This window comes from Salmo trutta, chromosome 9, assembly GCF_901001165.1.
Source record: "Salmo trutta chromosome 9, fSalTru1.1, whole genome shotgun sequence".
NCBI classification, from domain to species: Eukaryota; Metazoa; Chordata; class Actinopteri; order Salmoniformes; family Salmonidae; genus Salmo; species Salmo trutta.
In genome coordinates, this window is record NC_042965.1 from 17,140,073 (window position 1) to 17,284,251 (window position 144,179).

General features: G+C 42.1%; 2 protein-coding genes and 1 long non-coding RNA gene across 6 annotated transcripts; 1 reads left to right on the plus strand and 2 right to left on the minus strand.

The window, feature by feature from the left end:
* Nucleotides 1–7,368: 7,368 nt before the first annotated feature.
* On the minus strand, nt 7,369–64,648 carry LOC115200057 (LIM/homeobox protein LMX-1.2). Of its 2 annotated transcripts, XM_029762743.1 has the most exons (9): nt 64,454–64,647; nt 64,070–64,189; nt 63,177–63,363; nt 15,048–15,280; nt 13,204–13,379; nt 12,361–12,438; nt 11,874–11,940; nt 10,111–10,272; nt 7,369–8,703 (listed from the first exon to the last, which is right to left on the minus strand). In XM_029762743.1, exons 2-9 carry the CDS (start codon nt 64,131–64,133, stop codon nt 8,552–8,554), a joined length of 1,119 nt encoding a protein of 372 aa, XP_029618603.1. In that variant the 5' UTR covers nt 64,134–64,189; nt 64,454–64,647; the 3' UTR covers nt 7,369–8,551. The 2 variants fall into 2 exon arrangements, with proteins under 2 accessions (XP_029618603.1, XP_029618602.1); XM_029762742.1 differs by having other exon boundaries at nt 64,070–64,648.
* An 88-nt stretch (nt 64,649–64,736) lies between these two features.
* LOC115200058 (uncharacterized) lies at nt 64,737–80,807 on the plus strand. 2 transcript variants are annotated; one of them, XR_003879473.1, is made up of 5 exons: nt 64,737–64,921; nt 65,218–67,946; nt 79,224–79,706; nt 80,044–80,112; nt 80,663–80,807. It is a non-coding gene; the product is annotated as an uncharacterized LOC115200058 (long non-coding RNA). The 2 variants fall into 2 exon arrangements; XR_003879474.1 differs by having other exon boundaries at nt 64,737–64,844.
* A 13,799-nt stretch (nt 80,808–94,606) lies between these two features.
* On the minus strand, nt 94,607–133,724 carry LOC115200059 (multivesicular body subunit 12B). 2 transcript variants are annotated; one of them, XM_029762745.1, is made up of 10 exons: nt 133,539–133,724; nt 129,146–129,267; nt 121,933–122,028; nt 118,221–118,317; nt 117,193–117,322; nt 116,642–116,734; nt 110,728–110,816; nt 99,483–99,538; nt 98,989–99,048; nt 94,607–95,571 (listed from the first exon to the last, which is right to left on the minus strand). In XM_029762745.1, the coding sequence occupies exons 2-10, from the start codon at nt 129,257–129,259 to the stop codon at nt 95,497–95,499; spliced, it is 810 nt and encodes a 269-aa protein (XP_029618605.1). In that variant the 5' UTR covers nt 129,260–129,267; nt 133,539–133,724; the 3' UTR covers nt 94,607–95,496. The 2 variants fall into 2 exon arrangements, with proteins under 2 accessions (XP_029618605.1, XP_029618606.1); XM_029762746.1 differs by lacking the exon at nt 133,539–133,724 and adding an exon at nt 133,437–133,512.
* Nucleotides 133,725–144,179: the final 10,455 nt, after the last annotated feature.

The following is a 144,179-nucleotide window of genomic DNA, read 5'->3' on the forward strand; positions in this document are numbered from 1 at the left end:
TTAAAATCAATTTTTATGCGATTTTTTTCGGAAAATAGCGATAATATTCCGACCGGGAGACCTTGTTTTCGTTCAACCACTGAAGATGTAAAATGGACTCTTCACATGCATGCGCACGCCCGTGTCATTGTTCTCAGATCGACCACTTTCCAAATGCCCTACTGTTTTTCGCCCAGGGACTGCAGAGTCATCATTCCCCGTTCTGGCGCCTTCTGAGAGCCTATGGGAGCCTTAGAAAATGTCACGTTACAGCAGAGATCCTCTGTTTTCGATAAAGAGGCTATAGAAGGCCAAGAAATGGTCAGAGAGGGCACTTCCTGTATAGAATTTTCTCAGGTTTTGGCCAGCCATATGAGTTCTGTTATACTCACAGACACCATTCAAACAATTTTAGAAACTTAGGGTGTTTTCTATCCAAATCAAACAATTATATGCATATTCTAGTTTCTGGGCAGGAGTAATAACCAGATTAAATCGGGTACGTTTTTTATCCGGCCGTGAAAATACTGCCCCCTATCCTAAACATGTTATACAGTGGAAGTCGGAAGTTTACATACACCTTAGCCAAATACATTTAAACTCAGTTTTTCACAATTCCTGACATTTAAGTAAAAAATCCCTGTCTTTGGTCAGTTAGGATCACCACTTTATTTTAAGAATGTGAATTGTTTTTATTTCTTTCATCACATTCCCAGTGGGTCAGAAATGTATATACACTCAATTAGTATTTGGTAGCATTGCCTATAAATTGTTTAACTGTCCCGTCTTGACCAGCAGAGGGAGTAATTGTATTAATATTTGGTCAGGACGTGGCAGAAGGGTATTTGTTTTGTATGGTTGGGGTTGTGTGTGTATATTAAAGGGGTGTTTGGTTTATGTAGTCTGGGGTTTGAGTATATGTTCTAGTGTTGGTTTTCTATGGTTTTCTAGTCTGTCTATTTCTGTGTGGTCTGTGTGGCTCCCGATCAGGAACAGCTGTACGTCATTGTTCCTGATTGGGAGTCATATATTAGATGCTTGTTTTCACCTGGGGATTTTATGGGTAGTTATCTTTAGCACTGCTGTTGTTATTATAGCCTGTTAAACTGTCTTCTGTCGTTCTTCGTCTTTGGTGTTCACTTTATTTAATAAATAATCAAGATGAGCATCCACATTCCTGCTGCGTTTTGGTCATCTCTACCCAACGACACCCGTGACATTAACTTAGGTCAAACATTTTGGGTAGCCTTCCACAAGCTTCCCACAATAAGCTGGGTGAATTTTGGTGCATTCCTCCTGACAGAGCTGATGTCAGGTTTGCTCGCACACACTTTTTCAGTTCTGCCCACAAATTTTCTATGGGATTGAGGTCAGTGCTTTGTGATGGCCACTGCAATACCTTGACGTTGTTGTCCTTAAGCCATTTGCCACAACTTTGGAAGTATGCTTGGGGTCATTGTCCATTTGGAAGACCCATTTGCGACCAAGCTTTAACTTCCTGACTGATGTCTTGAGATGTTGCTTCAATATATCCACATACTTTTCCGACCTCATGAAGCCATCTATTTTGTGAAGTGCACCAGTCCCTCCTGCAGCAAAGCAACATGATGCTCCCCACAACATGATGCTGCCACCCACATGCTTCACGGTTGGGATGGTGTTCTTCAGCTTGCAAGCCTCCCCCTTTTTACTCCAAACATAACGATGGTCATTATGGCCAAACGGTTCTATTTTTGTTTCATCAGACAAGAGGACATTTCTCCAAAAAGTACAATCTTTATCCCCATGTGCAGTTGCAAACCATAGTCTGGCTATTTTATGGCGGGTTTGGAGCAGTGGCTTCTTCCTTGCTGAGCATGCCTTTCAGGTTATGTCGATATAGGACTCGTTTTACTGTGGCTATAGATACTTTTGTACCTGTTTCCTCCAGCATCTTCACAAGGTCCTTTGCTGTGGTTCTGGGATTGATTTGCACTTTTCACACCAAAGTACATTCATCTCTAGGAGACAGAATGCATCTCATTCCTGAGCGGTATGACAGCTGCGTGGTCCCATGTTGTTTATACTTCCGTGCTACTGTTTGTACAGATGAACGTGGTACCTTCAGGCGTTTGGATATTGCTCCCAAGGATGAACCAGACTTGTGGAGGTCTACAATTTTTTTCAGAGGTCTTGATGTCAAGCAAAGAGGCACTGTTTGAAGGTAGGCCTTGAAATAAATCCACAGGTACACCTCCAATTGACTCAAATAATGTCAATTAGCCTATCAGAAGCTTCTAAAGCCATGACATAATTTTCTGGAATTGTCCAAGCTGTTTAAAGGCACAGTCAACTTAGTGTATGTAAACTTCTGACCCACTGGAATTGTGATACAGTGAATTATAAGTGAAATAATCTGTCTGTAAACAATTGTTGGAAAAACTACTTGTGTCATGCAGAAAGTAGTCCTAACTGACTTGCCAAAACTATAGTTTGTTAACAAGACATTTGTGAAGAGGTTGAAAATGAGTTTCAATGATTCCAACCTAAGTGTATATAAACTTCTGACTTCAACTGTATTTGCAAAAATACTATCTCACAATGAAACCTTTACCCTTGCTCAGACATTTAGAAACAAAACATGCCAATTTGAAAAATAAGCCACAGGAGTTTCTTGAGCGAGATTTAAGACAACTTTCGAGTAGTAAGACACATATAAAAGCAACAGATACCATTAATAAGAAGGGGCTAGAAGAGTCTTATATGGTGAGCTACCAAGTGGCTAGGACAGGCAAGCCCCATACTATTGTGGAGGACTTAATTCTTCCTGCTGCCGCGGATATGGCTCGGACAATGCTGTGGGAAAAGGCCAAAAGAACTATGCCTTCATCAAACAACACTGTTTCACGACGCATCAGTGAAATGGCAGGAGATGTTTTGAAACAATTACTGCTTCACATACAAGCCAGTGAATTCTATACGTTACAGCAGGATGAGTCAACAGATGGGTGGGCCTTAGCACAGGTCCTGGTATATGTCCGTTACGTTTATGGAGGGTCAATTAAGGAAAAAATCCTCTTCTGCAAACCACTGGAAACCAGGACAACAGGAGAAGATATTTTTAAAGTACTGGACAGCTTTGTGCCTTCAAATGGACTTTGGTGGTCAAGATGTGTTGGTATCTGTACTGATGGCGCAAAAGCCATGACAGGGAGACATTTTGGCGTAGTAACGTGCGTGCAAGCAGTTGCTCCCGATTCCACTTGGGTACACTGCAGCATCCACCGAGAGGCTCTTGCTGCCAAAGGAATGTCTGACAGCTTGAAAGACATTTTGGACACTAGAGTGAAAATTGTTAACTTTGTTAAAGCAAGACCCCTGAACTCTCGTGTATTTTATGCACTATACAATGATATGGGCAGAGACCATGTAATGCTTTTACAACATACACTGGTGCACTTTTACAACATGCACTGGTTATCAAGGGGCAAAGTATTGACACATTTTCTTGAATTGAGAGACGAGCTTAAAGTCTTCTTTACTGACCATAATTTTCACTTGTCGGACCGCTTGCATGATGAGGAGCTTCTCACACGACTGGCCTATCTGGGTGATGTTTTTTCTCGCCTGAATGATCTGAATCTAGGATTACAAGGACTCTCCGCAACTATATCCAATGTGCGGGACAAAATTGAGGCTATGATTAAGAAGTTGGAGCTCTTCTCTGTCTGCATTAACAAGGACACCACACAGGTCTTTCCATCATTGTATGATTTTTTGTTTGCAAATGAACTCAAGCTTACAGATAACGTCAAATGTGATATAGTGAAACGCCTGAGTGAGTTGGGTGCGCAATTACGCAGGTACTTTCCCTAAACGGATGACACAAACAACTGGATTCATTATCCCGTTCATGCCCTGGCTCCAGACCACTTACCGATATCTGAACAAGAGCCTCATCGAAATTGCAACAAGTGGTTCTGTGAAAATTGAATTTAATCAGAATCCACTGCCAAGATTTCTGTATTGGGCTGCGCTCAGAGTATCCTGCCTTGGCAAATCTTGCTGTTAAGACGCTGATGCCCTTTGCAACCACGTACCTATGTTAAAGTGGATTCTCAGCCCTCACTTGAATGAAACTAAATACAAGCATAGACTGTGTGTGGAAAATGATTTAAGGCTGAGACTCTCTCCAATACAACCCAACATTGCAGAGTTATGTGCATCCTTTCAAGCACACCCTTCTCATTAACCTGTGGTGAGTTATTCACAATTTCCGATGAACCAATAAAATGTAATATGTAAGATGGCTAAATAAAGAGCAAAATTATTGATTATTATTATGTTATTATTTGTGCCCTGGACCTATAAGAGCTCTTTGTCACTTCACACGAGCTGGGTTGTGACAAAAACTCACACTCATTCTTATGTTTAATACATTTATTGTATAGTGTGTGTGTGTGGCAGGCTTACAATGATGGCAAAAAAACAACATTTGAGAGTGCGCTGACCCTGGTGCTAGAGGGGGTCCGCAGCTGGAGGTTGAATGTTTGAAGGAATACGGGACTATAAAACGTTTTGGAACCACTGATCTAGAAGGTAGAGACAGTACAGGTGCATCAAAGCTGGGGACTGAGAGACTGATAAACAGCTTCCATCTCCAGGCCATCAGACTGTTAAACAGTCATCACTAGCCGGCCTATGCCCAGTACCCTGCCCTGAATCTTAGACACTGTTACTAGCCGACTACCACCCGATACTCTACCATGCACCTTAGAGACTGCTGCCCTATGTACACATAGAGTCATTGATCACTGATCACTTTAATAATGTGTACATACTGTTTTGCCCACTTTATATGTACAGTGAGTGCACAAAACATTTGTTTTAGTTGAACCCCCTTTTGCCCTCAGAACAGCCTCAGTTCGTTGGGACTCTACAAGGTGTCGAAAGCTTTCTACAGGGAAGCTGGCCCATTTTGACTCCAATGCTTCCCACAGTCGTGTCAAGTTGGCTGGATGTCCTTTGGGTGGTAGACCATTCTTGATACACAAGGGAAACTGTTGAGTGAGAAAAACCCAGCAACGTTGCAGTTCTTGACACACACAAACCAGTGCGCCTGGCACCTACTACCATACCCCGTCCAAAGGCATTTCAATATTTTGTCTTGCCCATTCACCTTCTGAATGGCACACTTACACAATCCATGTCTCAATTGTCTCAAGGCTTAAAAATCCTTCTTCAACCTGTCTCCTCCCCTTCATCTACACTGATTGAAGTGGATTTAACAGGTGACATCAATAAGGAATCATAGCTTTTACCTGGATTCACCTGGTCAGTCTATGTCATGGAAAGAGCAGGTGTTCTTAATGTTTTGTATACTCAGTGTACAGTATATACTGTATTTTAGTCATGCCTCATCCTATATAACTACTGCTGTACACAATTTTTCTATTCACATACTATCCATACTGTCTATACACACCATGCATACTCATATACAGTACCAGTCAAATGTTTGAACACACCTACTCATTGAAGCGTTTTTCTTTATTTTTACTATTTTCTACATTGTAGAATAATAGTGAAGACATCACAACTATGAAATAGCACACATGGAATCATGCTGTAACCAAAAAGTGTTAAACAAATCAAAATATGTTTTATATTTGAGATTCTTCAAAGTATCCACCCTTTGCCTTGATGACAGCTTTGCACACTCTCGGCATTCTCTCAACCAGCTTCATGAGGTAGTCACCTGGAATGCATTTCAATTAACAGGTGTGCCTTGTTAAAAGTTAATTTGTGGAATTCCTGTCCTTCTTAATGCGTTTGAGCCAATCAGTTGTGTTGTGACAAGGTAGGGGTGGTATACAATAAATAGTAAATAAATACCCTTGAACGAGTATGTGTGTCCAAACTTTTGACTGGTATTGCATATTTATATTCCGGACTCTGGTCTGGAAGCTAATTTCCTGCAATTCTCTAAATTTTGCCATGAGGTTTTGTAATGTTAACTTAAACACTGTATTCTCGTCATGCCTCATTCTAATACCGTATTTTCTCTTCTACTGTACTGTACATTACATTCTTAGTATATCTTATGTAAATTAATCTGGTATACACTATATATGTATGTATATATGTCTCCCCCTCTTTCTAGCCTTCCCTGTGGCTCAGTTGGTAGAGCATGGTGTGTGCAACACCAGGGTTGTGGGTTCAATTCCCACGGGGGGCCAGTACAAAAAAATAAACAAAATAAAAAATCCATGAAACGTATGTATTCACTACTGTAAGTCGCTCTGGATAAGAGCGTCTCCTAAATGACGTAAATGTATAGATTGCATTTAGAATTCTTGTGATATTCGGGTTGTTAATTTAATTAGCTCCGACATTTATTGATTTAGTTTTTTAAAATTGCTTATTTGTGTGCTTGTTTGACATTTTACTGCATTGTTAGGAGCTAGTAACCTAAGCAATTTGCTGCACCCGCTATAACATCAGCTATACTGTGTACGCGACCAATACATTTTGATTTGATTTTGAATTGATAAACTGGAGCTCAGATAACCCCTCATGATTAGAAGAGACTGTAGGCAGCAGGCAGGTGGCCAGGCTGGGATCTGGGGGAAGTGTCAGATTGCCTGGCCGCATTGAGGAGCTGTCAGGTAGATGAAGGAGCACACAGGTGGTAGCTAGCCTACATTCAAGCAGCCACTGCCTTCCTAGCTGTGTGCTACATCCCCTCCAGGCTGTACTGGGGGGTGTGTCTGGTAGTGACACGCAGGTTGACTCATAACCCGCACTCCCTGCGGTTATATCCACAGGGCGTGTGGGTTTAGGATCATGAAATGTTGTGTGGATGAAGGGTGGGTGCGTGGTGGGCAGGTTGAATAAAGATAAGGAAAAAAACATCCATGAATGTATAATTCTTGTGCAATTCATATCTATATGCTATATAGAGGTTTTTCTTTCATTATTTGTATCTGGCATTAGTGCTTAAGCTTTAGGTCCTAACTGTATGCACGCCAAGTACACGACAATCTCCAAATGCTTTTGGGAACTTGGGCAGAAAAAGCTAATGTAGATCCTAAATATTCAATAAATGAATTAGGAAATGTTGAAGAAAAACGTCCTTGTTCAATAAATGTTCAAGAGAAAAAAAGTAAACTGTACAGCACATGTTCTATATTTGCGGGTGAGGGTCGGATGCAGACCTCAGATTTTCACTTCATCACATATAGTCGGGCGGTTGCGGATGGGTTATTAGCAATTAAGGGTGGGTGTCTGGAGCCTACTCAAGCCATGTTAAATGATCCTGCTCTCTTTCTCTGTGACCCAAACTACTCATCTCACCCTTTCTCTCTTTCTCTCGCTCTCTCTCTCTCAAATCATAAATGAACATGGTTGTAAATTTCATCCATTCACACAGTTTAATCCAAAAAAACAACAAACCTTGCGTTCCATCTCTATAACAACTTCTATACCATGAAAATACATGTTACAATTCCTTCTGGGTCACAAAATGATGCAATTGCTATTATGATGTTCAGTCTTTTTAGTACAAATGTGTTTCAGCGTAGCATGAATTAAGCTATCATCAGGAGAAGAAATATTGTTTATTCAATGAACCAATCGACTTTGGTAATTTAGCAATTTCTTAACATTGAAAATTTACATTTCACACGGTCTCAAGTCTGTATGAAATAAATAGCACAATTTTGCTCATTTACAGCTTGGCTGAAAAAAAGGGTTATGGTTCATAATTAAATGGCATACAAATGAATTGTGATAACCATGTACTCACTAATTACATAACAAAATGTTCTCCTGTTTAAATAAAGCTTTTCAGATTCATAAGTACCTTCAAGAGCATGTTATAGTTAAATAAATAGAATGTTTTCCATTTTAACATGCACAACCAATCTGCTTGGGAAAGTATTTACACCAAACGGACACCACAATGCATCTTTATTTTTCTGAATGTTTATATCTGTCACACACTCTTACTCAAATACACACACACATACCCACATTGTCTCTTGTGAACACACTATTTACTCTGAACACAATATCTTCTCTTTAGGGCTAAAACTATCAATGTGATCAAAATGCTAATGCTGAATGCATTATAAAGTGGACACATCTCAACAACTCACAGGTTTTTTTTCAGGGTTTTTAAGTTTTATGGTCATACGATTAACTATGAAGTCATGCATTATGATAACTGGTGGGCCTGTAGTATTTGGTTTGCCTTTTTAAAATCGGTGGCTCCATTGATTTTCTTTTTGTTGACAAAGAAAGGTGTGCAACTTTTCTGGCAGTAATATACAAATATGCTACCAATAATCTCTAGAAAAAAAAGAAGACAATTGTTTTTTTTCCCAGGGAATCTCCACTGTTGAGAAACTATTTTTCTCTATTTGAGTCCATTGTCTGCACTTGATCCAGGAGTCATTGGAACAGGTCGTTGCTTCTGTCTTGTCCATAGCAGTGTGGAAACTCCTTGATGTGAGGCAGTTGAGGAAGGCGAGAAGCAGAGTTTGTGGATGATCTGCTATATTACATAATATAATTTCTGTACGTGATTCTTTCATGATGCAAAGTAAGAGTTCTGCATGGAATAGAGTCGGTCAATGGGTCCCACACGGGCTGGCATGTTCATTTCTGAAGAGGCCATGAAGCAGTCACTGAGGCTGGTTAAAGATGTGTCGCTGTCTATGTCATGGAAAATTGAATCATTACCTATAAAGAAGAGAAAGAGAAAAATAAGGTGCAACAATATAATAACTTACAGTCAAAGAAAATACTATACACGGGGCATTGAATAAAAACAAACTGCACCTTCCAATTGCACTGATAATAAATCTGATATATTTATGACTGTCTTGCAAAGTGATAATTGTTAGTCTTGATGCCCACTTTGAATGATTGCTATTACATTCCATTATAATTCTGAAAACTGTTTTGACAATAACTCTCTGAAAGCATTGTCCTGCCCTCTCTGGGACAGTTACTATGGATCTGAGAGGACAAGAGGCAAGAGGCATCTATCCAAAAGAGCTCAATAATAGCAAATGTTTACGTATCTCATAATTTCTCTTCCTATTATTTTTCTTGTGGGAATTGTTAACTTTATTGCACTCCAGATTTTAATGACACTGTTACAAAAGACAGGGACAGAGTGATGAAGAGACATATCTTTTAATGTGTTGGCAATATCATCCTTCCCTCTATTTATCCCATAAAAACAGAGGAAGTGTGATGAGACTGGGACTTTGGGTGTTGCAATTGCAAGACACAAAATGGAGGCTTTCAGAAATGATATTAAGTTTAGTAAAGGATCTTTATGGGGTTGGAGACACTGCTCAAAATTGGCTTCTACCAGTTTCAACCCGTATATGGAAATTAAACAGAAGAATAAAATAACTGATTCAAGTTTTATTTAAACATTTGTGATTTATTTCCAATTGCATCCCTGTGTTGTCATGTGTTGCTGCCATGCTATATTGTTGTCTTAGGTCTCTCTTTACGTAGTGTTGTGTTGTCTCTCTTGTCATGATGTGTGCTTTTGTCCTATATTTTTAATTTTTTAATTTTAATCCCAGCCCCCGCCTTTTGCGTTTTGGTAGGCCGTCATTGTAAATAAGAATTTGTTCTTAACTGACTTGCCTAGTTAAATAAAGGATAAATGAAAAAAAACAAATAAAAATCCCTGTGATTGTCACATATTAATCACATACAATGGTTATTTCGCATCGTGGTACATTACTTCACTCATCATTCTCACCATTGTTTTGATAATAATTTACCGCAAGCCATTTGGATTATCTAAAAGCGCTTCACATAGTCCGCAATGCAAACTGTCAGATAGCATAGCATTGCATGTCACCAAACCCCATGCACAGACAGAGAGAACGTATTGAGTGATTGTGGGGTGGGAGGAGGAGGGGGAGTAGAAAACATGTTGGATTGATTTTGAAATGAACTTCAAAATAAACCAATGGCCTGTGAGTATGTTTGTGTCATGTGGAAGGGGTCTGCTTGTACTTTGTGCGAGCAGCCTAAGCCAGGGCTCTGTGGCCTGAACACATGTCCCACACTGGGGAGCATGTAAGGTTGAGCAGGGGGGTAGGGGGGGTGGATGCTCACCATATGGGTTCATGTGGTCTCCGGGCATCTGTGGGGGAGTGAGGCCCTGCTGGAAGGGGTCTGTACTGTAGCCGTTCTGATCCATGGCAACCAGTTGCTGCTGGGGCGGGGCCAGTGGCGTGAAGGAGTTCATCATGCCCTCCATCCGATTGGACATCACCTCTGTAACACAGCCAACCACGTGGAGAAAGACTTTACATGAAGACTCTTGTGTTCCTGGGAGGAAAATCATCAACTCTAAATCAAATACAGAACATAGACCATGAGCACTGTCTCCATGGAAACCCTCTCTGCTCTGCTGTGGCCAAGGGAGATTCTCCCAGCATTCCCTTGAAGAAGGCAGCTCTTGACTCACTCAGCGGTGAGTGGGACGCACACACAGCCCTTGTGGGTTTGAGACTGGAGCCCACCACCCTGCACTTTCCTTTACAGTGGTGAGCCCTTGTGAAAAGATGTCTGTCATTCATTTATTTTGGGTTCCAGAAGTTTCCATCACATATGTCTGCTGTAATGCTTTCTTGTTTAAGTTAACTGTACTCAGTAGATTTTGTTATCTAAAATACATATATCTCCTCACATACTATCCTATCCAGTATTCACAATATGCACTTTTGGGCAACAGCATTTCAGGGCACACTGTATGCCTTTCTCTACAGAGTTTGACAAAATATTCTAGAGCTGTTGAGTAATAAAATGTTAATGTAAGCCTTGGGATTTCCACAGTAAAGAAAGGTAGCTGCTTTAGCTTGTACAGCTATATTTATGTGCTGTTTGCAACATCTCTTAAATCGTGTATCTTCTGTCTTGTGTATACTTTGTGTGGATTCTTCCTCCTCACTGTTATATATCTTGTGTTTTCTTAGGATTTGGTTTCACAATATTGTTTCTTCATAGTGGATGTGTGTCTTTCAATTAAGCTTTCGTCTGTGCCTGGAATCATATCATTACCACCCTTTTATCTAAGATTCCAAATATAATATGATTTGTGAACATTTTACTACCGCTCTAGTGATTCTTCCTCGCGGTACTAAGTGCAATATTTCTTCATTTTCTCTGTTTTTATTTGTCTTGAATTCTGAGAAGATTGCCCCTGAACACTTGTTGGTGTGGCTCTAACCCTGACAAACAGTTTGTATGACATCATTACAGGAGTGCAGTTTCTGAACGGGAACGTGAGAGTTTGACCTGGCTACAGCATGCGGACTACAGTACTCACACAGGATGGGTCATTTTATATACAAGACTGATTAACAGGTTTTCATTTGTAAATCTCCCCACCCACACACACAGCTGACACGGTCTCCCATGTACCACGCCTGACTGGGGCCAGAGAAGCTAGCTAGCCTCCTCCACCCCCACACACCAGTGGAAACTAGGGCTAATGCGTGGGAGGTCACACATGAGCAGAAGCCATTACGACCGTTCTACTCCAAGGGTTCGCATGTTGCCTCAATTAATGCCATCTTTTGGAGTGGTCACACAGCGCTGTGGTATACCGTATGTGATTATCCTGCCTGTGTGCTTCTCATTGAAGTGCCATGCTGCACGTTTAGCTGGCTGAATCATCATTTTTATTTCTGTTTATGTGATAATCCCAGATCACAATTTTTAACACCATGTCAAATGCAAAAGAATTGTCTAAAGCCATGGTAATACGGAAGCAGTAACATCTGTTTTTAAACTACTGAAACGGCTATTGAAAATGATACTGGGACAGTGGTTATTGGCCCTTTTCAGCCCAAACTGTAGACTGTATACTATACCTTGGCCAAGCCTTTGAGAATTCTGTTGTTCTTGTTGCTGTTGCTGCCTCCTTGCCATCTTCTTCATCTAAAAAAAAGACACCGAGTTTTAAGTAACTCCCCAAACCAACGTGCTGTTTTTCATTTGAAAACGATGCTTCTTGTTGCTCACCCCTGAGTGAACTACAGGAACACGTTTCTGACTGTACTTCGTTATCAAAGCCTTTTTAAGATAATATCAGAAAAGGAGGTGGGTGTAGACATCCAACGTCTGACTGAGGTAGATTTGATGCGTTGCATTTTAACTTTACAGAGTTAAATGGAATGCAATGAAATAGTTACATTTATTGTTTATCTGTGGTGATTTGTTAGCTCCAATACTGTAATGTTTGCCCATTCCTGCCAATCCATGTGTACTGCAATGCTATTACTACATTGGTCTCTTGATTAGTAACTAATAACATCATTATCACAAATAACACTTTCTTTAGGGTGGTTGTGCTCTCACCTTGGCTCTCTGGTTTTGAAACCACACCTGCACCACACGAACACTGAGGCCTGTCTCAGCAGCTAGGGTCTCCCTTACCTTTAACAAGTCAACACAAACGCATTTCAACATCACACAAGAAGACAAACACTTAACTACAGATTGTGGCAGTCCTTGTGGACCTATTGGTTACTGCCTCTTCAAAGCTTTGGAGCGGGTGCAGTGAATGCTTTTAGGGCCTCCACTATGGATGCAGTTCCTCTCTCAGAATGTCATTTGGCGCAGGACAGACGGGCTGCGTTACCCTCTACCTCAGTTAACACAGACCAGAGTGTTGCTAGCCACTTCAAAGCACAGCTCTGAGGTGCTGGAGATTTTTCAAATTTGAGAATTTTATTTGTAAAACTACTGTAGACCTCATGGCATTCCTCCAATTCTCCACATGTCAGTCTGTTCATGGGGATATTATGAAGTATTAGTATTGGATTTGCATCTACCGTATACTACAAAAACACCTCAAAGTAAGCTTAAAAGATTGATTTTGTAGCTTGTCTTCTCACAAAAGCCAGCTTTCAGTTCATACTGTGTGTATACTGTAGCCGTGCAGACATTTACAGTAGTTTTCCCAATGTAGGTCATTCTTTCAGGTCATTCTCTGTAGCCTAAATACACTTGTTCCTCATAGCTACTTTTGTGCTCAAACTGCAGCTAGCCGCCTTCGTGCTAGATGTTAAACAAAGTGTTCGTTTTCACCTCCGTTGAGTGTTCAGTAGGCAGACAGTGGGATTAACTCTGTCTGTCTGGTGAAAATAGAGCTTCTTTGGTGGTGACTAAGGTCATGTGGAGTAGAGGAGAAGGTCTCACCTTTCTGCAGGGCTTGGAGGACACCTCGAAGGAGGCTTTGAAGGCTCGTCTCTGCTGAGTGTTCAGAATGGTGCGGGGCCGCTTGGGCCTCCTGGGGTCCTTCCCATCGTCTCCCTTCCCCTGGCCTCCGGTGCCTTTCTCCTGCTTGATACCCAGATCCCCATCGTCGCTTTTCTCTGCATGGAGATACAACCATTTTTCATCAATATCAGTATGGGTTTGAGCTGACACCTTCTCAGAAAGTCTGCTGATAAATAGATGTTCTTTCCAATTCCAAGAGATTTCGACTCCGTAAGTGTATCCATAATGAAAGGAGACACGTGGTTTTAATAGTTTCTTATGAATTTATTACAATACGAATAGGCCACATGGACAATGAGACTTTCAGAGGACTTACCAGAAAAGCACAATGTTATATGCACATTTGTCATTGGATTTGACATTGTGTCATTGGTAATGAATTACACTCAGCTTTGGCTGTTTTACACCAAATAAATCTTTGGTAAGAATCCTACATTGCGGATCCACCACAACATGAAAAGGCAGCATGACCACATATGGGAAATTAACTCAAAATATCAGAAGAAATATCAAATATAGATTTCAGAACCTGAAAATAATAGTAAAATGTACACTGGGTCCCAACAGACAAAAAGACTAAAAAGATGCTATGCATAAAGAATACAACTGGAAAAGGTTCTAAGACATTCTTACCAAAAGGTGGAAAGCTGATGGGTTTTGTTATAGTCTATTGTAATTGCATGTGTCCATAAAGGGATCTTGGTGACTCTCTATTGGCACACATAATGTGCCATCTCAATAAAATAGCTAGATGGCTTTATCATCACATAGTGTGATGGACATTAGATCATTAATCTAACAAGCAATATCAGTGTACATAATATGAAGATACTCATACTTAAAATGCTAAACTTCATGAGTTTACAAAGATAATGATCAAATCCAATGTTAAATAATGTATCCCCAATGCATTCATTACAGAATTCAAGGCCTGGGTGAGTGAAAGGCAGTGTTCTCAGAAACAGCAGCACTTTCAATTAAGGCAACAAATGATGTGGGCTTCCCGTGATGGCTTAGAGATGCATACATGATGGTTTCGTTCTGTCTGCTGTCATCTGGTTCTGATTCTCTACTGTAAATAGTGTGGTGTAGTATGCTAAACTGTATTTCACCAGTTGATTTCTATATTTTATTTTCTGTATATGCCGAGGTTAACCTCTGTTCATGTAAAATCTTGAATTTGGAAACACTCCAAAAGAATGCCCATGTGATACACTAGGACAAAACAAAGCGTGGAAGTAAAATAAATATTCCTTTAAGTTGACAAAAGTTGACACAGACAGATGTGTTTGACAAATTCTCTGCCTTTGTGTGCATGTTTAAATGAGAGCCAGATGGGTCTGAACAGTGAGGCTTGGCGAGATGCCTCATTGTGTGGAGGCGAGGAGTACAGAGGAGAAGATAAGAGGAGCTCCACTCGGCCCTCTGCAGAAAGACCCTAAATCCTCCCGTCAGTCATCATGATACACTGATTTAATTATTTCCAGCAAAAGAGCCCGCCGGCACAAGGCCATTAATACAGAGCCTGTTTGTCTTCCCTGTTTCCACTTCCTAGCCCAATAAACTTTTGCTCCCTGCCCATAATATCCATTGTACATAGAATAAAATGAATGAATGATTGAATAAAATCACTCAAAATCTGTGGGTCTCACCCAGAATACGTTTTCATACTTTTCTGTGTTTGCGTGAGTGCGAGTGGGCGTTCTTCTGTTTCTGCATGTACTGTATTGTACTGTACTGACTGCGATAGGATTTGGTCTTACCTGAGTCGGAGTCGTCCGGGCTGACAGAACTGAGCAGGTCCTTCTCCTTCTCATAGTCACTCTTACACAGCAGCTGGCCCTCCTTCAGGACAAATTCATCCCCTTTTCTCAGCTGCCGGTCACACACACAGCAGGAGAAGCAGTTGAGGTGGTATACACACTCCAGAGCACGCATCACAAACTCTGTGGGGGCGATCTTCTCCAGGCATCCGCTGCACTTGGCGGCAAACAATCTATGGAAGAAGGTGAGAGAAAAGGCACCATTACTAATCAGATTAATCAAAAACGTACGTTACATTAATAATACAATCTGATCACAGAATCAAGGGGGGTCAACTTAGTCTCCCGAGCTTGACCTGTCATCATGGGCTTTTGATTAAGATGGTTTGAGGGTGGCAGGTCGCTGTGGCTGATCCCGTGGGCAGCCAGTACCAGTGAGTGGTCCCTTTGACTGGAGCTCATGTGTGTAAGTGACTAGGGTCCACCTATCCCCACGCCACTCCAACAGAGCTTGGTCATGGGCACCTAAATGCCTCTTAGCCTCAGGCAGCTGACAGACACTGGGTTCAGTCAGTTACGATGCTCAATTAGAATCCGCACATTAAACCCTACATGTCCTTTTTTCTCTTTTTACTTGTTAATCGTAATCACTGTTTCTCTGTCAGATTAGCATCTGATTCTTTGCAGGTTGTCAGCATGGTCTGTTTGAGTAATGACTAGGAACTGGAGCATGCCCACTGTGTTCTCGTGCTTTTCTACACCCACTATATCTGATTAATCTCCTCCTACTTATCACACTGTTTTAAATCTCATCTGGCCATCCTAAACCAGCCTCTATGCTGCACGGCTACATTAACACCTCCATCTTCCATTATATCCTTTCAGGAAGATGTCAAACTGTTTGTATTGTTTTATTGGTGGCTGGGAGAGTTTTAATTCATTTGCTGTCATTCAGAAGGAGAATCATTAACTGGGCAAGGAGGCAGAGAGTGTGGTTGATCTTGTCCAGCCGTGAAGCTGGTTTTATTAGCATGCTCTTTGTTTTCGTTGGTCTGGAGGACAGCTGGCAGCCGCCTATCTATTTGTGGTGAACATCTATTTCATTGTGCAAAGGATAGAGCGAGAGGGAGGGAATAGAGAGAGAGAGAGAGAGCAGCAATTGACATCATCTGCTGTTTCAGGACAGGGATGAGCGATAGTGATGAATATGTTTAAATATGAGGGGAGAGAAACCCAGGGAAGGTTTTGTCATGCTAATATTATTGTAGGTGCTGATTGAGAACTGATAGGGAGTTTGTGTCTGCCACACAGTTCAGTAGAGCAGCTGCTTGCATGGTTGAAACAAGAGACACGTTTGGTTGCTGTTTCTAGTCTCTACATCTCATATCAGCTCCATCTTTGAGCGGCCATTTACTACAAATCAGACTGTTGTCAGCAAGCCAAACTTTTCTCACTATAATGGCAAAACAACAGAGATATCAGAATTGGCACACGCATGCTTTAATCTTTCAATTATTACAATACATTAAGAAGATTATAATTAAACTATGGAAAAACCTAGAGGATAATCGCTTAAAAAATATATTTTTGACACATTTTGCAAACAAGCTGACTTCTTCTGAAAGCAACCTGCAGACCTACGGAAGGATGCTTATCTGCTCAACGATGAAATGACTTTGATCCAACAAAATATGTAATTCATATAATCTTAAACATCACCTAATATTAATTTAACCTTTGTTTAGGCACTGATACCAAAGTCTCTTTTGCAAGGCAGCCCTGCATTACATGGGTAGCAAGCAATTACACATTAAATATTCAAGCTGTATCAAACAATAATAGCAGGGACATGCATACAGACGTAGGATCTTAATTTGAACCAGTTTACTACAGCAGGAAAATAATCCATTAACGGGAAATGTGAATTATTATGTGGATTATAATTAACGGCATTATTATTTGCCCTATTTTCCGTTAGGGCAAATCAAGTCTGAAATTTTTAAGTGGAAATTGCAAACTTAAACATTGAATACACTAAAGGTTTGCATTTCCTGCTATGCAGGAAAATTCTCAGCAACAACAGAGTGAACAAATTAAGATCCTACATCTGTAATCCAATACCTACCGCAAAAGTGTAGGAGTAAAACAAAAAGTCCATGTGGATCAACCTTACAGTTGCATGGAATGTTGGCTATCGCTGTTTAAACAAATCAAAATATTCACAAGATAGATTAATAATAAATAATAACTTTAGAGAGAAGGACTGTCTAACTGTTGCATGCTGGGATTGAGGGACATGAGGGGATGAATGTGTGGTGACCAGCCCAGAGGTCCAGCTCTAATGTTTAGCTAATGATTGGCATCTGAGAGGAGAAAGGCAGAGGAAATGACTTGTTAGTATGGTTTTGATATGTCCCAGATTCCACATTCACCTTCAACCGCTCTCTCAAATCTTCTCACCCAGATAAAAACATTCTTATTCAGACCATTCTTTTCTTTCTTTCTTTTCCTCTACGATTCTAATCTTGTAAGCCATTATTTTTCTATTTCCCCTCTGTCACTTTGCATTATTTTTGGTGCTGTAATTCCTATTTGTCCCTTCTGGAATCTTCCTGTCCTGCTTTGTCCTCTGGTCTAATCCGGACTTCTAGCCTGTTGTCGGCCCCTGTACCCCATTCTCAGTGGGGTTCAGATGGAATATCCATGCATGACGCCCCTTCTATGGCAACCACACCTCCACAGGAAGGCAACGGCGACTTTTCGGATGGGCAGAGAGGGCCTTTCAGAAGCTGGCAGCAGAAGTAAATCCTTCTCTAAGGAACAAGGGGAATTAGCAGGGAGCACTGGACTAGGGATTTAACCCCTATCCTTTGAAAGGCCCAGTCACTCCGACTCCCGCGGCTAGCTACAATCAAACAGAGGGGGGGTGGGGGGGCGCGGTGCAGAAAGGAGAACACAGCTCCCTGAATGACACAAGCACTGGATTGTGGAGGAGCCTAATCTCACTTTAATACCTTTCCAAGTTCAGCTCCTAAAGAATGCTCTTTAAAACAACACCAGTGTGTGAGCAGTGAAGGACAACCAGAGGGAGGCACGCTATTCAACCTCCATAACATTACCTGATTAGCAGATAGAGGCCCAGGCGGTGGGGAGAACATGCCCACGGGAGACAGGGGAAAGACACAGATGATGATGATCACGCTGATCTGTAAAATACTATAATAAACACATCAACTATCAAGATCATGCTGACTCCAGCCCTAAGATGAACAGGGTCTGCAGTTTGAAGTGTAGGCTAAGCTCTTTATAAAAGCTAATGGGGCAAGAGGGACAAGATGCAGCAGTTGGTGTAGTGATGGGCTAGCGTGGTTTATCAATATCCTTTTACAAACCGACTCATATCACTCAAAAATGACCAACTGTCTCAAGGACTCAAAATGCCATTTGAAATCAGAATCTGCCCAAAATGAACCAATGAAAAAAGAATGCATCATGTTTCTGCTGCTGCCCATAGTGACCCGTCTATTTTAGCCTGCGTTAAGAAGTCTGTTGTTTGTTGTGTGCTCAGCATTTGTGCTGTTGTACATTTACTGAGGACGGAGATAGAGCACGGACCACAAAGAGGACCACCAGCAGGATCCTCTGTCTCTGCTTTCGTTTGCAGTCAGGATCTGCGTTTCTCTCCTCCCACACCTGAGCGCACAGATCAGCCCATAAGACCCTCTAGTGTGGATCAATGACCACGTTTCAAGCAGCAAAGTGCCAATATTTGCTGAGGCGTTCTCAGCATTGGACCTCATCAGTAGAATAAGAGATAATCTCAGCAGATACCTTTAAGATGGCTCCCAGGGGAATCATTCATCCTTCCATCTCTTAGCACTCAATATCTTTGCTTCTTATTTTTTCTCTATTTTTTATATATTTTTTCTCTCTCTCTCTCTCTCTCTCTCTCTCTCTCTCTCTCTCACTCACATTCTAGCTAGCTGTACTGAGATTCACAAGAACCTATACTCTCACCTTGCTAACAGCAATGTAAAACAGTAGATGGAACAGCAGCATTTCATCATTACTATGGCGAATTCAGCTATGCACCCTCAAAGCACTTTACGATGGAAAATACTCAACTTTTTGAAAAGCTTCCTCAGATAGAGATATTTCAAAAATATATATCCCTGGTCTGGTCAAAGGATAAGCTCAGTGCAGCTGAGAGGCCTCAGCCTTTGGAGTCGTGGGTTTTCATCTCCCTGTTCCTCTTCTTTCTTTCTCCTGCTAAGGCCCACTGCAGACGTATGCACTTTCCCTTTGAACAGATTAGAAGCAACTTAAAGTGTGACAACATCTTAAGCTTTCACCACATGTTGCCAATGATTTCCCACTAAAGACATTACTTTCAATGCTTCTGCCACAGTGATAAGGATCAGGCTGAGAGAAAGGGATAAAAGAGGAGCCCGGAGGATGAGAAGGAGGTATGGAGGAGTTTGTGGCTTGATAATCATGGTACATTTAGCAACACACGGTCTCGTCTCACCTACTCCCCTTTTGCTATTAAACAACCAGAGAAATAGCATAACAATTTAGTGGGAGAATAGCCCAGGCTATTATGTCCTCGCATCCCCTTCAAAAGAAAGAAGAGATCAGGATTAACCCACGGAACAGCTGTAAACAATCACTTTGAAGATGGCCCTCCTTGTTTCACTAGGAAGCGGGTGGGCCTGTAAAGCTGGCCATGTCAATCAGCCAGACGTGAAGGATGTGGTGTATGGACCAGGGTCACAGCCACAGGAAGGTCTCCGGACACTGAATGCAGACTGAGGACCTGTGGAGCAATCGGTCAACACCGCATGGCTGGAAGCTCATTGATTTACAGGCTACATCTTTGGCTTGACCTTTCTCTCCAGCCATCCATCTCCACCGCAGTCCAACAAGAGCCCAAGTTGCCTGTCTCCTGGAAACCAAGGAGTAGGGTGGAGGCAGCGACCAGAGGAGAGAGGGCTGGAGGGAAAGAGGGTTGGACGGAGAGACCAGAGGAAAGAGGGGTGGAGGCAGAGACCAGAGGAAAGAGGGGTGGAAGGAGAGACCAGAGAAGAGAAGGGTGGAAGGAGAGACCAGAGAAGAGAAGGGTGGAAGGAGAGACCAGAGGAGAGAGGGGTGGAGGGAGAGACCAGAGGAGAGAGGGGTGGAGGGGGAGACCAGAGGAGAGAAGGGTGGAAGGAGAGACCAGAGGAGAGAGGAGTGGAGGGAGAGACCAGAGGAGAGAGGGGTGGAGGGAGAGACCAGAGGAGAGAGGGGTGGAGGGAAAGACCAGAGGAGAGAGGGGTGGAGGGAGAGACCAGAGGAGAGAGGGGTGGAGGGAGAGACCAGAGGAGAGAGGAGTGGAGGGAAAGACCAGAGGATAGAGGAGTGGAGGGAAAGACCAGAGAAGAGAAGGGTGGAAGGAGAGACCAGAGGAGAGAGGGGTGGAGAGAGAGACCAGAGGAGAGAGGGGTGGAGGGAGAGACCAGAGGAGAGAGGAGTGGAGGGAGAGACCAGAGGAGAGAGGGGTGGAGGGAGAGACCAGAGGAGAGAGGAGTGGAGGGAGAGACCAGAGGAGAGAGGGGTGGAGGGAGAGACCAGAGGAGAGAGGAGTGGAGGGAGAGACCAGAGGAGAGAGGGGTGGAGGGAGAGACCAGAGGAGAGAGGAGTGGAGGGAGAGACCAGAGGAGAGAGGGGTGGAGAGAGAGACCAGAGGAGAGAGGGGTGGAGGGAGAGACCAGAGGAGAGAGGAGTGGAGGGAGAGACCAGAGGAGAGAGGGGTGGAGGGAGAGACCAGAGGAGAGAGTGGTGGAGGGAGAGACCAGAGGAGAGAGGAGTGGAGGGAGAGACCAGAGGAGAGAGGAGTGGAGGGAAAGACCAGAGGATAGAGGGATGGAGGGAGAGACCAGAGGAGAGAGTGGTGGAGGGAGAGACCAGAGGAGAGAGGAGTGGAGGGAGAGACCAGAGGAGAGAGGGGTGGAGGGAAAGAGGGGTGGAGGGAGAGACCAGAGGCCAAGGATACTGATAAACAGCAGCTCCAGTTAAAAACATGGTAACTCTGTTCCAAGGAAGACTGAAGTGTAACAGCATGAATATTAGATAAAGAGTTGAACAGCTTTACTGGTTATGGATGTATGTTACGTGCAAAAACATTTGATGCCCAGATGTTCCTTTGTGCATAGATGGCGATCCTTAACATTTAGAAAATGACTTTGTTATGTACAATTGTGTTGGCTACTAGACAGCACGTTAGACCACAGAGGCACGTGTTCTAAATATAGCAGCCTCAACTATAACCCTACTTTGTCTAATTGCTTACAGTGATAACCACAGTTGTAAAACACAGCATAGAGAGGGACTTGCGAGAGTATGGACTGTCATCATAACTAAAACAACACTAAACTTGTTAATTTACACTCAATTACATTTCAAATCTGGGGCGTAACAAAATGGTAATCTAGAGCACCATTACTTTTAATAATCCTAAAGGATATGGCTCCATAGCAGTATGGTCTCAGCATGTATCTTTGGTTGGTGTGTATAGACGCGTGTAGAAAGTAATGAAGCCAAATAAGAAGTGCCATCCTTCTCGTCCCCAGGGCTAGCTCCAGTCAGCCCTAAAACCTGCTTAATCACCCCCCTCCCCGCTAACAAAACATTAGCATAGTAATGGACTTCAAATGGAGACGCTTTGTTTTTTAATTAAACTCTCAGCAGGTAAAAGTAACCCATTAGAGGAAAATGTACACACCACTAACGGCTGAAAGGTGCCTTCTCCATCACTTCTCTCTCACATGGGCTCTCCCTCTATACTATATGGTGAGGCTGGCATTTGTAAGATGCCTTGCTGAAGGAAGCTATGAGCTCATGTGCACCTGACCCAAAATGCCAATGAAAACATATGGCATAGTTTTTGGATATCACTATGTTTTAAACATTAGTTACATAGTGAGTCACAGTCTGGGCTGAGGTGTTATTCTCATCACTTGACCCCCACTGCCGGTCTGGCATAGAATGAACACACTGTTTCTATGACTACATGATCTCCTATGTAGTGGAATGCTGAAAGATTTCTTCAGGCAAGCCTGTGGCCACACAGACAGCCAGCCGGCTAGTCATGTTAGATTGGGCAATATCACTGTATTACAAACCTCTGCTTTTAGTCACATTCAAATGATCACATGCCAACAATTGTGTTTTTCCCACACTAGTCACGAGATGAAACAAGGTGAAACAAGTTGTGTCATGTCGTTCAGTATCAATATCAAATGTCTTCACATCGCTTTAGATGGCAAAATGCATGAACTTCTGTGGCAGGTGTTTGTTCCCTTAAAATTGAAATTTGTCTACCGCAGCATGTTGGTCTTCCAGGCTCACTAGATGCTGTAAACCCTGTGGGCACAACCTGACAGTCAGCTGTGGGAGGATAAAAGGACCTGTCACTGGGAGAGCCTCATCACACGTATAGGAAAGGCCAGACACCAACCAGGGCCCTGGCATGTTACTGCTGCCTATCATACGGCTCTGTCTATCATTTACCAGACATTCTGCGGCACCGGCAATCAGAACACAGAGCTAGAAGCAACACCTTCATGCCTCCAAGCATTGATCAAGTTGTTGTGCGCTTAAGACTGCAGTTCTTTTGGATTTCTTACAGCCAGTGCTCCGGGTCTGCACTATGGAGTCCCATAGGGTTGATGTTGAGCTTAAAGGCCTGCTTGTGTGACATCAACACCATTTTTCTCATGAGTTTATAATAGATGCAAATTACACCACACAGTTAAGCTCTGTCTTTGTCACTCTGTAGTCAAGACAGAGAGAGAGGTAACTTTCTCTGCATGTTAGGGAAAGAGTTGTGCTTCAAGCACACAGTGAAAGAAAAGCTCATGTTGAAATGTGAAAGGACAGTGAGATTGCTGGCCAGCAGAAGAGGCTGAGTACACAACTAAGCGGGCGAGCAGGCAGCCAGGTACACAAGTGCTGTTTGGACAGCTGTAGTTTCTGTGGATGGACACTCAATGCAACATCGCATTCAAGCCCTGCTTCCACACAGACAGTGTCATCACTCACTTTGCATTATAGAGTAGGGTACAGGGTTGGGTAGGTTACTTTCTAAATGTAATCCGTTACAGTTACTAGTTACCTGTCCAAAATTGTAATCAGTAACGTAACTTTTGGATTACCCAAACTCAGTAATGTAATCTGATTACATATAGTTACTTTTAGATTACATTCCCCTTAAGAGTCATTTGAATAATACAAAACTGTATATCTTGCTGGATAAATCAATGTTAAACTTTACATAGCTGGACATATATGGATGTAAAATTGTACTTTATGTGTTGGTTATGTGGGCCTCTTCTAACCCATCACTTTTTACTATATATAATAATAAAATTAAATTATATCTTTACATTAATATATATAATTTATGAGTGCAGTAATGGATGTAGCAACGACAGATTGTCTATCAAAAGTGTGCGAGTTTGAGCATGTGTCCATTAGGCCTATGTATAAAAAAAATGATCAGCATGAATTAGATTGAGCAATAAAAAAAACACTTTTATTCCATAGGCTGGGATCCGCACTGTGCAGCTGTTGCAAGAGCGCATTTTTCACTGGCTGTCCACTGGTTTCAAAAACAATGATTGATGGACAGTTGAAACTTCTTGAATTCAACCATTATTGGGTTCAAATACACATTTAGATTTGTGAACAGCCATCCACAACAACCACAATCCGTAAGGCGCAAATAGCTAAATGAGAGAGCAGCAGTGTGATTCACATCAATGCGCTATGTAGATATCAATAATAAGTGATATCCGTATCGCCGTAGACTACACCACTACTGTAATCCTTATCTCCAAGCATTTATTCAAGTTGGATAATCTTTGGATGTCGCACCATTGGAAGACATACCTTGGACTGTAGCCTATTCGTGCTCTTTTCCCGCGATTCATCAACCACATTTGGTGTGTCATCACAGTGGTCAGACTCGCTCGGGTGGAATACAGCCTTTTTTCAATGCTGATTTGAATGTCATTGAGAAAACAGAGAAGTGTCAAAGATTTTTTTTTTAAACCTCCTTTCTGAATTTAAAAGTAATCCTCGAAGTAATCATCTAGTTTTTCCAAAGTATCTGTAATCTGATGACAATATTTTTGCTGGTAATGTAACGGATTACAGTTACAATTGTTTTGTAATCCCTTACCTGTAACTCCCCAACCCTGGTGGGTTATAAAAAAAAATCTATGAAATGAGCGAGTTTTACGATACATAGGATAGACTAACTTCCTGATTAGTGCATCTAGAAAAGAATAGAATAAAACTTTATTGTCCATCCTGGAAGGACATTTTTCTTTGGCATCACCTTACATTAAAAATATCAAATACACATACATTCTCATATCACACATATTTAAGCCAGTCAATCCATCATACAGCATACACTAAAAACATATGGGGACACTGATACATTCACTCAGAACTGACCGCTGACCCAACTGCACTGTTAAAATAGATAGATAAGTACATATACAGATACAATTTACGTTGTATTTAGTAGTCCAACAGTACAAGGAACAAATGAATGTTTAAACACATTTACTAACTAATAGCATAAATTCAAGGTAGTAATCAATAGACTGTCTATAGGTTTTCGTTCCATTACATCATCGTAACTGTCTCTAAACAGGACTTTTATCTTCGATTCAAAACAGCTGAATTTATTTGTCTACAAATGAGGCAGAAGGCTGTGAATTACAAGGCTGGTATTAATCGTGATCTGCTTCTTCTCACTCCCCCCAGTCAGTCCAGCCGACAGTAACTGAAGCTGTTTGTATGGCCCATCTCCCCGGCCGCCCTGCTGGAGATGTGACATCTTTACAGCACATGCTCTGCAAATGAGAACCCGCCGAGAACAGAGCGAGGGCTGGGGACAGCTCCCATTTAAAGCCACTGTAAATTCCTCCGCACCCATTTTATATTTTTAATAACTCTATCGCAGGTCCTCTGTCTGTCTGCCCCTTCCAAGCGAATCTAGGTGAGGTGTAGCAGACCCCCCATTAAGGGCTTGGCCCACTCAATGAGGCATCCTGGGTGATTGCTCCTTTAGAGAGGGGGAGCTGGAGATGGCTAGCTACACTGGTAGTAATAGCTATCAGATGTTGTGGGGTATACTGCTGCCTGTAACTGCCCACATCTACGGTCTACGGTCTGCTGCCTATAACTGCCCACATCTACGGTCTGCTTTTCACAACAGTGGACCTGAGGCTTGCTGTACTCAGCCCAGGTTAGGGCAGTTAGGGCAGAGGAAGCTCTGAGTCTGTGTGCTCATTACCAGCTAGTGCATCTGAGGGCTGACCTCATCCTTCAGACATGGAGAGGCTGTACTGTAAAAGCACAGTACATAAAATAAACCAAGGGTAATGGCTAATGTTCCAGTTTTTTCTGAAAGTAAATTTGGAGGTCTCTGATGATGAATGACCTGATCCCCTATCGAACATCAATCTAGGAAGAAAAGTTAAAGACACAACAAACTATGGTTGTTTAACTTTATTGAATAAATGGGTGCTAATTACTAAAAACTGGAATTATATTTTGGGGAATTTCTTGGGGGTAAATATATATGGAAAATCTGTTTTCACATTATGTGCTGAAATGGTTAAAAACCAACATTTGGAGTGGAGGGCTTTATAATTACTATTGACCCCAGAAGGTCCTGGACTAAGAAATAAAACAAACAGTAATATGAGGTGCTCTAAAGCGGAGGTCTGCAAATATGCAAAGACAGGGTCTGCTGGAAAACCTCACGTTTTGGCTTCTTTTCTCCGCTCCTAATCTGTGGGCGAACACAATATTAAGACGGCTTTGGTGCCACTTGTGACCCAGCTGTTCACTAATGAAAAATTCCACAGCTCCGTGCAGAGGCCAATGGGGCCTGCCCCCCTCTACCCCAAACCAAGCCCTGTCCATCTTGTGGAGTTTACCATGGCTAAAAAGATACTGGATTAATAGGTAGAGGGGGAGAGGCAGACAATCTGGAAGAAAATCCCATGTGTGTTTTCCCCCTCCGCTTCCTCCCATCCTTAGGATATTGGTGTGAAGACAAGTGTTTGCCCAGGTTTTAATTATGAGCAATGATGTGGTGATTATTGTGATGGTGGATAGTTGGATGAGGGGCTTTATTTATTCAATAGAGATTCAGGCTAAGCCTAAAATCAGTCTGGAGAGAAGAATCTGAGACTGCCGGGGTTTAGCCATTGTCCATGAGAGCCGGACTCGTCTGTTTGTGTTCCTGCTTTTTCACCCTCTCCACTGATTCCCTGTCTTTCTGAGTGACGTAAACCTCTTAACTCAGACTGCTCTGATTGATGGAGATGGAGATCACTTTTGATAATCCCTGCCTATTATCTTCCTTACAGAAAAACACTGACCATATGGAATCAACACCAAAAGTGTACATTTCCAGCACAACTATCACAGAAATTCTAAATATATTTCAATAATCCTCAAGGGTCCTTTATTGAAGATCACCCCATCACCATGTTCCTGTCTGGCTAAGTATACAAATACACATTTAATAGATATACTGGAAGTTGGCACCTAGCTGTGAAACGGCAAGGCAGAATCAACAGCTGCTCATCTGATTCCCCTAGTTGACTCTGAGTCTAAAATACTATTTATGCTGTAAAATGACCTCTAATCTAAAGATACTGTATCAGATGTATATCATTTCATAATCACATACTTTGACGAATTGACAAAAGACTCCCTTAAAAACGTGGCCGCTTAATTCCGAAAAGGTTTTGACATGATATTCCTAGAGTGCAAGGCAGGCAATTTAACCATACTGCTCTTAAAAAGACCTGGTTAAAGATTGTTTTGTGGGAAAGCATGTTGCCATGGCAGCATTGGCAGGAGCTATAACATGAGTGATAATGTGATAATGTCCTGGAGGGTCTCAGCGTGAGGACACCACAACATCCTCTCCACAGCCAGGAGACAGAGGCAGTGCTCTTTATTAAAGGACATTTTCTAGGCAAGGAGCACAGCACAGCACACATTAACCAGGGAGATGTCTGGGACGCATGGGAGAGAAGGAGGTTTACTTTAAATCTCACTGCTGCTTCTTTTAGGGAGGACGTTCACTGGGGGACCTCTGTGAACTCTGATTCTCTCAACAACAAGAACAGATCACAAAGGCTTTTTCTTGACAGGGATCTCAAAATCAGAAATGTATGCATTGGAAAGGGCACCAGCTTTACAAGATGAAGCCACAGATAATGGAAAACGATAGAGGGAACAAATGAAAGAGAGTGGGAGAGGATGAGAGAAAAAGCCAAAGAAAAACAAACAATATTTTTCAATGACAGGATGTTTCAGGACCCAAAGGTTGGGGATTAACACACAGATTAGCATGCAAATAATATATTAGAATTTCTGATCTGCAGGTCCCTTCAAAGGAATAAATCCAAGATTAGCAGGCGTTATGCTAAAAAGCTTTTTGTGTGACATAGTTACACTAGCCAAACAAATATGTCTTTCAGTGAGAAGGGCTGGCATGAATGTATTGCCGTAGCCATAGAAGCCAACTGGTATCTAAGAGCCTTGGAGAGGGGGCAGTGTTGGAATGTGTCAGACAGACAGAGGGGCGCGCACACACCACAGAGCTAACCAAAAACCTGCTGTTTCACAAAAAAGCATAATCTACTCCACTATTCTGCTTACAGACCACCTATAAATATCAAGTATCTTTGTCTGAGGAAAATAAAAAGGTTCATTGTGAGATCACAAAGCTTCTCAGTGCCTGATTATCACTATTGTCTATGTTTTGTGTGGGAGAGGAGCCAATTGAGGAAGATTGACATAAAAAAATGAGTATTCATTAAGTGAAGCATTCACACAAAACATGCAATTTACTGAAAATGACATTGTGACGTACGGTCTGTTTTCTAAAGTCGATGGAACATATGTGCATATAAATGCTGAAATCAGGTGTTCACCATTTTGTTGGCTAAGAATTGTCACTCATATGCCACTGACAGGGAGTTGGCGAGCTTTTAAAGAAAGAGAGCCTGAGACTACAGAGGATAAGATCAGCTACAACAACGGCCCAGGATTTCTCTGGCGGGAAACTGACTGGCTGAAGCATTCAGGAAATTCTGGCAAAGACACTGCATGACGCATGGACCGGCAATGCCATAACGAGGTCAGTACAACAGTGACATGGACATGACTCGGTTTTGTTTTCACACACAGGGATACAGTCACAGAACTGGTCTGGTACCACTCCAAATTAAAACGATGGGAAAAAATCCTGCACTGAAATATCACTATTAGGTATTGGTTTGTTTTCAGATGCTAACGGTTTTGATTTGATACCGTTATGTAATTGTAATAAGGGATGATAATCAGAAACGAATATTCAGCATTTTCCCTGAGATGGAATCATCAAACTAGAGGGCAATCATAAAGTCATTTGGAAAGGTCTGCAAACATTCATTAAGAGGTAAGTTACTGCAAAGTGCAGGCAATGATCGGGTTAGCAATTAATTCCTTGTTCACAGATAGTGAGCTTTAACATTTCTGCTGCTTTACAGCATACTAAAGAAAGATTCAGATACAAAGTTTGCAATATTGCCTAAAATAACATTTACAACACTTTATGTGGTCTTTTCTGTGTTTTAAACCTTCCATCTTGAAGATGCCAGATGCACCTGAGCAGTAGTATTTTCCCTTTGTGAAATGGGAATGATTATATTTACTGGGCGAAGAGAGCCCAGCTATTTCTATAACAAAGGCATTAAGAACATAAAACATTCTCCACTGCAGTGAGAAAACCATGAACAGCAATGTCTCGGCATCACAGAGGTGAGAATAACATACTGTAACGTCTAGACATTGTGCAAGAGACAAATAACACCCCAAAAGAACAATAAATGAATTGTCTGAGATGTCCCTTACTTGCTGATACTTGTGTTGTGTATCTGAATTGGAGGTATTTGTGTGTGTTTCATCTTGACAGGGTTTTTTCCACCCTACATGTTACCATCTAATGTTACCGTGAGGCTATTCTGTTCATGTATTCAAGCATGTATTTTGCCTCCAGAGATCTGGCAAAGAGGTTGTCTGTCTGCGTTGCCCTCTATCTTTCCCACACACACAAACACACACGGCTCTCTTTCATGCAGTTGACTGAGTGTTTGTGTGAATCACTCCAGCTGGAAGAGAACAGGTTTGACAAAATTCCATTTTTTCCACGTGGAGCCTTCGAGGCACAGAGAGGAACGGCAAAGCATGGTAGAGCACGTCCCATCTCCCCACAACCCAACCCACACTCTGACTCCCCACATTCCCTACCAGCACTGACACCCAACTCATCTCGCTGGTTTAACCGTGGCTCCTGACTGCACACTATCTCTCTGACTGGCCATTAAGGGATTGACCCGTGTAGTCAGAAGTGTTTTTTAAGGGCAAAGACACCTTAGCACCACTTCTTTCTAAACACTTCTTTCAAACCTGTAAGTGCCATCAGCTGTGGGGTAAGAGGATGAATCCTGGTTAACAGAGATCTAACCTCTCTAGGGTATGTAACGTTGTGCCAGCTGTATGTCCAGTGCACGTGGATGTGTACAATGAGGTTCTTGTCTACCAAACACCATTCCTGATACAAATAAATAACATGAATCTCTATTTCTCTTCAGAAAGTGACAACGCCTCCTCCTGCACTGACAACCTCGGTGAGCCCTGTATTCACCAGCCAATTTTACACTCCCTTTAGACGTGTGCAGCTCCTCATTGCGCCTGGGAGCAGCCCATTCTCTGACCCTGCCGGCAAAAAACAGCTGTTGGGATAATTCAGTTGCAGCACTTTATGTTACAGAATGACACACGAAGGGGAAGAGGCAGAGCTTAAAGCCACTGAAAAGCATCTGAAACACACAAGAGGAAATGTACACAAATATCCACTCATACAGTATGAATATAGGCACCAAGCAGGATGGGGTGGTGAACCACAGATACAGCTGGAGGTTATGGGGACGTGCTGAGGGACTAGCAGGCGGACGCGTCCCACCAGCCGGAGCTGCAGTCCCAGGGGGGTGAGGGGGTGTGTGGCTCTCTGCCCCACCAGGGCCTGTAGCTCGCCTATCCTCAGGGCAGTCACCCTCCTCTCAACCTCCCACCTCTATACGCTAATGACAAAGCCCTGAGGCCTCGTGACCCCCTACCTCCCCTCTCCTCGCCCGCTGTCATTCCCAGGTGCCTGTCAGAGGGGTGTCTGTTTCACGACTGGTGTCACCATGGCCCCAGGCCCAGCCTTTCATTTGAAGCGCCCTGGCCCAGCTCTGCCACGGCCTGATCCCATGGCCCGCGGCCTGGGCCATTGTCTTGCCTCAGAGAAACACCATTATTTCAACTCAATTTACTGTGAGTAAACACTGAGTGATGATCCCCCCCCCCACTCTCTCCCTGACCCATGGGCTGTAATATACACAGCTAACAAATCATTGCTCTTTTCCCATTTATATCCGTATCTCCAGAGTGCCACTCACTAATTCACTTTCCTGCATAGAGTGTAAGACAAGCCCCATGTGCTTCTGAGTACGCTTTCATCACTGAATGGGATTTTGAGGGCTGCTGGCCGTATTGTGCACCCTTATAAATATCAGGCTCCTCCATTCTCATATCCACAACATACTGTGACTATATTGTGGTCACCATGGTCCCAAACAAATAAATAGTCATGTTAGTCTCAAAGGTTCATAGATGGTAGAACCTCTGGTTTTGCAATGAGAGACAAACACTGAGACAGTTCAACTGACCTGGGAGTAAACATTTTGGTTGCTTTTGTGTTCCTCGGACAATGGCCACAGTGTGATTTGAAACACGCAGCTGCAGAATGCGACAACGTTGGGAGTGTGTGTCTAATGTGGTCAGAACTGTTAGTCCACACAGGCCAAATATATTTTTTTTACCAGCATTCATTGATTGACAGGTCAGACAAACTGTGATAATGTAGATGTAGCACAGACATCCACCAGACTTTGTCAGGGGTGCAACTTTGGTTTTACAAGTGGGGGGGACATAATTATTTGTATTTTTTTATCCAGTCGGATAAACACTCCAAACAGCCTACCTGACCGCTCGGAGTCGTCCGCATGGTCCTAAAGCACACCATTTCCTCGTTTTGTATCACATTCCAATGATAAAACTGGGGGGAACAAAAATGCAATTTCAGAATATGGGGGGGTGGGGGGGGGGGGACATGTGCCCCACGTCCCCAGTGAAAGTTGTGCACCTAGTATTTGTCACAAAAAAGGTGCAAGTACATTGTTGTTTGGTGAAATAGCACCATATTCCCATTTAAAAAGCCTTTATGTGAGAGATTATACAATATGTCTTAATTCTAGGGAATTATCAGACAGCTTTAACTAGCGGTCGTTTACACTGTCTCTGCCCAGCATTGGTAATAGGATTATTTGGAGTGTATTTTATCTTAGGCAGAGAGAGGCTGACACAGTAGAACAAACTAATGTGATACAAGCTCCTGCTATCACAGCTTGATTCAAATATTTTAAAGGTAACTGTTTATGACAAGGTAATAATGCTGCATGAAAAAGGCTGGCCTGTAAATTGGTTAGTTAGGGCATGATGGATGAGGGACAGCCTAACCTTATTTCCAATAGAGCCGCTTGATTTCTAGAGCTGAGGATAATGAATTTGATTTAATTAGCCCATCCCTTATTTAATTAAGACCTTAAGAAATTTGACCCTGCATGTAGTCACATACAAAAAAACAACTTTGTGGTGAAACTGATGAAAATATCTAAAACAAAACCCCCGAAATGATGGTTTTTCTAAATAAAAGACCACAGTGCGCAGGAGTAAAAGTAAAATGGGTATAATGCGTTCTAGATATTTTTCCCTTTACATGCCAACTGCTCCATCCATCTGTTTAAATAAGGCATCATACATTTTGTACATACTATCGCCATCTCTTTTACTAGTTCCTCTATCAACAATAAAGAAAGCAAATACATGAGGAAGTGTTGTATAAATACCTGTAAGAAGTCAAAAGAGAGAAGGCGGCTAGGGATCAAGCAGTAGCTATAAAGTGTTAATTAAGGTAGTGATTCATCATCAGATTATTAATGAAGCTTGTGTTGGGCCCTCAGCTCCACAGTAATGGGCTTGTGTATATCCCTCTCCTCCTGGCCCTCTGGGTGGACCTGGGCCTGGTCTAACACTGCCAGCTAATCTCTTTAACGGCCAGTGAGAGCCGAGCTGCAGGGCCCTGAGGCTCCACCATGCCTCTAAAATGTTACCCATCCACGGGTCCTCATGCCTTTCCACACAGGCCTGCCTGACACCTCTTATTGTGACTGCTACCTTTCACTATTCCACCTCTCTGAACAGCCTTCTCAAGTCCATCATTCTGACAGCCCCAGGTATGTGTCAACCTATCACTAATTGACCATGCACGCGAGAGCCAAACAACAACAAAAAGCACAAAGAAACATAGAGCTGAGAACAAACGATGGGTTCAGCCACTGCAGAACCTCCCTCTCCAATATAGGGCCTGGTGTTTATACAAGTCAGGGGGTTTTCTGGAGTTATTTAGCTAAAGCCAGCTTTGATTTGCTGTGGGTTATGTTGATGTCTAAGCTTCCTGGTTGAGAAAATCAGCCCGCATTAAAACAAGACTTAGAGAGACATACTTATCATTGACAGTCCATCTCGTGCTCCCTCTGGTAAGCTTGGGGAACAAGAGCAACAATACACAGCCCGTTGATGCTTAAAGAGGGATAGCACATTACAGATCCAATTACCTGTAATACACACTTCAGTTTATCTCACTCCCAGTCATTATCTAAACTGCCGACATATCATTAGGGTACCTGGTTGAGAAGTGTGTGTGTGTTTTTCTGTCTCTTAATAGGCCCCAAAGGGACAGTGTTGTTTTGTAACTAACCCTCTGTAGGCCATGAAGGCATGGGTTTATAAACCATTTTAAAAAAGGGAGGCAGGACCCCCAGAACACTTCACTATCATGCACCAAATACAAACATATCTGAGATGGCGACGGTGAGCTCTTTCTCCCTCCCTGTACATTGTAGAAGCAGGAGATTAATTATGTGATTGTGGAGAAGAGAAGGAGCCCAACCCTCAGTCAGACTCAGACCAGTCCCTCATTACATTACTGAGGCCTCTGGAGAAACCCAATTGACTTCAGACCCACGCAGCTCCACTGCTTCAAAGGTGGATATGAGAAGTACCTACCTGCCCAATGTAGATTTACACTGATTGAGAACCACAACATCGATTAAGGGTGTATTTCCTACATCTCACATAATGTCGCTGTGTAATTACACAAGGTCAGGAATAAGTTGCAGAGGATAAAATACAGTTGTAAGCTAAAACTGATTGTACTTGCAGAATAATTCTAGTACATTTCAATTCATATACATCAAGGGGTAGTCAACTAGGTTCAGCCGCGAGATGATTTTTGAAGCGGATGGTGGGGGGGGGCAGAACATAATTATAATTTGTACACTGCAAATTGACCACAATTAAGCCCAATAATGGATTATATTTGAAATGTACAATAATTTCATACACTAGATGACCAAAGGTATGTGGACACCTGCTCGTCAAACATCTCATTCCAAAATCATAGGCATTAATATGGAGTTGGTTCCCCTTTGCTGCTATAACCGCCTCCACTCTTCTGGGATGAAGATGTTAGAAAATTACTGAGGGGACTTCCTTCCATTCAGCCACAAGAGCATTAGTGAGGTCAGGCACTGATGTTGGGCAATTAGGCCTGTCTTGCAGTCGGCGTTCCAATTCATCCCAAAGGTATTCGATGGGGTTGAGGTCAGGGCTCTGTGAAGGCCAGTCAAGTTCTTCCACACCAATCTCGACAAACCATTTCTGTATGGACCTCGCTTTGTGCACGGGGGCACTGTCATGCTGAAAAAGGAAAGGGCCTTCCCCAAACTATTGCCACAAAGTTGGAAGTACAGAATTGTCTAGAATGTCATTGTATGCTGTAGCGTTAAGATTTTCCTTCACTGGAACTAAGGGGCCCGAACCATGATAAACAGCCCCAGACCAGTATTCCTCCTCCACCAAACTTTACAGTTGGCACTATGCATTTGGGCAGGTAGCGTTCACCTGGCATCCGCCAAATCCATATTCATCCGTCAGGACTGCCAGATGGTGAAGCGTGATTCATCACTCCACATTTCTACTACACTCCAGAGTCCAATGGCAGCGAGATTACACCACTCCAGCCGATGCTTGGTGATCTTAGGCTTGTGTGTGGCTGCTCGGCCATGGAAACCCATTTCATGAAGCTCCCGAAGAACAGTTATTGTGCTGACGTTGCTTCCAGAGGCAGTTTGGAACTCGGTAGTGAGTGTTGCAACTGAGGACATACTATTTATTTTTGTAAATTTATTTTTACACGCTTCTGAACTTGAGCTTGTGTGGCCTACCACTTCGCGGCTGAGCCGTTGTTGCTCCTAGACATTTTCACTTCACAATAACAGCACTTACAGTTGACTGGGGCAGCTCTAGCAGGGCAGAAATTTTGCAAACTTACTGGTTGGAAAGGTGGCATCCTATGACGGTGCAAGTTGAAAGTCACTGAACTCTTCAGTAAGGCCATTCTACTGCCAATGTTCGTTATGGAAATTGCATGGCTGTGTGCTTGATTTTATACACCTGTCAGCAACGGGTGTGGCTGAAAAAGCTGAATCCACTAATTTAAAGGGGTGTCCACATACTTTTGTATATATAATGTACATTGATTACATTGAGATACGATTTATCATATGTCTCTTTTTTTATTTGTGTTGAATACTTGGGAACATATTTCCAAAATTAAACAACATTTTAGCTGAATAACTGGTGATTGTACAGTCTTTTTTTTACCAAAAACTAAATAAATCACTCGTGGTCCGGTTTTGGCCCGCGGGCCGCCTGTTGCCGACCCCTGGTATACATAGTCAATAAATATGTTTGTCTCTTATGTTATCAATTATTAGCAAATCATAATGTTCCTGTATTCTCCTCTACTGGATTCTCCATACAGTATTGCATGAAAGAAATGCATTATGGCTCCAAAATGGAACAATCCTTGAAAACCATAAATAATCATTGTGCATGACATTTGAAATGCAGCTGCTTTTAAGAGCAGTGTAGTGCATTATTTCTGACCACCACAAGAATTCCTTTTAAGATGGGGGATTTGAGGAAGAAATGATAACCCTACTCGGAGCCAGCCAACAAAAATCCTATATTACATCTCAAATACAGATAAAGGACTTTAAACCTGTCTTTAAATGTAAAACCACGATGCATTGGCATTCAAATAATCCCATTTGTGGACTGTGAATTTATCCTTTTCCATTTTTGAGTAACATTATGCTCAAGCCATGCCATCCAGTCAGTCAGTTGCCTGTATGACAGCTCTGTCTGTGACGCTGATACATGCCGAAGGAACAAAGAGACTGAGGCATCTCTCACTCCTCACATCTAAAGCACCAGCGGCAGATAACATCTCTTGTCATCATAAAGATATCCATGAGATCTACGACCATGGCCTTCTCTCGGAGAGCCACACACCTAGGCAATTACAGAAAAGGTGAGGCAGAAAATGCCTCATCCATAGGGAGTTTCACACAAGCAATAACATGCTATGAGAGAGATAGACAGCAAGATTAGATAGAAAGACAGCTAGACAGGCAGAGATCAAGCTGAATCCCAAACCTTCATCTGGCTACATGTTCACAGGTCAGGCTTAGCTAATCTAATTCCTGGGGTTTCCCACAAAAAAGGCAAGTGCCACTCAGGAGAAGTAGCAGGGAGAGAGAGGGGTTGAGGGTGGGATGGAGGGAAGGGGCTTGAATAATTATGAATCGGGGAGATTAACCTTCTGGGGAGTTAATTTGAAGAGCACTGGGGACAGGGGAAAGGGACTCTTTTATTTCCCTGGGGTGCCCTAATGCCATTGTGTGGGAATGGAAAGATCAGGCTGCAGAGCAATATTGTGTCTGTTAACGGCCATATGATGAGCTGACCCCACTGCCATGCCCACAATCACACCTGCCGTCATCACGGCTAATTTGTTAAACACATCAATAGCGCTTTATTGGCCTTTTCTTTCCTGTATTGGCCCATTGATGATGCCACTGTGCTGAGAGACAAGACCCCCCCACCCCAACCCCGCCCCAACCCTTACAAAATAAAAAGGAATATCAAATTCCCAGCTATCTATTGGGTGAAATAACTTAAATATAAGACAATACGTTTTATAGCACAATAGATATCAGCATACAATTAAATACAGATCATTTTGGATATTTAAATATAAATGTATTGTAGGCCTACTTATATGATAGTGATTCCCACACTCCTCAAATCCTTTCACTGATCTCCCATATGTAAGTTGTGAGAGACAGAGGCAGAGAGGGGAGAGAGAAGAGAGAGAGCTGGCAGTGAGGAAGGGAGGGGAAGGATACAGACACAAACCAAGGGTTAGATAAATCACAGCATGTGCAAAAATGATACTTTGCAGCCCTTGGCTTTGTGAGGGGGTCTAGCTGGAATTCTTTCATTTCGAGCAGGGCCCCCGTACCCAGCTCTCTCCGAGAGAGTCTCCTGTCATGTTTGCAGCGCAGAGGCTGAGAGATTGGATCGGTGGATGGCAGAAAGGCCCTGTTGTGTGGCTCTGGCAGCAGCCTAGGCCTATGGCGGCACGGGCCGTGACATCTGGATTGAGTTTGCTGTGAGCACACTCAAACAGGGCTGCCTCTGCCAAGAGGAATCTCAGCCCTTTGATTCCTTCTCCCATGGCTTGCTCTAATTGTCATCTCTGATTATTTAGTTGAAGGTGCAGGGATGAATCATAAACTATTATGGTGGGATGACATTCTCCTCTCCAAGTGAATTCCTCCTCTCCTTCTAGCTCTCTCCCCCTTCTCGTCTGATAAAATAATTTGGCTTTTTTTTCTCAGAGGAGGAAAGACTGGAGGATAAACATTGCTCATCTCTCAGACCGGAGCAAGTTTTTCTTTGCTCAGATTTGGCTGAGAGGGACTCGGGAATTCTCCACTGGAGTTTCTTCCAAAACCACAATCAACATGAGATGAGAGCATTGAACGTTCACAATGATTTAATGAGAATGTTCAATTAGAGAGGACTTAGAGAGGACTTTGTCTTTTTTTCAACACAATAAGGGGAGTCATTTCCAGGCTAGGGTTTAACCAGTAGCAATTGTTGGGATGTGTTTACTGTTTTATGGAGAGTGGCGTGCTCTAATAAAGAGCTTCATATTGAGATGGTGGGTACTTCATTTTTTAATTTATTTTACCTTTATTTAACTAGGCAAGTCAGTTAAGAACAATTTCTTATTTTCAATGACGGCCTAGGAACAGTGGGTTAACTGCCTTGTTCAGGGGCAGAACGACAGATTTGTACCTTTTCAGCTCGGGGATTCGATCTTGCAACCTTTCAGTTACTAGTCCAACGCTCTAACCACTAGGCTACGCTGCGAATCAAAAGCATACTCAATGGGATTATAATATTTAAATAATTTATAGCTAATGGACACAGAAATATGTCAGGGAGCTCCAATTGTAAAAAAGGGTGGGGGATCTTTAGAGTATTTCAACAGTATCGGTGAATAAATCTGAGAATTCTCTGAGGTAGCTGTGGATCTGTTCATTATTGCACTCCATGCAACTCCAAGCTATTACCTCTACATTTCATGGTTGAGGCCCTCTGGTCCAAATCTGCTCGAACAAATAAACCTTTGACATTTTGATCAGATCATCTCCCCAAATGAATCTTTGGATATACTCTGACAAAAGCAACATCAGAAACGTGAATGATAACTAAGTATAGATAATTTATTATTGGGAGAGAACTCGGATTACAATTCAATGCAAGGTATTCGATTTTTCACTTTCTATGTCACACGTTTCTGTTGTTCTTAACCTGTTGAGGATCTTATCCCGATCTTATCCCGGTATTGGGATTCATTGTCATGTGACCATGGCGGGGAATTCAAAACTGCAAGAGTAATCATTTCAAAAAATCAAATAATCAACTATTTTCCTCCATTTGAAAGATATATCTCCTAAATCTAACCACGCTGTCCGATTTTCAGAGGCATTACGGAGAATGCATAAAGTTAGGTTATGTGAGGAGAGTACATTGACAATAGCTGCGTGTAATGTTTAGCCAATTCAAAGAAGGGCATCAACAGACAGAAAACTAGCTAGAATTATGCACTTACCTTTGACAATCTGCATCAGATGACACTCATAGGACATTATGTTATACAATACATGCATTTTTAGTTCCATCAAGTTCATATTTATATCCAAAAACAGCATTTACAGTCGCGGTGAAATTCAGAATTTTTTTCGGCTCGAATGCACCCAGTGAATCCAGCATTACAAATCACGGAATTACTATTCGAAAACATTGGTAAATTATAATATTGTCATTCAAAGAATAATATATTATCATCTCGTAATTGCTACCGAAGGGCCAGATCTCAAAATAACTTTACTGGGAAATCACATTTTGTATAAACTGGGTACTATGCTAACAACAATAAGCTATATGCTAAGCTAAGCTAAGCTATACCGTTAGCATTAGCATCATCTAATATCGATAATAACATTCTAAATATCCCCTTACCTTTGATTATCTCCATCAGAAGGCGCTGCCAGAGATCCCAGGTCCAGAACAAATGTGGTTTCTTTTGACAAAGTTCATAATTTATGTCCAAATAGTTAGCGTTCAGTAGGCTCCCACAAAATGAGGTGGGCAGTGTAAAGTCACGTCGAAAAACTAAAGAAAACCTAGTAAATAATCTATTTACGTTTGTTTAAACATGTCAAACGTTGTTTAGCACTAATCTTTTGTTCCATTTTTAACGTGAAACATCAGTAAACATCAGTAATATTTTCACACAACCTATCAAGTGTCTAGAATAAACGATAATGACAAAGGCACTCTTCTCAGATTCATGCGCAGGCGCAAAAAATGAAGTGATGACGTGTCAACTTGTAAGCTTTCTAATTCGGTGTGTATTTATCACAGATGCTTCAAACAACTTTCTAAAGATCGTTGACATCTAGTGGAAGCAGTAGGAGTTGCGAACTGAATCCTTTCTCACTGTGGTATCTTTAAAACAATGACACTAAATAGTACAGCCACAAAATTCTCATTTTTTTTAATCTATTTTTCTCAGGTTTCTGCCTGCAATATGAGTTTTGTTATACTTACAGACACCATTCAAACTGTTTTAGAAAATTCAGAGTGTTTTCTATCCGAATGTGTTAATAATATGCATATCCTAGCTTCTGAGTTGGTGTAGGAGGCAGTTAAAAATGGGCACATATTTTTTTCAAAATTCTCAATACTGCCCCCGTGGCCCGTAGAGGTTAAATTACAGTGAAATTGTAGCATTTTGTTAGCCTGTCATATCGTACTAAGCATCCATAGTACAGTCCTTGTTCAATGTGGCCTATACAAGCCTTAGGTCATGAGCCTAAACTCCTATCGGGTGGTGTTAAAAAAAAAGTCACACATAGCTCCCAATTATAGCTATCTAATCCGGCTAGCTATGTGGCTGAGAAGTACGTCAGTCAGTCAGTCAGTCAGTCAGTCAGTCAGTCAGTCAGTCAGTCAGTCAGTCAGTCAGTCAGTCAGTCAGGTGAGAGCAGGTTAAGTTGCACTAATGTGAATGGGTGGGGTCTGTCTTTGACAGGGCGCGGTCTGCCTTTGATATATCAAATGTTTGTTTTGGAAACAAAGTCGGGGTTGAATATGTGGAGTGTGTGTGTGTGTGTGTGTGTGTGTGTGTGTGTGTGTGTGTGTGTGTGCGTGTGCGTGTGTGTGTGTCCTGCTAGTCAACCCACTGGTGGTATGCTGCTTTCTGCTCTCTATGACACCCACATCACACTCCTCTCATGCCATACATTCTATATGGATGAGCCATGGTAACCTTATGTCTAGATCCTTGGGCTAGAGTCACTCAATTCACTATAGGCAATGGATATTCATACTCCAACAGATTATAAACAACCAAGCAACTAAGACATAGCTGGCCAGAAAGTATAATAGGAGTCCTATGTACTGAGCCACCAAATGTCCCCACTTTCTTATCTAAGAGACCATGAGAGAGTCCATGACAAGTACCACTTGCATTTGCAGGCATATTGAATGGTTTAAAATGAGGCGGAAAGATGAGTATCACTTCCTTCTTCCTTTGACTGCTCTGTTTAAAGTAACCATTACTCATTCATCACTGGTTGGTAGGGCTATTTCTTTCCTTTTGTGTGTTGAGCATACCATCAGATTAGGCGGGCTCTGATTTCAGCACTAATTGTGCTCGTCCACTTAAGAAGTTGACAGCTCCTCGAGTGAGGAAGCAGGCCTTGGTGACACGACACTCATCCATCATCGGCTAACCGATCACCTCCCTCTCATGGGCTACATGCTAACAACATTAGCACAACTGCTGGGCATCTGACTAACACATCACTCGCACAGAGCTAAATGCTAACATCATTAGCTAGCTCTAATGTTGGACTTCTAACTAACACATCACTCACAGAGCTACATGCTAACAGCATTAGCTCTGCTGCAAAAACACCCCGGACCACAATGCAGCCCTCTAAAACAATCAGATAGATTATTTTGCCTCAACACCCTTTGTGGTTGTCATGAGAATAGCCCTCATTTGTCTCTGAGAATGTGGTATACAATGTTAGGGAGAGAAATGCAGTTTTGATTCCACCCTGTTTTTCCCAAAAAAGCTCTATACATTTTATTGAATGTACAATACATGCTTCTAGCAGAGCAACGGAAGCCACCATTCAAATCCTATTAGAATATCATATTTCACATAAACATTGAACACCGAGATTATTTTTCATTACAACCGAAATCAGTCAAATGAAAATGGGGTAGAGACAATAAAAAGAGGAATGTATTCATCTACGGTAGGATTCTCTGGCTTTATTTAAGATCTGTGCCAATGTGCTAAATCATTAACAGCATTAATGATGTTATAAAGAATTATGAGAGGAAATCAAATTTGCCTCGCCACTTGAGCGCCACTAAAATGCCAAACAATAAACTACCAGATTGCAAATTAGATCAGTAAAAATATCAAACACATTGCGGTGGAAGAAAATCCATAATTGCGTTTAGCGCCGGGGCTCTCCTGGGAGGCGAGACACTAAAGATCATCAGCACACTGCTACATGGTAGCTGCTATATTGGATCTGCTATTGACAGAGCAGTAAAAATCGACAGGCTAACTAAATAAACACTCCAGGCATCATTAAATATTCAACAGCTGAGATTTGACTGGAACTCCTGCTTCTCCCATCCCCTTCAATGGCTTCTCTCCCTCTGCAGCTCATCTTCCCCAGCCCCCCCCATCTTCCCTCCCTCACACCCCAGCATACCTCCCCACCTCCTCCTCCCCCTTGGCTCCTGACAGCAATAAATGATGCGGTGCCTGAGGGCCCTACTCCAGCGGGAGACCAGGCTGGGAGGACGGGGCAGGAGAGCAAAATAAATAAAGAGGAGACAGCCTATGACCAATGACCATTAACTGATGGCTGAGGGCGAAGCCCTGTGGCATCCAGTGTCCCCCCTCAGTCTTCATCTATAGAGATGGAGAGTGTGTCACACACACAGACATCCACCCACCTGTGGCATCACAACTAACTTTCTCTGTCAAGATGTCCAAAAGACAAAATGTTTCAGAGAAATCCCACAAATCTGATCCCACCCACATCATACTGTTCAAAAATGCCATTGTGTCAGCAGAAAGACCAAAGGACATGGGGAAAGACAATTATATTTCATTACAGTGTCAGAGGCCAATACAGTAAAACACACAATAGATTGTGTTGCCCTGGTAACCGAACCACAATCCAGCATCTGTTTCATCATAGCCTCTGCATTTCTAATACTAGCTGCATAAAGGAGAGAAAAAACATATATCCATAAATAATATCAACTCCTGAGGCCCATGACAAGATCATATGCATTAATCTGCCCGGGTGAATGGAGCGGGGTTATGCAAATGACTGATGACAACGTTATTGTGTGAGGAATATCGGTGGAGTAATTACTGTTACATGTCGGGCTGCCCCTCCACCGCTGAGTTCTGCTCGACGCTCTTCATTTCTCAGCCGCTCTCGCTCTCGGGGGAGAGATGAGCCGCACGCTCTCGAGAGCAGAGCTAATAACGGCAGCTCAGATATGGGCACAGCTTAGACAAGCCCTGAGGTCCTGAGCCACAGACTGCTAAACGTCGCTCGGGTCTCAGGAGAGTTCCCCGCACAGATCAAATGATTAAAAAACCACCAGAGCTGAGTGACAATCATCAACTCAAAATCAAATGTTATTTGTCACATACTTTGTAAACAACAGGTGTAGACTAACAGTGAAATGCTTACTTACAGGCCCCTCCCAACAATGCAGGAGAAAAAAAGATAAATAATAGAAAAATAACAGGAGGAATAAATACTCAATGAGTAACGATAACCTGGGTATATACATGGGGTACTAGTATTGAGTAATTGAGGTAGATATACAGTTGAAGTCGGAACTTTACATACACCTTAGCCAAATACACTTAAACTCAGTTTTTCACAATTCCTGACATTTAATCCGAATAAAAATTCCCAGTCTTAGGTCAGTTAGGATCACCACTTTATTTTAAGAATGTGAAATGTCAGAATAATAGTAGAGAGAATTATTTATTTCAGCTTTTATTTATTTTATCACATTCCCAGTGGGTCAGAAGTTTACATACACTTAATTGGTATTTTGTAGCATTGCCTTTAAATTGTTTAACTTGGGTCAAAAGTTTTTTGACAGAGCTGGTGTAACTGAGTCAGGTTTGTAGGCCTCCTTGATGGCACATGTTTTTTCAGTTCTGCCCACAAATATTCTATGGGATTGAGGTCAGGGCTTTGTGATGGCCACTCCAATACCTTGACTTTGTTGTCCTTTGGAAGTATGCTTGGGGTTGTTGTCCATTTGGAAGACCCATTTGCGAGCAAGCTTTAACTTCCTGACTGATGTCTTGAGATGTTGCTTCAATATATCCACATAATTTTCCTCCTTCATGATGCCATCTATTTTGTGAAGTGCACCAGTCCCTCCTGCAGCAAAGCACCCCGACAACATGATGCTGCCACCCCCGTGCTTCACGGTTGGGATGGTGTTCTTCGGCTTGCAAGCCTCCCCCTTTTTCCTCCAAACATAACGATGGTCATTATGGACAAACAGTTCTATTTTTGTTTCATCAGACCAGAGGACATTTCTCCAAAAAAGTACGATCTTTGTCCCCATGTGCAGTTGCAAACCGTAGTCTGGCTTTTTTATGGCGGTTTTGGAGCAGTGGCTTCTTCCTTGCTGAGCGGCCTTTCAGGTTATGTCGATATAGGACTTGTTTTACTGTGAATATAGATACTTTTGTACCTTTTTCGCACCAAAGTACATTCATCTCTAGGAGACAGAACGCGTCTCCTTCCTGATTGGTATGACGGCTGCGTGGTCCCATGGTGTTTATACTTGCGTACTATTGTTTGCACAGATGAACGTGGTACCTTCAGGCATTTGGAAATTGCTCCCAAGGATGAACCAGACTTGTGGGGGTCTATAATTTGTTTTCTGATGTCTTGGCTGATTCCTTTTGACTTTCCCATGATGTCAAGCAAAGAGGCACTGAGTTTGAAGGTAGGCCTTGAAATACTTGCACAGGTACACCTTCAATTGACTCAATTGACTCAATTAGCCTATCAGAAGCTTCTAAAGCCATGACATAATTTTCTGGAATTTTCCAAGCTGTTTAAAGGCACAGTCACCTTAGTGTATGCAAACTTCTGACCCACTGGAATTGTGATACAGTGAATTATAAGTTAAATAATCTGTCTGTAAACAATTGTTGGAAAAATTACTTGTATCATGCACAAAGTAGATGTCCTTACCAACTTGCCAAAACTATAGTTTGTTAACAAGAAATTTGTGGAGTGGTTGAAAAACTAGTTTTAATGACTAACCTAAGTGTATTTAAACTTCCGCCTTCAACTGTAGGTAAGGGTAAAGTTACTAGGCAACAGGATAGATAATAAACAGTAGCAGCAGCACATGTGAGGAGTTAAAAGAGTTAGTGCACAAAGGGTCAATGCTGATAGTCCGGGTAGCTATTGGGTTAACAACTTAGCAGTCATGGGGGTAAAAGTTGTTCAGGGTCCTGTTGTTTCCAGATTTGATGCATCGGTACCTCTTGCCGTGTGGTAGCAGAGAGAACAGTCTATGACTTGGGTGGCTGTGACTTGGGGGCATTCCTCTGACACTGCTTGGTATAGAGGTCCTGGATGGCAGGGAGCTCTGCCCCAGTGATATACTGGGTCATGTGCATTACCCTCTGTAGCGCCTTGCGGTCGGATGCCAAGCAGTTGCCATACCAAGTGGTGATACAGCCAGTCAAGATGCTCTCAGTGGTGCAAGTGTAGAACTTTTTGAGGATCTGAGGACTCATGCAGAACCTTTTCAGCCTTATTTAGTGCCCTCTTCACGACTGTGTTGGTGTGTGTGGACCATGATAAATCCTTAGTGATGTGGACACCGAGGAACTTGAAGCACTCGACCCGCTCCACTACAGCCCCATCGATGTGGATAGGGGCGTGCTCGGCCCTCCATTTCCTTTAGTCCACGATCATCTTCTTTGTCTTGCTGACGTTGAGGGAGAGGTTGTTGTCCTGGCACCACACTGCCAGGTCTCTGACCTCCTCCCTATAGGTTGTCTCATCGTCGTCTGTGATTAGGCCTTCCACTGTCGTGTGGTCAGCAAACTCAACGGTGGTGTTGGTGTTGTGCGCGACTATGCAGTCATGGGTGAACACGACTGCATGTTCACCCAAAGCCTTCATTTTGCTGGACCCCATGAAAAGTAGCTGCTGCCTTGGCAACAGCTAATGGGGATCCATAATAAAAACAAATACAGGAGGGGCTCCGTGTTGATGTTTACGTGGAGGATGTGTTGTTGCCTACCCTCACCACCTGGGGGCTGTTCGTCAGGAAGTCCAGGATCCAGTTGCAGAGGGAGGTGTTCAGTCCCAGGGTCCTGAGTTTAGTGATGAGCTTGGAGGACACTATGGTGTTGACCGCTAAACTGTAGTCAATTAACTGTAGTCATTGAACAGCATTCTCACGTAGGTGTTCCTCTTGTCCAGGTGGGAGTGGGCAGAGTGGAATGCAATATAGATTGTATCATCTGTGGATCTGTTGGGGTGGTATGCAAATTTGAGTTGGTCCAGGGTGTCTGGGTGATGGTGTTGATATGAGCCAGCCTTTCAAAGCATTTCATGGCTACAGATGTGAGTGCTATGGGGCGATTCTCATTTAGACCGGTTACCTTGGTGTTCTTGAGCACAGTGACTATGGTGATCTGCTTGAAACATGTAGGTATTACAGACTGGGTCAGGGAGAGGTTGAAAATGTCAATAAAGACACTTGCCAGCTGGTCAGCGCATGCTCTGAGTACACGTCCTGGTAATCCGTCTGGCACCGCGGCCTTGTGAATGTTAACCTGTTTAATGGTCTTACTCACATCGGCTAAGGAGAGCAAGATCACAGAGTCGTCCAGAACAGCCTGCCACCTAGGAAACTCTCTCTATGTGTGGGGGTCAAACTAGAAGCTCTCACTTTAATTAGAACAACTGGTGAACAACTGGTGAACAACTGATTAACTTTTACCACATCAGATGACCATCAGACACTGTGATTAGTCCACAAAAACGTCGTCATTATACAAATGGAATAAAACAGACTAATCCACACTAATGCTACATTATTCAGAAAGATCATTGTTGAAAATATCATCAAGTCAATATGATCAAATATCAATGCAGATGAGTACAGTATGTTTTGTAACCATTCAGTCTGATATGGGCTAAGTCAATATTATCTGTACAGTAATGAACATGTCTTTGTTTTGTTGTTACTGTTAAAGACAGTCAGCTGCATGACGTAGATGAAGAAACGAAATAGCATAGTGGGTCAATTACCGCAACAACTAAGAGCATTGAAGCATGAGGCTCAACTTCCACGCTGTTTTGGTGACCTGGCTACAGCATGAAGTGAACCACTGCACATGCACTGTGTGTGACAGCAAAGTCTTGCATCTTGCTCATGTCAATATCTGCAGTGTATGGCAACATTTTTTTTTTTTTACCTAGGCAAGTCAGTTAAGAACACATTCTTATTTTCAATGACAGCCTAGGAACAGTGGGTTAACTGTTCCAGCAACAGATTTTTACCTTGTCAGCTCAGGGATTTGATCTTGCAACCTTTTGGTTACAAGTCCAACACTCTAACCACTAGGCTACCTGCCGCCCCACTTTTGCTGCATCTACCTTGCAAGATTAAAGTGATCCTGTCCGATTTTTATAAATATGTCTTGGCAGCTGGTCAATGAGCAGATACTTTTAACATGTACATGTTTTCTATTTAAAGCTGAAATGTGTTCAAGTGCCTAAGAAAGCACTCTACTTTCCATTAATCTATGTGCAATAGCAGAAATCTGCCTGAAGAGCTGTAATATGTCACCTTCATCATCTTTTGCAGATGAGGGATTGTCTAATAAATAAAAAGGGCAGATGTTTGTTTTATAGAAAGAGAGAGATAGAGAAGAGTGAGAGGAAACATTAAAAGGAGGAGGTAGACTTGTGTAGGCCCTGAGGCTGTCAGTTAACACACCAACCAACCAGGAATGTTTTCTCCACAAACCTTACCAGAGAAGGAGAAACGACTGGTTCATACTGTGAAAACAGATCTTATTGATGGGACTGTATTTCTGCATAAAATCTAATCAAATCAAATGTATTTATAAAGCCCTTCTTACATCAGCTGATATCGCAAAGTGCTGTACAGAAACCCAGCCTAAAACCCCAAACAGCAAGCAATGCAGGTGTAGAAGCACTTGAAAAGAAGAAAACAAAATGTGTTTGTTTATTTCAATTAATGGCCAGGGACAATTTCAAGATGCTAGTGTAAGCTACCGTTTCTCTGTAAGCTAGAGAATGATCTATTGTGCTGCAGTGTGGGTTGAGGAGAGAGGGGCAGGGGTTGCACTTGTACCCTAGCACCATTCATTTCCTGATCAGGTGCACCTTCTTGCAGTGTACAGACACCTCATATATCTCCCAGAGTAGGATCCGGCTTATCTCCACATTTATCTCCCAAGTAATAAGTCCCACTTAGACCTGCACAAGCTCCAGATACCTGGGTGGTAGGCTACACTGCTCCTAACACAGGCCTGACTATGAACACTGTCATCTTCCCTCAAACACCAGACACGCACGCACACATACACACACGGTACAGCTAAGACATTGCTCCAAGCCCTGAAACAAAAGATGCATTCCAATACGAAGCTGTCTGTCAGAATGTGCGTAACACATAAGAAGTCATTCACCTACTGTCCTCACTCTGTACCATTTTCACAAAATACATCTAACTTTTTCTCCCACTGATGGAAATCACACATCAGGCCTGAAACTATCATTTGTCATTTTAACCACAAGGCTGAAACAACACCCCCAACAATGATGATGCTATTCCAAACTGTTTTTAGGCAGAGGTTTAGTCAAAAAGTAGTAAATACCATTTGGGCCAATAGCTTCAAGCTCAGCTAGATTTCAGCAATAAAAACATCGGTAAACAGAGAAGGCTAAAACAGTCAGATCAATTAGGCTTCCCTAGCCGACAAACACCAGAAGACGGCTGAGTAACAGAACCGAGTCACACATACACAAGGCTCTTGTCTGACGTTAAAATGCTTTATTCACACAGTGTGCTGCTCAACGTTTCCTCACAAACCCAGAAATGCATTGAGAATGAAAAAGCTGTCAAACAAGATTTTCATCCAATCAGTGTTCTGTTTCAGTCCCCGACAAAGAAAAAAAATATTACAGAGCAATAAAATAAAGAGCCATAAACAAAACATACTGTATGTCTGTGGTGTGAAATATCAAATGTTTCTGTGAGTTTTTTCCTCTCTCTACTTTTAACTGCTATTGTTCTTATGCTTGCGTCGTCTGGTTTTAATTTTCTGTATTTTTTCACAGCAATAAAGAATAATATAATAAAGAAATTGGCCTCTCCCCGGCATGGTTTCTCACCGTGGGATGAGTCGTAAATCTGATAGCATGATTAACAGCGCATGACAAAAATAAGGCCATTTTGTTTATTTGTTCCTGTTTCCTTGCCTAATGTCCGTTCAACAGGGCTTTGATCCCTCTAACCTTATGGATCTCCACCGTAAACACTTACCTTCTCATGACACTTTTAGTACCATGAGGTTTGATGCCAGGCATCTGCACGGAAGTCCAGAAACAGATAAAGTCACAAGGCACAAAAACATATCGTACAACCGGCTCTCCTGTTGAAGTGTGTTGGGATTATTACATTACACTGATGGATAAAGGACATTCAAGGACTTTTTTCAATTATTGCATTTCTGAAGGTAATGTGGTGAGGTTGGATCTTGTGAAATGTTCTCTCATCGTGACATTATGCTATTCACAGGGAGATGGCTGAAGCTTTATCTGTGCTGCAAAGATACTGTACCTGGCTTCTCTCGCAGCCAAAATGCCAGCTACACCCAATCCCAGGAAAATAACTTCATCTGAAGCTTTGAAAGGCATTGCTCAATAACCCACAACCAACCTAACGCCCTCTGCCGTGAGGCATCTCTACAGATTCAAAGGGGCAGTTTAGACATGACTTTTGTTCAGAAGAATGTTACTAAGACTGCTTTGATACTGCCCGACAGACACATTATCGTCAACAAGTCGGTTCTGACCCTGACTTATCATTTTGACCTCGATACTACCATAGTAATTCTATCGATACTACAACACTGTCTGCTAATCCTGAATATAGAAAACATCCGTAGGCTAATAGAGCTCATCTACTATTATGCATAATATTATACACAACTCAAACACACACACACACACACATACACAAAGACCACCACAACAAAGCACACACAGCACACAACAATAAAAGCAAAAGAGCTCCCAGTAGATTTGCAGAGAGAGAGCATAGAGAGAGAGCATAGAGAGAGAGCATAGAGAGGAGAGCATAGAGAGAGAGCATAGAGAGAGAGCATAGAGAGCATAGAGAGAGAGCATAGAGAGGAAAGCATAGAGAGAGAGCAAAGAGAGAGAGCATAGAGAGGAGAGCATAGAGAGAAAGCATAGAGAGGAGAGCATAGAGAGAGAGCATAGAGAGAGAGCATAGAGAGGAAAGCATAGAGAGAGAGCAAAGAGAGAGAGCATAGGGAGGAGAGCATAGAGAGAAAGCATAGAGAGGAGAGCATAGAGAGAGAGCATAAAGAGGAGAGCATAGAGAGAGAGCATAGAGAGGAAAGCATAGAGAGAGAGCAAAGAGAGAGAGCATAGAGAGGAGAGCATAGAGAGAAAGCATAGAGAGGAGAGCATAGAGAGAGAGCATAGAGAGGAGACCACAGGAATTGTTTATCAGAGGCAATCACAAACAGGCTTGGACTTCTCAACCTGTTAGAGGTCCACAAGTTTCTTTATCCTATACTGAGACACGTGCCATGGCATGACACTGCCCTCTCCTCCTCCTCTCCTCCTCCTCTCCTCCCAGACCCTGTCACATGCCCAGGCAGACAGCTCCAGAGGAACACTCTGTGATGTACCTCTCTTTCCCAGCAAGACTACAAACATTCAGCCCGAGGGCACAGTAAGCAGGTCACCGTGCCTTACTCAAGACAAATGTTCCCTTTCGTTTTGGTTTATTTATCCCATCAATAATCATAATTATCAGCAGATAATGCATATTTCTTCCTCTTTCAACCATGTGTTCATGCCCGTGTATATCAAAGACGAAAAGGAATAATAATAGTAAATAAAAAAGAAATACAACCACAAAAAAGGGGAACGAAATGTGATTGCTAGGCAAAGTAAGTTTCCATTAGCAGTTGCCAAGGCGCCATTAAATGTTATGGGCACATCAGGGCCCACAGAGCATGTTGGTCAGCACAGTGGGATTATGACATCTTACACTGTGCAGGTCTACATTCTGGACCGAGGAGCCAGCTTCAAAAGAACTAAACCATCAAGAAAAACAGAGTTTGTATGAGGCTACTATGGAGCCAAGCAGCACTCCTAACTTAGTTCGACAATTTTTTCCTATAAGAGTTCAATTTAGCTGTGTCTTCAGGTAAATGTTATTAAACAAGGCAAACAAATTCAAGAGTATAAGTCCTGAAAGTCACTCAAATAACAATAGTGTAATATTGTACAAGAAGAAGGGTAAAAAACTCAAACAAGGCAACAGAAATGGAGAACTACTGCCCATGAGGGATGTTTCAGAGCCACTCAAATCCTTGTCAGAGCAGTTTATTACTTCCCTGAAATATCTGGAAAAGAGAAGCCACTGAGCAAAAGCAAACTGTTTTAAGGACTTAGGGTGTAAATCTCTTTTAATGTTGCTGATCTGTGTGTTAGCGGCGCTTCCAGAAACCACTCGCTGTTTCTAGCACTCCACAACTCCCTCATCAAATATTGCAAATTCTAAGCGGTTTTCAAAGTTATAACTGCAGAGAATGACTCCGCCAAGAGTCTGTCGCTTTCTCTCGCTCTGTTTTTTTTTGTTGTTGGTTAGAAATGCCATAAAAATTCTTTGCTCTTACCATACATTACAGCTCTGACTCTGCTTCTATTTCTACTGTGGATTCAGATTCAAATTCCACATTGATAATAATCAATAGATGTGACATATCTGGTCAATTGAGTATTTACTAAACAATATATACATTATAACGTTGACCATCTGCATCATCTGCCAATGCAGCAAATCTGTCCAGGCAGTGATCCCCCCCATCTCTTCTCCCAGGTTAGGTCATAGTGGGATGTTTTTCTGTAGAGGGTCCTTCCTCCTCTCTCTCTCTTATCTTCCTGCCATCTCTCTGTGGGACGGCGGTACATGACTCCCTCACTGGCTCCAAAACCACACGCCTCCCCTGGACCCAGATTTGCTGCATGACTCCATGTGTGTATTCTTTGAGGGGGTGGGGGGAGTATATATGTGGTGTGTGTGTGAGTTTATTAGTGCCAGGATATGGGAGGGAGGGAGGGAGGGAGGGAGGGAGGGAGGGAGGGAGGGAGGGAGGGAGGGAGGGAGGGAGAACCTCTCTGGGATGTCTACATGTACACTATCTAAACAAGACAGTCATCAAACCCTAAGCAACATCACCGCACTATTAAGAACCCTGACATGACAATTACTCCATCAGACAACACACTTATAATAATGACGATCCCTATGCCAATGCATCTTTATTTATTTAACCCTTATTTTACCAGATAAGTTGACTGAGAACACATTCTCATTTACAGCAATGACCTGTGGAATAGTTACAGTGGAGAGGAGGGGGGATGATTAGGTTACCGTGATGGTATGAAGGCCAGATTGAGAATTTAAAACCACATCTATTAATGATATCAGCAAGCAGTTATCGATGTAGTTCCAAAAGCTCAATACTGCACGGTATGTCAACGCTCCGTCACATGTGGATTAATACATGTGATTTACGAGAGGAAACCTTTGAAACACGTATAATGTACAGTCTTTACTGTGCACATTTGGGAAGCGGACAAGAAAGACCGAAGCGGTTAGCATACGCTCTGCAGTCGCCTCAATGATGTTGTGTTTTTATTTTTTTATTACCGATAAGATCTAAATAATAATGAATGATAAGAAAAACATCTAATCTCTTAACTTCAACTACATCAACTACACCACTATAAGTAATCCAACGAAGGGCATTTCGAACAGGAAAGAGAGGAGGAGGAATAACTGTTACACTTTTCCTTCCTCTGTATAATTTCCATGTCAGGGTTGAGGTGAATTTAAAACCTGTAATAAAATCATGAACAGCAGCGTGTGTGTAGATGATCTCTCTCATGAGAAATAGGAAAACGTATGTTGCTTAGTGTGGCAGGCACCAAGCCTATATTTCATGCATGACTTTGGAGAATGTTAATAAGGATTAGAAACATACTTCAAGCTAATGTACTTTTCCTTTGCAAGGCCAACGGTATTTTTTACTTCTGTCTCTGAAAGAGAGGGACATGGAGTGGGCCAATTTACAAAGACATACAACTTCATTCATTGGTTATAAAGAGAGATCTAATATTTGATAACGTTTATAAAATATCAGTGGAATGTGCAAAATGGTATCTCTCGGAAGAGTCTTGGAGAGATCTCTGTAGTATCTATTCCATTGGAGCTGACATGTCAGAGGGCATGCTTTGACCCGAGTGCTCCTTCAGCCGGTGCATGGGTTCTGGTTAGTGTAACTGGTTTCCAGCTGAAAGCTAAAAGAGGCCTTCATGTGGAGATGTTATGTTTCCAAGGAAAGATGGACCAATTAATCTGATTATGGTCACAAATCCTACAACATGTGTAAGCATGTCTCTGAGCATGTGGGATACAGATGTTTTGGGGTTATGTGTGTGTGTGTGTGTGTGTGTGTGTGTGTGTGTGTGTGTGTGTGTGTGTGTGTGTGTGTGTGTGTGTGTGTGTGTGTGTGTGTGTGTGTGTGTGTGTGTCAAAGTCTTCTCGGTCTGTTTGAAAACACAACACCAGAGCACTTAACGGTTTTAAACAGCCTCTTTTCACTGGCATGGCCATGAATATGTCTATTCTGAGAGCAATCCTTTCGTTTTCATGTAAGAAATCTGAGTCACTCGGTCTTCCGGAGGGGTGTGTGTGTTGTGCCACTGCAGACTGGCCGTGCAGAGGGGTGAGCGGAAGGGGAACGAGGAGCTGACAGACAGGGCCTGATACTACACCTCCACCGCAGGCGAATCCCCAGCTAACCCCTGTGCTGAAAGCCAGGATGTAGCACTCATCCACAGGCCCAGGAAGGGACAGCAGGGAGAGGACCAGCTTGCTGCTGATGGAGGGGGGCTGTGGTTTGGGTGGCACGCACCGCTTACTGCCTCCAGAGCCGCGTAACCGGGAGGAGAAACCACAGACTGTGTCATCTGCCAACACCGTGTCCAATGCCTGGCTGTGGGACAGATCCACTTCAAACACAGACTTAAACATTATGCACACATTCACTCACTCACTGTATGTACTACACAAACACAGATATGAACATAGTATGCACACGCACACAAATAGTCACGCTTACAACTACCCCCCCCAACCTAAATGTTTTATCCAAAAAATACATCTACATTCAAACAGGATCTGTGAAATATCTGACACATTTCAAACAAATACAGTTGGGTATACTGTAACTGCTTTCAATTTACTGTAGATACAAACTGACTACAACCCATCTGTCTGTTGTGTTTGAGTCTGCCAATAACAAGTCTTATATCACCAGTTTGTACAGAGCAGAGGACTCTCCAGTCCCAGTGTGCACACTGCAGTGGTGTAGAGTAGACTGAGCAGAGGGAGAGAGGCAACTCGTGACCCCAGTTCCACACTGTGCAAGAGAGGGCCCCGGTCAGAGCCAGTGCTGTCTCTCCAGCTGGGATCACAACGCTAGACTGAGGCTTGGGTTTCAGAGCAGGACTCCGGCCTCGGGGTGTAGGGGTGGGATGCCTGACACTTGTGCCGGCAGGGGCAGAGGCAGAACCCAGCGGCAGGCCTGCAGGACTGACATCAGACAGACGCCCACCCCAGGGGGCTGGGCCCGCTCACCCGCCCGCTCTCAGGAGGAGGCAGCGACAATCACAGGGGCCCAAGACAGATTGGGCTGCCATAGGGCTGCCATAGGGCTGCCATAGACCACACGTTTGCCTTTTAAACTGCTGAGTTTGGATTTGCATCCCACCACAACGTATTTCCATCGGGGGGGGGGGGGGTCCACCTCACTGACTCAAATGAACAATCTCAATAAGGCACTGGTATTAAACTAATGTAAAAAGCCACAGGGCCAAAGAGAGCCAAATCAAAAGAGATGATGGGGGTACAGTAAAAGTCGTTGAAATGATGATGTGGCAATAACTGAGCAAATGAAACGACATATGGTAAGTACATCAAGTCATCCAGAAGCCATTGAATAAGATTCACACCAATCTCAACATAGACTATAGAATCCATATAGTGACAGTTCTGATACAAAAACCTAATTATGTGTTTCCTATTCAATGTTCTTCACACTTTCAACAGTATGGAGACACATATATCTTCATTTATACAACGGGTGGGTCTAATCCTGGATGCTGATTGGTTAAAATCACATTCCAACCGGTGTCTATTACATTACTTACCAACGGCTAAATATCTATTTACTGTTCCACCTCACTGTCCAATCCACTGTCTCATAAGCCCTAAGTATGTTTTTCCTATTCAATGTTCTTCACACTTTCAACAGCATGGAGACACATGTATTTTCATTAACACTTCAAAACAAAATATATCAGAATCAATGTTCTATCTCATTCTGTAAATCATCCATATTTCATCCCCTTATCCAGCCCTCTCCAAGGTGCAGGATCATTTTGCAGCTCACGAGTGCTGGAATTTCCCAGGAAGATGTATTGTGGCTGTTTTCTGGGAAATATTAAGATCCAGCCAGCAGCGAGAGAAGGCGAGGGGGGGGTCACAGACGCTCAGTATCATCGTCTCTCTGATGATGAAATGCCTCTTATATCCCAGTTCTCTCTCTCCCTCTCTCTCCCTCTTTTTTGCTCTCCTCTTTCTTTCTTTCTTTCTTTCTTTCTTTGTTTCTTTCCTTCTTACCTTTCTTTATTTCTTTGGCTCTACCTCCTCCACCTTTCTATCTTTCCCTCCCCATGCTTTGCCTGCTTCGTTTTCTGTGTATATTTCTTTCTTTGTCGCTCCGTCCTCCATCTTTATCTCTCTCTTTCCCTATCTCTCACTCGCATCTCTTTCACTCTATTTTTTTTCTCTCTCCCTTTTCCCCCCTCCCTTCACATCAAACATGGCGTCTGTCTTCTCCAGGTCTCCAGGGCAGAGTCCAGGGTGGGCAGGGCAGGCAGCCACTTAGTTCACTAGTGAACACTCTCCCCTGTCATCACCACAGTACCACAGAGCCTCCTCATCTGCATTGTCTTACACTGGTCATCTGCACTCCACACCCCTTCACCACCCCCTCCTCCCCCTCTCTCCCACTCCTCCAACTCCTTCATCTACAGCATCCAAATATTTCCCCTTGGAGCTTTTTGAAGCTTCCATGGGTCACCGGACCCTGAGCACAAATCATTTTAGCTGGTTTTGGGGTGGCTTACCAGAGAGGTTGGGAGAGACAACGAAACCCAATCTGCAATGTTTTCACTGCAGGGTTATTTTTCTTGCCAAGACAGCGATGGTCAATCAGCGGTGATCCTCAAACAGAGAGGTTTAGGAAGCCCTCGCTGGTCTACATGTCGTCGTTGCAGTTTACTTAAACCTTTCTCCCCCCCTGCTCCAGGGGAATAGGCCAAAGGCATATTTAGAGTTCCTGACAGCCTGCTGTGTCTGGCTTCAGGATTCAGCCCCAGAACCATGGCACTGGCTCTCCTTTGATAAATAGAGAACACAATACATCTCCTGGTTTCCAATAAAACTGAGCTGTTCGTTTTGACAGTGTGACACCTCACTTGCCGTCCTTGTTGTTACTGAATTATTGCCCATTGAGCAGGGGAGCCAAAAAGTACTAAATATGTCTGAGACCCGTCTCCTCTGTGCAGAAAACAACCCTTACTTCAGTTGCCCCAGCACTACATATTTAACCTATACCCTAAAAGATTGTGGAGAGAATGAACTTCAACCAACACTTTCATTTGCAGGCCAAAACTGTAAGTATATAAGGTGATAGTTGTCTAAACATTCATAGTGTATACACCTTGGAGGCTACTCTACAGCTAGCATTCATAACACCTCTGTACGCCATTGGCCTGAGAGACAGAGGGTGCTGATAGACAGGACAGTAAGCCAGGGAGATGAGCCAGAGCAGTGACAGTGACCTGCCCACCTGCAGTCTACATCAGCTCTGAGACGGGAGAGGAAAGAGGCTGGGGTGGAATCTGAAGGCCTGGTTAAAGTAACCAGATTGTTTCAGTACATCTGATCTGCAGTCTAACAGACTTCCAAACAGTTGAATGAGTAAATAAAGTGTCCCCAAGGGACTTCTGCTGGAGACGGATTACCGTAAGAGTGTACACAAAGGAGTCTAAGCCCCACAGTACCCAGGGAGCTGCAGACAAAAGCCAATGTTGGGGTTCTACCAGGGAACTGGCCAGGTTTATTAATCTCATTCTGGGTTGCACCAACCTCCTGCTATAGCAAGCCATGCACTCACACACATACACACAAAGACATACTGTACATGTGCTCAGGTGTATGCACACACACTTGCATGTACTGTACTTACATGCGCGCGCGCACACACACACACACACACACACACACACACACACACACTATAATGGATGTTTGTGGGTGTGTGTGTGTGTGTGTGTGTGTGTCTCATAAGATCAGTCTCTTGCCCACTTGGCTGTGGAAGAGGGCTTAGGGGGAAGTTGGGGCTGTGGCGTTATGCAGCCCCATCCCATTCTGCCCCATTCTTCCCCCTCTCTGGACCTGACACAACTAAAGGGATTAGGAGCCCCTGTTTCCGTCAGGGCCTCCACCCAGGACAAAGCACTCCACAGCTTAATGTCACAGTCTATGATAAAAGTACAGATCTCTGTCAGTCAGCTTGGGCAGAAAGACCAGTGTTTGGAAGCTAATCTCATTAAGAGATGAACAAAAAGAGTGACGGAGAGAGATTTTTTTGTTGTTGACTAAAGTGTGTTTAATGACAAGTGCTAACGTTATCAACGTCAGAGCACATACATGTATGTATGTCAAATAAGTCACGAAATGCACCAACACGATTACATTCCTACTGAGTATGACATATACAATTAATCAGTGAGTGTAGGTAACACAGTAATGATTTATGAGTTTTGAGTGAATGTACCGCTACAACGAAATATGATTACAGACTGCACGAGGGGCAGAAGAAAGAGAAACAGAGAGATAGAGAGATGGAGAAAAATCCACTGGTTGAGGGTAAACATACTGCTATGCACAGATCCTCATGTGGTGGTAGAATGTGTGACGTTAGTGTGAGAGTGCGCCAAGGGCACACAGCAGTCGGACTGCAGCGCTTACCATCCTGATGCCACCCCTTTCTTGTGTATCTGTGAAGAGCCTACGTGTTGGAAAAACATTCCAGTGTGATCACATTTACGGAGTGCAGGGGGCCAGCTCTGAAATCCTCAGCCAGAAGAGGCCTTGTCTCAATTCCACATGCAGGTTCGACTGGGGTGCTTGTACAACAGGCATGGACAGATTGTTGTTCTGCAGATACAGTACAAACACTAAAACATTATTGTAAAAAAAAAAACAGCCTTCTAATTATTGATCTCATTTTTTCACATCAATCAAATCAATGAAAAAAACAGCCATCCTAATATTTTTTTCACAAATTGACACGTCTACTAGTGCCATTAACCCTGTCCCTTTTTCCTTGTATCTTCTCTCTAACGCTCTCTCTTTCTCTATATATAAAGAGATAACTACAGATTTTGCTTTTTTACTTCAGTCTAATTTGTAGATTGGATGCAAACATTTTCAGTATTTTTTGATAGTTGTCACCCTCTGCCAATGATCCCCTGAGGAGTTGAAGATGCTGATGAAAATCCCTATGTTCCCAAGCCTTTACTCATGGCTGATTAGCATTCCTGTCTGACTGACAGGTCCCACTGACTCCCTCACTGGATCTCTAACTTTAGGAGCTGAGGTTAAGTTGTGGCTCCCAACAAATTGCATGCTTGAGTTGCTTTGCCCCCTTTGCTATCATTCTGAGTAATGTGAGCCCACCAGGCAGCTCCCAGTACCGATTGCGACTCCACTCCTCCTCAGGCCAACAGCTCCCCCACAACAAGCCACAGAGGCGTAGCCCCACATCCCTACCCACCAGCCTGGCCTCTTAAGTGGTGATGGGCATTAACATGGCTGAGCCTCTGTGGCTTGCCAAAGTATCTTGCTAGCTCGTCCTTTTTCAACTGCAGTCATACACATGCGCAAGCATGCACACACGGACAAATGCAAAAAGACACAAAGACACACACACAAACACACACACACACAAACACACACTGTGATTAAACGAACAACTAAGCCTAAATTACCATGGTTTGGATGTTGGGAATAAAATATTTATAATTTAATGTGGGTGGAAGAGAGCGGCTTATAATTGCAAACTCAATTAACCATTGGGAAATGCACCAAGTAAATAAAAAGTGCATACGGCATTACAAATAAATACCCCCTAAAGTACCATTAATAGGTCACGATGAGTAGGGGGAAATGGTTTGTACGTCATGAGATGACAGATGATTGCATCATATTATGCTGCTGGGACAGGCCAGGCAATGTTGACATAAAACTCAATACTTCCTTACAAAGGAACACAGCTAGAGCAGTCAGCTTCTTGCCGCGCCATGCACTAAGAATCCAGGCAAGCTGAAGCAATATTATCCAGCTTACGGCAACTAACGTTAGATTTGTCTTTCTGCAGGGGCCCTCCACTTCTATACCAGCGCTAGCCACAGCCACTCCATCATCCCCTTTCTCGTTCTTTTGGAAAAATTAGAGAACAAAGAACGTTGCGTCTCGCAAAATACGTCTCTCTGTTTCTGACCTGACTAGTCCTTTATCATATCATCAAAAGCACCATGACACAGCTACAGTGTAGCCAATGTGTAAGAGTAACTTTGTCCTCTACTCCAGAATATCCCTGTACACAGGGATGGAGGCGGCATGAGAAAACCTTCACCATTTTGCGTGAATCCCTGTTCACACCAAGAGCAAATGCCACACAGGAGTGTCGTACACTACAGTGAGTGGAACACAGAGTGAGCTAGTACAGCTAGTGTAGAAACCTAGCTGTCAGCATGTATCCACCACCTCGCATCCTGAACACAGCTAATTAAAAAACAACATTTCACTGGAGGACACGCCTAACAGGCCTAAAAAGCACCAATCAGCACACCAGGGGCTCGTCCAGTGCTGATAGTAAGGGGCTCTGGTGTCATGTGTTCAGTGGTTTGTTATAATAATGTGCATAGTGACTTGAGCAATACTGCTGCTTCAACATATATTCAAATAGTGGATCAAGTGGTTAGGAACATAGATTAGAAATTGTAAATATTGCAATAGATAGCAGAAATATTTATTTAGCAAAAAAAAAGCATTCTAATGGAAATATTTCACTAGGTCTGTTGCCACCTACCTGCACTTGTCTGAGCATCACAATATCATAGTTTGCAACAATATATTTTCAGAAATAATACACCTTAAAGGGATACTTCGGGTTTTGGAACTGAGGCCCTTTATCTACTTCCTCAGAGTCAGATGAACTCGTAGATACTGTATCAGTTTTTCTCTCTGCGTGCCGTTTGAAGGAAGTTCCTAACTAGTGCAATGACTGTAAGTCTATGAGTATCTGCTAGCATGCTAGCAGACTGGATGTTAATGGGTATCTGCTAGCATGCTAGCAGACTGGATGTTAATGGGTATCTGCTAGCATGCTAGCAGACTGGATGTTTATGGGTATCTGCTAGCATGATGCTTGGTTAGGGAAAACGCCCCTCTCGGGGAGATACATGTGTCCTCTAATGATGTCTAATTGAACTCCCAACACCAGGTCAGAAGCAGCTCTCAAGGGGATGATGTATTTCCCCTCCACTTCTCACACATCATCTCCCTCCCGACCGACAACCACCTCATGGTTTCTACAGTTACAGTTTCCACCCAGCAGACAACCAAACCAACCATACCTATTTACTTTGGTTAGTAGTGGCTTTACATTGTCACCCGTCCTAGTCTAAGGTACTTTGCATACAATCTCAATCATGTATGGAGAATTGAGTAGGATAACACATTTTAAAAGGCACATGACATTATATAAATGTACAAAGTTTTGCATTACATCCATGTGATTAATAAATAAAAAACATGTAAAGAATTATTGGGGCCAGTGGAAAATGTAATTAATATTCTGTATTATATCCATTTCATTTTATTAAAATGTATTGATAAAAAAAATTGAAAAAGCTAAATTTCTAAATTCTTATAAACTGTGCATTTGTCTAATATGTAAATCTTCTATTTAGTAAATTGTGGAGAAAAAAAATGTACTTCAACATTCTCTACCATTCTGAAACTTAATTAAATCCAGTTGTTTATATATCAACAGGAGAAAGTCTTAACAACATTTAAAGAATTAAATCCTAGTCTAATCCTATAATAAGATTATTCATCCTAACTCTGAGCCAGGTTTTGTAAAACTATGTTGGAGGGAGAATTTAATGGGACACAAAATCATACACTTCCTTGGTATGAACTTAAAGCTGTAAATTGTGCCAAAGGTGTGAAAATGAACATTTGCCAATCCCTTGATTTATGGTAGCCAGAGATGATAATGGGGCATGAATCATTTGCTGTAGGAATGTAATTAGGCACCTCTCCCTTTGTATGGCAAGGAGCCTGCCTTGCAGCTCATAGCAGTTTGTGGGCTGACAAACGCATCTTAAATTGGTGTCATAAAAGTCAAAAAGGTGCCAATTACACCTCTAAGTATCCCATCAACGCAAATGAAATAAACAAATAAATACAGATAGTGTTGTGTACACATGGGACCCCCCTGCTAGTTGTTGACCTGAGACTGATGGAAGGTGAAGAAAGGGAGGCTGGATGGTGTATTGATGGATAATAGTATGGGTGTACATGACAGGAATCAGCAGGATAGTGTTTAGAGGCTGTGGATACCCTGGAAGGTCACAGCATTACAACGGTTACAACACTTCACGGCCAAAACAACACTCCAATTGTGAAAATAAACTACTGTCAGCTCAGACATACACAATTTCACACACACACACACACGCGCGCGCGCACACGCACACACACGCACACACACACGCACGCACGCACGCACGCACGCACGCACACACACACACACACACACACACACACACACACACACACACACACACACACACCACAGAGAGAAAGGTGGTGAAATAACTGGATCCCTCTCCGTGCCTGCCTGCACTGTTTGTCTATGTCACTGTTTCCTGGCTGCATCTCCCAGGCAATGGCATCCCGGAGCTGCTGCTATGAAATTCACATTGTTACTACTAACTGCCTAAGGTCATGTTGGATAGAGCAGGATGAATAGCAGACAATGAGAGTGATGCGGGGCAATAGATGTAGCTCATTGTTTGATTCAGGGTATCTAGCAGAGAGCTATAATGTACCAGTGATTGAAGTAGCAATGTTAAAAAGCTCTGACACAAAAAGTTTAAAATTGAGTGACAAGCATGAAGAGCACTGATGCAATGAGTGGGAACACAGGGCACCCCTAAGTCCACATGCTACACAAAGACTGTGCAGGGAGAATACACTTTAGCCCCCCATCGAGACAACAGCAAACGCCATCAGTCAGTTTGCTTCACCATTGTCAAGGCTTTATTGGATGCGCGCAACGGTATGTTTTCGATATCACGCATGCATGTGATCTGCCACAAAATATCATTACTGTATCAATGTTCTTGCTGTTGATTATAGAAAAATAAATAACTACATATATAAATGTATTTTTATATATAGTTTTACTATACATTTCCATTGACGTTTAATTAGTCTACCAATTAAACGTGTCCAAAGTAAAAGTTTTAAAGGTCATAATGATAATTATGAATATTAGTAGTAGTAATAATAATCATCATCATCATCATCATAATAATAATAATCATCATAATCATAATAATAAGTTAAGCAAATAATATTTTTAGTTCTCAGAGTAAATGGAGAACATTTACGCAGGCCATTGTTGCTTTTCGCAGGCCGTTTTTGTTATTTAAAATGGTCGAATGATAACCTATTATTCCTATAATGTAATAAAGGAACATAACTAAATACAGCATTTTCGTATATAGGCCCACTATATTCGCAAAAAGGCTGGTATCTCTTTCTAGTTATTTTTTATAATCTCTCTCTCTCTTTCTCTCTCTCTGTGTGTGTGTCAGTGTGTGTAATTATTACAATGACATAGGATTAATAACGAAATAATATCAATAAACTATTCAAATGGGTGGGTCTACATGTTTGGGTTGTTGTTTATCTTGAAACGAGACAAAGGCCTACGCTGCATTTAGACCTACAATTGTCTAAAATATTTGCATCAAGATAAAAATGCGCTCCGATGTTGAAAAGTTGAGGTTTAGACATGAACCATGCCGTCCCACTACCATGAACAGGGTTCGGCTAAATGCTCCACTGAACGCTGCAGTGAACCATCGGTCTCCAATCCAACGACAAATGAAACACTTGCCGCAAGAGATCCACGTCATAACAATATAAAATATCAACGAAATTGCAGATAATAAAGTGCCACTAAAAACCAACTGTTCTGTGACTGACTATCATTTCGACCAAGTGGTGGACACTGCATAGGCTCCCTACATCAACGTTAGAAAAGAATTACGACTAACACTAACGTGAATTGAAACTGGCTGCCTGTTATCACACGCCATATAATCAAAATAAAGAAAATATTGAACAGCTTCATTTTTTCAATTATAGGTCTATGATAGGCGTAAATGTTGCCCATGTTTTCTAAAGAGCGATATAAGTCCAGGCAACTGACAAGTAGGCCTAGCGGAGGCGCGTATCTGGGCTTGCGCAAGAGGACCGCATTCGACCGCGTGAGGAGTGGAATTATTGGAAAATTGAACACATCAGCTAACAGTGTAGGCCTGATGACTTAAATGAAATCAAAGTGGGTTATTCTGCTGCAATTGTGAAATGGTTGGACACACTCTAAACCAGAATTCTACTCATGCTTCCCAATTGGTTATAGGCTAGGCCTAGCCAAGGCCTACTTGCTGATTATCCTTGCGCGTAAAACAACCACACAATATATATAAGTATTCTTGTCCTTACTGTTGGTAGTCATGTTTGCAGTACAGTTTCCTATCCCGGAAGTAACAACTGGTAGTTAGAGGTTGTTGACACACAGCGCACTGCAAACACTCCTCGTGCCATGAGGAATCGTTGACTCTCATCAGAAACCGGTCAGATATTGGACGCTGGCATCCTTCACATACAGATCGGTGATGGTATTCTGTCCCTAAAATGGATGCAAAATAAGTTTAAAATTCAACAATAATATGCATACTAGCTCTATTTTTGTATTTCTATATTTACAATTTAAATGTTCAGTTTAGATATTAAATATGAAGTAATAGATTATAAACATGTAACTATAAAAGAGAAAACACAAGCAGTCCTTATCACACTACAAGACCAGGTTGTAGGGCCTAGTCTAATAACTACAATGATCATGGAAATATAGACCTGGAGTGCTTAGTGAATGTGTTTTAATATCTATACCAAAACCACTCAAATCAGGAATGATAAGGCCAGCTAGCGGTGAAAATATTGGTTGAATGTGATAGCCTTTTCCTTAACAAGCAGCAATCAATTACAGTAACTTTCATCAAATTATTTAACGTAGTAATAATTTCACAAATTAATGAAACAGGCTATTGTGTCAGAGTAATACGGAGATCCTGAATACAGTGGTCAGTCATTTGTGTTATTTGTTGCTAAGAATACAATACATTCATATTTAAAATTACAACTAAAGAATATTGTAAAATATATGAAATGTTAAGGCAGGAGGCCTACGGGTCATGAGAGGATATAGTCTGCATAGCTGCGGACATACAATTACAGCGATGGTGGATTCATCAAATGTCTCGTATTGTGTGTGCTATCTGAACTCTCCTGCTCTTTTAATACTATGGATGCAGATGAAACCAAGCAGGACTTACCAAGCATGACTCCAAGGGTAGCTTGACGATGGGGATTATCTTCAATCTTTATACCGTCTAGCATCCTTGGGTACTTGGAATGGTTTCTCTTCGAGAAACAGCGTTCCAGTGACTTGGGACCTGTTGCAATATCCATAACAATGTACTGTCAGACTTGTTTTCGCTTCAAATCCTAGCTAAAGCCCAGAATATGTGCTGAGACTACTCGCACACACACATACACAAACAACGTGTGTTCCCAGATCGCTAATTTAAAAAAAATTAAATTAAAAAAGGCGTCCCAATGTTAAGACCGGCTCCACTTTTTGTGGAGCAGAATCTTCAGATGTCACAGAATCGTTAGAAGCGGCAAGAAATTTGACAAACACTATTTTGAGCAGTCACCTGTTAATTCGGACTGAATACGTTTCGGCTATCTTCTTGTTAGCACCCGCGCGTGGCCAGGAGAGAAGGCTATGGAGGAGGAACCTATTCGCTCAAGACTTTCGCTTCTAAAACAACAAAAACAACAACAATTGTAACTCCAAGAAATATGAGTGAAATGTTCCAATGGTAACTCTTCAAATACTATGTCCCTCGGTCGGATCCCTGCAGCTTGAAAAGTCTCAGACCAAGATTGAAGCCAATGGATCCTCCTCCCACCCCTCCGTGGTCACGTCACTTTTTTGGGGACTATTTACTGACATTGGGATGCTATTGGTGCTCACTGTCGGTGCGCTCTAAAGAGTTGAACTGAGTTTCGGCTATCACTTTGAACAAAGCTATACACAATATGGTGAGAGAAAAAAAGTACAGTCAGTGTACAGCAACTATAAAAGAGGCAACTCAAATACTGTACATAGCAAACTAAAGGTATATCAAGCAACTTGCTACGACCATTTGCAATATATTTGTATTTAGTTAAAAGTGTACTATTGTTAAGATGATAATGCATTATTATTGTTTTGATGATGATAATGATGATGCTGATAATGCTTATTTTTATTATTGTTATTATTATAGTTCTTATTATTACTACAATAGTAGAAGTAGCCTAGCAGGCCTATTGTTGTTGATTTTGTTGGTGTTGGTGAGGATGATGCTTATTTTTTCTCCTCCTTCTCCTCCTTCTCCTTCTCCTTCTTCTCCTCCTCCTTGTCTTCATATAGGTTAGTAAATGCTTTGAAATCAAGTATTGGACCATCACGCGTTCGAAGTGCACATGCTTTGTGGTATTGTGTCCACTACAAAGACTTGAACCTAGTGACCCCTCTACCGCCGACGCACCTGGCGATGGGGTAGCGATAACTGAGCAGCGTGCAGCGTACATGCCGTAGCCTATACTGACTTTTTAAGCAGTAGCCTATATCCATTTGCGATGTATTTTAAAAACAGGATGGAACCCTTTATATGTCGTTCATTCATTCATTTAGAGCTATCATTTTAACAACGTGGGTTTGTGTTAAATTGTTAATAATACTGTTGCCTAATACATTATGAAATGCGACCTGTTTGCCTGTACACCTAATTTGCATTAGCCTAGATATTGTATGAGGTTGGATATCATTTTCTTGTTGGTTGTGTGCAACCCGAAAATGTTATTATTGTGGTGTAGTGTAAAATTATACTAAACAATTATGCATTACAATCACAACATTTAGCAAAAACAAATAAGTGTAGTTATACTAATTATTCATACTGACACAATTATGCTGTTCTGTGCCGGACACAGGCCATCATTATAATTCAGCGGAGGGCTGATCCTTTCATCTGTTTTTATCAATCGCAGGTGTCCTCAGTTGTGACTGAGATGCACACCGATTTATTCATGACAGGATGGCTCAGAAAAGCAAGCCTTGGAATCGAAAATAGTATCCCCAACGGAAAAAAAGAGTCACATTCCTCAATTCTAAATTATTCCCAATTTCAACCAATGATACACACGTAAAAAAAATAAACCATGTTAAACCATTAAAGTAAATGAAATGAAACGCAACGAGTTTCCACTATGTAGGCCTAGCCTATATAACATAATGTTTGTCCTATACGTAAAATATTTTAGCTTTCCAATGCGGGTTTTGTGTTTTAAGATGTCGGCAAAGGTGAGGAATGCGAGTCGCCCGTAGCTGAAATTACAGGGTGCTATACATAATTCGTTATGCCTCCCCTTTTGCAGTACTCCAGGGATTCAGTACATTGGAGGCATTAGGACACTTCGGGCAGTCACTGAGATACCCTACCTCTTATACCTCATCCCTCTCTATCTCTACAGTAGGCCTATACACCACTAATTACAGGCCTGGAAAATCTTGCGATATGCACAGCTTCATGGTTTTGAGCATTCCTTAGCCCATAGTTTTGGGTATGTAGAGTCTTCAGATCAACGGTTCTAATGTGATTCTGGTCTCTGTTTGATCAAGCACGACACCGGGCAGGAGGTGGGTTGGAAGACGGCCTCTGCTTAAGTTAATTACTCGAATCAGCTATTATTTATCGCCGCGCGCCTAAATCCAAAGGATATCCTAAATGTCCTAGTAGTCAAATAAATACTCAATCAATCTCAAACCTACTTGTCAGCGAAATAAATGAAACTGCTACATTTTTTTCGTTGTTTAAATAGCTTAAATGATCTAAATCAGGTTCTAATAGTTTACTGCCTTTAGTCCACAGGCGACTTTAAGCAATATTGTTTCATGTTGCTGCTTAGTTGATACGTAAATAATGCATATGAAATATGTCGAAGATGCCAGAAATATTGTAACTCAAATTTGATTGCGAATAACAGCACTTTACACTAAAAAATTGCAGCCACATCAAATGCAAAAAAAACTAAACAATAATAACAATAATAATATGAATAAGAATACATTTACAATCGCAGTTAAGGCATTCAAAATAGCCAGGTATATTACTATAGAAAATAACAGGAAAGCAAAATGTAATTAAAAAATGACAATAAATGATCATATAACATTTTTAAAATCTTAGTTTTAGGTTAGGCCTACCTTATCCATATGTGTTCTTGATATCCTTTGTGGACAATATGGTGAACTAGCCCACTTTGCAATGTTCAAAGCCATAGAACTGGTCCATGATTTGTTTGCGATGCCCTCTGGCGTTCAGAAGAAGAACTGCTAAGGACTGGGTCTGTTGGAAGAATTGTGTTGAATACAATGCTTCATGCGTCGAATATTTAGACATATTCTGGATTGCAATTGGCCTGGATTTGATTGGGGAAATATATTTGTTTATATGCAAAACTACTGCCTCAACAGATACTAATGTATTCTATTTACTAAGCCTTTATACTGTATGTCAGAGGCATCAGAAAAAATGTTTTTTGAAAAATAGATAATTCGAGTACAATAGAATAATATATCTATAATAGATAGACAACGTAGGCTTCATGAACCGTATTTCTATGGGATTGACCTGCCTGACTAAGGATGGTTGCCTATACCTGTTAAGGATGACTAGAAAAGCCCTGCATGACACATCTGTGATGTGTTTGTAAGATATCAACCTCCTCTCATTTTCCATTTGGTAAATGTCGTCCGTATATTGGACTAACTATTCAAAGCGTTGAAACAGAATACTACTCTTGGTCTACCATTGTGTCATATCGACAAGGAAATTCAAAAGCGATTATAATGAACACAAACTACTGGCAGTCGGACACCAATCGGATATGCCAATAATAAACCAAATGCTGGGTTTTTACCCGAGGCGTTTAATGGGTCTCTACATGAGAACGCCTCCCCCTAAACTATTGAAGAAACTTCACGCAGCAGGTGTGTTGCATGTGCACCCTGGGAAAAGGTCCCAATAAGTATGCTAAGAAGGTTATGAGAATCTGTTTTCAGTAAAACAACCCATTTCTATTGCATCCACCGAAAAGGTAAGAGGTTATTGTTTAAATGCAATGCATGAAAGCTCAAGTTCAATTCGTTGCTGGCCTATATGGCAACAACGACATTGACTTTATTTAGATTTTAAATAGGTAACAGGCCATACAAGACATAAGAAAACGAAACAAGTAGCCGAAGAATAAACTTCGTATTGTTAATTTACAGAAATGTCTAAATAGGCCCATGCGAGTCACATTTTTTTAGTCGGTGTGTAAAAAAAAAACAATATTCTGCAACTGAATATAGGCTACTTTGTCACCCAGGTTAATATATTATTTAATCAATTGTTATTGCGTTTTTCCTATGGTAAAGTAGACAATAATGTAGTAAAACAAACCAAAAATCAAAAGGCAAAAATGTAAAAAGCAAATAAATTCGTTAAAGTCATTTGTTTATTTGTATTTATTATTTCACCTTTATTTTATCGGGGAGTCCCATTGAGACCGACGTCTCTTTTGGAAGGGAACCCTGCATAAGTCATCTTATATTTCAACATTTATATGACAACCAAATGTGATTCATTCTTCATTCTTCACGTTTTTACCCTCCATACCGTGAAATGTTAACTGTGAGAGCCCGGGGCAAAGAGTGTGTGTTTGTGTGAGATTACTGAGAGAGATGTGAAGGGTCAGGTCAAGACCTATTTCATTATCGGCTCTGAGAACCTTATGTTACTTGTTATATAATCGCCAAACCTACTATAACAGACCGATAAGGAATTAAACACAGGTTATAACAACTATATCAAAAGACAGATTATAGATTTATAAAACAACTCAAAGATCACTTTATATCTTTACCGCCATCATAATGATGGGTCTCAAACATGTTGCGATAGCTAGTTGAATTACAGCAGAAATTCGTTGTATTGCAGTTGATTTACTGTTATTACTGTTATCTTTGTACAATTATTGTTACCATTCTTCTTCTTCTTATTATTGTTATTATTAATAATAATGAAAACCTCAAATTGTGGTGTAATATTGCCAAGTAGACATTCATTTGATTGTTATGTATTTCAAGGGTATTTGAATACACTTAACTTAACTTGGAAAGTATATTGCAATTTACTTTAATGCAAACTCTTACCAAAAAGTCTATGAGAGTCTTTACATTTTTAATATTGTAATATTCATCCAGCATTAGTTTTACTGTAATTACCAGCATAAACATGATTACAAGGTTACTAGAAGGCTATAGCACAGAGAAATGAATGATACCATTTTCAAAGTGACTTAAAGCTTTTGTGAATAGCTTGGAAACACGTTTGCTTACACTAAAATGGAACATGCAGAATATAAGTCAAAAATAATGTGTTCGGAAAGGGATTGATGAACTACAATAAACCTGATTTTGAATGCTATAGTGATTATGCATCAAAATATAAAGGTGTCAAAATGTGTCAAATGTGTTCACTCACAGTAGTAGAAAATGAGTTTTGTATGGACACAGTTTTCACTCTCTGTAGTATAAAAGTTTTTCTATTTCAATATTGTGCATGAGGTAAAAAGGCTACACACTATGATTTTACAGTATTTTGGGGATGAAGAAATTGATGGGCAAACATAGAATGGGTGGATTTGAGTTACAATTGGTACAATCTGTAAAATTGGTAGGTTGGCATTGAACATCCAACAATAATCAACATAATCATGGAAATAAGCACTTAGAGATTAAACATTGTGGAAAACATTGTAAAGCTTTTTACAAGGGTCTTATATTCTACAAAACACTAACCAGACTTGAAATACATCAGATCGGATGATATGAATGTCAAATAAATATTATTCTAAAATATTGAATGGCTACAAAAGGATATAGAAATACAGGAATGCAAAACAAACTTCCCTTTCATAAAAACGGATGGCTTATTTAGTCTGGAAATCTTAGTGAAAAAGCCAATCCCTGACTGAAAGATTACACCAGAGACATACAGTAAATTGCAGTGGCTGAGGACTTTGGTGGTTTAACTCACTTTGATCTTGTAATGAATGTTCCTCAAAACCTTTGGCTCTCCATGATGCTTCTTTAAAGACAAGGATAAAACCTCTCTAGCAGTCTTGTTTGCCCCACACAAGATATGACGTACGCTAGTTTAAGTAGCTGCTTACAAGCATAGGCTGAGGTACACAGAACATGAAATGTCTCTGGGATATCATACAAAATAGCCATAAGATACTTTTTAACTATAGGTGTTGTTTTTTCAACTCTCACCTCTTGACTTCTGAAGGCCACACCTGGAGAATAGACCATCAGAATCCTTTATCGTGCAACTCAATCATGCCCTCTTTGATTCACTAACATCCCAAACTACAAATATCCTTGATTTAGCCCAATCAAACATAACATAATATAATAAACAGTGAAACGATGAGCCATAAAAACACCATGAAAATGAGTTAAAATTGTGAAATATCAGTGCATATTATATGTATATCATGTAGAAATCTCAAAGTGACATTATCATTTTAAAATACACTGGTACCCCTCTCTGAACAAACAGGTAATGTTCACAGCAGAATGTACTCACACAGATACATATAAATAAGGAACAGAGTGCTGTAAGTATACTGGCAACGTCAATAAAAACAAACATACTTTATCATACATCAACAACAACAAAAGAACAACACAGCAACAGTGTTGAAATGATCATTTTCACAGTACCAGTTTACACCCGCATGAGAGAAACCCCATCTGAAGCACGATGGCTCTCCTCTATACTATAACAGAACTACAAGGATGCCCCCTGCTGGACAGTCTAACACTATGTGACTCAACTTGTGGTTCATTCAAAACACTGAAACTCTCAGCTACTGTTTCAGCTCCAGAACGACTTCTAATTGAATATGGTAACAGATAATATGGTAACAGATAATATGGTAACAGATAATATGGTAACAGATAATATGGTAACAGATTATCTAACAGTTAATATGGTAGCAGATGTGTAATGGCAAAATCTTGAATGCATGTTATCTACAATAACTGAGCATGTCAAAGTGTTACACAAAGGTTACTGTGAACAGTAATGTAATGTTGCATATACAATGAGTGAGTAATATAATCTGAGCAATATTTCTTGAGAATAAAAAACGATATCTGTCATTCAGAAATGGATTAATTCCAGACTGGCACATCATATACAAACACTAATAAACAGATGTAGAACCAAGTAAAGAGTACTGGGTTGCCAATGAAGGATGGTTCTCCTGTCCCGCCATTACTGCAAAGTTTTACAAAGCACACACAAAATGTGTTTTGGAAACGCCTATTGCATGTCATTCACATTGATCAAAAAACTTTCCCCACCCAAGTCCTCCTTCAAACCGTACATCTAGCACTGTGGAGAGAGCAGATGAAAGATGGGAACAGATTAAAAATACTGTCAAACCAGCAGTGGAAAAGGCTTTGTTTTTAGGGATCTCCTTCTCCTTCTCTTCTCTGCTTTGTTTCAAATATATATATATATATATACAGGTTATTGTAAAACAGGTCTTCATGCAGCCAAAACTTCTCAAACACCTAAACACATTGAAAACAATCAAAGTACGGCAGAATTTTGCATTACCAAAACCACATTAATACCAAATCTGTGTCAGTCAGTCAACATCTATCTGTGACACCACCCAACTGGTGGTGACCATAGTTAAAGGTTGGTATAATCCATCTGGCATATGGATATTGCTGGGACTAAGAAACATTAGGCAACTGAGGTAATTGCAGAACAGAGCTGTAGAACAGTACACAGAAAACCAAGCCACATCTGGAGAAGTTAATAGGCCAAATAGACAGACAGGGGAGTTGTGTCTGTGACTGGGAGATGATAGAAAGGCCAGAGCAGAGACTACTCAGCTGAAACAATAGAGAACATACACGTTCCTCCGTTTACTCACATACAAGTTCCATTTGCTCACAAAAATAGTCAGCTAGAGTATCTTTCTTGATAATTCTATAAGATGTGAGTGTAACAGATGCAGAAATATGGATGTAGTTGCTTTGCCTGCTTTGCTACTCTGGTGATGGCAAATGTTTCTCAATTCGAGCACGATTTACATTGATTTTCGTTGGATTGTTATGTTGTCCATATGATTTGTCTCCAGGACAATAATGTATCCCTGACAGAAAGCAAGGCTGCAGGAGGTTCCAAACATGATCTTGGGATATGTGCCATTTACAGCAGGCATACACAGCTTTTACTCATGTGGGACACATACATTCTCCATGTTCCTACAGACCTTGTGGCTAGAGCACTGAAAGACATTCTGAATGGATCTAAAGACTCTGTCATGTTAGCTTTAGGACTCCAGAAAGATGTATAATCATGATGAACACCACACTATGGAGAATCCATTATAGAGATACTTGGACAAAACTGGCATGAAACCAAAGGCATGTTTTTTCTTCACTTATTGCAGTTATACATGCATGCAAAGTAAGTCAGAAGCCATTAGTACACGTGTGTTGGCTATGTTACAGTCACAACTGCTGTGCAATGGCTTAGGGGCCACAGTTACCAAGAAAGGTATTTAAACTAATATTTTTATTTATAGAATCGAGTTCATTACTTTAGGTAAATGTCACTTTTCTTGTGCAGTCCATAGGTGTACTACGGTGTTCTTGTGGAAATGTGTGTGTGTGTGTGTATATATGTGTGTGTGTGTGTCTGTGTGTCTGTGTGTGTGTGTATGTGTTTGTGTGCGTGTGCGTGTACGCGTGTGTGTGTGTGTGTGTGTGTGTGTGTGTGTGTGTGTCATTACAAGTCTGCACTTCAGAGAAAAGGTAGAAATCCACCAGATGTTTTTCAGCTGGGTGGATCTGGTAGTGAAGATTTAGACAGCGTCTGTCACAAGCAAACATTTCCAATCTGTCCTGAACATTAGGCAGAGTAATCTAAAACCCCTTTCCATCACAACGTGCTGCTCCTTATGTGCTGACCACAACTTCAGTATATCCCTTCCAGAAACTAAGAAATACTTGGAACGTCTGACTGAGAGAGAGAGAGAGAGAAAGAGAGAGAGAGAGAGAGAGAGAGAGAGAGAGAGAGAGAGAGAGAGAGAGAGAGAGGAAAAAGCTCTCTGGCTTTTGTCAAGATGAGAAAGCCAGAGCAGAGAACCATAAAGTCTAATGAATATATTAGTGGGTGTTTTCAGCCCCTTAAAGGAGAGCTAACAGGCTAAATTAAGTTATCAGAGCACCCCACCTGGGGCTGAAGACCAGGGCTTTGAACTAGTGGTCTAGTAGTACTCATGGAGGTCACTAGAAGAACAATCATCTATTGTGTAGACATACAGTACAGGACAAGGTTTCTTGCTAATACTGTTTTGATGATTATGAATGTAAAATGTTCTTAAAATACATTTGGAACCATTTATCTTTTTTTCTGCAAGTCACAAAACAATATTGTCAACAATTAAAGAATGTTCACCTAACATGCCACCGGTCAGCTCTGTATGGTATTCATCAGTAATGTGGGAGGAACTGAAAGGGTGATTGTTAGAAAGGGACCTCGCTGGTCTGCAGGAATTTCCTTCCTGGAGTTCATGTGCCTAGTTACCACTTTGGCAAACTCATGCCCTATGAACTGACCCTGTTACATCCTCCTTCTGGGTTCAGCAGGGGAAATAAACCAATCCTCTGTGGAGCGCTACAACTAACAAGAAAACTGCTAGCCCAAATCTCTCAATACCGCTCTGTTTTCCCTCCGGACCACTTTCAGCTTAATAAACATCTTAACTGGGCAAGCCTCCCACGGGAGTTGCTGGGAAATCCCATGGGCAAGGCAACCGGAGCGCAGAGCTGACCCTTTATTGCATCCAGGTGGCTGTGTTAAAAAAACGCTGGCCAACCATAAATGTCCAATCAAATGCATGTGGCACCTCCAGGGGTGTACAGGGTCACTGCACCTGTCTGTGGAGTAAGTCTCTCCTCTCTCCTCATGGCCAGGCACGTGCACAGATAGAGCTCTACCTGTGCAGAGCACATGCCCATTTTCCCTTCTAGTCTCCAAAGTGCCCTTTTGGGTGGTGGTATAATTTCCACAAAAATAATTTTTTGTATACATTTTTTTGTCATTGCTATTTGGAACCCAATGCCCGTAAGTCACCGTGATGTCATCAAGTTCGACCATCCCGTCCATTGGTTGAACCTGTTGATCTGCCCTGTATGGAGCTCATCCTTTTTACCCAGTCTGCCCTGAACAAATATTGCATATGCCTGGTATCCACACATGCATGAGATGCTGTCACAGGTCGAGTGTGAGTGAAGCTAGCTACCTAGTTTAAATATCAACAGTACTGTACTGCCACAGCAGCATAACATTTGATTAACACTTGATAATACTTGATTTAGCCTACATCATCATCAATATTCGGTCTGGTTGGCTGATACAAGCAGCAGACAGGCAGAAAGACATAGGGCCCAATTCCAACCCGAGTTAAGCATGCATAAATGGAACATAATTCCCTTTTCATGCACTTTTCTCTTTATGCATATTCTGACCTTGTGTGATGTTCATGCTTTTGTTATTCACACAATGCTCTCGGGTCTGATGGACCCACAACATTATTGGGTTTTTAAAACAATACAACCATAACAATTTACATAAAAATACTTAAAACGCAGATGTTGACTTATGTCAATTAGCAATGGTAAATGGCAAATATTAACCATGAATGCTGTCTATATTGCTTGTAGATCACATTTATCAATAAATATTGTTTTATTTAATAAAATGTGATTTTTGTAAACAAAAATCAATTATAATCAAGACATGGATGGAATAAATCATGTTTATCTTGAACAAATATAAATGAAACAAGGTTTTCATCACTATTGATGTTTATTGCTTTGAACTGAACAAAATGGAAGGACAAATTTTACATACAGTATTTTATGGAAATTATAAATGATCCCAATTGAACACAAATTAAGGCCGGTGTACACACCACATGAGGGATATAGTTTTGCTGTATGTTTGTTGCACTTGATGCATGTGTACTGTGTCTTCCTGTCCTTCTTGGGTCCACACACATCGTAGCGATTGTTCTTGTTCCTACCGGCGGCAATCTAGAATGATGAAAACACTTAGTTCAGGGATTTTACTAACATCTCACTCACTCACTCACTCACTCACTCACTCACTCACTCACTCACTCACTCACTCACTCACTCACTCACACTCTCACTCACTCACATATCTAGTTACAGCAGGCCAAGGTAGAAGAGTCAGACACACACACATGCAACAACATCACTCACACATACTTCCGGTATTGGAGTTGTTGGTTCTGTGGGTCGGGTGGATGGGCAACCAGCATCCTCCTCCTGAATCCTCCTCACGATGGCTGGAGAAGCTGGGGTCCTTGGGATATGTTGCCTCCTCTGGATTTGAGGTCTTACCAATGCCTTGCCCAGCTCCTCGAGAAAGAGCCGTCTCCTCTGGAGATTCCCTCTGTTCCAATCTGGGTTCAACGCCATCCAGATGACAAACACGTTGTATGCCGAGATGTCCAAGATGTTGAAGAATATCACAAGTGACCAGCGTAGGGTTCTTCTTTTGCAGCTGTAGCCAGTCACCAGCTTGTCTAAATTGTCCATCCCTCCTTTTGTGGCAATGTAATCCATTATGATTCCTGGTTTTTGATGTTCCTGGCCACAGATTCTCTCATCTCTGTGCAGCGTACTCATGAGTACCACATTTTTGCCTTTCTTTGTCATGTAGCACACTAGGGCTGTGTCGGCCATGAACACGAACTTAGAGGAATTGATTGGCATGTTCTGTGTATTCAACATCTGAGGTGGGAGCTCAGGCTTGTTTTTTATACTGTTCCTACCATCGTCAGCTTCCTCTTGAGGAGCTCCTGTGAAATTTGCTTCCTATGTTATCTCTGTCATGGCCATGTGGTTATTCCTGAGGATCTTTAGTAACAGTTGATAATATAAATAAAATACATGTTGGCTCATTAAATCGTTACGAAGCAGAGCACAGACTAAGCCATAACAGTTTGAACTTGACCCATGGTGCAATACTTGGCTGTGTCATCACACATTTCCATGGTTAACGCAGGCAAAAGACGAGGGTACAGCCTACTATTGTACACTATTCTCCCTATTATAATTATATGTACACTAATCTTCCAACATTAGCATGGGATAAAGAACTGAATTTGGCAATTTTCTGAATGAATCAAACCACCGTTTTCTTTCTTTCATATCTAAAGGCTCTCCAACTCTGTTTTTTTATGATTCACTTTCCTAAACCTAAATAATCTTCAAAATCAGAGTATTTTTACATCTACTAATTGGTGCTGAAACGGAGATGAATTTGCATATATACTGCTCAAAAAATTTAAGGGAACACTTAAACAACACAATGTAACTCCAAGTCAATCACACTTCTGTGAAATCAAACTGTCCACTTAGGAAGCAACACTGATTGACAATAAATGTCACATGCTGTTGTGCAAATGGAATAGACAACAGGTGGAAATTATAGGCAATAAGCAAGACACCCCCAATAAAGGAGTGGTTCTGCAGGTGGACACCACAGACCACTTCTCAGTTCCTATGCTTCCTGGCTGATGTTTTGGTCACTTTTGAATGCTGGCGGTGCTTTCACTCTAGTGGTAGCATGAGACGGAGTCTACAACCCACACAGCTCATCCAGGATGGCACATCAATGCGAGCTGTGGCAAGAAGGTTTGCTGTGTCTGTCAGCGTAGTGTCCAGAGCATGGAGGCGCTACCAGGAGACAGGCCAGTACATCAGGAGACGTGGAGGAGGCCGTAGGAGGGCAACAACCCAGCAGCAGGACCGCTACCTCCGCCTTTGTGCAAGGAGGAGCAGGAGGAGCACTGCCAGAGCCCTGCAAAAGGACCTCCAGCAGGCCACAAATGTGCATGTGTCTGCTCAAACGGTCAGAAACAGACTCCATGAGGGTGGTATGAGGGCCCGACGTCCACAGGTGGGGGTTGTGCTTACAGCCCAACACCGTGCAGGACGTTTGGCATTTGCCAGAGAACACCAAGATTGGCAAATTCGCCACTGGCTCCCTGTGCTCTTCACAGATGAAAGCAGGTTCACACTGAGCACATGTGACAGACGTGACAGAGTCTGGAGACGCCGTGGAGAATGTTCTGCTGCCTGCAACATCCTCCAGCATGACCGGTTTGGCGGTGGGTCAGTCATGGTGTGTCATGGTGTGGGGTGGCATTTCTTTGGGGGGGCCGCACAGCCCTCCATGTGCTCGCCAGAGGTAGCCTGACTGCCATTAGGTACCGAGATGAGATCCTCAGACCCCTTGTGAGACCATATGCTGGTGCGGTTGGCCCTGGGTTCCTCCTAATGCAAGACAATGCTAGACCTCATGTGGCTGGAGTGTGTCAGCAGTTCCTGCAAGAGGAAGGCATTGATGCTATGGACTGGCCCGCCCGTTCCCAACACCTGAATCCAATTGAGCACATCTGGGACATCATGTCTAGCTCCATCCACCAACGCCACGTTGCACCACAGACTGTCCAGGAGTTGGAGGATGCTTTAGTCCAGGTCTGGGAGGAGATCCCTCAGGAGACCATCCGCCACCTCATCAGGAGCATGCCCAGGCGTTGTAGGGAGGTCATACAGGCACGTGGAGGCCACACACACTACTGAGCCTCATTTTGACTTGTTTTAAGGACATTACATCAAAGTTGGATCAGCCTGTAGTGTGGTTTTCCACTTTAATTTTGAGTGTGACTCCAAATCCAGACCTCCATGGGTTGATAAATTGGATTTCCATTGATTATTTTTGTGTGATTTTGTTGTCAGCACATTGAACTATGTAAAGAAAAAAGTATGTAATAAGATTATTTCTTTCATTCAGATCTAGGATGTGTTGTTTAAGTGTTCCCTTTATTTTTTTGAGCAGTGTATTTAGATGGGTTTCTTTCATTGATCCTTAATATTCTGCTGAACCGGTCTCTCGATATTCTATTGAGTCTGTCAACAAAATTCTAACTAAAAGGCATACCATACACCACAAGAACATGTGTTGGCCAGCAAGTGCGTGGGTTTTCAGCAGCTGAATTACATGTATTTTATGCGAAGCCGTTATGCACCTTCATAAAATAAATCTGAATACCAACTACCATATGGGATTATAATGATGACAGACCCATGTGGGTTTGTATTTTGAATTTTGTGGTCGCACATTGAGATTCGTGGTTGTAAGTACGATTCGCAAATGTGTAATTTAATTTTGCAAGCTTGTATCATGATTTGTGAAAGATTTAACAACGGTTGCAAACTTGTAATTTGATATTTGAATACATTCAATAAGATTTGCCGGTATAATTTATTTTCAGAATTATTACAAGTCCATTTACGAATATAAATATTCTATTGTGAATCAAAATAACACTTGCAGATTTTGAATCTGTGTACACTCCGAGTTCTGTCACTCCGAGTTCTGTCACTGTTGTCACATTACCAAGATATTCTTAAACTTGTACCAAGTTTTGTAAATTTGTCGAAAGAGATTTGCAAATCGAAATAGATTTGCAAGTGAAAATGTGATTTTGTGCTGGAGGGAGCAACTTTTACTCTTGACCAATCAGTTCCTTCTGTCAAAACCACAACCACCTAACCATTTGCAAGAGAGGATGAGGTAAAAGAAACGTTCATACATTTCCTTTTGTGAAAAGGCATGACAGTTGTTTGCTTATCATTTAGAATATAATGGTACATTTCAGACAAACTCCAGACCAGCTATTGCATTAGCTAGCTGGCCTCTGACATTCATCCTAGCTTCACTATCAACTGGCTAGATTTATCAGGCAGCTTTAGATGTGAGGAAAACAAATACATTTGTTAGTTAGTTAACCATCTGATTGATGAAGTTGATTATAAATGCCATTGAAACTGCTTGGAAAAGCTAGCTAACTCCCACCATCATCACTAAAGTGTAGCTAATGTTAGCTAGGTTTCTAAGAAATAAGACTTGTAACAGACTTTTGAACACTTCTCAAACTACTTCATTCCACTCCCTGTTTATTGATTAATTGGTGACTGAAAAAGTTGTCTAGAAAAATGCCCCTCTCAATTTCACTGCAAAAATATTAGCTGATAAAAGTAAACTGGTAAACTTGTTCAAGCTTATGAATATGTAAAACTGTTTACAAAAATGATGGCACATTAAAGGTAGTTGGTGTTCTCAGTAACTTGAACCAGCACTGAAATTTGAGCAGTGAGGTTCATTTATTCCCACGTTCTGCTCTTTTCCTCCTCAGGTTGAAGCACATCCCTAACACCATACAGATCTACAGAACTTGGGAACCTCCCAGCCATCAGGAAAAGAATCTTGTTCTTGGATTTTATTCACAGGGTTCGATAGAAATAGATCCACACATGTTAAATGCTATTGTGCAAACCTGTCGCTGAACTTGTAACTTGGGAAGCTCATTCAATAATACAGACATGGGTGATTTATGTCCCAGGGGACTGAACTGTGTGCAAGTTTTTGTTAGACCACAATTAGTTGATTGAGGTGTTAGTGAAGTGCTGGAACAAAAAACACTTCTGTGTAAGGAACCTATGGCTGTCATGACTTCAATTGACTAAATACAGTTACCATTTTATTTTGTTAATCTATGCAGGTTTGTCATATGATTTCCAGGAACCTGGTGAAGATGTATACAATCATAATACAAGGCAGGACATTTCCCTGCATCTAGTTTGAGGCCTGCTACCAGCAACAACATGAAGCACTCTATGTCAGTAAATCATGCATATTGTTTATATACTGTATATATAGCTAATACTCCACTCATATGCAGAGTGAGAAGCCCTACGCACCATACACTTGTCTACTCCTGGAGTAACTCCCTGTCCGAGAGATTGATTAGAGGGTTTTGGGCCAATGGGAGGTCAGGGGTGAGGTCTTAGGAGTAAGAGTGAAGTTACAGACATGAAGATACAACTTGAAACCCTCTGCCCCTTTTACTCATCTATTTGACTGATTGGAAGGCACCCTTATAGTCCTCAATAATCAACATATACATGTTAACTCTCTTGCAAGAGCATTCAGTACCTCTATCCATCTCTCTACAGGTGCTAGAGACAGAATATTCCAAGGACCTCCAGAGCCTTCAGATCAACTACCTGCGATCTCTGAAAGAAGTAAGCTCCGCTGGTGCTAATATACTTGATGCACTATGTAAACCTTCTTCACTATTGTTGTCTGTCTGTGTGATGACACATATCATATTATTGTCACGCCCTGACCATAGAGAGCCCTTGGTTCTCTATGGTGTTTAGGTCAGAGTGTGACTAGGGGGGTGTTCTAGTTTTTCCATTTCTATGTTGGTGCTCTTAGTATGGTTCCCAATTAAAGGCAGCTGATGTTCATTGTCTCTAATTGGGGATCATACTTAAGGGTTCCCTGTTCCCACCTGCTTTGTGGGATATTGTTTTTGTGAGTGTGAATGTTGCACCCCGGCTATCACGGTCGTTGTCTGTTTATTGTCGTTTTTTTAATGTTTCACTTTAAATTAAAGATGTGGAACTCAACTCACACTGCGCCTTGGTCCGTCCATTATGACGATTGTGACAATTATCCAGGGCCACTGGTTGGATTTACTGTACTCACTCCAAAACACATGTACTCTTCTCCCACTAAAAGTCTCCCAGACTTTTAAAAAAACTAACGTGTCCATCCCTCTGTTCCCAGGTGAGTCTGCCGGGCCATGGAACTCCAGAGCAGAACATCAAGAAAACTGCCACCACGTTGTCAGCTGTAAACAGTTCCCTGAGGAAGGATGCGACTATCAAGGCATCACATTTGGGGGATGACCATCAAATGCAATAAAGTTTTGTATAAAGTACTTGTTTATTTTTTTATAGGTTTCAAAACAATTACTGTTTCTTAACCTGTTCTCATTTTTACTAACTACTATGGTAGCTTAAACATCTGACAATATGCAGACTTTATCTATCAAGACAACACTTAGAGCTTATAATTCAAAAAGGTTAAAGTCTCATATCCAGGGTGAAGAAAATGTTTTATGTATAAAGGACATCACACAGGTGTGCCAACTGAAATATATCCCAGACAAGACTTAAGAATAGGACAAATATGCAGCCAAAGTAAGATTGTTTTTGCAGTAATTGGTCTTCTGATCAATCAGATGTGAACAGATGTGTTGTGATTGGTCAAAGGACCAATTAGTGGGAAAAAAAGGTCAGAATTGGGCTGCCTATCTAAACGCAGCCAGGGACAAGTGAATATAAGTCAGTTCTTGTATTCGCAGCAGTTTCCATGAATTTGAGTGGTTACATACAGTACATGTTAAATGGCTATGAAATAGAGATAAGAAGACTTGCTGTAATCAAAGGGAAAGAACCACTGAAGGCCCCAGTATTCAGGCAGGCAGCTTGTAGCACATGCGTTACAGCATGCAGTGGCCTGATAGGGAGATGACAATAAATACATTATGTACGTTTCACCACCAAAGCCGTGTTAGCATTTACTGCACGTTGTTGAACGATCAAACCATTTTGTTAGTGTCATTGATATAAATGGGCAATTCAAATACAGTTCATAAGCATTGACTGTGATACCTCTAGGGTCCTTTGGTGGTCTGGCAGCATGCTTCTTTCTAGTAATCTTACTCCCACTCCACCTGAAATGCAACAAAAACATGAACAACAATAATACTAGTCAGTCAGTAACTTGGCTAACAAGGCTAATTTTAACACTCACAGCCAAATGATACCAAACCAGCCTAATAGTCTATTTGCAGTGAAATTTGGAGGGGCAACTTTTTCAGTCACCAATTAATCAATAAACAGTGGAATGAAGTAGTTTGACAAGTGTCAGTAACTCAAAACGTAAGTCAGTAACAAGCCTTTAAAATATAGCTTCAAGTATGTCTATATTTTTTTGTAGAAACCTAGCTAACATTAGCTACACAGCAGTGACGATGATGGGAGTTAACTAGCTAGCCCATGACATTTATAACCAACTTCATCAATCAGATTAAGGTTAACTAACTAGAAAATATGTGACTGATCGGCTCAAATCTGTGTTATGTAGCAAAATTTGAAATATTTTTTTTTACATTGGATAAAAGTAGAGACTCAGAGCTACAAAATTGTATATCATACACTGCATTTTTGAGGAACAATGGGAAAGTAATTCTGCTTTGAAAGTTGATAAACTTGTAAACTCACTTTTGAGAAAAGGGCCTTTGAATGTTTTGGCACCTACTGGAGAGCTCTCCTTTGTCTACACCCATTCAGCCTTGTTCACACCCTCTTAAGCCAGCACCACCCATCTCTTTAAGGATTCACATGTGAGATCATGTGCTAAACAGTGAGTAGTGTAGTAAAGATTAAGACTAAAAGTATTAGTAGCCTACAATAAAGAACAATTCCAGGTAAACAGAAAGTATCCAGATAAAAATATTTTATAATTATTAGATGACGCTGACCGAGACACATTTGTCTAAATGAATGGGTCATATGAAAGAAATGCTATAACCCCCAGCCACATCCAGACGTGGAAAAGTACTAACCAGCTGTGGGATGTTAACCCCTGTCACAGTGTTGTCCTTTACAACACCAGCAATCTAAGACAAAGTGTTCACTCTGGTCTTTCTGAAGCACTGCTTGATGAGGCCGAAGCACCAGTCGGGAGCAAACTTGGTGTGGCCTGTGATCAGGAAGTGAAGGTTAAGACACAAGATGCTACAATCTGCCCAATCTGAAACTCATCTCTTGGCATGTTCAGCCCACTCATTATCTCAGCCAATCATGGCTACCGGGAAGGCTCGTAAATGAACAGCTTTATTCGTATTTACAGATGGCATAAAAGTTTGTTATTAAGGCACATGAAAGTTTACCTGTTCGAGAAGGGATTTCTGCCATTTCTGCCAAACGGCTCTCCTGTGAAGTTGTGACTTTTGACATACGCCCAGTTTCCTGAATCAGGTCACATATATTTGTTTTCCCCTCACATCTAAAGCTGCCTGATAAAGTTAGCTAGTTGATAGTAAAGCTAGGATGAATGTCAGAGGCCAGCTAGCTAACGCAATAGCGGCTGTCAATGCACTGGCTGGTCTGGAGTTCGTCTGAAATGTACCATTATGTTTCACATGATGAGCAAGATACTGTCATGCCTTTTCACACAAAAAATGTATGAATAAAGATAAGAGACAATTACTTTCAAGTACATTGTTTTCATTTAATTTACCTCAACCTATCTTGCTCATGTGGGGAGCTACTTCCTTAGATTTGGTAGATGGAACAATCCAGCCAATGGTTCGGCAGTTGTGGTTTTGTCGAAATGCAAATCAGATTTCTACTTTCAAATCTCTTTCTACAAACGTACAAAACTGTACAAGCTTACAAATCTCTTTTTAAGGTGACAACAGTGACAGAACTCCAAGTGTGCACAGATTTAAAATCTGCAAGTGTATTTTTTATTCACAGCAGAATCATTCATACTTGTAAATGGATTTGTAATAATTCTGAAAATAAATTAAACTTGTAACTTGAAATAAATTCAAATGTCAGGTAACAAGTTTGCAACCATTATTACATTTTTCATACATCATGATACAAGCTTGCAAAATGAAATTACACATCTACGAGTCGTACTTGCAACCACGGATCTCAATCTACCACCACAAAATTCAAAATACAAACTCAAGTAGGTCTGTCATCATTATAATCCCATACTACTGAAAAGTGCTTAGAAAAGGCGCGAGTAAGAATGGTTGTAACGCCTGTCGTTAGAATTAGACCAAGGTGCAGCGGAGGATGTGTATTCATTATTAAAGAGTTTAATGAACATAAACACTATACAAAACACGAAAAGAAACGACAGCAAACAGTCCTGTCTGGTCCCAAAATGAACACCACAGAAAACAATTACCCACAAAACCCAAAGGAAAAACATGCTCCTTATGTGTGACTCCCAATCAGCAACAACGAGCTTCATCTGTGCCTGATTGGGAGCCACACACGGCCCAAAACAAAGAAATACAAAAACATAGAAAAAGGAACATAGAACGCCCACCCAATGTAACACCCTGGCCTAACCAAAATAAAGAACAAAAACCCCTCTCTATGGCCAGGGCGTTACAGTACCCCCCCCAAGGTGTGAACTCCGGCCGCAAAACCTGACACTGAAGGGGAGGGTCCGGGTGGGCCTTCTTACGGCGGCGGCTCAGGTGCGGGACGTGGCCTCTGTTCTACCCTTGGCGTCGCCTTCTTAGGTGGCGCACCTGGCCGCGCCGAAGGTCTGGCGGGCGACCCTGACTGCGCCCAGCTGGCGGGCGGCCCTGGTTGCGCCCGGCTGGCGCGCGCCGATCGCTGTGCCCAGGTGGCGGGCGGCGATGGCTGCGCCCGGCTGGCGGGCGGCGATGACTGCGCCCGGCTGGCGGGCGGCGATGGCTACGCCCGGCTGGCGGGCGACCCTGGTTGCGCCCAGCTGGCGGGCGTCCCTGGCTGCACCCGGCTGGCGGGCGTCCCTGGCGGCTACGGCGGCACTGACCCAGGATTCACCAGGCTGGGGAGATATGAAGGAGGCCTGGCCCTGGGCGCAGGCACAGGACTCACCAGTCTGGCGGGCGGCTCTGGCGGCTCCGGCGGCTCCGGGCTGGCGGGAGGCTCTTGCGGCTCTGGCCCAGGATTCACCAGGCTGGGGAGACATGAAGGAGGCCTGGCCCTGGGCACAGGCACAGGACTCTCCAGGCTGGGGAGACATGAAAGAGGCCTGGCCCTAGGCGTAGGCACAGGACTCACCGGGCTGGCGGGCGGCTCTGATTGCTCTGGACAGGTGGGCGGCTCTGGCGGCTCCGGACAGGCGGGCGGCTCTGGCGGCTCCGGACAGGCGGGCGGCTCTGGCGGCTCCGGACAGGCGGGCGGCTCTGGCGGCTCCGGACAGGCGGGCGGCTCTGGCGGCTCCTGACTGGTGGGCGGCTCTGACTGGCGGGCGGCTCTGGCGGCTCCTGACTGGCGGGCGGCTCTGGCGGCTCCTGACTGGCGGGCGGCTCTGGCGGCTCTGGACTGGCGGGCAGCTCTGGCGGCTCCGGACTGGCGAGACCCACTGGAGGCCTAGTCCTGGGAGGTGGCACAGGACGGACCACAATGGGGAGACCCACTGGAGGCCTAGTCCTGGGAGGTGGCACAGGACGGACCAGGATGGGGAGACCCACTGGAGGCCTAGTCCTGGGAGGTGGCACAGGACGGACCAGGATGGGGAGACCCACTGGAGACCTGGTCCGTGCAGCAGGCACAGGACTGACCAGGATGGGGAGACCCACTGGAGGCCTGGTCCGAGGAGGAGGCACAGGATAAACCGGGCTGTGGGGGATCACTGGAGTTCTGGTACGGACGCTCTTTACCCACACTCCAGGCTGAATGCCCACTTTGGCCCGGCACGGGCGGAGAGCAGGCATTGGGCAAACTGGATCCTCCCAGCGTTCTGGAGACACAGTGCGCAACGCCGGCGCAGGATAACCTGGACCGAGGAGGCGCACTGGAGACCAGACGCGCTGAGCTGGCACGATCTGCCCTGGCTCGATGCCTGCACTCGCATGGCACTTGCGGGGGGCTGGTATGTAGTGCACCGGGCTTTGAACGCACACTGGGGACACCGTGCGCTCCAGAGCATAACACGGTGTCTTACCAGTACCACGCTGCTTCCGGTAAGCACGGGGAGTTGGCTCAGGTCTACCGCCTGACTCCGGCAATTTCCCCGTGTGCCCCCCCAAAAAAGGGGCTGCCTCTCGTTTCTGCTGCGCTCCCTTTCCTCATACCAGCGCCTCGCAACTCTCGCCGCCTCGATCTCCCACTGCGGGCGGCGATAATCCCCAGCTTGAGCCCATGGTCCACCTTCGTCCAGTAATTCCTCCCATCTCCAGGAATCCTGAACGATCCTCTCCATTTTCTCCAAAGTCCATGAGTCCTTCTCCTGGTGCCTCTCCTTCCTCCGCTGCTTGGTCAGTTTTTGGTGGGTAATTCTGTAAGGGCTGTCGTGAGAGAGAGTAGACCAAGGTGCAGCGGAGAATGTGTATTCATTATTAAAGAGTTTAATGAACATAGACACTCTATACAAAACACGAAAAGAAACGACAGCAAACAGTCCTGTCTGGTCCCAAAATGAACACCACAGAAAACAATTACCCACAAAACCCAAAGGAAAAACATGCTCCTTATGTGTGACCCCCAATCAGCAACAACGAGCTTCAGCTGTGCCTGATTGGGAGCCACACACGGCCCAAAACAAAGAAATACAAAAACATAGAAAAAAGAACATAGAACGCCCACCCAATGTAACACCCTGGCCTAACCAAAATAAAGAACAAAAACCCCTCTCTATGGCCAGGGCGTTACAATGGTGTAATTTCTTAAGTCGGAATCGGGCCCATAGAGAGGAGTAGCTGCATCTTCGGTAGGGAATTGTACATTGAAATTTTTGATTTTATTTTGTGATGATCAGTGAGTGTGTTTTTGCAGCAATAAATAGACCTATGCTCAACAATGTTATCACTACGGATGCATTTGGAATTTTGTGAATTTCAAGATATTAATTCTGTGCACGGCCCTGCCCATGGACGATCAGCTTGTTGTACCACACCACCTCCAGCTCTACCACCCCTCCATCCCATTCCTGTTTGTTATACAATGTGGTGGCATTATTTTTAGTGCAGTGGGCTAAATCAGGGTCACACAGTGATTCTTGGTAGTCTACTTTGAAACAAAAGTATACACATCAGACACATGGTTATGGGCTTAAATAAAACAAGATACCTGTACCATGACATAGAGTTGAAATGTATTACGTTTTGAGTTTGTATCCCAATATTACACTTTAAATACATCACAGAAGACTAAAATAAAACAAAACCATTTGATATAGAAACACTGGATTTTTGGCGTAAAAGATTATCATGTGTTTATTAATTATGACATAAAAAAATATATGAATCACATTCCACCCATGTGGCCACTAGAGGGCACTTTGGTAATTTGACTGCAGGAAAGGGTAGCGACAGTAACTAGTTGCGACAGTAACTGTCCAGTGAAAATCTAACTTTTAAAAGTTAATATTCTGTTAACTCATACCCAAGTAAGGTTGCTGAATTTTCATATACTGGTATTTGTGGCCAAAGCATAAATTGGACAAAAAATAAAAATAATCTGAAATATACAAAATGTCATTGCCAAGTTGGTTTGTTTGCAAACATCTGTCCTAGGCAATCACATCACCCTTGTTTATGACTAACTCACACAGATGAGACACATGGCAGCAAACTCCCTTTATGCGTCCAATCAGAAGGGCTTAATGAGGCTGCAGGTTCTGCTGAGGTCTGGACACAGCACATTGGCCCTTTGATCTCACTTGAAAGGAGTTAATTGATCTCTGTGTTACAGGCACTTTGTGTTGTAGGCCTACTCTCCCAGGAGGGAAAAAAAGATTCTGACTGGTCATCTCACATATGGAGAAATATGAGAGAGAGAGAGATCACATCACACCCTGCTCCATCCTTGCTCAATTACAATAATGTGGCTCACATGGCCCAGATGCCGTGGCAGAGAAGTGAGGAGAGCTATGGGGGGAGAGGATAGGCCCTGCTCTCCTCTGTGAGATCACTCATTGCACCACAGCACTCACTGCACTTGGCCAAGATGGTTTTGATATCCCTCTCCCCCTGAGTCCTGTTGGGGCTTGTTAAGGTAGAGGTGTAGGGAGGACCACACGTTCAAGCTCCCCACTAAAAGGCTCAGTGGGACATTCCACTACCTGACGACACTCACAAAACAACAAAGAGACTAGAGGCCTCTAGGTCGACTTCAACCAGTCCTAAAGTACCAGTTAGTGCAATACCACCTCCCTCTACCATGGATGGCCCTATCTAGGTACACAGCTCTAAGGCCATTAAAATAAACTACAGTGTCAAGTGTGGCTGCAGGTAAAGCAGAAAACATTTATAGATAATATCTGTGTTGTTAACCTAACATAGTAGTTCATAGAACACGTGTAAAGCTACAGTATGATAAAAGACAAAGCTAAACTTTTTGTTTATTCATTTCTAGCCTTAGCGGACAAGATAGTACACGTACAAAAGTGTACCTTTGGAAAATAAAAATACTTTTTTTTAGGGTACCACAACAGTGACAATGCTCTTTGTTCCTTTTAAGTGGCAAAAATGTACCTATTAGAAGTTTTGGGGTGTTGTTTTAACACTGTTGGGTATGAAGCCTTATTTGCATATTTCCCAGGGAGCCTTTCAAGTGAATTTGAGTTACCAGTAAAACCCATGACTGTGTTTGCTAGTGAAAGAGAGATGGTTGTTGCATTCAATGGCTTTCAGTCCTGTATCCTTCACCAAGTGAGTGTCTAAGTGAACATTTGATCATTGAAATGAAATGCTTTATCACAGTTCATTACATACTGTATATCATAAGGCTATGTTTTGACAGCCTAGTTTTACCCTTGTTGGAATCCAGCCAGAGTTTGGATATCCAAAAATGTAAACTTTTAATCACAATCAACCAGTGGTGGAAAAAGTTACTAATGTTCATACTTGATTTAAAGTAAAGATACGTTCATAGAAAATGACTCAAGTAAAAATGAAAGTCACTGAGTAAAATACTACTTGAGTAAAAGCCTAAAAGTATTTGGAATATACTTAAGTATCAAAAGTAAAAGTATAAATCATTTCAAATTCCATATATTAAGCAAACCATTTTATTTTTATTTCTGGATAGCCAGGGGTACGCTCCAACATTTAGACATCATTTACAAATGAAGCATGTGTTTAGTGAGTCCGCCAGATCAGAGGCAGTTTGTGATGACGAGGGATGTTATCTTGATAAGTATGTGAATTAGACCATTTTCAAATATATAAATAGTAAAGTAAAGATACCCCAAAACACTACTTTAGTAGTACTTTCAAGTATTTTTAATTAAGTGCTTTACACCACTGCAAACAACCTGCATTTAGAATGATTGTCAATGTAGGGAAAATGTATAATCCATCTAAACGGGAACAACCACCTCAGTAAAGGGTGCAATAATTGACTCTGTCAATCACCACATCCTCATCGGCAGACTCAATAGCCTTGGTTTCTCAAATGATTGCCTCGCCTGGTTCACCAACTACTTCTCTGATAGAGTTCAATGTGTCAAATCGGAGGGCCTGTTGTCCGGGCCTCTGGTAGTCTCTATGGGGGTGCCACAGGGTTAAATTCTTGGGCCGAATCTCTTCTCTGTATACATCAATGATGTCGCTCTTGCTGCTGGTGAGTCTCTGATCCACCTCTACGCAGACGACACCATTCTGTATACTTCTGGCCCTTCTTTGGACACTGTGTTAACAACCCTCCAGACGAGCTTCAATGCCATACAACTCTCCTTCCGTGGCCTTCAACTGCTCTTAAATACAAGTAAAACTAAATGCATGCTCTTCAACAATTCGCTGCCTGCACCTGGCCGCCCATCCAGCATCACTACTCTGGACGGTTCTGACTTAGAATATGTGGACAACTACAAATACCTCGGTGTCTGGTTAGACTGTAAGCTCTCCTTCCAGACTCACATCAAACATCTCCAATCCAAAGTTAAATCTAGAATTGGCTTCCTATTTCGCAACAAAGCATCCTTCACTCATGCTGCCAAACATACCCTTGTAAAACTGACCATCCTACCGATCCTCGACTTCGGCGATGTCATTTACAAAATAGCCTCCAATACCCTACTCAATAAACTGGATGCAGTCTATCACAGTGCCATCCGTTTTGTCACCAAAGCCCCATATACTACCCACCACTGCGACCTGTACGCTCTTGTTGGCTGGCCCTCGCTTCATACTCGTCGCCAAACCCACTGGCTCCAGGTCATCTACAAGACCCTGCTAGGTAAAGTCCCCCCTTATCTCAGCTCACTGGTCACCATAGCAGCACCCACCTGTAGCACGCGCTCCAGCAGGTATATCTCTCTGGTCACCCCCAAAGCCAATTCCTCCGTTGGCCGTCTCTCCTTCCAGTTCTCTGCTGCCAATGACTGGAACGAACTACAAAAATCTCTGAAACTGGAAACACTTATCTCCCTCACTAGCTTTACGCACCAGCTGTCAGAGCAGCTCACAGATCACTGCACCTGTACATAGCCCATCTATAATTTAGCCCAAACAACTACCTCTTCCCCTACTGTATTTATTTATTTTGCTCCTTTGCACCCCATTATTTCTATTTCTACTTTGCACTTTCTTCCACTGCAAATCTACCATTCCAGTGTTTTACTTGCTATATTGTATTTACTTTGCCACCATGGCCTTTTTTGCCTTTACCTCCCTTACCTCACCTCATTTGCTCACATTGTATATAGACTTATTTTTCTACTGTATTATTGACTGTATGTTTGTTTTACTCCATGTGTAACTCTGTGTTGTTGTGTCGAACTGCTTTGCTTTATCTTGGCCAGGTCACAATTGTAAATGAGAACTTGTTCTCAACTTGCCTACCTGGTTAAATAAAGGTGAAATAAATAAATAAAAAAATAAAAAATGGACATACATAAAATAGTCCAAATTGGAGAAGTGAAATGAAAAAAATTAAAAACTGAAAAGAGGTGCGTGCATATGTATTCACCCCTTTGCTATGAAGCCCCTAAATAAGATCTGGTGCAACCAATTACCTTCAGAAGTCACATAATTAGTTAAATAAAGTCCACCTGCGTGCAAACTAAGTGTCACATGATCTCATTATATATACACCTGTTCTGAAAGGCCCCCAGAGTCTGTAACACCACTAAGCAAGGGGTACCACCAAGCAAGCAGAACCATGAAGACCAAGGAGCTCGCCAAACAGGTCAAGGACAAATTTGTGGAGAAGTACAGATCAGGGTTGGGGTATAAAAAAATGAAACTTTGAACATCCCATGGAGCACCATTAAATCCATTATTAAAAAATTGAAAGAATATAGCACCACAACAAACCTGCCAAAAGAGGGCCACCCACCAAAACTCATGGAATAGTCAAGGAGGGCATTACTCAGTGAGGCAACAAAGAGACCAGAGATAACCCTGAAGGAGCTGCAAAGCTCCACAGCGAAGACTGGAGTATCTGTCCATAGGACCACTTTAAGCCGTACACTCCACAGAGCTGGGCTTTACGGAAGAGTGGCCAGAAAAAAAGCCATTGCTTAAAGAAAAAAATAAGCAAACACGTTTGGTGTTTGCCAAAAGGCGTGTGGGAGACTCCCCAAACATATGGAAGAAGGTACTCTGGTCAGATGAGACAAAAATGTTGCTTTTTGGCCATCAAGAAAAACGCTATGTCTGGCGCAAACCCAACACCTCCCATCACCCGGAGAACATCATCCCCACAGTGAAGCATGGTGGTGGCAGCATCATGCTGTGGGAATGTTTATCATCGGCAGGTACTAGGAAACTGGTCAGAATTGAAGGAATGATGGGTGGCACTAAATACAGGAAAATTCTTGAGGGAAACCTGTTTCAGTCATCCCGAGATTTGAGGCTGAGACGTAAGTTCACCTTCCAGCAGGACAATGACCCTAAGCATACTGCTAAAGCAACACTTGAGTGGTTTAAGGGAAAACATTTAAATGTGTCGGAATGGCCTAGTCAAAGCCCAGACCTCAATCCAATTGAGAATCTGTGGTATGACTTAAAGATTGCTGTACACCAGCGGAACCCATCCGACTTGAAGGAGCTGGAGCAGTTTTGCCTTGAAGAATGTGCAAATATCCCAGTGGCTAGATGTGCCAAGCTTATAGAGACATACCCCAAAAGACTTGTAGCTGTAATATATGCAAAAGGTGGCTATACAAAGTATTGACTTTGGTGGGGTGAATAGTTATGCACGCTCATTGTTTCACAATAAAATATATTTTGCATCTTCAAAGTGGTAGGCATGTTGTGCAAATCAAATGATAAAACCCCCCCAAAAAATCTATTTTCATTCCAGGTTGTAAGGCAACAAAATAGGAAAAATGCCAAGGGGGTGAATACTTTCGCAGACCACTGTAATAATGGGTGTGATTTTTGAGAGCGTGTGATGATCGTACCATTATATTCAAAATATTGAGTACAGAAATGTACCATTGTACTAGATTATCCGCACATATACCCTAAAAGGTACCAAACAGTACCATGTGAGATTTTATGTGTACCCCTGAAGGTACATTAAGTGTATTTTGATCTTTTTGTACACCTGGGAACAATACTGTACCCTAACCGTACTCTTTTGTCTGAGAGTGTAGGATGGGTGTGTTGGGTGTTTGCGTGTGCCGATGCTATAATCAGATTTGTGGTGTTTCGGTGGAAGTTGTGTGTATGCCGTTGCTACATGTCCCTCCAGTGGGACGGACATGTTCTCTGCAGCACATCAAATATAAAAACAGCCCCACATGCTCTGGGATTAATGGCTCCCTATGCTTCTGTTCACATTGGAGGCAGAGTTTATCATTGGGCTGCTGTATCACAGGAGACCTGAATGCCTAGCCACCTGCCTGCCTGCACTGGGCCTATAGGGCTGGCCGCCCCTGACAAGCCTCACACCGTCACTCTCTTTACTTCCCTCTCCCTGGTCACCGCAGCACAGGGGAAGCAGGCTTGTCAGAGGGAGAGCGAGAGGCTAAGCCAGTCTTAACACAGCCCCTCAAACCACCTCATAAATACAGACTTCCTTTTCCAATTTCCAACTGGCAGATCCACCTCTGTCTACTAGCTTACACACTGTTCAGTGCCAAAGTCTTGGGTGTGAGGTTAAAAATGACTGTGGTGCATCTGGCCTGACTCTCAGAGGCGGAGCTTTGAAGTGCTGATCCAGTTTAGTTTAATCAGTCAAATCTCACATGTATTGTAGCTGAAAAGAAGATATCACCATGACAACTGTGGTATATAGCAGTGACAGGCATAGCAGGGGAGTTACAAAGAGATGCCTTTAAATAGATCCACAATATGTGCTTAAATCTGCTTAAATACACAACAACCCAAAACCTCTCCGCTAAAGACACATGTGCAAGCCTCTACCCTTTTAATTACAGCATGAGTTTACACAAAACAGGGACAAAATGAAGGCCTATTCCTTTTTGATTTTATAGTGTGGTTTCTGCATATCATTATTATTTTTCAATATCATAAAGTGGAGCCGAGAGAAAAGTGAAACCATATGAGGCAGCTTTTTGAAAGGGCGCTGGGCATGGCTTTTGAAGGAGCTGTGGTTCTGATGGAGGGCCCATTCTGAGCCAATCTGCTGGGCTAGGCTGGCCACACTCCCAAGCTCACCAGCAATACGCCCCCACAAAATTGCCCAAGTGACATGGGCAACCACAGTCTAAGGGTACAAATTCAGCAGGAAAAATCACATATGACCTGCTGTGTTTCTATTCTGGTCTACTTGGATCTATGTTACAATTATTACCTTTCAATCCAAGAACAATTAGAGAACAATAGGCTTCTTTTAAAGGTGTCAAGAAAGAAGTCCACAGTCACACTCATGTTGTTTGCCAAACTCTGGGTTTTAACCTGATGGACCAGGTTAAAATGGGTTTAATGCTGACCAGGGTATGATACAACAGATACCGTGGCAGGCTGATAGTAAGCCTTTATTAAAGGGAGCACATACCCTTGTCATTACCGCTGCTCCATTGTCACATAACAGTGCTCATCCTGCCTTCTCCCAAACTGTATAGAGAGCTTCTCAAACTGTGAAGAGAGCAATGTGGTGGCATTAAGACCTAACCCCTGCTTACTTCTAGAGTAAAACATATGAGTGTGCGTGAAGTGTAGTTGTGTGTAGTTCATTGGGGAGGTGCGTGAGGGTTCTGTCTCGGGCTGTCACTGTACTTTAGGGCTTCACTGATGTGGGGTGATGGGTGTCACCTTCATGAACAACAACAACCACAAGATGTAACAACGGTTCTCAGCAGAGTGTTCCTGAGTCACCTCTATTGGTCAGGTTCAAACCGCCGAACAGGAGACAGACAGCCACAACACAGAGGATTGTCATCTGTTGCACACACCGTGAAACACCTGGGAATACTAAAATCCATTAGGAGTTTTGGTAGAAATTATATTAACACTGCTTACACAGAAATCATACATTCATAAAGGTAACAAGCAAGTCTAATTAAAGAAGCAAGTCATTAGATTCATGTAATTTCAGAAACTAATTAAATCTGCAGAGATGAGCAAATAGATTCTGATATCTCAATTTCTTCAGAATGACACATTTCAGTAGTTGTTAAATTACATTGATGTAAAGAGACAGAACATGTTATGGAGAGGGGGGGGCATATTTTTGATAACATATTATAATAGGGTCTGGAATGTCTGGAATGTGGGTGGGGAGGCTCTAATGTGGTGGCTCTGATGTCATGAAGCTTTGCTCGTTCTTACTGCAAAGTGCTCATGATGGACCGACTCTGTGATGGATGTGTGTGCTTGCTGAAACAAGTGTTCCTCATACACCTTCAAAGAGAACTGACTACTTGACTAGATCTGTCAGTCTGTCAGTGGGAGCAGAGCAGAGCAGTGAGGCAGCCTCCCATTTATTCTCTGAAGTCTCAGTCACTGCTACACAGCCTCAATCCTACATGTGACTCTGACAACCAAAAGAGAGACATGAGATTCAGTGGTAGTCATGAGATTTGTAAGGTGTTTATTCATTCTTATACATCACATAACTGAATAATATGATAATATACTGAATAACAATTGATTTAAAACAAATCAACAATCCTATCAATTGAATATGTGTATAGCCTATTTGATTGTACTAACTTAGCGTTTCCCAGGACCCCAAGGGGTGCACGTTTTGGTTTTTAACCGAACACTACACAACTAACTCAAATGATCAACGCTTGATGATTAGTTGATTATTTGAATCAGCTGTGTTGTTCTACGGCAAAAACCAAATCATGCACCCCTTGGGGTCCCCTGGACAGAGTTTGGGAAACCCTGTACTAACTCATTATGACATATTTTCCTAAATAAAAACTAGAAAAGGTATCAACGTATTTGGAGATGTGCTACAGGATTAAAAATACATTTTCTGATAGCTTTACAATATATGAGGTAATTTGGTTACTTTGGCTCTCATCACGCAAACAATAAGTGAGCACAAACAATTAAATGAGCATTAAGCGGAGTTTGCACAGTATTGTTATGATCACAAATACAAACATTTGATCATAGCTCTGAAACATACAGAGCTATGGAGAGATTAAAAATGCACATTTAACAACATTTAGAATAGTTACCTCCAATATTATGATACTTGGAATTTTATGTTACTAACTTCACATCCTGTTTGTGAGATTTCTGTTAGCCGTTAATTTGAGATAGATTAGAATCCTGTTGACTTCTGATATGAGGGACTACTGTGAATGTGGATTCTAAACTGGGCATCAGAGACATCATTCCAGTAAGTGCTTCGTTGTTGTGGAATGAGAGATCATTTGTGAAGGTGCTGTAGTCTTTTACTCTGTCCCTGTTCCTCTAGAGCGTTCCTCACTCAAAGGCTCTCTCAGTACTGGCTCTGGGTGGGCCTGGGAGGCAGGGAAGTGCTGATGCTGTGCTCCATGTTGAAGTTGTACTCATACTGCGACAGGATAGAAGTATAAAGGGATTTAAAATACAGTATATCCAGTATAAACTGTTTGTATATGAAAACACTTCTTCACCAACAGCATTGAGGTTTGTATAAGAAGCTCTTTCAGTAGGAGATCATTATGCCTTTAAGATTACAAGCTGGGTATGGGTTTGGGTATGAAGAAAGCTGAAAGGAGAAATGTGTGCAAATACTGTCCCCTTGTGGAATAAGATGAGAATGTATCATACGGTTATAAAAGTTCAGGGGAAAACCACAGTACTTATGAATTTTCTTCACACCATCCATCTCCCAGATACATGCATCTAATGCACAGTTCTTCCTGGCTTTCTCAATGGATAAAATAATATATCCTTTGGTCACAAAAACATATAAATAACCATTGCAATGAAGGAGAGCAATTCAAATCAGTTTAGAATATATTTTGGGGAAAACAAACCTCCAGTAATCAATTGTGATGTTGTGGTCAAAATATATTTCAAATCATTGTTGAAAGAGTAGTACCACATATCAACTTTTACCATTGCAATTTTACTAAAACAAGCAAGTACATACCAACTCATCACTTCAATACACTCTGATCTGCAATACTGAATCACTGCACTAGGTGATGCTGCAAGATCATCAAATGCGTTTTAATATCTATATTCAAAGATCCCAACTAAGCACAATGGATTTATTGGGGATTTCCAACCAACACCCCACTGTCTTTCAGGAAGCTATAAGTTACGAGTCACATGCCACAAGACGGTTAGTTATAATGAAATTCAGCCACAACACCTGGCAAAATAAATAAACAAATAGATGTAAGTGTGAGCGTGTGTGTGGATGATGGATGGGGGAATGGGGTGTTATCAGGGAGAGCATGTATCACTGTCTGCCACTTTTACACGCGGGCTGACAGGACAGTGACACACAAGAACATGGGCGGCAATCACCCAGATGAACAGAGCTTCATTTCCTGTCCCTGCTCCACTGCTAAAAATATGTGACATGTTGTCTTCATTAATTCCACCTCTATTTGGAGCTCTCTCTCTTTTCTCTCCTATCTCTTCTCTCCTTCTCTCTCTCTGTCTGTCTCTCTCGGTCTCTTACACACTACATGCACCCAGGCACACACACACACACAGTTTACTGCTGAAACACACACACGTCCATAGGTGCAAATGAAAATGTCTGTCAGATTCATACACACATATGAAAAGACATCCACACTAACAGACACACTCTCACACGCTAACTCTGAAAATCATTAGGCAGCCGCCAAAAACAAACATTTTTTAGCAGTGCAAAGTACATAAAGACGTCAGCTCAAATCGCTTACTAATTAACACTTAAAAAGACACAAATTAGATATGCGTGGATAAAAGCAATTATAATCTCCACAAGTTTGCGAATCATTTGGGAAATGAAAAGAATGCCTAATTGCTGGAACCAACATCATCTGAGAAGTGAGAAGTGATGCCTGTTAGGAAACGTTCTTATTTGTAACATTGTATATGATTGCAACAGTTTTCCTCAATTACACGCGCAAATGTCAAATACCACCTCTCTTTTATGTATGTCTTTAAAGAAATGTATTGGACATCAGTCAGTTAGAATGTCCTTTACCATAATAATCTTTCTTCGCCCTGAAGAGAGAAAATGAACTCCTCCAGTGTACACTGACAGTGACCTCTGCTGGACAACTGAACACCACTCACCATGAACAAGAACGGCCTGTTTGTGTGACTGCATATTATAAAGGCTGCACTAAATACTGCACTGTTTATTCATAGTGGTATTGGATTTGATCCACTGAAAACAAAAAGATCTAGTGCATATTACAAATACTACTTAGCTTTTGATAACTGTAAATATCTGTACATATATGAGCAGGTGTTACTATGTAGTAACTCGAGGGTGCTCAGTGACTACATATTTTGGCTTCAACCTTCAACCTAGAACAGAAAACCAGTATCTACATTTTAGAGCCTAAATTTGTATATATATATATATTTTTTTTTTTTACAAAAAAATAAGCACTCCAAAAGCCCTGAATATATATTTGGCATGTGTAATATCAAACTGAAATACGATATTAATTTCCCATCTCTAGAGATATTGTAGTGGGATAATAATGCAAGAGGAGAGAAGTAAAAATAACACAATGGTGAGGGATGTTTCCTCTTGGAAACTAATTATCAAGCTAAGCTGTGACTTCATCCCCATCAGCCTGGCCCCACCATTAATCTTGTGCTGTCGTCCACTTCACTAAATCCTGCGTGTTACACTATCTCACATTTACTTCATCAGTTCCAGCTACCGCTGCGGTAATTAATGATTCCTAGCACTCTTCCCTTCCCCTCCACGGCTCAGCTCGCCATGTGTCCTGCTGCTAATCACACTAACTGAGAGGAGAGGAGAGCTAGCCTACGGGACGAGCTGCCAGGCTGTCTCCATCAGCAGACCGCAGTGGCCACACACACACACACACACACACACACACACACACACACACACACACACACACACACACACACACACACACACACACACACACACACACACACACACACACACACACACACACACACACACACACAATATTAGTACCTGAGTTGACAATGACAATGAGCTCCATTCTCAGAGACCAGATGACAAGATGGCGACTGTGTGATTTCTATACTATGTGACAGTATACAGAGCCAGGGAGCAGAACAGACACCCAGTTTGATGAGGGAGTGTTTGCTCTGTAACACATCTCAAACCCAACAGCACCTGTTCTTTTACAGTGGTCTGTCACTTCCTGGCAGTTCTGATACCCAGATATCGTGCTAATGAGAGAGAGGGGGAGGGGTTCACTCTCCTTCATGCACACACAATAACTGTGTGAGAACACACACATGCACACACACACAGGCACAAGAACACATGCACGCACACACAAACACACACACTTTTCTCATTTCTTTCTTACTAGGAATGCCTGTAGGGTAGCTAGTTGCTCTGTAATAATACACTGTCTGTATTCTTTTCATTTACTCTGCATGAACTTGTATTTCTACTGTCTGTATGCTGGCTGTCTCATTGGGTAAGAAAGATCAAGTAAGGCTAATTGAAACCAAACACATGCAGTATGTGCATCATACTGGCAATCAGTTTCAATAGTGAGAAGACCACCAAAAAAAGAAAAGAACACCAAATGGAATCCAGAGTGTTTTTGTGCAGGACACAGTGAGACTAGTCAGTTCTCAGAGAGAGTGGCTGACCAGGCCCAGTCTGGGCGGGCGTTAATTCAATCTGGGTTTAGTGGAGCCAAAAGGGCCTTGCCCGTCTCAGACACTTAATTACAACCCCCAAGAATGTTTGCTTTGCATTCTGGGCCAACGGTGTCAGTGGCAGCCGAGCGTTGCAGCCCCTACTCACTTCCTCCTCGATCTCTGCCAAGGATTTGATCGTAATGCCCATTAAATTGACTCGCTGCATCTGAAATCAAAAGCAGAGAGAGAAAAAAACAAGAAACACGGCGTTAGGCACATGGCTAAGTAAGCATGCTTAAAATCTTTAATCCTCTCCCTCTCTGTTTCAATACAAAAGGTGATATAGTGACAGCCGCCGCCAGCCAGCCAAATGGACTGCATTGAGCCAGCTCTGCCTGGCTGCATGCATTCATCACTCAGTCTACACTGGAAGAGAAGAGAGGAGAGGAGAGTGCAGGAAGCTGTGTAGAACTGACTGGGGATCAGATCCTGGAGAAGGAAGAATACAGGCTACATACAGTATGTCCTCAATTGAAAAGTGGATGGATAAAAGCTACGTGTAGAGAGCACTTTGTACCTCACAATTTAACAAATTAGAGGCGATGAAAAGAAAAAGGCTTTTTAGTTAGCATAATTCAAAAGCTTTGTGTAAACACTCACTTCTTCAGGGGTTCTTGCAAATTTCTCAGAGATTGTGAAGGGCACATCATCCATTGCTGAAAAGAGAAAATAAAATGTTGAGTGGAAACATAAGAGAATAAAAACATGACAACAGGTTTCATACATTTCATACAAAACCAATCATTCCATAATCTTCATACTGAGTATCTCATCCTGGCTAAGTGTAATTTTTTTTATTGAAGAACAGCTCCCCTCAACCCCCCTCCCACCCAACCCTTCCTCAATAGCTTGAAGATGAAAGGTTTTTTTTATTCTCCACTGTACTTGAGTACCTCCACCCACCCCCTTCCCTCCTTCCCCCAAAACCCTCACCAGCCCGACTCCTCTTTAATTACTCTTGATTATTCCTGATTCTGTCTTGTCAGAGAGATGTTCCACTCCAAAACAAAGACACTCGCGCAGAAAAAGGGGAAAGAAGTGAGACAAAACATTCACCGGATACTGATTTGCATGAAAATAAGCCACAGTGTTTGGCAGGCAAAAAGTGGATTGAAATGAGGACTTGCCAAGAGCGTGGTAGTGTAATTAGCATTTGACCAAACAAACGAGCTTCAACAGAGCTATAATTAAGCAGGCCTGTAATTAAGTGTATGCCCTTTATCATAATGATCATGGTTAAAATGGTGTGATGGCTGCCAGTTGATTATTAATGGTGCAACCCCATACTGTACGCAGCCTGCAAAGGAATCAGAGTGTCACTACTGTCAGGCTAGAGAGCAGCCCTTTGTTTATAAAATACATTAGGGCCCAAATTAACGCAGGGTGACAGGGGACACAAAGGCTCTCGTTCCTTTCCAGACGAGAGGTGGTGACTAACTGCCGCTGCTCGGCTACACCAAATCATGAAGCACACAACTTCCAGCTCCCCTCTCTCTCGCGCTTTCTCTCTGAGGGGCCACAAATATCAAGAGGCCAACCTTCCAACTGCTGTTATTTTACCCATAGTCTATCAGCCTGCTGGCACAGGAAAAGGAACTCAGAAATAAATGTAACCAAATGCTTCTCATGAGTCACAGTTTTGGATCTGATATTAGTCTGTGGAGAATATAACTTAATAACGGTATTTCAAACAATGTCATTTGAATGTTCCTTCATTCTGACACTTATGACTGCCTTTTTGTGTACCTCAACAGTAGGGATCCATTATACTGTACTTTCCACCCATAAATGTGATTTTTACTGCTACAATGAGGTCTTTGTAATCTACCCGTGACCTCACATAATGTAATGACTACAGACCTCTGAGGGAAATACATTGGATATCACCCCTACCTAAAACCCACCATCACCATTACAAACCACTACTGTAAATCTACACTATGAGTTAGGACGGATGAGAAAATAGACTTTGGCCTCCATTTACCATCACCCTAAAGCCATTCAGAAAGCCAGCCCTGACATGTGTGCTTCAACCCGCTCAGAGGAGGACTATTTAGCAGCAGTGCTAGCTGAAGGGCTATCTGCAGCAGCAGGGCTGGGTGATTGGGTGGATATGATGGCTTGTTTAAGCCCATAAAAACAAGTGAATAAACATGTGCTACTGTGTCACCGGGAGCAAAGAGGTAGGCGGGCGGGGGAATATATTAGAATCAATACCCAGCAATGGGAAGTGCAGATTGCACCCTGTTGATGGATCTGTGTGTAACAGACAGATTAATCTAGAGCTGAAGGCTGGGGTGCTTCTTTGTTGTTCAAGGATTACATTTTAAATCAGATCTCACTTAGTATCCCCCCACCATCCATACGGGAGGGTCCATCTCACACCCAGACCAACGGAGGAACTTGGAGCCGATTTTACTGGGCGAGAAATTGATACTTTACCAGGCACACGTACATACAGTAGTGGAAAGTGCTGAAGTCATGTTAGTCCAATCTCCTGGTTGAAACACTCCCAGTCTAAAGCATTCACTACCTACTCAAATGGCCAGGGCTAGAGTCTGCTGAGCAATGAATCAAGTTCCAGCAATTTGTGTGAGGAAAACAAATATTTGACCATTGGTCATGTGGTCCAATCTATATTTGTGTAAATGGTGTAGTAAAAATGTGCGCGTTGTAGAGTGATTGTGTATTTGGTATGATGACATTTTCTATCAAATCAGAGTCCATACATGTGCTCTAATTATGACTCCCTAATGAAAATGATGATGGTTATGATGGTGATCATGGCGATAACAACAATGATGATGATGGTGGTGTTAGCGAGTAAGGGCCCTGTGGCCTGACTGATGGTAGTGTAAAGAACGGAGTCAGCACCGGCCCAGAGTGGATCACTGGCTTATTAATGGCTCTATCAGGTGAGATGAGGAATGGCTGCATTGTCATCTCCAGCCCCTGGGCGCAGACGAATGGCTGTTTCAGGACGGGATGGGCTCCCTCGTCTGCTGTGCAGAGCACCAATCCCTCACAGTTCTGTAGTTGGATGCGCTGTCACTGTGGACTACAGCTTCAGTCCCGCTATGACCCGTACACAGGACTATAACGCACACAGACACATGTACACACACACACACACGCACGCACGCACACACCCACACACACATACACACACAAAGACACACGCATGCACGCACACACACACACACACACACACACACACACACACACACACACACACACACACACACACACACACACACACACACACAGGGTAATGCTCAGACATTGACTGATTGAGGACTGTGTGGGTGATCGAGCATACCTCACATTACCTGAACCACAACTCTTAATTAACAATGAAAGAACGTTAAATAACTTTTCTTTCATGCTTCACTAATTCAACATACCTGCACTGATCTGTGCCCACTATAATTACTCAGGTGAATCAAACTGATTCCAGGATCAGCTGGGAAATTACTGAATATTTACTCAAATACAGTCTTATATGCATATCTATTTTTAAAGTGGCCATATGAATCAGTAATGTTTGGGTTACTGTAACTAAGACTGTGGTACTTCTACTGAGATACAGTGAGGGGACAGCGGGAGCTGAGTATGAGAAATCTGATGGTAAAAAAAGAACCAGACTGAACTGTTCCCATTGGCCGAAATCTATCACAGACTCAGTTTGAAAAGTTATTACGGGAGTTTCCAGTTTCCAGTTTCCATCTAAGCACTTCCCTTTAAAGACATGATATTAACTGTTTATCCTGCCTTGAGGATTTATGCATCTACTATATATATATATTTTTTACAATAGAAACTTTGTGGACAACCACACCAGTGTCCAACTCCAAATACTTTATTCTAGGTTCCTTGCCATTGTCTCTGCCTCATTTAAGGTAAACGAACGGAGTTTGGATCCACATAGATCAAGAGGAGGAGGACCTCTTCTGCCCACTCACAGCCCTCACCCCGACTAGACACTGACATGAGAAATAGTGGCCAGTCCTGACAGCATCTCTGAGACAGATTGTAGTTTATTTTGTCGCCCGGGCATACCATCTGTGCCATTCCAATAGAGGCTGTTTTCTCAGGCTGCTGTAGGAGAGAGGGCACGAGGCGCAGGGTCCCTCAGTAGCTCTGCAGCCGCGGCAGGTCATTAGTCAAATTGCCTAATGAGAGAGAATACAAATTGCCCCCTACCCTGACAGGAGGTGTCAGAGCTCCTGACCCGTGCTATGAGAACAGATGATCGCGCGTTGCTATTTTCAGATTATTTTAATGACTGTGGCTCAATGATTTCCATTCTTTTCCCCCTATCTTTTTTTAAATTCCTCCAGACAGAATGGGAGTTTGGGGAGGGGGGGGGATCCTATGAAGATTCTGAAAATGTCCCATTGAAAAGCAAAAAAGTGTTACTTTTAATGATTACAGCAAATGAAAAAAGGGTTGCTGGGGGATGACAACTGAATATATTAACTTTATTCATATCCTTTTTCACATGCATTACAATTGAGATGTTATTCAAATGATATTCAGGATATAATTTACAACAGGTTCATTTTGGACATTGGACCCTATACACTTACTAATGTAACACTGTAACGCTAGTTAGATTGATGCAGTCACCAAAAATAGATACCAAAACAATATTTATGAAATGGAGACAATTGTAAAATGCCAACACCTATACTGAAAAGAGTGATTTAAATGGTTTTAAGACACACTGCTAGTCCCAGATAGCTTGGAGGGCATGATTCTCAGTGCAGCTAATCATTTGTACCGGTGGATTATATGGGTGTCTCTGTAGACTCCTCAGGGGCAGCAGTGGGGCTGCTAAACACCCAGGTTTACACAGAGAAAGAGAGGAGGGAAAGCGGAGGAGTATTTAGCAAGGAGGGAGTAGAGTTATTTTTCCATCTGTGTGACAAGCAGCCCTTGAAATCTGGTTCTGGGTTGGGAGCCAGGAGGCAGTCCCAGTCGGGCGCTGGTCCATCAGTCTTCCAGAAAGTGGGCACACCTACAGTGAGTTGGCCACAAACACTACGGCACAACAGTGGATATTTGGAGCTCCACAGTCTAATTTCTCATCATTTCTTCTTTTTGAGGGCCCATATTTTTCTCTCTCTGTTATGGACACTAAATGCATATGATGATACAACAGACACCTACAATTCTGTTAAAGGGTGGCTATAGCATAATGATCAATCATGCATAGAGGACTTATCTGGTCGCACATTCTATTTGTAAAATGCTATTTGTATTGTGCTACATACTATTTGTATTGTGCTGCATGCTATTTGTATTGTGCTACATGCTATTTGTATTGTGCTGCATGCTATTTGTATTGTGCTACATGCTATTTGTATTGTGCTACATGCTATTTGTATTGTGCTGCATGCTATTTGTATTGTGCTGCATGCTATTTGTATTGTGCTGCATGCTATTTGTATTGTGCTGCATGCTATTTGTATTGTGCGGCATGCTATTTGTATTGTGCTACATGCTATTTGTATTGTGCTACATGCTATTTGTATTGTGCTACATGCTATTTGTATTGTGCTACATGCTATTTGTATTTTGCTACATGCTATTTGTATTGTGCTGCATGCTATTTGTATTGTGCTACATGCTATTTGTATTGTGCTACATGCTATTTGTATTGTGCTACATGCTATTTGTATTGCGCTATATGCTATTTGTATTGCGCTACATGCTATTTGTATTGCGCTACATGCTATTGTATTGCGCTACATGCTATTTGCATTGCGCTACATGCTATTTGCATTGCGCTACATGCTATTTGTATTGTGCTACATTCTATTTGCATTGTGCTACATGCTATTTATATTGTGCTACATGCTATTTGTATTGTATTTTGGGGACTCCCGAGTGGCGCAGCGGTCTAAGACACTGCATCTCAGTGCTAGAAGCGTCACTACTGGTTCGATTCCAGGCTGTATCACAACCAGAAATGATTGGGACTCCCATAGGGCGGTGCACAATTGGCCCAGCGTCGTCCAGGTTAGGGTTTGGCTGGGGTAGGCTGTCATTGTAAATAAGAATTTGTTCTTAACTGACTTGTCTAGTTAAATAAAATGTAAAAAATTATGCTGTTTGTATTGTGCTCTGTAATTGCAAAGTCAAACATCCCTTTCAAAGTTTCAAAACTCCAATGTAGGCTAACCACGATGATCACTTAGCACAAGTCTGGGAATTGAATAAACATCAGAACTTGATAAGCAGTACATTGTCTTTAAAGACTTAACAGTGACACCAGCATTGAGCCCCAGCTGTGGTTGCTGGTAAATGTGCAGCAGAATCTGTGTATGAATGGGGTACGCCTATCTGGACAAGTGTTAAAGCTGGCAGAGGGCTGACAGTAAATTGCATGCGCCGGATGGGACACAGCAGAAGGCACAATTACACAAATCCCCTCTTAATTAGCGGTTCTGTGGGCAAACTAACCTGTAATGATGCAAGGGATGTGGTGAGCCCAAAACAACTAACTAGGAACACTCCAGAACACTGGTGAGAGGGTCACATGGCCATGTGCCTTCTGAAGAGGATCAGAGAGTGACGTGTGATCCGTTGTGATCAAAGCAGCTGTACACTATGGTAAGGGATGGGCCCCATGCTGCCCTGCTCCCCCCGGCTCCTAGCACTCTCTAAGCGCCTTGCCCTCTGGACTGTGGGCAGAGCAGCAAGCCCTGCGAGGTTGTGGGTGGTGTTATTAAGTTTTCGATGCTCACAGTACCAGGCAATGTAAAGTGGCACCTCACATGGTGAGTAATGAGCTGTGCCAGGGCGGAAGCAGGAGGGATGACAGCCAGAGAGGCTTCCTTGGCAGCCACTAAGCTGGGCCTCAACCAATTCATCATCCGCCTAAACCAATCCACCAATGCCGCAACGCCATTTGTCATTAATTATGCTAATAAACACACCATTACTCTCCTGGTGAAACAGGCAACGGTTATTAGTTAAGGCCTTTCGGATAGGTTGACACATTGAGGCATGTTTGTACACATCAACGTGTACACTCTTAGAAAAAAAGGTGCTATCTAGAACCTAAAAGCGTTCTACGGCTGTCCCCATAGGAGAACCCTTTGAAGAACCCTTTTTGATTCCATGTAGAATCCTTTTCCACAGAGGGATCTACATGGAACTCAAAATGATTATACCTGGTTCTACCTAGAACCAAAAAGGTTCTACCCGGAACCAAAAAGGGTTCTACCTGGAACCAAAAATGGTTCTCTTGTGGGGACAGCTGAAGATCCCTTTTGGAACCCTTTTTTCTAAGAATGTAGGTCAGTATACTGTATGTGGGTGAGTAGGCCTATAGTGTTCAAGTTGGAGAGACAAAACAGTTGATTCAGTTGAAATGTTACAACAAGTGAGTGTATGGTTCACCCAAAAAGTGACTTACTGATTTTCATCCAATCATATGGGAACAATTTCTTAATCAGGCTCTTTGCTATGCTCACAAACATAATGACTCCATCTTTGTAAAAAGGGCGATTGTTTTAACATTTCTAAAGCATACTTCATAGGTCCTCTTAGAGAACCAGTCTGAGCAGAACTATTTAATATAGCTTCTGGGAGCCCCAGATGCCCTTTTCCAAAACTACTTCATTTCCAGAATCTCAATGTGCTTTTTACATCACACTACAGTATGTATTATGAGCTCATTAATTACAAACTTAACAAGTCAGCAGAGCCATTAAAAGATCTTTAAGGCATATTTGTCCATAAATCTCCTTAAACTATATTTAATGACTGGATTTTGGGGAAATATTTTTTATCAAGTTCTAATTAGATGTGTGATAACAAACCCTGCTGTACATGGAGGGAATGAGGGAGCTGTGACAGGCCATCCATTGATGGTCTCCATGTCTGGCCACTGAGAATAATGGAGCCCTGCTTTTATTCCAGGGAAGAATAGAGAGCAATGAGGAATGTGAGTCCAGTCTGGTCTGCAAATGCAAAGCAATTCAAAGTCACTTATTTGAGTCTAATGGGGTTCTGAAAGATTGCATTCATATAGTTTATTGGTAAATATATTAATATGCTTACATTTATGGCCTTTTGAAATTAGCAGATTATCAAAACACAAACAATTTGTATTAGCTATCTAGGTAAAATGTGTTGACAAAAGAACATAGTTGTAATATTCAAGATACTAATAACCAAAATGGTAAAATTATCACCATCTTTTGGGGATGTTCACTGTGTGCATAAGCATGCTTAAGCACTCTCTTGCTTCTCTCTCCACACTGACCATAAGAATAAATCATTAATGGGTTTTAGAGAAGAAACTTCACAGTTTTTCATGCCTTGATGCAAGCCCGAACCCTTTGGCTTTGTTTCAGACATTTAGAATAGTTTTATCGTACAGGAATGGCATACTTTAAATCTTGTACCATCTAAATTAAAACACAGCAGTAAATCTGCCCAATACCTCCCCCCATTAAATATCCATGCAAGATTCATTTGGCTCAATTTACTTGATCCAGGATCCTTTGGATGGATGCCTTACAGGAGAGGAAAACACCACTCTGGTTAGTGTTTTAATGACCCACCAGAAGTGCCACAAGGCCACTGAATAATAAAAACCTGCCGATGACTTTTGTGTCACTAGGCAGAGGTTGTTTTTTAATCCCTCAGCCTAAAGAATGTTGTTATTATAAAATATAACCACACTGGTGCAGAGGCTGTGGAGATACATCATAGCGTGTTGAGATTACAGTTGGAGATTAGCGGGGCTGAACTCCTCCCTCTGCAGAGGCTAGCCTGCAAGCCCAGCACCACAGAGAGAGATAAGATGGAACTTTTGTTTGAAACCTGATGAGAAGCCTCTTAATGAAAGTGCTGGGCCAAAAATAATCTTTTTTCTCAATGTTAGTCAATCAAAAAATGGTGTAGTTGGAGAAAAAGAGGAGAAAGAATGTAATTTTGTATAATCAGTGAGCACCATCTGGAACAATTAACTGGATTCCACAAAACTCAGAGGATCAGTCATATTGGCTTATTAAAGATCCGGAATTATACAAGTAATAAATCCTTGGAAAAACGAAGCATAGACCCCTGCCTGTCACGACTATTTTAACTTCAAATACAGTGGAATGCTTGATAAGGCTGAAAAGAGGAGATTAATATATGCAAATTATGTCGAGCATTTAAAAGCCCCCCAACAACTGTCTCCTTTTTTTTCTGTCTCTTATTACGGGGCTTTATGTTTTATTCATACACCAACTCACCTGTCATTTCATAAGCTATAATATTATGAGGGTATTATTAAACAGCGTAAAGTGGCGCTTTAATTGGAAAGCCCCATTGCATTTTCCAGATGCACAAAGTTTAATAAGGATTCTAATATCGTTCCGGAAAATCAAAAATCATTGTCATCCTTCTGCCATGATATTTTGCAAACCCAAGTTAATTTTGAATCTTCCTTTTTTCTTTCTCCTCCAATGGATGAACTGTCTCCCGTCTGTTAATTGAGATTCTTTTAATGGATTGGGAAATAATTGCACTCCATATAACGTTATATCTGGGCCAACGTCAGGATTTTTTGATTAATGCAATAGATATGTTAATGTATTACTTTTTATCACTAGGATGTCTGCTAAATATGACATGCTGCTCAATGGATACACAATAAAGCAAATAGTATATGAACTCCATTCAAAACACCATGATCTTTTTGTGCTATATAGTGAAGTAAAGGGAAATAAAACAGTACTTCTAATTATGTAAATTAATAGAATACTATATACCAGGGGTATTCAACTCTTACACTACGAGGTCCGGGGCCTGCTGGTTTTCTGTTCTACCTGATAATTAATTGCACACACCGGGTGTCCCAGGCCTAAATCAGTCCCTGATTAGAGGGGAACAATGAAACAAAATGCAGTGGAACTGGCTTCGAGGTCCAGAGTTGAGTTTGAAGGCTAAATACCTTTGAAGATGCATTTTGTTACAATACAATACATTTCCTAACACATTTCATAAATGCACATTTCATTCTAATTACATGAACCAGGAATAACTTTCTCCCCTGTCAATAGTAGAGGAAATAATTGGCAAAGAAACTTGCCTTGGATCAAAGAGATACAGGTGAAATAAACAAAAGGTTGGGGCTGTTGTGAAGACTTCATAACTGTCAAAATGAGCTTGAACTGTCAAGTGAGAGAAGCTTGAAAAATCTATATGAATTAGTTTTTAATATTCTGGTTATAAATGTCAAAGCGTCTGCACATCACATCTCCACATAAAGTGACTGAAGATGACAGATTTCCCAGACATGTTGCCTCTCCTCCCCTCTCGTTCCTTTTTTTGTGTTGGGTTTTTGTTTTGTTGGGAAGTGACGGAGGGTTTAATCAAGAAAGCAGGCAATTCATCAATCCTAAAGAAGGCGCCTGTACAACCCTGACAGAGCGCACATGGTTTTAGACCAACGTGAACCTGGCCAGCTGTCAACACACCACACACACCGCGCAGCTCACAATTAACACAAACCTGTCGTCTGCTCCGACCCCACACTTGGTCTGCAGGTCGTCACACTGTTAACGAAGGAGGAAAGATACTGCCTCTCACAATCTAAATGTGTGGGTGGAAGGCTCTCTTTTCAAGACAAATGAAGCTGAAAGAGAACGTCTTTGTACAGCATGACTGGGAAGATGAACCCCTCTCTTCAAACCCCACAAAGTGATTCAAAGAGAGAGCAGGGCTGGAGGATTTGTGACATTGTGATAAAAGAGCAGACAAGAACGACATTCGTATGATTACAGAGCACAGCCTCTATTGATAAATGATGATTGCTGGCAGTGTACTGAATCTCTATGGTTCTTAATGTCACTGAAATACTGTCCTAACAGAGGTATAACGCATGGAAGGCCACAGACCAGACCAATGTAGGCAGCAGGTACTATAGATAGGTATTACAAACAGCAACGTTATCGTTCTAAATAACATAGAACAAAAATGATCCCTAAATCAGTAATTATATGTTATGAACTTTGTGTGAGATCGTATAATAGTGGACTGGTAGACTTGACTATCTTTAAAAACTTGTAAGGACACGGTCAGTGTGTGACAGGGATAACTGGGATGATAAGTGCATGCCACAGCCCCGCTATCTCGCCACTGTGGAACATGAGGAATCCTCACCACATGGTGTCTCTCTCCAGCTGGATAAAACCTGCCTGCTCTACTCTCCACACTCCTCGTCTGGAGAAGTACCACCCCACACTACGGTGTTTCAGCAACTTCTGACTCCATGGACCAAGCCAAGTTTAAACTAAGTTCCAGTCCAGATCAATTTCATTCCACTTTCCACTCTATTATTACTAAAAGAGCATTCAGTTTGCATTTCTCCTACAGCAGAAAACTGCAGGTAAATGTGAGCGTGGCATGTGATGAATCATATTTGACAGCTGTTAAACGTTCTCTTGAGTGTAATGCTGAGCTCCTCTGGGAAGCAGTGTTCATTCTTTCAGATAAGCACAGCTCTTTACACGTCTGTGATAAAAGACATGAAATGTGTGCATAGATCAATTACCAAAGGAGCAATCTACACATTGGTGGAGATTAAATACTTTTATAACAACATATGGCTAGAAATATTAAAAAACCTTGATTCTGCAATGAATAGAAGTGATAGGAATTTAAGTCAGCTCACTTGGGGGTCAGGTTGGGGCACAGTGAGAGAGCTAAACTGATTTAGAATACAGTTCAGATCATTTGCAAGATGCCTTACCATACTGTATAATTTGCACAATCCATATCATACACAGTGAGACTCCCTATGTGTAGTTGAGTTTGGTACAGTAAAGATACAGTTTACCTGATATGGTATAGAGACTGGAGCTCTCTGAGTCAGGCCTGCTTGTCCTCCTCCTGTAGGGGCTGGTGGGGAGCGCTGCAGGTATTTGCCTGGAGGAGATAAAGCACCATGTCATGTCAGACAAGTGTACCACAACATTGAAGGTGACATGTTCTCTGAGATCTGGAGAAGAACGCCAAGGCGTGGATTCAGTGTCAGGAGGAAAGGGGGTTCACTGGGGCAGGATCTTCCGATTCCAACCCCATCATCCCCATGACGACACCCCCACCCTCTTCAAGTCAGACAGCGCGTTGATCAGGACACATCTGACAGAAAAGGGGCTGGATATGGAGACATGAAATAAAAGCTAACCTGTACGTGAGCTGCCCAGGGGGCTTTAGTAGGTCTTTAAGGGTTTGGGTCTGGGATTAGGGCCTGGTTAGTACGAAAGGAATATAAATTATATTACTCAAGGGAAGTCTGTTTTACCATACTACAGACTTGCATTACAAAAAAAACAGCATGCAATGCACTTCATGGGCAGTTGGAGCTAACAAACCGTATAAGATTGCAATCCTCATCAATCAAGCTATCATGAATTACACCCTGTGACTAAGCCCTACTGATCGATAAATCCACAGCAAGCGCAAATTATTTCTCAGCTTCAAGAGAGCTGCATAATGTGACTTTGAACATGCATTGAAGTTAAAATGAGTTCCTCCAGAACTCTGATGTAGCGATAGGCTACAGTGTGTCCAAATGTAGGGTAATGCTGAGCAAGGTGTTCATGTAATATGGGAACTTTAAATACCCTTAGCTAGGGTCACATGGATTCAAACAAATAACTCAAATACTGTAGTTGTGTATTGTGTGTATGTTTACGTGTGTTTGCCCATTTGCAGTTAGGACAAATCATCTTCAGGGAGCTACAAAATTAATTTCCAAAAGCATAGCGACATATCTGCACATCCGCATATTCTGATGGCAACACTGCATGAGTTGTGGCCATTCTACATTTCTATCTCTTTTGATTAGATTAATAAATGCTATCATTTCTATCAAAAACAATAAAACAAACTCCCTGACAGGTTGTGGTATTTATGAGCTAAGGCTTGCAACTCAGATTTATTTGCCATGATAGGGTCGACTTTTCCCCTGTTCATTTACATCAGCATTTGGCCATCTTAAATCCAGGCCAATGGTGAATTTTTAAAAGGTTGGCATCAATCTTGTGGAACCGATTGCCACATTTAATGAAGACTTCCCTTACCTTGCAAAGGTTGACTCCAATGCTGAAAAGGGAAGGGACATGCCTCTCCAAGCAGTGAGACATTTCACAAACACTGATAAACTGAAGGGAGATTGTTTAGATGCTCTTTTGAAGAAATGCGCTTGAGCGGTTTGGTTCATGATATAGCATAGAACAATGAACCGATCCATTGAGATACACAAATGTAAATGAAGCATTCAGAGAAAACCTACTTTGAAACATCCATTTGCTCAAATATCACCAATTTGATAAGGTCAAAATGAAGATATGTTTAGCTGGCCTTTGAAAACTATTGTACTCAATATTGCATCTTTCCTGGTACAAAAACAAAGCACTTTCTAATGAAATGATGGGTTGCCACTAAATGAAATCAAGGGAAGATCAGACATTGCCATAGAATAGAGCATGGTTGATCCTCCCACACCAACAAACCTTCATGGACTAATGAAATGATCAGCAAACATAAAATCTACCGAAGAACTGTATTGAATGAAATCAGCAATTTGCTCACATAAAGTGCATCTCCTTGTTATAGTATCTTGTAAGGGGTCTAAGAGTTTCCATTTTCACATTAAACTTAAACCACAAAGAACTGTCTTATTCCAAATTCTGGGATTTCTAGACATGATTAGGGTGTACTGGTTATAGGGTACCATGTGGCAAATCAAGTCTAATTCTTCAAATAAAAACATGGCAAGTGTATTGCTATGTAATCAACGGTAGCAGTTGGGCTCAGATTATGTTGGTCACTGGAGTTTTGACTACAATGAATCATCATTCTACGCAACGAGAGCCATATTGACACTTGTTCCTAATTTGAATATTTAATTACAATGTAGTTCCTCATTAAATTACTGTGAAACTGGGAACATAGTCTGAAAGATTTAAACAATTACAACTTCACTCAGGAGCCCATTGGCCCAATGAAATCGATCCGGAATGTAATCACAAACACATATGCATAAATAACAACCTGATCCACTTTGAGCTGGATCACATCTTCGAGTCAGAACGTTCTAAGTAAAACTAGAGTACTGTTGATTGCTTGATAAGATCAATTAGTTGTCTAAATCCTAATATCAATGTATGGTTTTATATATTTGTTCAGTGTGGTCGGTGAGATAGAAATGAGGTAAAAGAAAATGAAGCTGTCTATCTGAAAAGAAGAGGAGAACATCTGTTAGACAGTGGACAGACAAGTAGTAGTCTGCAGAGAGGCAAGACAAGGATAAAAAATAATATCAGTGAAGAGCCTGAGCTGCCATAGAGGGAGTTGGGAGCGCTTGTTTTGACACTCATCCTGCCTCTTCCATGACAACATCTCCACACCTTCCTCAATATGCAGACAGTCCTGCTTTGCAGGGGCTGCTTTCTCACCCATCATTATCTTCCTCTAAGCTTTGTGTCAGGTGCTGAAAAGAATAGCTGCATGAATTCACAGGAAAACCTCTGAGCACACGGAGCGCATACGATTTCACTTGATGATTCTCTCGTTTGTGGCACCGTTCTGCATCCATTTGCTTGATTTGAGATATACATTTGCCAACTTTTTTAGGATTCCACAAAGTAAAGAAAAAGAGTGCTTTCAGTAAGTTTGACGGTGGCATTATGGCTGGGGGCTCTGTCAAAACAGCACACTCACAGACAATGATGGCCTCCCTCAAGAATCAGGTACAGTGCTGGTTTAGGCAGCGAGGAATGGGGACAGGTACAATGCCACCGCATAGCAGCTGGGACACTGTGGAAAGTGTCAAAAGCAGAGGATAGGACAATATAAAAGCTAGAGGAGACTGCATGCATGTCAATCGTGGCATTCAATTATATTTCCTGACCCCCGTCTGACAGTTACTTTATGAATAATGTTTTAAACCCGCAAATCATACAAATATGTTCATGTTACGGTATGGAAAAGATGATTGGCCTTAACATTTTTATCGTTAGGCCATTTGATTTAGAAAGTGTCCAGGTATACAGTACACCAGGCTATTATTCCAAGAGAAATGTAAAAAAAAAACTTAATTATGCAGGAGAAAAAAGACATTGCAATATTAGCACAAGGCTAATTTATGCCACCAGTCCATCTAGAGGTCAGATATCAGCCTTAGCAATGACAGTTTTATCAGGAGAACAAATAGCAGCGTTGGAAAGGAGGAGCGTAGATGAAAGGAGAGGGGGCTGCTGTAGTGGATGCATTAAAAGCCTGACAGGACGGCACAGCTTTTCCACAGAAGGGAGTCAGGAAGTGGCTGACTGGCCTCTCTCAAGATGGAAGGAGAGCTGAAGTGGTTGACACCAGGCCAAAGCAATAATTTAAAACAGGACATGGCAGCAAGTAAGGATGTTCCAGACGAAACTTATCAGAAAAAGTACATAACAGCTCTCTTCAGTTTAGCTAAAGGCTCAGGTTATTCAAAACAAGGCCTGTCTGCTTGTTCTTGGATGCTATTATGGCACTCACTGAAGTGGAGGCTAACCACGTGCAGGGGAGGTCATACAACTTTATTGTTCTAAACAAATGAATTGATTGTACAAATCAAATGAAAATGGAGGAAAACCACTCAGAATTCAGTACCACAGTACAGTAACTTTAACCTAGATGCTGACAGCTTTAAATGCTGACAAAAGTTTAAGTGGCTTAGTGGATTAAGTCAGAGCACAACTCTAACAGCTCACATTGCCTGGGGCAACCTAACATTTGTAAGGGATCACCAGCATTCAAAATTACAAGGGTCATAAAAAATGTACACAATATTGACTGCGTTTAAAACATATTTTCCACTGACTGTGAAAGGCACTTACATTTAAGGGGTGCCGTTCTCAAAAGGCCATAAAGTTGTTATAGATAGCTCCAAGACAGCACAGTGTATAGGAGGGAATTCTCAGATGCTGAACATGGATGAGGAAAGAGTTCAAGTGATGCAAACAAGTTTTCAGAAATGACAGTTACCAGATACTAACTGCCGGAGTAGTTCGAAAACATGGACATACTTATTTTGGCTGATTGAATAAAACATAGCTCATATGACACTGAGCACACACTGGTTGAATCAAATCAAATGTTATTTGTCACACGCGCCGAGTACACCTTAAAGTGAAATCAAAGTTGTTAACACATCATTTCAATCAAGTTACGTCGAACTAACATGGAATAGACGTTGAATTGACATCTGTGCCCAGTGGGATGCCTCCTAAACACTCCAGAAATATTGCAATGTATGGTAGCACAAGGTACTCAGTATAATGAGAGTGTGGCCATTCCATGTGTTGGTTGTTTATCTGTCTATAATGAGGGGTCTGGAGCAGCCAACAAAGAACATACCAGCAATATACACTTCATAAAATGGCATTGTCTACTTTGGGTGGCGAGAGTTTCTTATTCAGTATATCATCTTGCTCCTATGTGTCTGTGCATTGTGAATGGAAATTAACTAAAGGGAAGGCTCTCAAGCTGTGGCATGAATTTGTTAATGTTAATACAAAAACATGGCCTGTGATCTCAGCAGGCATCAGGAGGGGGTTTGTTGCTTCGAGGTGCAATTTATTCTTACCCCCAACGCCTCAGCGACTTGAAAGTGGGCTTCAAAAGAGCTAAGGATTACTGGTAACAGTTGAGAGGGTACAGGGCCTAGGCTTTCTCCATCGTTTCGAGACATCAAACATTATTAACTATCTGCTCCCCAAATATTCGCAATTCACACAACTCTGATTTGTGCGTCTCTCCTCTCAAATCATAGTTTGCGCACTTCATACCTTGCCTTTAAATCAAACAGCTTTCTCTCATCACCAGTAGCCATATGAACATTCTCACCTTCGAGTAGCACTCCATCAGTCTGGCCACCTTCACTCTGACCTCTGCTGTGGAGTGGAGTAGTCTTCATACTGCTCTCCACATTGAGCCTCGAACATTCCAGGAGCAGCACTCCAAGCCGGCAAGCCCATCGATACCCCTGCCATGCGCCCCTCTCCACCGCCATTCAAAAGGAATCTTTTGCTCTGGAAATCCCCAGTACTTCATTGCAATAAATAATTAGGCTGTTGGATCTGGCCGCAGTACAAAGGCCTGCTCCTTCTCTGTGGGCCCCAGGCAGGGCAGACAGAGCAGCTGAGGATGGGGGTACAGTACAGCAACAGTATGGCATGGTGGAGCTCTCTGCACTACCTGCCCCTGTCTTCCCCTCCCTTCCTCTGCAGCTGTTTCTCTCTTTCTCTCTCCAGGCTACGTTTCTTCCCCTTTGTCTGCACAGTACAACAGCACTAATGTCACCACAGTCAGAGAGCGACCCGGCTCTCCAACTTGAGACAGAGACCAAATAGCAGGAGTTCAGCCCTCGTTGAACTTATGTTCCCATTCAGGGGATCCTGTCTAGTTTCCCTTTCTCTCCAGTACTCCTTTCTCTGACCAGGCACAGCTATCAGGACATGTACTGTATGAGTATGAACTGTCAATCACGTGTGTGTAATAAACTACATCACTCAAGAGGTATTGACTGACTAATGGATCACAAACATACCTAAAGAAACACAAAACGGACAAATCTGAGCTTGGGACTCATGTTTCCAAATACCGTTAACAAAAAACAATGGCATGGTCCTTTTGAACTAAAAGTTGAGAGCGAGGGTGTTGATGCTTGGCTATAAAAGTATCATTAGGAACTTGGTATGTACCTTGTGGTGTTGGGCATTGAGTCGTAGATAGCGGTTTCGGTGGATGGATGGACATTTCCCGTTCGATACAAAATGTCCATATTGTTTAGCTCTCTGTAGAAACAAGAGTCACACACCAGTCAAATGGGAAATTACTCCTAAATTCATGAACAACACTGTCACAAGGACATTCCAAAAAGATTCCAAGACCAAATCCATTATTCAAATTCAATGACATAATTGATGAGAGTACAGCTTGGTTGATGAACAGCAGACGTGGATGATCAGAGCAGAAGACTGAGTGAGCCCTTTGTTTCTCTTGCATACCTGTGGTGAAATGAGGTACTACTGACAGACTGTGCACTGTTTATGTCCAGGCAGGTGCCTCTAGCAGGCTGCAGGCAAAGTATGTTTTGAGAAGGGAAATAGGGATCCTGCTCATTGGAGACTATGCAAAATCAACGAAAACCTACAGTGCACGTTGCCACAGAACTGCATGTCAAAACACAATGCAATGAGTGTCAGGTATTAAATACAATATTCCTTCTGCTTTTACAGGTCCGTCCACTCACCCAATACACGTGTAGTGTGGACGGGTGTGCTTGGACTTCCCCTGGATCTGGATGTCACACACAGCAGTCTCTGTGGCTAGGCGTAGGCCGAGCCTAACACACAGCCTCTTCTTCCTCAAGGCAGGCTCCTCTGACGGACAGGGAGAGAGACAGACCATATTAGGGATCATGAACAAGAGGCCAAATTCATCTCTTGGTCACTGCTATGCATAAAATAATGATATGAACTATAAACACACAGAATACTGCTAAGCGCCGACAAAATCCAATAATGATAAGTAGAAAACGAAAGACAAATGCTAACCCCTACAGTAGCCACAATATATGCTGCCAAATATGAATGTGTTTTTTTACTGGATGTGCAGGGTAACATTTCATACATCACGTTAGATGTATACACTAAACACGGATTCGCATAAAGTAATAAAACGTTACATTAAACCATAGCCCAACAACACATCATCATTCTGTTCTTCATCCCAGCTAGAAAACATAACCATGCTTGCCCATATTACTTCTCTGCCTCCCCCATTTATTTCCAACCACTGATGGAAAGTGGAGAGTAAATGTGATGATAATAAAAAGAATAAACATCTGTCCTCACTCACCACACCACAATATTATTACATTTTCAAGGCCTGGATAGTGAGGGGGAATACATAGCACTCAAAGAGCACTAAAGCATTGGGGAATGCATTTCATTAATATTAGATAACCCCCATCCACTCGTCCTCTCCCCAAATAAATACATAAATAAATAAGCCCCTCATAAAGAAAAGCACAGCTCTAGCTGAGATAAACAATGACTCATGATTCTCTTCCTGTGTACCTCGAGGGCAAAATGTTTCTTTTATTCCCACAGACTATCATAAATTAAGCTAACCTGCACCCATAAAACATTCACTATCTCAAGCTAAGCTGCCCCAGAGGACTTCCGCAGAGGCTGATTAAAGCAAAGTCAAAGCTAGTGAGGGGCCCGAAAAACCTTCAGAGGTACGGTTGTGGTTTAGGGGGAAATGCTTACTTACTGGTGTCTATTGTTTCTTGGATGGGTATGAAGCCCTCTGGTAGAGTGTCCTTCAAATCAATCAACCTCATGTCAAGGAGCACATCTGACGACTGGCTCTAATGTACAGGAAAACATTCAAAATTACATATGCACGTTTCAGATGTAATAGATTGTAAGAACCACTTATAACAAAAGTGTAAGGGTTATTCCGTTTTTGTAATGGTCTGAAAAGAAATTACAAAGACAACTGAATCAATGATTTCCTAAAAGCTTGGGAAGTCTCTAAAGAGAGGAGTTGACACGTTGGTGAAAGTAATTACTCCATAATAGCTTCTTTTAAAAATGAGAATGCATCTGTGAACTTGCAATCATTCTCAACCCTTGGAGGGAAACAGCGGGGTTGTATGTGAGGCAGGCCGGATTGCCTGTTCATCAGAATTTGGTTAAAAACAATCAGGGACTGTTTAGTTGACATTTTCAAGCATGACTCTTCTCAGCCTCCCAGCCTCCAGTCATTATATTTCAATTTTTCGCCATAGTAAATTGCAATAATACACAGCGGCAGTGGAGAGTGGGGTGACCGAGTCGTTACTTGGCGCGTCCGAAAATCTGGATTCCACTGCTACTGTTGCCCAGCAGTCATCACCGTTAGAGAAATGTTGTATTGATTGTTTTTATTCTGACTTAGGGTGGAATATGGATGAATGTTATTACTATGCATGAAACCCTTTCTTCAGCTGTTTTTTTCCCATCAGGACCTGACAAAAGGGCCATCTACCTCCAACCTAGAGTATAAATCACAAAGTATTTACTTCCTTCAACGTAATTCAGTGGCTAATTTTGCAGAATCTGTTTTTGTCAACGACAGTTACAGAGGGGGCTACATTGACTGGCAGACAAAATAGCCTTTGTTGATGGCTCTGTCATGTTTTATTTGTGCCAAAGCCTTTAAAACAGCATGGACACACATTTTAAGATAATACACAGGAACATGGGCAAAGCTATTTGTGTGACATATACTAAACTGTGGACCAGACTGAGCTCCGTCCCAGGCAGGCAGGCAGGCAGGCAGGCAGGCAGGCAGGCAGGCAGGCAGGCAGGCAGGCAGGCAGGCAGGCAGGCAGGCAGGCAGCCGCTAAGAGGTGCATTTACAAAGGCTGGCTTCAACCACTCTCACAAGGATACTAATGGAACTATATTCAGAATTAGTAGTAGTATCCAACCACAAATGATTGATTTGTCACGAGGATATGTCAGAGTGGACACAGAGAAATAATTAATTACTTGCAAAAATGCTGTTATGTCTACAAATGTGGGCATGAGGTAAAATCATAGTTTTATAAAATAAAAGTGTGAGTTTGACAGTATAAAATGTTCTAAGGGTGGGTGGAGTCGAGGACTGTTCAATGGGGCATTCATTCAACTGATAAAGTGACCTCCTCTAACACCGCAAGGCTGTAAACTGAGACACTGACAGAAACTGTGGAAGGAACAAAGGTTGAAATGTCTGTCTAATCATTACAGTCCTGTTGACATATTATCAGTCTTTTGGGCTGAAGTATGTACATGTACTGTATAGGTCCCAAATCATTGCTTGGTTAATGTAGGACCATTAACTTGATCAGTCAGATGAATGGAGTAAACCCATGTCATATATTTATCTGAATTTGTTCAAATTCTTTAAGTTTAAGTTTAAAAATGATAGCATAGTAAGCATAGTTAAACACTGTTACATTTTATGTAACTAATATGCCTTGATTAAATAAGCATTCACCCTCCTGAGTTAATGTTGGAAACACCTTTGGCAGCAATTAGGGCGTTGAGTCTTCACTCTCTAAGAGATTTGCACACCTGTATTGCGCAATATTTGCCCATTTTACTTTTTGAATTCTTAACGCTCTGTCAAGGTGTTGGGGATCATGGGCTAGACAGCCATTTTCAAAACTTGCCATAGAGTTTCAAGCAGATTTAAGTCAAAGCTGTAACTTGCCCACTCAGGAACATTCACTGTCTTCTTGGTAAGCAACTCCAGTGTAGATTTGGCCTTGTGTTTTAGGTTATTGTCCAGCTGGAGTGTTAATTCCTCTCCCAGTGTCTGTTGTAAAGCAGACTGAAGAAGGTTTTCCTCTAGTATGTTGCCTATGTTTATCCTGGAAAACTTCCCAGTCTTTGCCAATGTCAAGCATATCCATAACATGATGCAGCCAACATCATGCTTGAAAATATGGAGAGTAGTACTCAGTGACGTGTTGTGTTGGATTTGCCCCAAACAAAGCTTTGCATTTAGGCCAACAAGTTTATTCCTTTGCCATGTTTTCTTGCAGTATAACTTCAGTGCCTTTTTTCTGTATATTATATTGTTCTGTTCATTTTGTCATTTAGGTCACTATTGTGGAGTAACTACAATGTTGTTGATTCATCCTCAGTGTTCTCCCATCACAGCCATCTCCCATCACAGCCACTGTAGCTGTTTCAAAATCACCATTGGCCTCATGGTGACATCCCTGAGCAGTTTCCTTCCTGTCCTGCAGCTCAATTCAGAAGGATGGCTGTATCTTTGATGTGTCTGGGAGGTGTATACATCATCCACAGCATAGTTATTAACTTGACCATGCTTAAAGTGATATGTAATGTCTGATATGTTACCTATCTACCAATCACTGCCCTTCTTTGGGAGGCTTTCGGAAAGCTCCCTGGTCTTTGTAGTTTAATCTGTGCCTGAAATTCAATACTTGAAGGGTTAGTCATTGAAAAATCATGTCAACCCCTATTATTTCACAGAGTGAGTCCATGTAACTAATTACGTGATTTGTTAAGCAACATTTTACTCCTGAACTAATTTATGCTTGCCTGAACAAAGGCAGTGAATACTTATGCAACAACTATGTTTTAGTTATATTTGCAGAATAACATTTTTAGCTTTGACATTATGGAGTATTTTGTGTAGATCAATGATGAAAAAAAAAGAATTAAAACAATTTCAATCCCACTTTGAAATGCAAGAAAGGTGAAGAAAAATCCAGGGGGGGGGTGTGAATACTGAGGATACCCAGTGTTTTTCTATTTCATGGTCATTTATCAAATCTATTGTAGGTTTTATAGCAGGATAAGTGGTGTTCTCTATTCTCAAATTTTAAGTGTAAAAAAAGACCATAAAAATGTGCCTACCAGTTGATATGTAGAGAACGTTCAAAGAGAGCTCAATTAACCGAGAAGTTAATACTGTTATTTTAAATAGGTGCCCCATTTCCAACCATATTGAACTGGCCTTTTGAAGTGTCATTTCTTATAAAGGGAACAACATTTTTGATGTGTGCATGATCTTTGAAGAATCACGGGGAGGTATCCAGATTCTCTACAGGGACAAGGTTCATTGGAAAAAGTGAAATAGTTTAAATAAAAGCTCATTGTAATACTATGAATAATCATAAATCTCCCTCTCTGGAGGACACAAGAACATCAACGATATAATCCTGGGAGCCCACCAAGATATCACACATCAATAATATAAATGCAATCATATAATCAAAAATTCATATTGGTATTTACATGAATAAAAAAAACAGACTTTTAAAATTCATTGAACATTATGGCACTTTCAATTATGAAAGTGCTGCACAGGAGAACGCTAGAGAGGGCAAACCAAGCAAACCAGTGCCAAAAAAGGTGTTAGGGATGAGGTGTTATTGCATGATGCATAGGGAAATTGAGAAGTTTACATTTCCACTTACATTATCTCTGGTGAAACAGAGGTAGCGGGTGACCTTGGATTTGAATAAGCCGTCCTTCCACAGGTCAGCGTCGGAACCATCTGTTGTTTGTGCAACCTACGTGAAAAAAGGAAGAAAAAAACAACAAGGAGAGAAGAACATGCATGAGGGGGGATAAAGTTAATGTATGTACGCTGTGAGCGTGTTGCTTTTTGCCTCTTCTCTTGCATACTTTCCTTAATTAACGGTCGCCTGCTCTAGCGCTCCATCTCATTAGTGCCCTGTGTGGGTAAAGATGGAGCCTTAGCCTCCAAGTAGGTGTCTGAAAATATCATCCCCTGGAATGGGGCTGATTAAATAAAACCTGACAAAGATCTGCTCTAATAAGGAAAACCAAAGTTCACTGTGCTCCTAAAAGATCCTAATGGGGATATGGAGATATTATTTGGAGGAAAAATAAAATAAGTGCCTGAATATGGCAAAATAATGCACAAGAGCCCAGGCACATCATAGAAAAGGCTATGAAGGACAGTGTGGGCAGCATATCTATAAGTGTGCATGCACTCAACAATGATAAAGCCAAAACTTCCCTCACATGAGTGAGTCAGACATTTCTCCATAGCTACCAGCAAACAAGCTTGGCTGGAACGTCATGTTACATTGGCCATCGTCGGTAAATCGCCAAAATGACTGCCAGACTTATTCTCAGAGAGGATCCTTTACAAAGACGATTCAATTTAATGAGGTTCATTCAAACAAAGAAGTTCTGGATCTCTGCCCCCACCCACACAAATTACCATCCTGACAATAATGATGAATGACCCTAGCAATTGGCTGTGGAAAACATGGCAGGGAGAGACTTATGCAAAACCACCAGTGACTAGAGGGAGGAGAGAGAGAGAGTGAACGAGAGAGTGCGAGAGAGAGAGAAAGAGAGAGAGAGAGAGAGAGAGAGAGAGAGAGAGAAAGAGAGAGAGAGAGAAAGAGAGAGCGGAAGAGAGAGAGAGAAAAAAGAGAAAAAGAAAGAGAAAGAGAGAGAAAGTGAGAGGGGGAGAGAGAAAAAGAGAGAGATGCAGGCATCTCAAGCGGGCGCAGTCCCATGAGGAGCCCATACATCACCAGAAGCCCCCACCTCCTTACAAGACAACCCGTCTTGGCCACTTTTTCCAGGTCAGTAGCCAGTGCATCCTGTCAGCGTAAACAAAGGGCTGGCTGTGTGAAACCCAAAGTCAAGCAAGGGAGTAATGAGGGCACAGCGCTCCTAGGAGGCACCTCAGGCGTCATCCTGCCACAGCTCCGGCAGCAGGGGGCGACGCGCCCAGAATGTGAATTGCCACCCGCAGAGCCGCAGAGGGAGAGGCAGGGGTAAAGTTTTGGTGGACTTACTCTCTATTTTCTTTTTACTATCTATTGTAATGTGGCTCCCATCTTCCAACAGAGCTCATTGCTGGAAGTGTTTCCGCTGCACGAAAAGTCTGAAGATCAGAGGAATCACAGGATCTGACTTTAAATCAATCTTTGAAATCTGATCTTGTCATTTAGATGTTCATGTACACATATCAAGTCGGCTGATTGACTGATATATCCAACTGCCGATTCCCAAAATCTGTACAAATGAAAATGATTAAAAACTGTCATGGAATAGGTAAGTCTATTGGGAGTACTGGTATTTCCTATGACAGATCTCAAAAGGCAGAGAACGTCATTGAGGTTATAATGAGAGAGAGCACTAAGAAGCAGATGAAAGGCTACTAGGGATGGACATTTGAAATGATTTTCATATTCAAATAATATAGTGACATTTTAGGATATCCGGATAGTCAAAATACAGAAAAAAAAAACACTCTTGACTTTCTTGACCAATCAAAATGACGCAAATGCACATCGCAGAGATAAACAGAGGACAGACTGCTCAATAAAGTGTTATAAAAACTACATTCAAAAGTTGTTGTTTTATTAAATTAAGAATATCAAATGTCATGGTATATCCTTGTAGGTAACAATGTCACAAGGATCATTTAAATTACATTTAGACAAAGCTTTTTGATTGTTAATATAGACCCAAACATTTTTTATAAAAATAAAAGAACTCACTCAAGTTATCAAATACTAACGTCCGTTCGAATATTTGATTAAACGATTAACCATACCCATCTGAGGTTGGTAAACCGATTCAGAGGAGGCCCTAGCCAATTACAGTGGGCTCAGATCTCAGGCTGGCACCACACTCCTTCAAGTACACGTATGTTAATGTATTCATGAGGGTAGCATGTTATAGGCTCAGGCAAATTTGAATTACACACAGCTTCCCTTTGCGGCCCTAAGTGTCTGTGTCACTGCCTGCTTAAGCTGTTTGATGTGGGGTGGCTGCTGCAGCTTGAGCAAAGATCCTGATTCCTGTGGAACAGTGTATGATCTGGGCCTGCTCTCTTGTGTAGGAACAACCTGTTCAAGTTCAGAGATGTGAGTGCACCGTAGTGGAGAGCAAAAGAGTTAATCAGCTCATTGATCTACGGCATAAAATGTATTTCTTAAAAGCAGTCATCGTTGAAGATGAATTCAGAAAAAGGAAGCAACCAAATTAGGCCTAGAATATAACATGAACAGTAAAAGAACATGACTAAACATTGACATAAGCAGACTACCAAAGGGAAGCAACACCTCCACTCCCTTCTGTAACAACGTAGGGATCTATCCTACTGAAGAAACCAAGCAGGAAGTCTCATTCTCATTCACTGTCATGTGGCATGCATGGAGTCCCAATGCCAGTATGCAAAGCACCGTCACAATGCCAACCCACCAACACTCACCAGAGATTACAACAGTTGGGCTGTGTGGGGTGGGGCAGGAAGAGAGAGAAGGGGGTGAGAGGAAGGAAAAAGAAAAGAGAGAGGGTAGAGAAAGAAAAGGAACAGAGATCTGCCCTTGAGCCCACTTCAGGCTATATCACTGTGTTTGCTTTGTGCTTCGTTAAATTCACAAAACACATTCCTCTCTCCATCTCTCTCTCTCTCTCTCTCTAGCTCTCTCACTTCTCACTCTTTCACAAATACAAACATGGCTCCCACGGGCCAGTGATATCGCTGTCCCACTTTCCTCTCTCTCACAACCAGATTGTTCAAACTCGCTGGGGTGCCAAACAGCCGGCAACCCCTCTTCACTGTGAGAGTGTTCAACAAACATGGGGACACAGTGCCAGAACTGTGGGGGGCATCCACCAAGGGTTGTTAAACCATAGCCTCTGGTACGGCTGAAGGACTAATGGCAACAAATAAGCCTGCAGTAATAATCTCCATCATCAAAGTAAACTGCATGAATTAGTTAGTTATTAAATTCCTCACACAAAAAACTCAACACTACTCACAAGTGCTAGCCAAGTACATGCCCAAGTGCTTCATGGCTACCCTCCAAAGACAATATTGTAGAATCCACAACAATACAACAATGTTATTAAGAACATGGTTTCGGGGCCGTCCCTAGCCTTTTGGGGGCCCTAAGAGGTGGCAAAACATTTGAGTGGCCGCCCTCTTGACGGTGGAGAGAAAAACATTTGAGTTAATTTCCTGCAATTCTATACATTTTGCCATGGGACGCAGAGAAAGTGTTGCCGTTTCAAAGCAAATTTTTACACTGACAAGTTTTAGCAGTTTTTAAGCTAATTTCCGTCAATTGTACACATTTTGCTATGCCTAATGCCATGTTAATATGATATCTGAGTGAGAATGACTAATCATCACTGTCAAACACTCCCTAAAACATTTTCTAATCAACCTGGCCCGGGTATCCTGGAAGGATATTGACCTCATTCCGTCAGTAGTGGATGCCTGGTTATTCTTTAAAAGTGCTTTCCTCACCATCTTAAATAAGCATACCCCATTCAAAAAATGTAGAACCAAGAATAGATATAGCCCTTGGTTCACTCCAGACCTGACTGCCCTTGACCAGCACAAAAACATCTTCTGGCGTTCTGCATTAACATTGAATAGCCCCCGCGATATACAACTTTTCAGGGAAGTTAGGAACAAATATACACAGGCAGTTAGGAAAGCAAAGGCTAGCTTTGTCAAACAGAAATTTGCATCCTGTAGCACAAACTCCAAAAAGTTCTGGGACACTGTAAAGTCCATAGAGAATAAGAGCACCTCTTCCCAGCTGCCCACTGCACTGAGGCTAGGAAACACTGTCACCACTAATAAATCCACGATAATTGAGAATTTCAATAAGCATTTTTCTACGGCTGGCCATGCTTTCCACCTGGCTACCCCTACCCCGGTCAACAGCCCTGCAACTTGCACAAGCCTCCCCCATTCCTCCTTCACCCAAATCCAGACAGCCGATGTTCTGATAAAGCTGCAAAATCTGGACCCCTACAAATCAGCTGTACTAGACAATCTGGACCCTCTCTTTCTAAAATGATCTGCCACAATTGTTGCAACCCCTTTTACTAGCCTGTTCAACCTCTCTTTCATATCGTCTGAGATCCACAAAGATTGGAAAGCTGCCACGGTCATCCCCCTCTTCAAAGGGGGAGACACACTAGACTCAAGCTGTTCAAGACCTATATCTATCCTACCCTGCCTTTCTAAGGTCTTCAAAAGCCAAGTTAACAAACAGATTACCGATCATTTTGAATCCCACCGTACCTTCTCCGCTATGCAATCTGGTTTCCGAGCTGGTCATGGGTGCACAGCAGCCACGCTCAAGGTCCTAAACGATATCATAACCACCATCGATAAGTGACAATACTGTGCAGCTGTATTCATCGACCTGGCCAAGGCTTTCGACTCTGTCAATCACCACATTCTTATCGTCAGACTCAACAGCCTTGGTTTCTCAAATGACGGCCTCGCCTGGTTCACCAACTACTTCGAAGACAGAGTTCAGTGTGTCAAATCAGAGGGCCTGTTGTCCGGACCTCTGGCAGTCTCTATGGGGGTGCCAAAGGGTTCAATTCTTGGGCCGACTCTTTTCTCTGTATACATCAATGATGTTGCTCTTGCTGCTGGTGATTCTCTGATCCACCTCTACGCAGACAACACCATTCTGTATACTTCTGGCCCTTCTTTGGACACTGTGTTAACTAACCTCCAGACAGGCTTCATTGCCATACAACTCTCCTTCCGTGGCCTCCAACTGCTCTTAAACGCAAGTAAAACTAAATGCATGCTCTTCAACCGATCGCTGCCCGCACCTTCCTGCCCATCCAGCGTCACTACTCTGGACGGTTCTGACTTAGAATAGGTGGACAACTACAAATACCTAGGTGTCTGGTTAGACCTTAAACTCTCATTCCAGACTCACATTAAGCATCTCCAATCCAAAATTAAATCTAGAATGGGCTTCCCATTTCGCAACAAAGCCTCCTTCACTCATGCTGCCAAACATACCCTCGTAAAACTGACTATCCTACCGATCCTTGACTTCGGCGATGTCATTTACAAAATAGCCTCCAACACTCTACTCAGCAAATTGGATGCAGTCTATCACAGTGCCATCCATTTTATCACCAAAACCCTATATACTACCCACCACCGCGACCTGTATGCTCTCGTTGTCACGTCCTGACCAGTAAAAGGGGTCATTTGTCATTGTAGTATGGTCAGGGCGTGGCAGGGGGTGTTGTTTTTCTGTGTTTTGGGGTTGGTTTGTTTCATGGGGATTTGTTCTAGTTTTCATTTTCTATGTTCATTTTCTATGTGTGGCCGAGTATGGTTTCCAATCAGAGGCAGGTGTCTTTCGTTGTCTCTGATTTGAAGCCATACTTAGGCAGCCTGTTTTAACCTGTGGGTTGTTGGTGGTTGTTTTCCGTTATAGTCGTTGTACCTTACGGAACTGTTAGTCGTTGTATTTTTTTTGTTTCAATGTTCTCCTATAATAAATTAAGATGAGCACTCTACACGTTGCACCTTGGTCCCCTTTCATCGACTGCTGTGACACTCGTTGGCTGGCCCTCGCTTCATATTCGTCGCCAAACCCACTGTCTCCAGGTCATCTATAAGTCTTTGCTAGGTAAAGCCCCGCCTTATCTCAGTTCACTGGTCACCATAGCAGCACCCACCCGTAGCACGCGCTCCAGCAGGTATATTTCACTGGTCACCCCCAAAGCCAATTCCTCCTTTGGCCGCCTTTCCTTCCAGTTCTCTGCTGCCAATGACTGGAACAAATTGCAAAAATCACTGAAGCTGGAGACTCATATCTCCCTCTCTTACTTTAAGCACCAGCTGTCAGAACAGCTCACAGATCACTGCACCTGTACATAGCCCATCTGTAAATAGCCCATCCAACTACCTCATCCCCATACTGTTATTTATTTTTTTGCTCCTTTGCATCCCAGTATCTCTACTTGCACATTCATCTTCTGCACATCTATCACTCTAGTGTTTAGTGTTTAATTGCTAAATTGTAATTATTTTTGCCACTATGGCCTATTTATTGCCTTACCTCCCTTACCTTACCTAATTTACACACACTGTATATAGACTTTTCTATTGTGTTATTGACTGTATGTTTGTTTATTCCATGTGTAACTCTGTGTTGTTGTTTGTGTCACACTGCTTTGCTTTATCTTGGCCAGGTCGCAGTTGCAAATGAGAACTTGTTCTCAACTAGCCTACCTGGTTAAATAAAGGTGAAATATATATATATATATATATATATATTTTTTTTAACTAACAAAATCAATGGGGACCCCCTGGAGGTCAGGGCCCCTGGGCACGTGCCCTGCATGCCCGGTCGATAATTCAACCATGATTACAACCAGTTTAGATAGCTGGCTAAATTAATTTACCAATCTAAAAATGTTTAGCTTACATAGGCTAATTGAGTGACTGTCAGTGACTGACATAACAAGAGAAAAACTGCTGATGCACAACCACATTTCTAAATGTCACCTTGTGTATTCTACTATTCTAACTCACAACAGTAAGACCCTGACTGAGTTCCCCATAATGTAATATTAATAAAGACCTGCATGGTTTTGATTAATCACTGATTAAAAAAATCTAGAATTTATACATAAATCATAATGCATAAATCATACTGCATCTGCTTCACAACATATGCATAATGCAATTGATTTGCCTAAAAATTAGGTAGAATTCAAAGTAAGGGGAAAATGCGGAGCGAAGTATGGTAAAATCCATTTATATTCCATGATAAGCTATATGCTTTTATTTAATAATGTATCCTCAGTCTAAAAGAGTGAATGATGAAAAAAGCCTGAGAAGTTACTCACAACAGAGTATTCAGGAGGTGCCTTGCTTCGGCACGCCACCACAACAACTCCGGTGATGGGCTCTGAGGTCAACTCTGAGAGAGCCTCAGACAGTTCCTGTACCTCAGGCATCATGCTGGACCCTTGGAAAGACAGCAAAGTTTACTTCAGGGCCTTACTGGGATACTAGCAATAGAAGTAATAGTGCCTTCACTCCCTCACAAAAGACCTGTGCAACACACGTGAACATCTGGGGGAAGAGGATTAGAATCTTATCTTCTGAGTCAATAATCTTAATTTCCATGTATTTAACTCAATTTGTAAGTCGCTCTGGATAAGAGCGTCTGCTAAATGACTTAAATGTAAATGTAAATGTAACTATTTCAAAACCTCTTTTCTCTCTCTTATATGGGTCTTTCCCATAGGGCTGCATGTAGTCTAATGCTGTACTTTCTGGACAGAAGATTTTGAGCAACAGCACAGCTCATATATTTTGGAGTAAAGCATACTACATCATGACTAAACCCATAAAGATGTTTATCTTGGCCAGAATGATAACTTTCGCCCATTATTGACTTCTGTCAGCTTCCTGGGATCCAAAAGAAAAAGTGGCCTCTGAGCTTTGCATCGAATGACAAGTGAGACCAGCATGACAAAAAGCAATTAAGGGTGACCCAGTGAAGTCACCCAATAACAACTTAGATGGAGTGATCACATATTTGCAAGAAAATCCAGATCAATTGTTATCTATTCCTGTCTGAAGAAGCTATAGCGTAATGTGTATGCAAGGCTTTTACAAGGTTAAGTGGCTTTGCAGAGGTTCCCTTGCCATTTTATTAAATTATGTTTAAAGCATCCGAGTGGGGTAAGTGACACAGTTACAGCATTCCATCTAAATGTTTACTGAATTTATTGTAATTAAGTCTATTGAATTTGGTAGATTTAATACAGGAATAGCTATTTATTTAAGAAATGTTAGTTGGATGGACTTATTCATGAAAGAGATCCAGGATAGCAAATTAGTTTAGGGAGGGAGAATGTTAATTTGTGGACTAATCAATCTAGCTTTTCCTAACGGCAGCGTAGTGGTTGGAGGCAAACTGCCATTAAGCCACACTCTGTAAAATGTGCACATATCAAAGAGTCGGCCACCAACAAAACTGTAAACAATAGAGCAAATTCAATACTGCATCCCATCAAATTGTCACATGCAAATGCACTTGTGTGATGGAGACGGTCTGGGTTAGAACTAGGGCTAGCTGAGAAAATCTAAACTCTCCATACACAAGTACAAGGGAGTTAAGTTGCGATGAGTGTGGGCAGACTGGAGCTCTCACTACATCGAGTCACTGTAAAATCTTAAACCCTTACCATGTACCTATGTTTGTCCCGTGTAAAGTCAGGCTTGTCTTTGTTTGATGAAATCCATATTTTTTTATGAATTTTTCGTCAAATACAACCACCGACCGTTTCCTCGTTTCTGTTACTCTAAAATGGCTCTAAAACGTAGATTACATGATGTAATCTGAGATTCAATTGGCAAATGCGTATTCCCTCTGAATTGCCATATTAGAGAAACAGAAACATGTACATGGTCTGTGGTTGAATTTGACAAAAGTTTATTAAAAAGTATGGATTTCCAACGTGGTCTCAGGGCAATTTGTATTATTCTGTATGTAAATCTGTGACACTCCATTTTACTGAGCAAAAATAGAAATGCAACATATAAAGTGTTGGTCGCATGTTTCATGAGCTGAAATTAAGATCCCAGAAATGTTTCTCCTTTGCCAAGATTATTCATCCACCTGACAGGTGTGGCATATCAAGAAGCTGATTAAACAGCATGATGCTTACACAGGTGCACCTTGTGCTGGGGACAATAAAAGGCCACTCTAAAATGTGCAGTTTTGTCACACAGCACAATGCCACAGATGTCTCAAGTTTTGAGGGAGTGTGCAATTGGCATGCCGACTGCAGGAATGTCCAACAGAGCTGTTGCCAGAGAATTGAATGTTAATTTCTCTACCATAAGCCACCTCCAACATCGTTTTATAGAATTTGGCAGTACGTCCAACTGGCTTCCCAACCACAGACTACATGTAACCACGCCAGCCCAGGACCTACACATCCTGTGGGATCGTCTGAGACCAGCCACCCAGACAGCTGATGAAACTGTGGGTTTTCATAAATTAATCATTTCTGCACAAACTGGCAGAAACCGGCTCATCTGCCTACTCGTCATCCTCACCATGGTCTTGACCTGACTGCAGTTTGGCGCCGTAACCGATTTCAGTGGGCAAATGCTCACCTTCGATGGCCACTAGCATGTTGGAGAAGTATGCTCTTCACAGATGAATCCTGGTTTCAACTGTACGGGGCAGATGGCAGACAGCGTGTGTGTCAACGTTGTGAACAGAGTGCCCCAAGTTGGTAGTAGTGGGGTTATGGGATGGGCAGGCATAAGCTACAGACAACGAACACAATTGCATTTTATTCTAATGCACAGAGATACCGTGATGAGATCCTGAGCCCATTGTCGTGCCGTTCATCCACCGCCATCACCTCAAGTTTCAGGATGATTATGCACACCCTCATGTTGCAAGGATCTGTACACAATTCCTGGAAGCTGACATTATTTTTCCATGGCCTGCATAATCACCAGACATGTCACCCATTGAGCATGTTAGGATGCTCTGAATCAGCATGTAAGACAGTGTGTTCCAGTTCCCAACAATATCCAGCAACTTCGCACAGCCATTGAAGAGGAGTGGGACAACATTCCATAGGCCACTGTCAACAGCCTGATCAACTCTATGCGAAGGAGATGTGTCACGCTGCATGAGGTAAAACTGACTGGTTTTCTGATCCACACCCATACCTTTTTTAAGGTATCTGTGACCAACAGATGCATATCTGTATTCCTAGTCATGTGAAATCCATAGATTAGGGCCTAATGAAGTTATTTCAGTTGACTGATTTCCTTATATGAACTGTAACTCAGAAACATCTTTGAAATTGTTGCATGATGCGTTTATATATTGTTTCAGTGTAGTGTGATATGTTACGTTATGTTATATTATGAATGGAATACCAATCGTTCAATATCTTACGAATTAGAGGACATAGTACAATAGCATGCGAATTGGATGATTTAACTCATCATAGGTCTTGGAGGACATCTAGTACTATATGTCTTCCTCTGAGAGACCAGGTCGTTTGTTGCATCCTAACAACAAAGTGAAATTATGGGGAGAATTTACATTGGTGGTTAGGTGAGCTACCCACTAACGTTAATATAATTTATATGAAAGTTTAGGGGAACTAAAACGACAAAGGTTAGGTGAAGTTCGTTCAATTTAAAGGGTTAGCTAAAATGCTGAAGTCGTCCCGACATTTCTACATTTTGTAGAAAGAAAGATACAGTTCAAAAGTTCAACCTGATGACGTCATCAAAAGTTAAAACATTTTAAAACAGTGATTTTCAAACACTGTGAATATTCGCAGTTGCGTGGGGAGCTAGAAAAGACCCCCCCCCGCTAGAGACTCACTCACCCCCCCCCCCCCGGCTAGAGACTCACCCCCCCCCCGCTAGAGACTCAATCACTCCCCCCCCGGCTAGAGACTCACTCCGTCCCCCCCGGCTAGAGACTCACTCCCCCCCGGCTAGAGACTCACTCCCTCCCCCCGGCTAGAGACTCACTCCCCCCCCCGGCTAGAGACTCACTCCGTCCCCCGGCTAGAGACTCACTCACTCCCCCCCCCCCGGCTAGAGACTAACTCCGTCCCCCGTCCCCCCCGGCTAGAGACTCACCCCCCCCCCCCCGGCTTGAGACTCATTACAGGTTTTGGAAATCACTGTTCATTCACTTTCAATTCTACCCTGTGTTGTCACAGAGAAGCACTTTTTAAACCTTTTTATCTTTTTAACCACAGATCATAGAAATGCGCTGTCCAACGTCTCCAAAGTGCTTAAAGACATTTTATGAGAGCAACAATACATTCATCAAATCAAATCATATTTTATTTGTCACAGTGCCGAATACAACAGGTGTTGACCTTACCGTGAAATGCTTCCTTACGAGCCCTAAACCAACAATGCAGAGTTTTAAAAAAGTAAGAAAAATTTGATAGATCAACTAAAGCATTCATTATCTATGTATTCTATGTAGCCTATTATCGATGAGTAATATTCCTTTCAAACATACTAATTTCCATTTGCAGAGCATGATTACCCAGATGGATGGTGATTTACAGTTTTTTCAAGCGTTTGTCAACTTTCAAGACTGGACCAGCCAGCAACTGGGATTCTTACCACAGAATGAGACCGCCTGGAAAAAATGTCAAGTGTAGCTGCCATATGGAATAGGACAGAGAGGGACCCATGGTGCTAGACAGGTAGGCCTGTAATTCTTACCTTGGTCAATTGTTTTAAATGTCGTCCTGCTGTGGATCCTTTGAGGGTGCTGCTTGTGTCTTTTACTACAGAGCCAGTGTCAATGTTCTTATCATGGTTAAGAAATAATTAACTACAACCAGAGACGGTTCAACTTTTCTTCCTCACTACATAACTCAAATTTGTGTACCAATGTTCCATTGATATTGTATGCAAGCATCTAGCAAAGCCATTCACTATTCTAGTCTAGTCTCATTGACATGTTAGAATTTGACTTGTTTTGTGAGTTGACAGTATGGTTTGGTGTCACAATCCCACCTGCAATAGTCATTTGCAATCAGTTCAGTCAGTGTAGGTCAGGCATGGGCAACTGGCAGCCTGGTTGTGTATCAGCAGGTTTTTTCTTTATATGTCAGTCACTGATAGTTACTCAATTAGCCCATGTCAGCTAGCATTTTTTGGGATTGGTTAGTCTAGCGACCAGCTATCTAAATTTAGTAATCATGGTTGAATTATCGGCCGGGGGGCCCCCATTGATTTTGTTTGTCACTCTCACTCAGATATCATATTAAAAACTGCAAACATTTCTCTCCACCGTATGGGAAAATGTGTAGAATTGCAGGAAATTAGATGTAAAACAGCTCATTTTCCTCTTCCCCATGGCAAAACGTGTAGAATTGAAGAAAACTTGCTTTAAAACTGCAACATTTTCTCTACGCCCCATGGAAAAATGTGTAGAATTGAACGAAATGAACTCTATAACGTAAAAATGCACATGTGGGTATGCATACCCCCAAGCAATTGCAGCCCCTCATGATGAGTTCAGGTTTTTTGTGGCCCCACCCCCATCAAAGTTACCCATCCCTGGTGTAGGTTATAGGCTCGGCCTGTCTCTATAGGTCTATCTAACCTTATCACACATAATCTTGTCCCATGCTTTTGGAAGGACCTTTTGGAATACCCATTTCAGGCATTCATCTGATGATGATGGAATAACATATTCAAGAATTTTTAACTATCTAAGTAGAAAAGCTTGTCGAAACAGCATGTAAGCAGGTAAGAGTCCTAGAATTGTTGTAGGCCTACCTTAAGTCAAAATTCAGAAATTCTGTTCCCCTTTGCCGTCGTGTTGTGGATAATAATTACATCAAATAGGGCCTGCACATAATTGGGGGTGTGCTCTATGTTAATATTTTCTTGTCAAGGTTTAGGCCTAATGATTTCCTGCTTCTCCAGTGGTCTCTAGTGTCTTCCTGTCATGTACTGTATTTGTGCTTTGGGCAGAGTTAACAGGTTTTAATTTATTCTTATGGCCACATTGATCCCTTTTCACCATTCATATGATGAAAACCATTCAGCCAAGTCAAGCATAGAAATAAACAGGCTGTAATCCCACCCAAGCACTTTCTACGATGAAACCTTAACGATAGAAGTTGAAACAGCCATACTGGAACACAGTGAGATGGAACAAATTGTGTTGCAGCCAATTGAGTGGTATAAGAATACATCAATCAACATATTGTAATGGCGTGCACACAGGGCCATAACACTGATTGATTCAGGCCTGTCATTTCTAGGAACAAGTTAAGAACTGTACAGAGAGCAATGTGGTTGTGAGCAAGAAATACGGTAAAAGCATCTGTTACAGACCGAACATCCTATTTGAGTTAATAACGCACAATGAGATCAAGCACACAGGAACTAAACAAGATTTAATGAACATAATAAGGTAATGAGACCTCTTATGCTCATCATTATTCATGACAAACTGACAATGAGTCAATGCCAATAGCTCATAGGAGCAGAGTGCGTCACTGAGAGAGTAATGGCAGTCGTCGTTGAGACCGAGCATGACTGTGTCAGGTTGGCAGAACACCAGCACTAAAAAGCCCCAAGATACACATGTCAGACAACATACACCGGTTCAACTCCCAGACTACTAAACCCTTTTGTCCTACTCTCTCTATGTCCCAACTACGGGAGGCACGCTGACAGAGAAATCCAAATGATTGTGCTAGCTAGATCACACCAATGATCACGCACACATCCCTGTCCTTATACGTTATGTACAGCTTTATGCCAGCGTTGTTCTGTCAGCTTTTCCCAACCAATCTCACACCAGGATGTTTTGATAACCCCCAAGAAACAGGCATTCTCACTTCAGCTAGATTTTGCAGCAAGGCTAATTTGCTCAAATAAAATCTCAGGTATAAGAGAAAAAAACATTTGCAGTCTGAGGAAGAGAGGTGCACCTGTTAAAGTAATGGTCTAGTTAAGGAAAAGGTGATGAAATGCTCAGTGCGAAAGTCTCATGATATCAGCAACACATGCTAACTGTGAAAGCCATCAGCTGTTACTGTGTTTTTGATGTGCGCCACGTCACACGCTGAGGATTGTGGGGTAAGATGAATGATGGCTATGGCTGATTCTGTGGGGGAGCAGTGCACAAATAGAAAGTATGCAGAGCCTTACAGATGGCATGAGGCAAGGGTTAAACCCAGGCCCCTTTGTACATGCTCTTTAATAAAGGCACTATTATTCCTCTGGTCCATGCTAAATATCATTTCATTGCCAAATCAAACGTCATTTTGGTCCCCATTTTTGCAGTAGCTGGAATTGAGTGATCAACAATGCCTTCACATTAACTATCACCACTATTGATAGCTATCTCTCTAAATCAGCTAAATCGCAAAATGGTTATGAAGTAGTACTCTGTGAACTGTAATTGGTCAGTGAAAAAAATGGCAAAGCCAAAAATATATGCTTTGTTAAACCGCCCTCATAGTTTCACTGCTTTCCTCCTTGTGTGTAAAGGTCATCTGCTGTGTTTTCTAATTTGGTGGCACTAGTCTGGGAACTTTAAAGATGGAGATTCCTTTGTTACCACGGAGGGTAATAATATCCCTACTTTGACCTGGGAAATCTACAGTGCCCCAATGCCCCCATCACCCGTTCGAACCCATTACTGACTGATGTGTTGAAATCGGCAGGTCTCATATCAAATATAATTACATTTCCCCATCTTCTGTCTGCCCATAAAGAACCCCCATGTCTCTTGAATAGCTTATAATAATATGTTTAAAGAAGCCCACACTTAGTGCCCCAAAAGGATCCGGAATTGCACTTAACTGTTTGCTGTACTGTATAATATCCTTGCTTTTCTGATAGTGTAAAGGTTTGTGTGGGCTATCCCTGTGTTGCCCTGAATAACAAATCTCCCATGCTTTCACTCTCCTCCATTGCCTTTGCCAAATGCGCTTAAATCTCTTTTGGCACCATCTGTTTTCTTGGCACTAAAATGCATAAATTGAAAGTGTACCTCTTACCAGTACACTAACATGTCTCACCAGTAATGGGGTTGTTCACAGTAGCTATTCAGAGGTACAATAGAAGATGAATGAAATCCACCAATTAGGCCGAGTAGTATTTTGTTTGGTTAAATGTTGAAGTCTGACAGAAGATTTTCACTGTGAGTACATTTTTCAGATGATGTTTCCATTGGGGATTAGATCAACTCTAATCTCATTGTCATCACATCTCTTGACCATCTAAATCCACACTGGCTGTGTTCTCATCCCATTGCAGAGTTGTCAAACTCAACAAAACTCTTAGGGGACATACTGGGTGCCTCACTTCTGATTCACCATCACCTTATACTTCATCACCCTACACCATACACACACACACACACACACACACACACACACACACACAGACTCTTACTCCCGTCTGGTGGGGAGTCTGGCCTGCTCCAACTGACTGCGCCTCACTGCCCTCGTGCAGTGGTGTGCCAGTTGTGCCTTCCCCCATCGCTGTGAATGCCACCATCTGGTGTGCCACGTGGACATCATAATCTCTCCTTAATTACATTAGCAGCGCAATCAGTTACTGCATTACAAGGCCGGGCGAAGAGCTTTTAAATCTTGGAGGAAATCATAAATAATTGCACTAAGTACCCGGCACCAGATGTGCGTGCCAACTTGGCTGGCATGAGATAAATAGTAACCTCGACAACAGCGTTCAATATCGTCTCTGCAAATGTTTTTTGGACAGTGTCATCTTTTTACCCTTTGCTCTGCTCATCTCTATTTAGTCATGGGGTGTTGGCGAGCCTGCCTCCGTGTGCCTCCGTGTGATAAAACCCAAGGAGTGTTTAGTGTCCATTCACACTGCCATACCTGTTGCTGCAGTAGTTCTCTTCAGTGTTGAATAGCACAGTTCCTGTGACGCACACGTTTGGTCTCACAGTCCCTTTCAAAGCCTTTTTATCCCTCGCTCCGCTCTGCGTTAGTGTCAAACATAACTCACTGTATGGAATTGGATTTTGATCCATGGTTTATAGGCTTCATTCTCGAATCGTTTGCTCTGGAAATGCAGTTATAAATGGTTGTGTTTATTATTATCTAGTTAGTGTGTGAGGCTGGCCTGCCTGTTTATGTGGGTGTCTGTCTGTGTTGAAATTGAATGGGCTGTGCACATTATTAGCTAATGCTATCATGTCTCTGGTCGCATTGAAGGGAATGTTGGTTGTGTCAGATAGCACCTCTCACTCGTCTTCCAGCCATCTCCCCTGTCCTGGGGACAGCTCATAGCGAAACATATCTCACAATGTTCATTGTCACCCCAGAGCGAATCCATATCTCCAAATGACAACACAATGACAGTGACATTCCTTTTGTGTTAGACCATAAATTAACTACATAGTTTGAATCCCCAAATTCCAATAGTCGCTCGCCGATTCAAACTATATTATTGCATAAAGTTCCATTTGACTGTGTGGATGGGATCAATGGAGAAAACAATAATGTATGTAAATGTCATAACTTACAACTTAAAACTATAAAACCTTTACTTGAAAACTAAAACTGAGACAATGAATAGAGTCATTCATTGTATCCAAGTCTTCAGAGCCGCAATTATTTGGTTGTTTTGAAAACGTAAACGGCTGCGGCATTCATCATATTCAAATGAGGCAGTAAAATAAATGATGCCCCTGTGTTTATAAACAGGCACTAGAGCAGACTGTGATTTCTAGATGGGCTTTCTTAAACATGTAAATGAGATACAACATTTGCAAAAAAGACCCCTTTGGTGATTTGTCTCCTTGATAGAGTTATTGATATTGACCTATCAGATGTCCATTATCATTTTATCATAACATGGCCTTCAATGAACTTTATTTCAATGAAAACGTGTTGTTTAATTTGTTTCTATTTAAACCAACCCTTGTGAGAATAAAACAGAGTGAGGTGAAAAAAGATAATTACAGGTAAATATCTTATCATTTATCATAATTTCTCCATCCACTTTGTCGCAGTTTCCGTATTTAAGGAAGATAGATGACACAAGATGTTGTCTTGTCTTTCACACTCTCTCTGCTCTGTGAGTGTGTCCGAATAGGGAATTGTTTTACTATTTTACTATTCTCTAGTATGTGTTTCGTAACAATGTTCGCACTTCAGTCAGTTTTTATATATATATTTTTTTACTTCTACTCTTCAGTGTAAGATGTTCACTTAGTGGCCTATGCAACCAAATATGACATATTTGTGACTTGTCAATACTAGGATATCAGGGTTGGGATTAGCCCAAAGGCTGGCAGATGGCGATATTGAGTCGTTTCATCATACCGTCCAAAGGGAATCCATGCAGCCGGCTATAGACTTGTCTCCCCCGTGGACCGGTTCGTACGTTCTCCATTCAGGCGTTGATTTCTTCCTTAACTTGATTTAATGGCGAGAAGGTGGAAAAAAACAGGGAAAATACTGTATGTGTACTTTCTTTATGAAACGGTGGCTAATGCTACTTCTGAACATTGCGTACTGCATGTGATATGCAAAAACATCCTGGACTAGCATTTAGCCACCAGAATGGTGGTGGAAAATGGTGTTTCATAAAAAAAGTATTCATATTTTCACCGTTTTTTTTGTGCCTTCTCACTATTAAATCGAGTTAAGGAGGAAATTGATGCCTTGGCAGCCTGAGTGGAGAATGTTTTATGTACGAACCAGTCCACTGGGGGATACGAGTGTATAGCCGGCTGCATGGACTCCCTTTGGACGGTAAGATAAAACAACTCAATATCGCCATCTGCCAGCCTTTTGGCTCGGTTGGGGTCAATACCATTTTAATTCTAGTCAATTCAGGAAGTACACTGTAATTACAATTACAAGTTTCTTCAATGCTTTTCAATTAGGAAAATCTGGCATTGGAATTTGGTTTACTTTCTGAATTGACTGTCTCATTGAAATGTAATTGCCCCGACCCTGTAGGATATTAATGGAAATGCATAATCGTGTGTCTATAGCGGACACAGCCCTTGAGTTTGTCTTGTTAGGAGAAGGCAACTTGCAGTGACTTTTTAAAGTGTGAATAGAACTTCCCAGTTTCATATTCACTGAAGCCATAACATCTGAAGCTGTTTTTAAACTCACACAAGAATATGTAAGAAGGCAGTGCCGTTGGAGGTTGTGTCTATGAAGCTACAATGTTGCCTACTGTAGGTGGCCATTAAGGAGTGAGACTTTGAAGGGTGTGGCATTTGCGATGCCTGGTGGGCATTCTGCTGAGGTGGCCTGCTCCACAAGGGCAGCCATTAATATCTCAGTGGTTATATTCCCATGGTGAAGTGACTCGTAGGAAAAGGTCCCGCTCCACAGTGTAGGATCGACACCTATGAGCACAAAGTTCAAAAAAGAGCTGACTTACTCATAAACCTGGATGGACCCAACCATCTGCTCTCTCTCTACTTTAGTCTATGTGTGTTGTTAAGCATATTTAGTATTTTTTCAAATCACAGTGAAGAAAGCACACAGCACACGTCAGTGGCCAACGGCATTTTATTAATATTAACTCTTAAAAGTAACTAAATATAATCGAACATGTAATCTACGTAATCCCCCAAAGTTATTATTTATCATGAGAGGGCCATAAACAATAACTGGTAATGCTGCATACTCCAAGAAAGGTTAAAATCTCACCTTTCTGGTAAGAATAGTTGCAAATTGCTGAGGTGTAGTCATTTTGGGGGGCACATTCTCAAGTACACAGTATGAATGTGATACAAATATATAAATATGAAATATTTTATATGATGCATTTCCTATTCAACAGAACAGTATAAATAAGGCTTGAAATGACTTATGTGCTTTCTAAATATAGTATAATCAAATTATAAAATGACTGACTGTAAGATTTCACCTTCCTTATAACTGTAAAATGCATATTTGTATATTTAGTGTTAGAGAAAATGTGCATATTTTCAAAGGGTCTCTCTTGATCAAAACATCTGCCCCCATCTCTGTGAATGTCTCACAGAGCTCTGGCTTGGCTTCCTGAACTCGTTAGAAACTCTCCTTTCATCTCATATAAATCGATATCTGAATGTGCTACAGCAACAAAACCACTCTGTCCTGCTGCGTTACGTTGTAACGATTCCAGGCATATGCGTTCTTAGTGGCTATGACATAGGGTTCAGCCAGGAGTTGATGGACAGTTGGAAGAGTAAATGAAATGGTAGGAGGGACATTTTTTTTCTTTTTATTTCACCTTTATTTAACCAGGTAGGCCAGTTGAGAACAAGTTCTCATTTACAACTGCGACCTGGCCAAGATAAAGCAAAGCTTTAAAACAAACAACAACACAGAGTTACACATGGAGTAAACAAGCGTACAGTCAATAACACAATAGAAAAAAAGAAAGTCTATATACAGTGTGTGCAAATGGCGTGAGGAGGTAAGGCAATAAATAGGCCATAGTAGAGAAGTAATTACAATTTAGCAAATTAACACTGGAGTGATAGATGAGCAGATGATGATGCGCAAGTAGTGATACTGGTGTGCAAAAGAGCAGAAAAGTAAATAAAAACAATATGGGGATGAGGTAGGTAGATTGGGTTGGCTATTTACAGATGGACTATGTACAGCTGCAGCGATCTGTTAGCTGCTCAGGTAGCTGATGTTTAAAGTTAGTGAGGGAAATGTAAGTCTCCAGCTTCAGCGATTTTTGCAGTTCGTTCCAGTCACTGGCAGCAGAGAACTGGAAGGAAAGGCGGCCAAAGAAGGTGTTGGCTTTGGGGATGATCAGTAAGATATACCTGCTGGAGCGCGTGTGAGGTGGGTGTTGTTATCATGACAAGTGAGCTGAGATAAGGCGGAGCATTACCTAGCATAGACTTATAGATGACCTGGAGCCAGTGGGTCTGGCGACAAATATGTAGCGAGGGCCAGCTGACTAGAGCATACAGGTCGCAGTGGTGGGTGGTATAAGGGGCTTTGGTAACAAAACGGATGGCACTGTGATAGACTGCATCCAGTTTGGTGGGTAGAGTATTGGAAGCTATTTTGTAGATGACATCGCCGAAGTCGAGGATCGGTTGGATGGTCAGTTTTACAAGGGTAAGTTTGGCGACGTGAGTGAAGGAGGCTTTGTTACGAAATAGAAAGCCGATTCTAGATTTTATTTTGGATTGGAGATGTTTGATGTGAGTCTGGAAGGAGAGTTTACAGTCTAGCCAGACACCTAGGTATTTGTAGTTGTCCACATATTCTAGGTCAGAACCGTCCAGAGTAGTGATGCTAGTCGGGCGGGCGGGTGCAGGCAGCGAATGGTTGAAAAGCATGCATTTGGTTTTACTAGCGTTTAAGAGCAGTTTGAGGCCAAGGAAGGAGTGTTGTATGGCACTGAAGCTCGTTTGGAGGTTAGTTAACACAGTGTCCAAAGAAGGGCCAGAAGTATACAGAATGGTGTCGTCTGCGTAGAGGTGGATCAGAGAATCACCAGCAGCAAGAGCGACATCATTGATGTATACAGAGAAAAGAGTTAGCCCGAGACTTGAACCCTGTGGCACCCTGTGGCACCCCCGAGACTTGAACCCTGTGGCACCCCCATGATATCGTTTAGTGCCTTGAGCGTGGCTGAGGTGCACCCATGACCAGCTCGGAAACCAGATTGCATAGCAGAGAAGGTAAGTTGGGATTCGAGATGGTTGGTGATCTGTTTGTTCACTTGTCTTTCAAAGACTTTAGAAAGGCAGGGCAGGATGGATATAGGTCTATAACAGTTTGGGTCTAGAGTGTCACCCCCTTTGAAGAGGGGGATGACCGTGGCAGCTTTAAATTCTTTAGGGATCTCGGACGATATGAAAGAGAGGTTGAAAAGACTGGTAATAGGGGTTGCAACAATGGCGGCGGATCATTTTAGAAAGAGAGGGTCCAGATTGTCTAGCCCAGTTGATTTGTACGGGTCCAGGTTTTGCCACTCTTTCAGAACATATGCTATCTGGATTTGGGTGAAGGAGAAGCTGGGGAGGCTCGGGCAAGTAGCTTCTGAGGGTGCGAAGCTGTTGGCCGGGGTTGGGGCATCCCAGCTTTAAGTGGTCAGATTTCACATTCTTCTTCACACAGACAGAAGAGACAAACTCCTGTCTCCGTGAGAATCAGGGCTTCCGCTCAATGCAAGGCATTTCAAACTATGGTGTCCACATATCAATTTATAAGCGGATTTGTCGGTCAGAACCAGTACCAGAACCATGCAGGTCCCCAAAACAAGGGAATTTACATCTAGGAGGATGTATTAGTAGTTGTTCTGTCTACAGTTTGATGAATCATCACTTAAGATATCAGCCTTACAATTGTAACTTATAATAGCTATTGCATTGGCTGTTCGCTATAGCTTGTAATAGCTGTAACTTTAAAGGTAGACTCGCATTTGTGTTTAGTGAGTCCGCCAGATCAGAGGCAGTAGGGATGACCAATGATGTTCTCTTGATAAGTGCGTGAATTGGACCATTTTCCTGTCCTGCTATGCTTTCTAAATGTGACGGGTACTTTTGGGTGTCAGGGAAAATGTGTGGAGTAAAAAGTACATTATTTGCTTTAGGAATGTAGTGAAGTAAAAGTTGTCCAAAATATGAATAGTAAAGTAAAGTACTGATACCTCAAAAAATGACTTAAGTAGTGCTAGTATTTTTACCTCAGTACCTTACATCACTGACAACTAAGAGCATTGAAGTGCGAGGCTCAACTTCTCCACTGTTTTGGTCCCGTGGCTACCACGCTGTAACAGCGTGAAGCGAACTCTTGCACGTGTTCAGATACTGTGTGTGAGAGCGACGTCTTGCATCTTGATCATCTCAATATCGGCGGGGGTGCTCATGGCAACGTAATTTTGCTGAGTCTACCTTAAACATCTTGAAAATCTTAGAAATCACATGGCTCCCCTCCTTCTCTCTGAACTCTCTGATCATCCATCCAGCCCATTCACAGCTTTCTCTGTGGAATTGGAATAGTGAATTATCATAATCACTCATAGGAACAGAAACAAAGATTAAAGGGTGAATATAAAGAGTTATTAGTTTAATAAGAAACAACAATAGTATCACAAAGCCAGAGTTGCCTCCCCTGTCATGTTTTGATTTACTGATATTCATAGCTATGAAATACACCCAGGACTTTGTCACTCAACTCTCTCATGTATTTGCATGTGCTGTTGGCCCTGGTCGGGTGATTTAGCGTGAACCTTTTATCAGAGCTCAGGCAAGCAAACTCCACTGGGGTGCCCACTGTTTTATAAGGGTATAAATAATCAATGACACTGCATCTGTAATTGGCCTGTAATGCTGTTTGTTTAAGCTCCCACCAGAATGGTATGTTGTTCGCAGTA

Coding starts and splice junctions, on each gene's coding strand:
- LOC115200059 (XM_029762745.1), bottom strand. CDS start 129,259: ATGATGCCTGAGGTACAGGAACTGTCTGAGGCTCTCTCAGAGTTGACC. Junction 117,323..118,220: donor CCAAGAAACAATAGACACCA/GTAAGTAAGCAT, acceptor CCTGTCCGTCAG/AGGAGCCTGCCTTGAGGAAG. Junction 95,572..98,988: donor TGGCAGAGATCGAGGAGGAA/GTGAGTAGGGGC, acceptor ATCCTGTCGCAG/TATGAGTACAACTTCAACAT.
- LOC115200057 (XM_029762742.1), bottom strand. CDS start 64,205: ATGGATATTGCAACAGGTCCCAAGTCACTGGAACGCTGTTTCTCGAAG. Junction 63,364..64,069: donor TACCCTTGGAGTCATGCTTG/GTAAGTCCTGCT, acceptor CATCCATTTTAG/GGACAGAATACCATCACCGA. Junction 8,704..10,110: donor AGACCACATGAACCCATATG/GTGAGCATCCAC, acceptor TCTTCTTTATAG/GTAATGATTCAATTTTCCAT.